The following is a 142,498-nucleotide window of genomic DNA, read 5'->3' on the forward strand; positions in this document are numbered from 1 at the left end:
GAAAAAAGTTGGATTATTGAAGGTCAAAACTAGAACAAATAAACATATTTGATTTATTGCTGGATTTTGTAGGGAGGAATTTACATCATTTAAGTATTTTCGGCCAATTGTCTGGTACATTTGAAGTGATAATTTTGTTGGCTTGTTGATTGCTATCTCCACACTTCGGGTAGGTTTGAGGGTGGGATAAGATACAAAATTTTCATCTCATCTCATCTTATCATTACATATTTTTCAAATCTCCAAACAAAATATAATAAACAATTCAACTTTTTCAAATTTTAATTCACATTTTTCAAATCTCAAAATAATAATAATATTAAAACACAATATTTTAAACTCTCAAACAAAACATAAAATTAGGTTTTGAGTTTGGAAGTACTTTTAACAGTTTAAAAATTCTTTTAAATAGAAAATTGTATGTTTGGTAAACTTATAAAAAGGAGAAATGCTTGGTCTAAACAAAGATTTTACAAAAGAAATTTATTAATTGACGTGACTGTTTAATATGTCACGTTAAATTGTAAAATAAATTTAACATATCATTTTAAGCCATGTTAGTGTGTAACTTACAAAAAGAAGTGCACAGTTATTATGAATGAGTGCAAAAGAGTCCACGAAACTCTCTCATATGGAATGAGTGCACAGATGATTATTTTCAGTGATGATTGCTGAAAATAGTTCTCTGGTTCATATGTTTTTTATTTTTTTTTTTGGTTACTTTCGATCATGGATTATCATGGATCAAATTGTGTGATTTTGGGTGGAATCAAAAGCTTTCGAGTTTTCACCAGAAGTATGGATGTCCTCAATAAAATTGTGAAGATCAAAAGGGTTTGGAGGTATGTAATTCTAAGTCATAGTGGTATAGAGTGGCTGGTGGTGGAAGCAATGTTTTAGACGAAGAGACAATCGAAATTCATAAAACACGTGCGAAGGAAATAGAGCCTTCGTGGCTCAACGGTGCTCCAACATATATGGTAAATTTTTAACTATTAACAAATATGGTGGAGGAGGTCAACAAGGTGTTCTAGTCATTCCAGAAGGGTATGAAGGTTACATCAAAAAAAAAAAAATGAAGAAGGGTATGAAGGTCTAAGTTGAGAGACATTTGTCGAGTTACGCAAATTTGCTAATCTGTTATTCTACATTCATGGAGATGGGCCATGGGAAAGTAAGAAGAACACATTTAGTCATGAGAACAACAATATGAAGCTGAAGCAAAAAGACCCAAGCGCAACCATAGTGGTAAGGCAATCATATGCGAAAGCTTTGAATACAGGTCATGCTTTAGTGACTCAATTTGACAGAATACAAGTCATGATTCAGTGACTCAATTTGACATTAGGGCTAAGAAGGGGAACTACGAAAGTGGTTTGAAGCCTTTGTAGGTCACACATGGACAAAACCCAAGGCATAAGGGGTTTGAGTCCTCTTCTGAAAGCTTAAAAACCATTTCTTACACAACAAGAGATAGTTTTGGTCTTCCTAGTGTAGTATGGTTGAAAGAGATATGTACAATACATAGAGCCCAAGATAGGCCTAAATCACAAATCCATTTACATAGGAGTGGGTTGGGTGTGATAAGAGATGGGCTAAATTATATAAAATCGGATAAAGGAAAAAAAAAGGGTTTGGTCTAGTTTCTATATCCAGAACCAGGAGAGCGGCAGGTCAAAAGAAAAATTGGGTCATCTACACTCAACGTGGGTTTTACGTCAAGTGTCGGCGTAAAGATGATCGAAATGGACTGCCCTCCACCACGGGTGACATAGAAAAGTTCGTCGATGATTTTTATACCCCTGGTCAATGTTCTCTTCGACGAAATGACGACACCCACATCAGCAAGGAAAATGGTGTAACGTCAAGGCTTGCGGGAGGTGTAGGGTCTATTAGAGTGGCAGCAAAAGGGTTGCTGGTGAGTGGCTCTTTCGGTCAATGTTTTCTTCGATGAAATGATGGCACCCATGCCGAAGATGAAGGAACTTGAGGTATTGCCGAGACTTGGGGGGAGTTTATGGGTTTGGCACCAACCCAAAACTTCAAATGGTGACCATGGCCTCACCACCCATGACAAAGTCTTAGAGAACTAATTTCTCGGTACCTCTTCAGGCGACCCAACACATAGCTTTGGACAAGAAGGTAGTGATCGTAACAATGGCACTATTTGGGAGGTATAGGATTTGCATGCAGGAGATGGTGTGGAGGAAATGGAGTTGTCGTGGGTGCCTTGCAAGAATGAATATTTAGGGCCTGATGTACAGTTTGGAGCTTAATCTACGAAAGATGTCCCCCTAATCATCGGATTGGGTTTTGCAAAAAGTTATTGAGATACAACAGTGTGTGGGGATTACATGCGAAGGATTTGAGGATCAATTCACAATACTACTCACTGCAATTGAGGCAGATCACTTGGAAAAAAATCTAGATCTAATAATACCAGAGAGTTAAAGAGTCTTACTTGAGCAATCAACTATGACGTTAAGAGAGGTAGTCTGGGTCAAGAGAGGGTAGAGCCAGTTGTATTATGAAGTCCAAGATTTTTAACTTGGAATGTTCGGGGACTAAGATGTATTTCTTGTCAGATTGTTCGGAATTTATCGGTATTTAAGAGTGTGTTGAGGAGTTTAAGATGGGTTGCTTTTTTAAAAAAATGTGATAGATGATTTGGAGTGAGTCTTTGCAAGAATTTATAGGCCAAAACTAAATTGGTGTGAATGCCTTGGAGAATTGGTTGTGGCTTCAACATTCCCAAGTGAGAGAGATTGGGGGAGGCATGTCATTTCCCTATCATCGGCTTAATTTTCATAATTTTCTTCTATTTATTTCTGCTTTCTAGCTAGGTGTTTTTTTTTATATATATCAAATGTATTTGGCTGCACCTATTGATTAATAAAAAAAACTTACAAAAAAGTGTTTTAGGTACCTAAAAAGCAAAGTTACTTTTTTAAAAAAATTTAAAAAATAGAAGCTTTTGTTGAAAATTTTCCACCGATAACGTTAAAACTATCCTAACTAACTTTAAAAATAATTTATGAGCATGTTCACTAAAGAGTAAATAACTTTAAAAGTTCAAACTTTTTAATAGTTCTACAACCAAAAACATTATTACAAATCATACATAGGCACTAGTTAAAACCATGGAAAAAGCTGGATTATTGGAGGTCAAAATTAAAAACAATAAATTTATTGATTTCTTATTAGAGTTAATAAAATAAACCCTTATCAAACCTATTTCCAATATATACAAAAAAAAAAAAAAGAAATGTTGTTATTCGCTCTGTATTTTATCATCTCTTGCCGCAACATGTTAATGTGACAAAATTTATAAGTGAGTATTGACATGTGTCACATTACCATGTGTGATGAATATGACAAAATCTAAAATGAAAAACAGCATTGTTCGTACCATAATTGTTTTCCTAATCAGTTTATTCCTCAAAGCTAATGTTAATTTGGTTTGGTACGGCGTATTTTCAAGTAGCCAAACTTCCCAGCGCCTGGTGATGAGCCTTCAAAGACAAATGGCAAATAGCCCGTTGCACTTTTGTATCTATTCTGAACCTGAAAAGCATTAAAAAAAGCATAATTCCGTCTATTTCAGCTCAATCTCTCAATCTATTCAGATTCATCAGTATTCAGTAAGTGACAACCTACCACTCAATGACCATATGACTAGCACTATAATACTTAGCTATGAACAACACTTGTAAAGGCCATGCAAACAACTAGAGAAGAATATGAAATATGTAGATCTTTTCAACCACAAGTTGTAGCTTGGCACATTTCGGTCTCGTTTGTTTTCACAACTCTTCTCAATTCATATCATCTAATCATTACAATTTTTTCAAATTTTCATGCAAAATAAAATAAATAATTCAACTTTTTCAAATTTCAAAATAAAAATAATATTAAAAAAATATATTCTAACAATATTTTATTCAACTTTTAATTTTAATTTCAACTCATCTCATTTCATATACGAAAACAAACGAGGCTTAAAATCTCCTCCGAAGAGATTGTAATTTGACATCTAAAAAAAGCATGTCTCCTAATTAATTATCTCGCGTGTAAAATTAGAGTATATTTTTCTTCTCTTAAAGAAAAGGAAAAAAATTACCTCAAGAATTTGTTCACTGCTTCGTTGACAGTTCCTGCCAATTACACAAATAGTTCCTCCGGAACCTCCGCCTGTGATTTTGGCTCCATATAACGTCCCGTCTTCAGATTTAGATAGCTTACTGTGCTGCATTTCCTGTACTAATTTTACAAGTCTATCGGTTCCATCGGAGCCAAGTCCGCAAGCACTATAGCTGAAGTGACACTGCAAAAATATGGTTAAATTTGAAGAACCATTTCCTTCATTTTATTTCCCACACGAAGGAAATCAATATGAGAATCATAACTCCAGAATTTTTCGCTTGGTTTTCTTAGATAACAAATGTATGTATATAAAAGAATATCAAAACTCAATTCTTTATTTTCCGTTTCTTTCTGAACAAGATCAAGTCGCCCATTTCTTGGAAGCGGATAATTATTTTAAAATATGTAATCGGAAATTTCGTCCACAATGGGATAAAACTTGTGCAAACAGAGTGCAAAAGATTCTATATATGAAGAACATAACTTGAATCATTTCTTGTCCTAAACATTAAGACTGCATTTGGATGTTGAGCTGAATTGAATTCTTTATGAACAGTAGTGAGTTGAGATGGTGAAGTGATTTTTGTAGGATTCACTTAAGATGAGTTTAGATATATTTATGAGAAGTTGAAAAAGGTTGTGGGTCTCGCATGTAAAGAAGTGTTGAATTTAAAAAGGTTGTGGATCCTACGTGAAAAAAAAGTTTTGAGTTGAGATGAGTTTAATAATTTGAGAGTTGAATGTCTAGATATTAAACTCAACTTAAAGTTAGATTGAACTGAGTTGATCTCAGTTGAGTCTATCAATCAAATGGGGCCTAAAAAGCCGAACCCATCACAGTCCTTGCTACTTTCAGCATTTAAATTGACATCTTCTCTAGTAGCCAACCAATCATGTTGGCAAAAGTTTGTCATTTATATCAAGTTCAAATTTTTAAGGGTTACAAAGTCGAACCAAGAATGGTATACCTGATAGAGTATCATTCATGTGTTTATTGCAGAAAGGTCCTCTTGATCCATGATAAAATATTCAATCATATAAGGAATAAAAAGGGCTGAGTTATATGGGTACAATGCCAATTTATCTTAATTTTTCCAGAAAACACCAGTTTCTTAGAGGCATCCTATAACTAAGCATAAGTGGATTTCTCAAACTAAGTTCACTTAACTATTTATCAACCATAAATTTGCATATACCTGATACAGTAGTTCTCCAAGAGCTATAAGCTGCTCATCTGAAGTTGCCGAGGTTAGAAGTGCTTTGAAGGCCTGTAAGTGCAATCGAGGTAAGTAACTCAGCTGATATGCAAGTATTTATCGTGCAATAATAGCAATACAAACTCAATTATATGAGAAATCTGCTGCACATTTAATTTTTAAGTAACATAAGCAAGAATTTAAAGCAACCATTGGTGAAAATTTAAAGCAAGAATATCATGGATTACAGTAACATAAGCAAAATTATCACTACTTATATTAGCACATAGGAGACCGATCAGAACCATTGTACTTGGGCTGTGATGATTCTGCTTAGGTAAGACAGGGACTTGATATATTGACCAGCATCCAAGTGGAGGTCGTTCTCCCCTATTTAGTTTCCACTACAACACTCACGTTCTGGTAAAATTAATTTCAGTGATGAATTTGTGCCCTTGTCAACATAATAAAAGAAGGCAACAGAAGAGGCATTTAGAGTAGAAGAGAAAGAGTTACAATTCGATTTGAAATGTAAAAGCCTAACAACTCGTTAGTTTAAAAATCAATTTCAAAGTAACATAAACTTGGAAATGGATCAATGAACAGATTCTCAGAGACATATACAGGAGCATTCAAAACAATGGTTATATGAAGAAACAAAGGAAACTAGTTAAAACTACTAACAAAACCCATTAAATATACAGATTTTGCAAGGCGAACACAGTAATCTAATATAGAGAATTCACTCAAAATATTTCAATGGGCTTTCAAATGATTATAACTTATTTAACAGACTTTTAAAGAATCAGTTATAATAGGATAAGTGCACTTACATGAGTCATATAAATAGGACTTAAGAACTACAAGGTCAACATCGCAAGTTACAATGAAAACCAACAAACCTTTAATTCAAGCAAATTAGATGTGATCCACTGAGTGTGCACTAGTGGTAAATGAGTGGCGTGAGATAAAGGGAGATACAAGGTTCGAATCTTGCAAACGGGCGCACAGAGGTCAAATTACAGAAAAAGGTCACTCTAAATTAGAAAACAATAAATCTATGAATTAATTATAAAACTCTCCCTTCTGGATTAACAAACAATAAATCTCTGAATAAATCTTTCTTTGCATAAAGCACAACTAAATTAATCCATATTATATTCGTAATGCAAATTCTCGAAATATCAAAAACAGTTAAAAGCATTCCTAACCTTGACCCGGAAATTTTCATATATGGGATGTCTAGCAGGCGCTCTCACTCCATAGTCACGCCTATGATCAATTACGGTGACAGAATCATTGTGATCACCATATCTACTTAGAAATGTATCACCAAGCATGGTCTCAGGAAGCATCTTAGCATAAAGAGCCTCATATCTGTAATAGAAGTTACGAAAGGAAGAATCCATATTAACTTCAAAGTTGGACAACCAAAAATGATCCCACTTAAACCTTGGATCATCTAACCATTAGAGCCATAATTTTTTTTTTTTTGATATGTTAGAGCCATAATTTTGAGCACAAAAGGTGGTATCTGAATAAGGAACTGGCCACAAGACCAAAACTTCAGAAAATAAATCTATTATTTGATATCTTGACTCTAAGGCTTGAGAAAGCAGTGTTATTTTAAAATATCTTAAGAAGGTAAACTTTATAAAAGGGCATACCTGTGCGGTGACAGGTTACATAAGTAATCCAAGGAAGCTTCAGCTTCAAGTAGTTCAACATTATCATCCTCCAATTCATCAAGGGTTACCCCATTAGCACTGGGCAGTGACTGAAGCAACATAGAAGATGCAATAGACTTTATCATCTTGCAACCCATAAAGGCACCAATTCTGACAGATCCATAGTCTGCACCGCCAATACTGCCATAGAAGTACCATTAAACTTGGAATAAATTTTTTTTAAACAACGAGAGAGAAAAGGTGTAAATAAATTATGGTGATACAGGATAGCCATAACTCTCAAAGGCTTTGACAGAAGAACGTGGGAATTAAGAGGTTAAATACATTTGATAACATTTACATGAAAGCACACCATCATTAACATAGAATAAACATGTCGATGTGAGATTATGGCAGCTCTACTCATCCATGAAAATCACACAAACAAGGAAAGTAAATCAATGTCAATTATGGCAACAAGCATACATATATCAGTAGAATGGGTATAAAGGATATTAATAGATGTATTACCTGTGTCGTATTCCCGAATCAATTCCCCAAAATCGAATATGGCTAGGAATTTCTACAAGGCCAATTATCTCAGCAGGCTGCATAAATTCAAGTTCTGACATCAGTTTTTTATCTGTAAAACAACCAGAGTGGAGTTGTTTTTTATTTTCCTGCAGAACTACTTCTGCGTACCTGGCACACCATTGCTAGAAGTTTGTTGGCTTCACCACATGCTGAAGTCATCTGGTCCATCACCCCACATGGAGCACCAACAATGTGATTCTCCACCTAATCAACAAAATGAAATAGCATAACATGAATGCACAAGGTTCATAGAAATTAAGCATATTAGAATGAAGGAAATAATATTAATCAGATGGTTGTGCAAAAATGTCAGACCTTTTGGCAGAGCAAAGCAAGATCTCTTGGACTGATGCTTAATCCTGCAAGGTATAGTAGAAGATTTCAAGTTGATTACTTCTCCAAATGCTTCTCCAAGGTAGAACAGAAATAAGTAGCAGCTGTTCTTCTAATCAACCACACATACTGAACAATCTACTGATGGAAGGGGAAAGCCAAGAGATAATGTTTAATATTTATACAAGCATACTTCATAAATTATCATGTTTCAAGCCTGAAATCATGGTAGAATTCCAAGGACAAAACCTACTTATATATGTTGTACCAACCGGAAGAATTCAAGATCAGGCATTTCCATTGAACCTAATACTGGTTGATGTTGAGGTACTTTAAATTGAATTTCAAGCTCAAACGATCCACTTTCCTCTGCATTCATGACTCTCAATTGATAAATCCAACGTATATAGAAGCCATGCTCAACAATGACAGTTAGATCCAGTTTTCAGCAAGCTCTCTTATGCAGTCAGCTTTTTATGATAAACGTCAGGCTCTCAACCATGCAAAATGAATTTCATTTTCATTCCATCTTCAAGATACTGGAAAAGTGTGCCTGAAAAATTATAGCACACTTGGCATTCCAAGGCCCCATGGTGCTCTGAGTGGTTACCTCTCATTTTTAATTTCTCCAAGGCTACATCTCACTTTTAGTGGGGAAGAGCATGGTGGTGGGTTACATGGCTCAGATAGAAAGTATTCTAGCTTTGAGCCCTAAACCAACCTTACACATTCCCCAGAGCCCCCCCACCCCTGCCCCCACACGCATGCACACCAACACTTCAAAGAAAAATTTGATAAGGATATTTAAATTGACCATTGCCTAGTGCAGGTCCCACCAAAGAAGGTTATTTGTATATAGTCATTAACTTGGGCATTTGGCATTCAGTTCATCTTAGCCTATTATAGACGATCTCTAATTTAAAAGTAATATAATACTGATAAGAGAGTTAGCAGAAGTCAACCTGTTGAGGCAGCTCATGTTTGTACATCAATTAGGCACTGGGAAAAAGAAAAAGAGAAAAGGAAACCTTCTGCTTATTATCTAAGGTAGCAGGGATGTAAAACCTAGGGGTGGCAATATGTGACACGACCCGTTAACCCAACACGAACACGACACGATAAAAGCGGGTTAGGGTTTACCCTTAACGGGTTTGGGTCAAATCGGGTTGACCCGTTATAACCCGTTATGACCCGTTAAGAAAGTTAAAGTTACAATTATACCCTTGTACCTAAAAAATAAAATTGTTGGAATTTTAATTTCGATATTTTTATTGTTTGGATTGTAATTTTGGACTTGTAGTTAGTTTTATATTTTTTATAGATATTGTGATTTTAAGATTTATATAAAATTATGCTAAACTTAACTAGATAAAATGGGTTAATTTTGGGTCTGTTTCAATCCATTTACATAAACGGGTCAAAACGGGTTGACACGACACGACCCGTTATGTTAATGGGTCGTGTTAGGGTTTGAGATTTTGACACGATAAGCTTAATGGGTCGGGTTAGGGTTGACCTATATAGTATAATATACATGTCTTGACACGACACGAACACGACCCGTTAACACGATTTGACACCCCTAGTAAAACCTACAAGAAGAAGATGCCTGCAGTAATAGAAATGACTGGCACTCAATTGGTTACTAATCTCTTCTGAGAGAAGTGGAGTTTTTTCATGAACAAGAGAAGAGCTAACAAAATTCAGTCCATAAAATACAGTTTTCTAACTCTGGGATATTCGAACAACAAATTACCATGAGCAGCAGCTATGGCAGACATGCTAGCAACCTCCAAAGAGGCAGAAGAAGATACACCTTTGCCTTCAGGGACTGCAGAAGAAACCTGTATGTTTGTAATATTGGAAATTAATACAGCACGTATATGTAATCAAATTTTGGCTTGTCATAGGGGTGTCGGCAATGGCTATGAAAGAATCAAGATATACTATTACAAGATAAGGAGCAACTTATACCAGCATACTGATACTATCTTCAAAGCGTACACCTAGTTCTGTCATCAAAACCAGAATCGTCCCTGCAACATATGCTGCCCACCTACAGCAGGAACCAATTTAGTAGAATATTGTAATATAATCACAGATAATCAAACAAAGAAAAGTGACCCACTTTTGGGAAGGATCTTGTGAGAAGTATTTCTTTGCTTTTTCATATGACATTGGCTGCTCTCCATCCAAAAAGTCAGATAAATCCATGTCAAAGGTTGGGCCGCGATTGCTCAATTCTGAACCATATGACACCTGATTTGGCCAAAAGGTGGTGTTAAGTTTTTGCTTTTTGACACACTTTATGTCATAGTCTGACTAAATTTCAACCACTCAAATGGACAAATTAGTCTACATTCTGCTAAAAAGAACCCATCTTTACTTGCAAAAATAAACAAAAAAAATGATGATGGGCAATATCAGTTAGCCATAACCTTTGTTTTTTCGGATGAAGCCCCCCAAGAAAGTTTAGAAGATGGTTTTTGTTCCCAGGGAGAGACGATATAAATGACTACTTCACCATCCCAGAAAAGAAAAATCAACCACTTTCTATAGATGAAAGATTTAACAAAAAAATCTTAGCGACCATTTGAATGCCCTCACATACTATTTCCAAGACAGGTGTTGATCCTTGTCCTTCGGCTTGCTGCCGAGCCAGGGCATGCTTCCAAAGCCTGTGTTTACTTGGATGATTCCTTTGCACCGCAACATGGCAGGCCTCTCTTATTGGCATCTGCAAAGGAGCAGATAAAAAGAATAAAAAGGAAAAAATAAAAGGAAAAAGGATAAGGGGGAGGAGGGAGGGACTTCAAAAGAGAACAAGAAAACAATAGTACCAGCTCTATGGCATTAGACAAACCTTTTGAAGGAACTAGGCAAACCTTGATGCAAAAGGAAAAATGGAGTTCCTATAAACTTTGCTACATCTATATCAGGTGCTAATATAGCAACATATTTGTGACCCAAAATCAACATGTTGTGAACAAGCTCTAACTTTCGGAGAAAATATGGTTCAATTTTAAATAGAAATCATACAAATTAATGTTTATAAACACAGTGTGTTGAAGCCACACTACATCAAAAGTTTTGATTTTGCATTGAAAACAAACAAGACATTGATAGTGAAGAAATGGGCTTACTACTTGAAAGATGATAATCCTATACCAAAAAAATCTGTAATTAAAGTCTTCCAATAGAACTTTCCCCCAAGCTCGATATAAAATCTATAGAAAAATGCTTCAACTTTCATATTGCCACAACATCCATGTGAATATAACTTCGTCCCCAAAAAAAGAAATTCTACATCATCTTCTCCCTAACAAGAAATTAATCTATAATAGCAAAAAAATATCACCTTCTTTGTGCTAGTTATGACCATCATTATGACTTAAAAAGTTATTAACTAATATACTGAATCACAACACCATGAATAGAACAATCTTTGAGTACGTGGCTACTAACTTCTTTTCCTTCCTTCTTAAACAACCTAATGGTATGAATATGTTTATAGGAAGCGTTTGGTGTATGTGAATTAATTTAAGCAAGAGGAGTTAGTGTATATGCCACCAAAAAAAGTTGGGAAAAATATATCAGAATCTTTTTAGAAAGAATAAAATGTGAGAAAAATGAAGGCGCGCTGAATGAAAATAGTATGCCTATTAAGACATAAAATAGAAAAACTGGCAAACTGAGAAATCTAACCTGCAAGACAAGGCTTCCTGAATAGTCAGCAATTCCTCCCATAACATCCAACCTTCCAGGTGCTCTTGCCACAAAGATTTCTTCCTGAAGCCACAATTGAGAAAGAAAACAAATGAAATCACAATACATTGTCAAAATTCCAAACAGCTAGAACACAGAAGCAGATGACCTCCCAATTGAAGAGTCCAGCAGCAGCCTTACACTCCCGCATCAGGTGCTTCTCAGCATTCCTTTCAGACTCATCAGCAGTATCCAGTTCTGCCAAGCTCTTTAAGAATATTATTGTATCTGGAAAGCCTTGAAGATCTCCTTGAAGAATCTCAAAATCTTTGGTGCATCTTGGTTGAAAAAATGAAAGGATGTGAGCAAAGTAGGAACATTCATTTTACAAACAAAGTAAAAGGTCATGAAAGGGAGAGAAACTCACGAGTTCATTAGGGGGCTAATCTCAGTCCTTTGGTAAGTTGGTACACTAGAAATACCTAGTTCATTTTCAGCACTTGCATACCACTCCGGGATGCAGATATCTCGTCCTGGGACTCTTTGAAGTTGAAACCCAAGTATGATAGCATCACGCAATCTTCTCGCTCCACTAAGCTGCATTTCAGTACGGTAAAAATGGAAATACAACACAAGTCTTGTTCTCTGTTGGAAAATAAAACGTTTCTGCTGTTGTTTAAAATAAATGTGAGTCCTACAACAGTACTCTTCTTGTTTTAAACATATTTTCTTTCAATGGTGCATGGTTTAATCGCAGGTAGTGAACCTATCATCAACAGAATTCTTCTTCAATTTTCCTAAGATCAATAGATTGACATATGTGTGGGCACGCACGCACTAATAGTCATAAGCACACATGCATCGGAATCATTCATCTTAGGATTTGATCAGATATTCATCTTCGGCAAGAGAGGGAGTGATGGTTTGGAAGGACAAGGTGTTGTAGGACATGGCTCTGTTAGGGAGCCGCGTAGCAAACATGTGGCGAGGTGATCCTATGCAGCAGCTCTAAAGACGGGTCAGGCTTCGGGGGTTCAAAGTGAGGAGGGTCTACAAATTATGCCTCAAGACCAGCTTGTCAAGATGCACAATTCTTTAAAAGAGATGGAAACCCAACTTGGCGAGTTGAAGGCAACGATAACTATATTATCTACGAAAATAGACCGGCTTTCAGTTGGAGGCAACATGGTTGTAAGTAACAAGATAGGCCCGAATCCTTTAAACTCAGAAAAAGGAAAATGGAAGATCGGATTCGGCCTTATCCCTATAACCAGACCCAGGAGAGTATGGCGGGTCAAAAGAAAATCTAGGTTATTTGAAGCGGGGTCTACATCGGGTATCGGCGTAGAGACATCAGTGGAATGTCATTCGCCTCATGTAACACAGGATAGACCGATAGTTAGTATTACACCCTTGGTCCCAGAAGAAACGATGGCTCCCTCGTCAGAGTTGAAGGAAAATTGTGTACTGCCGAGGTCTGAAGGAGATGCAGGATCCGCTATCACCCCAGAGGTGAAGGGACTTGCTGTCATCCCAGAATCTCCAATAGAGAGAACCAATGGAGTTGCTGAAGAACCTATGGGTTTGGCGTTGGTGCCTTGTGTAGAGTCAGGAGTGCAGTTGTATACTGTGTCTAGGGATAACATTGCTCCCCTGGTCTCTCTTCCTCCAATAGCAGACTAGATTCTGCCTAAAGTTAACGAGATTCAACAGTTTGTGGGAATCTCACATGGAGGATGTGAAGATCAATTTAAAGAACTAATCACTGCAATTGAGGCAAGCCACGCGCTTGAAACCAAATCAAATTTCAAGAAAAGCATGGAGTTACAGCATCTTTCTTAGGCAATCAGCTACGATGCTAAGGGTGGTAGCTCAACTAGAGGGAAGTCTAAAGGGAAGACATTGTGAAGAAGGGAATCAAGGGGTTAGGGTTGGGGTTGGGTGGTCAGGTAGAGTTTTAGTTCTAGGGGAAACAAGGGGTTAGGGTCGGGTCTAGTGTATTTTTGGTTATTTTTCCACGGGCTTTTTGGGTCATTAGGGGCTTTTGGGGTCATTTTGGGCAAGGTGTTTTCTTATATACATTCAGTGTACTTGGTTTCTCCTTTTGATATATATAATTTTTACTTATAAAAAAAAAATATATATATTCCTCTACTCTATATTGACTAATAAGGATATCTGGTTTTTTTATACAACCAGATTATATCCCTAATTAAAAATAAATAAAAAATTAAAAAAAAGAAGTTAACCGAATTTAGATATCAATGTGTTTTGAAATTCACTTTTAATTTTTTTTTTTTTTTTTATAAACAGCTTTGTTAAGAGGATTGCCACATACATGACAGTAATGACAGATACTTAATCCCACCCATTAATGACGAGGAAAAATAAATACTTGCACCTCAAAAATTACTGAAAGCCAGAACCCAGACTATAAAGATCATATCAAACGTTCAACTAACTATATACCTTATCTGATGTATAGTTTTTCCCAGTGGCTGTCTCCTGCAGGATTTGAGCTGCTACCTATAATTATAAAATGCATCAGGAACAATTGTGAAACCAATTCATATCATCTTGAAATAACAGGAAACTGTATGATGTCCTCAAAAAAACAATTGCAAATCAAGATAACGTAAGAATTAGAAAACAAGGTACCATTTCCTTGTTAGAACCCTAAGTACTGGCAAATGAAATTTGAAGATTTCTTCTAAAGAAATACAGGATTCAACAGTTCCAGACCGGGTGACTTGCCTGAAGGTATAAACTTAATTAAAAAGGGTTTGCATATCATTGATTTGACTTTTGTGAAGTTCAGGCTTTTCTACATATTTCAAGCATGGGTCTGTTGCCATGGGCAAGGTACAATCACTGCATAGATAACCCTTTCCAATTCAGCTATTTACTTACTTTAAAATCAAGACATCAGAGTTATTTCTTATAATTGGTAAGTTAAACAAGCACTTGGTGGTTTTTGAGCATAACCCTAACTAATTTTGATTACTTAAGAAGTGCTTAATGAAAAAATTAATAGAATTTGAAGTAGTCCCTCTCTTTGAAGTCCTTTCCTAAAATGGTGTTGTAAGACTTGAGCAACGGAAAGGTTACCTCACCACCATTGATGCCTCCTTCGTAGCACGGTTTCAAACTTATGGCACATTCAAGGTAAGGTTTCCAGTGTCCAGTGAGTAAATCCCTCCTAATCATCTCAACACCACCTTGATAATACTGTACAGAAAAGGTTACAATATCTCTATGCATATTAGATTCTTGATAAGCATCTCCTGAAAGAGATTAACATGACAAGGAGACCAAAACAGAAGGGTAAAGAAAGAAGACAAAACATGATAACGAAGATGATGAAATAAAGTAAGCAGTTATACCTCAAGCATATTCCTCAAAAATGGCTCTTCATTGAAATAATCTCTGCGTACAAAGACAAACGGTAACTTGTATGCAAGAGCTTCACTAACAGTGCCATATCCAATTTTTCCTGAAACAGTGCAGGGTTCTTTTAGATATATTTCATATTCCTTTGTTTAAGATCAGCAAACAAAAAAAAAAACTTCATACCGACCAAGCATACAATCAGACGCTGCTATATGATCAGGTGTATATGCATCTTTTGCAAGCTTTACAAAATTTGGTGGAAGCTCCTGGGTGTCAGAAGCGCCACAAACCTGAATAAAAGAAAATTACATGTCATTACCAAGGCATGCCCAATGGCATGATTACATCAATTACAGAAAAGGAAAAGGATGCAGAGTATATGCGACAAACGATACCAGGCATAACCAACCCAAAGGTAAGTACTCCTCCTTCAGCTTCCAGCCAGCTGGCTGCAAATGAGACACAGTCAATAGAAGTACAATTAGAAGTTGATAAAGGAAGCACAGTAGTTGAAATTCACAGAGAAATGGTAGTGAGCATATAATGCGTGAGGCATATTATCAACACGTCCAAAAATGTCCACATAGAGAAAGCGAAATACTGATAATGTTGTCGCATCTCTCCAGACAGATTGAATAGAAAACGTGTTCCAGATTATGGGCTCTGACTAGCAAATATTCAAACTACCAGCATTTTACCATCAATTTTCTCAATCAATGAGAACAATATACAGCCAAACACATGAGAAATCACACGGCGTGCATGCTACTAGACTCCATACCCTGACCATAGATTGTGCTACAACATTAACTAGTTTAGCAATAACTTGCATAACAAAATAAAAATTTATGGAGGTGACAGATTATACAGCCACTGCACAGCCCAACCAGTTATCTATCAAGAGATAAATAAAGAGGGGCAATGCGTGCGGGAAATTAGCCATCATGCATAACTTGTAGTCATCACTTTAAATTATGAAAAAGGGTCAATTGGTTACTCACCTGTCCACCAAAGTTTAGAATAACTAGCTTCACATCATCTCCAATCCCAAGTTCCTTCCTCACCTAAGACAAATAAATCATTTAAAAAAAATGCAACATGAAATAAATAATGCAATGAGGAATTAAGCAGGGTTTTGTAAGCCAAAACCTCATTTCGGGATCTGTGCAACCTCCTCACAACCAGAGGTACGTCAATAACATCTCGAAAAGCAGGCACTGCAAAGTTAAAGATATTTTAAGACAACTCCATTAAGAGGTCCCAGTACATTTATCAAGTTGAGGAAGGTTTAAATGAGCACAATCAAAAACCAGTCTTTGTAGTCATGCAACAACATACTTGGGCAATAGCCTGGGAGGCGGATCAGGAACTCACTGTGGGAATAATCCTCTGCTATCTATATCAATTTTCAAGAGACTGAACAAGTTTAGCACCACAAACATAACGCCAGCAAACATCAAAAGCTAAAATAAAAACTCCAAGAAAGTGATGACCAAATTTACAGACATCCTCTGCTATTATTACCTCATGTTATAGTTTCTTCCCACAATAGATGAAGATTTACAACTGATATGCATTTTGAGGAAATGAACTCTTCCTATAATGTTTTCAGACTGACAAAGAAAGATAAGTTCACATTTTGGAAAAATGTGGCCTCAAATTAAGGTTAATGTTAAATGCATAAATGGTTTCATCTTAGGAATTCACATATACTTTGGAACTGCCCAAAAAGGAAAGCATATAGTCTATTATAGGACGGAAGGAATGTTTAACATTTTCCTTTAAGTGGTCAAGAATTTTATTGAAGAATGCAAAAGCCATAGTCCAAGTACATTTTTCAAAACAATGGGAAAGGTAATCAATGTCAAGAAGCTAGTAAAGTAGTAATTGTCTAGAACGTTGCTTATATCTTTCTGGTGTCAGTAAGAACATCCCACAATGACCAAAAAGTGTGTTTACATACATGAAAGCTCTCTTCCAGGGGCTAAAATAACTCTTATTAAATTCAGAATAAATTGGTAGCACGAAAGTATTACTTACTAAACATAGACATCGATTTATGATCTCATTTTAGTATACTTCGTTCAACCTTTGTGATTTTGTATACAGAACATGAGTATTTAAATTATGAGCATGCAAGAAGCTAGAGTCAAAACAAGCATACTTGTAGTTTAAAGCACGTCACTTTTGGAGATAGTTGATTTATACTAAATCAACTCAAATGAGGCCAAATAAATCAAACTAAGGAAGATGCAATCAGAAATTGACCATATTTTTTTCAGTCAAGAATAGAAAGCTCAAGAATATATTTGATATAAGAAAATTCTTGGTCACCTCCCAAACAATTGAACGATGATGACTTCCTGCAGCCATGACATACTCTGCGTAGATGAAGTCCAACTGCACATAGTAGGGAATATGAGGATATAAATTGCAGAAAACTTAAGTGCTGTAATCGATGTATTGTGAAGAGGAAGGCCGATTAAATATAGGAAGGAACAGACAAAATAGGTTGGATGAAAAGACGCATAAGACCATATGTAGTAGTGGTTGTGCAAAGTGAATGAGGTGGTAGGTTGGGGTGGGTGGGTGCTGTAGACAATCCAGTAAAGGGATGAGAAAGTAAAATCTTAATAGGAAAAACAAATAAATATAAAAATTAGGACTGAAAAGAGAAATCGAGAATGAAAAAAATAGAAGTTGGAGCATCATTTTCCCTGGTTAACAAAAGCTATTGAACAGCAGCATCAATAATAGTTCCATAAACAGCTTTGCTGTCCTTCAAGTAAGTATAAGAGGTATGACCACTACTCGAAGTAGACATTGAGTTACTTCTTTTTTTTGTATATATATAAGTAAACCTACTTCATTAGAGGTATACTTAGATAAAGACAATTGTTCTTAAGCCTTAATATAAGCACCAAAAATCGACTGACCTGAAGTTTGTGACACAAACAGAGCGAACTCCAGCATCAGCTGCTGCACGACAAGCTACTGGAACAACATCTGAGACCTGTTTTCCATTAAGCATGAAAAAATTGTCAAAACGGTTCTGTTCTAGTCCAGAATCTTGAAATGGCCAAGTTGATGTGATTGAAATGCAATATAAGATAACCATTCGGTAACGATTAAGAGAAGTTTCATCGTACCACTAAGTCAGCTTTGATGGAGTTCAGCCACTCCACTTCTGTTTCCAAAATAGAAACCCGAGGCACAACGGCTGTCTCGGAATACTGGAATACCAGGAAAGAAAGGAAAACAACATGTAAGGTGACAGAAAAGCCATCAAAGATATCCAAAGATTCATCTTTATATATAAAATCATGCTTGTGAACAAGGCCAACATTAAACCATAATAATGATGATAATGAAAAGCAATGATACAAACACAGTTCTTTTTACAACTTTTTGTAAAATAAAAGGCGGCTATGCAAAATTGTAAAATAATTGTGTTCAAATCGTTATTCTAATAGTTATGATAGTAGCAATAATAAACACAACCAATATACTAAGGGAAAAAAATCACCATGAATTTTCCGTTAACATTTAATACGAGAATAAAGTCAAGCCATATCACCATTATGTACTCAGGGCAATGATAACTGTATACCTTCTCCAAGGAGGCAAGACGATCCACCGTCAATGCATCTGCCTGAACTGCTCCACAGTCTAACAGCACCTGATTTTCCACACAGAAAGACGTAACTACAACAGAGTGTACGTATTTAATAATCAGTTCTGTAGTGGAGTTTACAAGTTTGCATAGCCACTTCCCTCGGATAAAAGAATAATGTTGGACGTGACACGACCACTCCTTGTCTGAACATCCTTGCATTGTATCGATAGTGCAAAATGAACTTTTATTTTTTGTATTGTTTTCAAACATTTTTTAACTCCTTTAAACACTTCATAAAAAAAGTCATAAACACATTAAAAAACACTTAACCATTAAGTTAAAAAAAAAGAATTAGGTGGATTTTCTCAGCAACCACTCTCGGTGAGACTAGCATTTTCCATAAATATATATAAAACATATTTCATTTTATTTAGTTGTCACTTATATGCAAAAGCGATATTTCTCATTTCATTTAGTAGTCGCTTACACTCTTTAATAGGAGCTCGACGTTGGTAGAGTATTATTATTCATGGTGAATTCATTTGTAATATTTTTAATTTGGTGTTAAAAAGTGATTTCAATCCATCTCAACTCAATTATTGATAAGACCTCGTTACTTTTTAAATTTTTTATAAAAAAATTAAAACTCATTTTAATCTATTTCATACATTTAAATACATATCTTAATCTATTTATATTCAAACACATCTCAATGAGATTTATAAAATACTATTATTCACATATTAACTCAAATCATTTGCTATCACCTTAGCATCCAAATGCAGCCTAACGTGAGATAGATAAGAGCCATTGATATAGCCATGAATTTCCCAGACATTTTCTAGGAAATATTTTCCAAGAAAACAAACAAGTTTTTGTTTCTTAAATGTTGAGTTACCTTGCGAATGAAGAGCCGAGGGACTGTATCTCGGAGGTGAAAACAAAATCCGGGGCACCAGTGACCACGTGCACATCATGCCCCGCGATAATAAGGTGCCGGACCACCTACGCATTTTAAAGATTCATAAGTAGAATTCTTCATGAGATCTGTCCCGATTATCCATTTCCAATAGTACGAACAAAGAGTTTCTCTAGACGTAAAAACTTTAAGAATTCAAATTATTTTTCTCGGAAAATGAATAGAAAAGGCTACCAATACCATTTTTCGTCACTATGATAACATTATTAGATCAAACAGAAAATCTTGATCAAGAAGCAATAAATTTCGAGAGGAGGTAATTTGAAAATAAGAAGAGAGAGAGAGAGAGAGAGAGGAGCAGGAGGAGGAAAAAGGAATGATCCGGGGAAAGGTGATTGAATCGAGAATGAGAGACCTCGACAACACGAGTGGCATGGCCGAAACCATGGCCAGTGACATAGTAAGCGAAGACCAGGTGATTTCTCGACGCCGATTCTCCATCTCTCTCTTCCTTACTCTTCATTGTCTTTCTGTCACTCGCTCTCTCTGCCTCTGATCCGAATTATTTTCTTCTCTCAAGACTGATAACAATCAGCTACGTAATACCATTGACATATATATACATACACAGAGAGATAGCGAGTGCGCGGAGAGAGCGGAGCAAAAACGGTTAGGTAGAGCGAAAGGGATAGCTTGAGACAGAGAGGACAAACATCTGTAACGGATGAGTTCCGCTGCAGCCACCGAAAAAGTGCCCGAATTTGGGTCCGAACGGTATATTTTATTTTATTTTATGTATTTTTTTAATCTATTATAAATATTTAAAAAAAATTAATTCATAATAATATTAAAAAATATTTTCTTAATCAATAAATAATAATAATAAAAAAAAAACCATTCGGGACACAAATTTCTGGTAACGGATAGATAAAGGCTTTGTTTGAAAGTTAAACTTCTTTCCTTTTAATTCATCTCAACTCATCATTATAATTTTTTTAAATTTTAACATAAAATATAATAAATAATTTAATTTTTTTAAATCTTAAAATAATAATAATATTAAAAAATAATATTTTAATAATATTTTATTATCACAACTTAATTCACCATCCAAACGCAATAAAAAACGACAGAATTATCAGGGTTCAACAACTCCCGAAGAACCTTATTCTCTCCTCAGTAGATTCGGGCACACCGTTTAGCATTTCGTTTCCTTCCTCGAGCTTTTGATTTTAATCTGTTAAAATCACCTTGATTTTTAAAACACTATTAAATCCACCTTAGTTTGATTTATAAAATAAATTTTCATACTGCTTTGGCCAAAAAAAAAATCTATTATTAATTTGGTGCGTAAAAAATAATAAAATGTTTATATAATATAATTTTATTTAGAAGATAAATATTAAACTTAAATAAAATAAATCATATTTTATTATTTAAGTGATGATAATAGTGTATTTTACCCATTGATTTAAATATATAACAACTCAAAAAAATTAAGAAAAATTACTTTATCTTTGAAATTTTCTTTCATTTTCTAAGATTTTGTATTTCTTGAGGTTTGTGAGATGATCTATGAGGTGGATTTTGCTAAATCACAACCATTACTTCAAAATTTAGTGGTGTAGATAAGACTGTTCATTCGGGTCAGATTTTTTCTCGGCCCGGTCTGGAACCCGGATAACCAAATTTCGGTTACAGTTTTCAGCCCGGGTTATATCCGAGCTGAAACTCGCATTCTAATAACCGGGTTCATCCGATCCGGATCCGAGTATGAAACCCAGGTTCCATAAAAAACACTAGGTACCGCCCGGGTTTGTATAAATTGGAAGAGACGTAACCTAGCCGCTTCATCTAATCTCGCATCCGCCTAACTCTGAGACTCTCCCATCCATCTCTCTCTTTATCTCACATCCGCCTCCATCCATCTCTCTCTCTCTCTCTCTATCTGACTTGCTGAAATCGTAGTGTCTTTGTTGAGCAAAGCTTCGTCGCTCATTGAAGAGAGTGAATCTAAGGTCTCTTTCGGTGATTCCGTCTTCTTCTTACTGTTTCTTTTGGAGCTCGAAGGTCTTCCTTCAGTACCGATTGAAGAAACCCCGTCATCCTCATGACCTCATTGTCGTCGCCGACTCTTCATCATCCTCTTGACCCCAAAGTTTGTTCTTTGTGATTTGGATAACATTTGTGTAGAAAATGAAAAGAAAATGACTCATAATGGAGTTTGGTACAGAAAATTAAAAGAGGAAAAAAAACCTCACCCTCAGAGCAACAAGTAGTACTGGTCTTGGCTTGCTTTCTCTGCAACAGTTTTTTTAGGATTTTTTCCTTTTATTACTTTGTTAATTCGGGTCTATTTTGATGAAAATGTCTGAATGGAATAATCTTTGATAGATTTGGATTTTTTTTTTTTTTTTTTTTTTGTTATTTTGTTAAACATGGATATAAAGTATATGTTGTTCAACATGAGTGTAAGCTGGTTGCAGGGGACTTGGTTTTGTTTTTGAAAGCTGAAAATGATTGACAGTTATGCAGCCTCCTATCTATAGCGTAAATCTCTTCTTTGTATACTAGTAGTGAAGCTGTTAAAACTGATTGTTTTTTATTTATTAAATTGGTGTGGTTTATGGTTAACAGTTATGCACCCTCATGTTTGTAGCATGTATATAGCTTTAGATAGCAGAGCATAGCCCTTTGTTTCTTTTACTTGCATTGTTGTGTCTGTCTTTGTGGATAAGGTAGGATAAGCTATAATTCTCTTTTGACAAAACATGAAACTTACTTCTATTTCTGTTTATCGCTTGCAATAATTGTAATTAATGATAATGTCATAAATTATAATACTTCCTATGGTCATATAAAGATAGCATCATCTGTCATGATTCTCTACTTATGTCCCCAAAGGTAAAAGTATTCAATTCCATTCCTCCATACAAGTACATGGGTTTATTCTGAATAGTGAGTAGATTTGTCTTGTGATGTGTGACTCAGATTTAATGAATTGTGAACCTAACATGTGTCTATCCTGCATTAGGTGTGGATTCCTTTCACATGTAGGTATGTGGGTAAAACCATTTCTTGCATTATACGCCCTTCATGTATTTCCCTTCATAGGAACAGGTATTTGGAGTATCATGGTTTACTAAATTGGTTTTGAATTGCTTTATTAAATGGTTTGGTTGATAGATTGAGTTTGATATTATGCATTCTCTTGTGCAGATGCTTGCTCTTGATTCACATTCGTATTACCAATCTCAGTTCAATGGGACTGCCATTGAGAACTAACTGCAACATTTGAGAACTAACCCCAAAGAGCCACTGAGTTGGAATACTAGAATAAAAGTTGATGATAGAAGACTATGCTACTGATTGTAAATTTGATATATTGTAATTTTGTAATTTTTGTGTTTTATAATGTAATGTATAAATATAAAATAATGTAATATGTAGTGCATTGTGTGTTGCATGCATTTTACATGATGAATATTGTATTTATTTTCTTTTGCATGCATTTAGTTAAAATGGTAATTAGGTTGTAACTTTAGTTATTTTTTACATAAAATTTAGTTTTCCATTTTGATACATTTTTATCATTATGGACAATGTTCCATTAGTATTATGCTTTTTAACAAAAATATAGGCTTTTAAATAAAATTTTTAAAAAAAAATGCTTTTAAACATTACCTTTTTTTTTTTGATAAAAAAAAGTTAATAACATGGAATTTTGTTAAAAAAAAGAAAAGAAAAAAAAAAATTCGAGTAGAACTTGGAACTCGGATTTTCGGGTTTTAAAAACCCGGATTCATCCAGCTAGATCCAGGTTCCAGCCCCGGTTATAACGGCTAATCCGAGCCAGAACTCGGCCCGGGTTTGAAATCTGAGTTCTGGGCTGGGTATACCCGGATACCTGGTTTGGAACCCGAATGAATAGCCCTAGGTATAGATTTTACCGCATCGTTATTTTATCTTTTTGAATTTTATACTCAATATGCTAAAGATATATGATATATACTCGAATGACAAATATATATTTTTTTTTCGTGATACATTTGGAGAGAACTCTAGACTTACATGAAAGTTGGGATTAGGGGTGAAAACTGATCAATTAGGCGCAGTTTTTGGGCAAAATTGACGCCGACCGATAGGGAGGAGAAACATCGGTCATCTCGATGCCGTCAGTTCTCTGGTGGTTCACGGTTGGCTCAACAAGGAGCTTCGTCTGAGAGAATAGAGAGAGAGAGAAAGGGGATTAGAACTGAAAAGTGAATCGGAGAAGAAAAAGGGAGGAAAAAGATGACCTTATTTCGAAATTATGGGCGTCGTGCTACTTAATTTTTTTAATACATTATGAATAAAACGACATTGTTTGGTTTAATACCAAATGACGTCGTTTCAATACAACTACATTGTTAGGGACCTCGGTCAAGCTCTAAATACTATGATCTCCACGCCTAGGATCTCCTTGAGATGACCGAAAGCCCGTTCCTCTCTTGCTTGATTCTCGAACAATGGTGGCCAAGATGACCACTTTGGTATGGTGAGGTTAGGTGTTTAGGCTTGAATTGATGAATGGGATAATGGAATGGTTTGATGAAGTGTATGGCTACAATGGTGGAAAGAGGCACACAACAATGGAGGGTAACTAGGGTTGGCGCCACTTAGGATTTTGGATTAGGATTTGGAAGATGGAGGATGGACGGCTAGGGTTAGGTTTAGTGTTTTGGAGTTGGGTGGCTAGGGTTGGTCGAGTATGGCTAGTGAGAAATTTTAGGAAAGTTTCCTAAAAGATTGGGATTCAATAGGATGTGTATGGCTGGCTATGGGACTTTGATTGGGTCAACTAGGGTTCCTAAATTATAAGAACACTAGTATGGCAAGTGGAGTGGGCGTCTAGGGCACATCCGAATTAGGCAAGTAGTAGGCGAATAGGACTTTGCACCAAGTAAGAAAGTGTATTTCGGCTAGGGTAAATGGATGAAGCAAATGAATTATGGAAAGTTGACTAACACTATGGTTGGTCGACTTTTAGGGTTTATTGGATTTGGAAGAGCAAAAATATGATGAACACCAAGAACATGATGAAGAACACTCAAGAACAAAAGTATGAAACTTAAGAACTTAAATGAACAAATAACAGTAACGATAATTCAACACTTGATTCACGAATTGCACAAGAATTGAATAAACCTCATATATTAATAAATACAATTTGGATTCACGGATTGCACCAAGTTGCAAGAAAACAAGATAAATGAATTAGACCTATTAAATGAATTGCAAGGTGTAATCCTCTCTTTGGGATTCACGAATTTCACCCAAAAAGACCAAGTGCAAATGCACCGTTTATGATACTTAAAAACTTGAATGAACAAATAACAATAATAATAATTCAACACTTGATTCACGAATTACACAAGAATTGAATAAACCTCATATATTGATAAATACAATTTGGATTCGCAGATTGCACCAAATTGCAAGAAAACAAGATAAATGAGTTACACCTATTAAATGAATTGCAAGGTGTAATCCTCTCTTTGAGATTCACGAATTTCACCCAAAAAGACCAAGTGCAAATGCACCGTTTATGATCTCTTAAACAATAGTCTTCCCTCTAGGAGTTTTGCCAAAAGATTCTAAGGCAAATGAATGAAGTTCTATTTATAAGCAATACAATTTGGAAACCCCCAATAGGTCTCTTGAAAATAAATAAATAAATCAAACTAAATAAATAAAATAAATAACATGATAATGGTCATGGACCAAGTCTAGCCGTGGCATGCATGGCCCATGGTGGCCTAGGTTAGTGCATGGTGGTATTCGGGCTAGTCCATGGCTAGGTAGTGTGACATGACTTGCTGATGGTGAGCCATGGTGGTGCGTTGCATGTCCCAGGCTAGTGGCCTAGGCGCTAAGGCTGCAAGGCATTGGCTGGAGCCATGCGGTGGATGGCATGCCTGGTGGGCATGCCACTGGCTTGCTCTGTAAGACACGGGCTGGAGCCGTGCGCTTGATGGCATGCCATGAGGCATGCCACTAACCTTGCTGATGTGCGGCAGGGCTGTGCGTGTGCGCGCGCACGCGCACTGGGTGGGCTGGATGTGTCGCGCATGGCCTTGCGGCACATGGGCCCGTGCAAGGGCCACCCGGCCCATCAATGTGCGCATGGGCCTACGCACTAAAACTCGCATGAGCGCGCGGCGCGCTGCTGCGTGCAATGCGGTGCGCATGCGGGCGCGGCCTAGTGTTGCCCGCATGGCTGCGCGCATGTGCGCACGGCGCATGCCTGCACGCATTGCTGCGCTCATGGGCGCGCAGCGCATGACTACGCGCATGGGCAGACGCTCACTAACCTCGCTGGCCCGCATGCTGGGAGCCCCGTGTGTGCTATCACACGGGCCAAAGCATGCATGCATGCTGGGCGCCCCGTGTGTGTCACCCCACGAGCCAATACATGCTTGTGGCTAGCCAAGATGATTGTCCCTACCATGACTAGAGCATGTGTGACATCTCTAGAGACAACTCAACGTGGAGGTCTAACATACATGCTTAAAACGACGTTGTTCTACTTAACTTAAGTGAAATGACATCGTTTTGAGTACAAAATATATAAAAAATATAAATAATTTTTTTAATTGGTTAGTTTAGCAGTTTAAACCAAGTTCGAACTTGCGCCGAACTGGTCAATATCGATTTTCTTTATTTGTTGCTGCACATTGACTGGTTCTCCACTAATTTCGACTGGTTTCATGCTCCGATAACTGATCTGATCTCCGGCCGGTTTGGATGGTTCCTTTACAACCCTAGTTGGGGTTATATGCCATTAAGCCACCTTTCGCGACAAATATTTGAACTTTGAAGAAAGGGTAAAGGCGTAAATATGTGGCACGCTTAATGGTAAAGACGTAAATATGTGTTGAAGAAAGGGGCTAATAGCCGTGTCCGTTGGTTATATATTGATCAACAGGCCACATCCTGTGATCATTGAGTTAGGGTTTTACCCTGACAGAGGATAAGCCATCGCCGCAGGGCCAGATCTGAGTTCGGCTTAGGTTTTCTTGCCCGGTTTACATATGGCGTAAAAAGCTCATTTTGCGCTTCCACAATGATTATTCCACTGGGTTCTGTTTCCATCATTTATGGATCGACGGAGTATCAATTCCGGGAAAGTATATTTCAACATGGGACTTGAGTTTGGCTCTTTGGCTGACAAATACCGTGCCATAGAGATGAATATAGTCCCCATAATAAATTTTCAACCTATCACCCTTATTCGTCACGACTCTATTAAAGATGGCGGATTTCTTGGATCTGGCTGATACATCTTTCCCTGGGTTTTGATCTTCTTATTCCAGAATGATTTATTTTTCAATTGCTAATTTACTCCTATAATTTTTGTATGAGTAGTAATTCAGGCAGCCTCTTTGCCAGATCTAATGGCAAAGAAGGTGTTAAACTGCTCGTAGATCAATGTCTTTTGCTCTTCAGACTTGCTGAGATGTCTTTGAAGCTGGTCTAGTAAGCTCAAGTACATTCTTTTGTTTGTTTTTTCTTCCCTAGTCTTTCAGTGGAACCACGAAAATGCTACTGTCGTTGATAGGAGAGTCCTTGGTGTTCATAAATGATTTGTGTACGAAGCTTTAGATTGTTTAGATTGTTTGTAGAAGTTGAGTTGAGTTGAGATGATAAAATATTATTATTTAATATTATTATTATTTTAAGATTTGAAAAAATTAAATTATTTATTATATTTTGAATTAAAATGTAAAAAAATTGTAACGATGAGTTAGATAAATTTAACTTTCAAATAAAGCCTAAGCTTCAATGCAGGAAAGCGTACCAACTGTGTGATAAAATTACAACCTCCGCCAATTGTTTTGATAAATGTAATGATATCCGTTTTAAGTTGTTTTGTCCAAAGGAAATAATCTTCTCATCGGATGCTGCCGTGTGCCGAAGTTGTTTGTCCTCCCCATGTAGTGTGTTGATTATGTGAGTGACAGCATCCCGTTGATGTTTCAATACAGGGCCACACCACATCCCGTTTGGTTTGGCACTGATGACTTCGGACTGCAGTGTTTTCCATTGTCTTGCCGGAACAAGCCTTAGTTTGCCACGACTTGATTAAGCTGAATATCCGCTCCGATCAATTTGAAATTTAGTTACAAATAAACTATAGTTTCAAATGGTTTAGAAAAGTACTATCCCGTAGTTCAAAACTCTTCAAGCGCTGCAACTATGAATATTCTTCAATGTACAGAAAGTTAGGGTGAAGAAATTCCAATGATGTTATCTACTAATATCTGGGACTATAATATGCAATGCAGACGCCTGAAAGATGTTCGTGTATTTAAGGGGACTGAGTATTTATCCCGAACATTTTTTTTTTTCCTTTTCCGAACAATGAACTCTATACTTGAATGACCACAAGGCTTGCCAAAAATGAGCAATATCCTCCTATTGTATTTCAAATGAAGTTTCTTTTACATGTGAAACTGAATTATCACTAAGGCATGAATATTTTGATTTACGTTAAGATGTTCAGCAGCTGAGTGCTGGGAAATTCTTTCATTGCTAAAAACTTGTGGTTTGATTGACATAATCTTCAACCTCTAGTCTAGATTAATTTTAAAGGTCTGGAGTCGGAACTCTCTTCCTAATGTATCAAAAAAAAAAAAAAATCTTTCTTCATAGTACCAAAACTATCTCTAATCCATACGCACTCTCACTGTCATTGATCGCAAAACACCAATTGCCCTCCCTTCTCGCACAATCCCTGTTCACCAACGGAATTAACTACCTTCCCGTAACCATACCTCAGAGGCACTCTTCCCATCACTTTATGGAACTCCCTTATGCACTCTCCCCTCCTCTTCCTGTGCGCTCCTCTCCTACTACTCAGCCCCACCTCCTTCACTTCCTCATCCATCGATCCCCGGCGTTTATCACGGCCGTCATTGCGTGGATCCCCGTAATCTCTCGCCTTCTCAGCCCTTACCAGTATGGGCCCTGCATTCGTCTCTTCAGCCACCACAAAGTTCATTAGGATGTCCTCGCAGTTGCGCATTCGATCCACGATCCTCCTCGCCTCCACCATTGTCGCCCCACCTCCACAGCTATACTTGAACAGATACTCGGTTTTCAAGATCATGAACTTGGTCAGCATGATGGAGTACTTGTCTGGGTGTACCGTGTAAATCCATTCCTTCCTCGACAGATCTAGGTCGTGCGATCTTACGAAGAATCCGATCAGACGGTCCCGATTTGATCCCCAGATTTTGAACGCGAAACCGAACGATCGGTGGTCGACCTCCACGTCGTCGTCACAGATCAGAACGGCTTGGGTCCCGATAGAGAAGGGGCGGGAGAGGAACCGAGCGTTGAGGCTACTCGATGGTTGGCGGACCAGGGAGATCGGTGCCGCGCCGAGGGAGGAGACCGAGAGATTTTGGGCCAATCGGTCTATGGTTTGGACTGGGGTGGCGGGGTTTCCCCAGAGGACGAGCACGGAGGATACCAGAGGGGACCCGGCGTACGCGGTAGTCAGTGACAAAAGGAGAGGGATGCGGGACTCGGAGTAGCCGTTGATGAGGACCGTTACCTGGTCAGACCGGAGCGTCCGTGGGTCCCGCTGGGCCGTGGGATCGCATGGGTCAGCGGGTAGTGTGCGCAACGCATTTACGGAGAAAAAGAAGTGGAGGAGGAACATGAAGGTTCTTACTACCTGATTCATCTCCATCGGAGCAACCGCGATCAGCATCATTTATATACTGCATCTAGGCGAGTGGCAATTTAGATATAAATGGAAGATTGGACTGCATATATTTTGGGTGGCAGTCTTGTTATTTTCCCAGAAATGTGGGGTTGGTTTCACAATTGGTATTTGTTCCGTAACGTTATCGGATAGATGGATGCGAGGAATCGGTGAGGGTCTGCTTTGTGAGAAGTGAGTGAAAGCTTACGAGCTGTAATGGCGATCATGTGTATGGCCCCCGGGAAACTCAACTTTTTAGGGGTTTTTCCATCTTCATCGTCAAGGATGAGGAGTTTCTTATTGAAGCCAGCCCATTGCGCCCCACTCCAGCCAGTCCAACCACAGGTATAACTCAATTTAGTGCTTGAGTAAGAAATTAGCGCATGGACCTTATTGGAAGTTTAACTGACCACCCACTTTCTCAAGGTCGCACGAGCCTGAGCATTCCACACTATCTAATTATTTTCGATGTGATTATTTACGAATTTCGAAACTGGAGTAGATGAATTATATTGTATTGCAAATGCGGATGAGAAACTGGGACACCAAGCTTTTAGACTTTTCATTCTCCACTTATGTTTTATATATCCATGCCAATCATTCACTAAGAGGTTCTCCTCGTACTTGATTTTCTGGACATGAGTTTGATTAGATATCAAACTTTATATCCAGCCTATGAGTCCTTTGTTTAAGTAATCTGATTGATTATTCCCTTTCGTCTCTCTTTTCTAACCAAATAGCTTCTGCCAGCAGTTGCTTAATTTTAATCCCAAGGCATCCTTCTTAATTCTTATACCTTGTGGAATTCCTCTCATGGCATCAAGCCAAGATCATGGCACATTGGCACCGGCTCTAAGTCACTTTTTAATGTCTTGTTTCTAATTTCTAAGTTGGGGTGGTTGTCGGGTCCCACTCTTTGTAAGTTTTGATATTATTAATATAAATCATCCCCATTTGCAACTTATCAAGCGATCAATATCATCGCCATTTGCTTAAAAAAAAAAAAAAAAAAAGACTTCGTAGAATTCCAAAAAGGCATAAGAGACCAACTTTCAATTTTTATTACATATACGGAACTCATAGGACCCCAGATGGGCTTCTTTGGTCGACGGGAAGCCTATAGCCATGGGCTTGGAATCAGGAGCATGTATTTTAATTGCAACCTCCGCTTGTCTTTAGGTATTTCAATGCTCCTTTAAAAGCCCAAATGCTTCTAGTCAAGCTATCTTCTCAGTCCAGGCCTTAATTTTTAGCTATCTTCTCAGTCCAGGCCTTAATTTTTACTTTCTAAAGGTTCGTTTTGACTGTTTTAGAATTTCACTGGTACTACTATTCCAGCGACTACAATTTAGCTGCCAATTGTTCCACCGCTAATTGAGACAAGATTTTGGGATAGCTTTTTTTATATAAATCTTAGATTTCATGCCTTTGCGCGGCTTTCCTGTCTATTATTTTGGTGCTATTGTGAATTGTGCCATCATCATTACTGACAATTTCTCCGGTACTCCTCATCATCAAAAATCATTAATGTTGTGTTCACAAACGTGATCTTGTCTTTCTTTCTGCTTGATGCCTTCTAATTTTTTTACTTTAAATTTGGGCTAAGCTTGGTGGCCCACGAGATGGATACAAAAAATATGTTAATAACAGGAGATAAAGATTCTACTAGGATGATCCATAAGTGGAACAGTTCTGTGGAGACTAGAGGAATTCTAGAAGAACTGATTTAAACATTGATTAAGATTAACGTTTTTCCTTCATTATTTTACAGAAAATTTGACATGCCACAGAAAAGCTGCTTAATTTGTGTTCACTTATGGCTCAAAATTCTTACTCTAGTCCAGTTGTTTTAAGATTGATGCAGGAATCATCTGTGAACTTTGCAATGGTAAAGGATGGTTGCTTTGTGATTTTTGCAAGGGCCAAAAAACCAACGTGAAATCTGAAAAAAACCGGATCTACCGTCGATGTCCATCTTGCAGAGCTGTAAGTAGTCCACTAGTGCTCTCTCGGCTGATGAATAATACTTGAATGACCTAGTTGATGCATAATGCTATTATGATTTCATGAAAATATATACTCTAGAATGGTGGAGAATGATGCATTGAAACATGGAAGTTCCAAAATATTTCAAGTCCTAGTACTAAACATGACGTATCATTGGCATGAAGATGAGATAATGCAATGGTGGACCTTTTTCCTCATTTTTATGCTTGAAATTTGGCTGCAGATTGGATACACCTTGTGCTCAAAGTGCAAAGTTTTCAAATGTGTCACCTTTCCAAATTATAGTGATGATGCAGACCTATCCTCTTGAGCTTCTAAACTCATCTGGTTTGCTAGGATGATCCTATGGTTCAGAGGTTCTACACTGTTGGTGTTGGGTTTAATTGTTTGAACAAATTACTTTCTGTTTCTCGTCTTTTCCCTCTCTGCGATCTTCCCACTCAAGAAGGTTATCCTTTGCTTTCATTCGTGTCACTAATTGGCAAAGCAAATGAAAAGGAATTGTTGAGTTTGAGCCTTTGTTTCTTTTTATTGATGTGCTTCGAGTTAACTGCCACTGAAAAGTTGTGGTTGTCATTCTTAATACAGATTGTAGCATTAATTTTAATTGTGGAAATATCTTTTAACGGCATGGGCTGAGTCCAGGAGGGCCACGCCCTCTACCTCCCCCTTCTTCTGAGGTAAAGTAGCTCCTTTGAGACGGGCCGGTGTATTGACTGTTTAGTGGTAGTTTGTTTTAGCTATAGAGAGCTTTTTAGAATCGTGTGGTTGATATTCTTTTACTATTTTTCGATGGATTTCATACCATTTATTTGTTTGTACAAGTTAATAGCTTTTGAAAGTACTCACCCATATAGAGTTGCATACGAGTGAATAACAAAGATAATAGTCCAACAAATATATCAGTGAACACAGTGAATAAAAAACTGTTTGTGCTTGCTTTTCCCTTTTCAATTCTGTGTCTCATGTCAGCAACAATGCTACTGGCCCAGCAAGATTTCTGCACGATATTGATGCCTGCCCTTCGAGTCCGTCCATTGAATATCTATCTTGTATTGGGGATGCAAATCCATGTTTATGAACCAAACTGCGACTTTATCCCTTATAATATTTTCATTTTTATGTTCTTTTCCGTCTTAATTGGGTGTCCAATTGATGCACACTTGCGTTCGTAATTGTATCCATTCTCTCATATTTGTTCTATCTTTAAGCCCCATGATGGGCTTCTTGCCTAATTTTACAATTTCTTTCGTGTCCCAACATCCTTAGCTTCCGTGAATTCTTTTGGAGAATCTTCTTAACTTCACTTTTCTTTGTTGATGTTCATTTAGTTGATCACACTCACGTGTTAGATATACCCTGTTCTTCTATTTATTGATAGACTTTGAATCCTTATCATTTCATCAATGACTTGTTAATGTTATAGCTAACTACTAAGTGCTTTCTGAGTCGTCTACTAAAAAGAAAAAGGTCCAGTCGGCAGCAGCCTTTTGTCTGCCATCTTCTGCACGAAACATTGGGATGTTTTGCTAATTATAGTATGTTAGGCGACAAAATATTAGAGTTAGCGCCTTATAATATGTAATTAAAAAGGCAACTTCTAAGAAGGTACGATGATGAAATGATATGCAATAAGTTTCGCTCATATATATATAATATATGTATATGTACTTATGTATGTATGTATATATATATATATGTATATATTTATATGTGCACATTGAGTTTCATAGACTGGGAAAAAAGAAAAATTTCACATTGATCCGAAATGCTAGTGTCTTTATTTTGCTTTTCGGACAAATGATTTAATCAATTTATGACACTTAACACCTAAATGATTCAGAATCTTTGCTAAGATTGCAGTTTCAGCTTAAACCCTTCTTTTGCCGGTTTAAGAGTGCGAGGTTACCGATTCAATCTGAAGTATCATAAATTATGACAAACTTGGTTTTGAAACTGACAAGATTTTTTGGGAATTTTTTAATTGCTGTATTTATTTTTTAACTTTTAGTCAACAGAGTTTTCAGTCAGGTCATGCAGGAAAACAGTTTATTCACTTTATTGTGTTGCCATTAGATACTTTCCATAGAAGTCATAGATTCGGTCTCGTTTAAGAAGAGGAGGTAAACAATATGATTGAGCTGGCCTTCTGTTAAGTTGACTATTAATTACGAGGTGCTCAGAAGAAAAGGAAAAAAAAAAGAAACTACATGTGTACTAATCCGGTTGTTTTGTTAGTGGTGATTAGTATAAAGAATTAAGAAATATGCATCTTGGCCCTCGTTTATCCTTCTTTGATTTCTTACTCATTTGTGCTGTTCAAGGGCACATATCCATATACTCTTGACTGTTGCATTATTACGCCGGATATCAAGTCTTTTTGAGAACCCCGACTTCCTGTACTGCCAAACCTGACCATTCACATTAGATGATAATTAATGTTTGCACTATGAGAGCATTCATAATGACTTTCCTAAAACACAATTTTTTTATCAAATATAAAAAAAGTTATTCAAAAGTTGATTCCAATAGATTTTGTATTTCATCTTTATTATACTCTTTGCTACAGTAATTCTGCTATATGTAGATGATATTGTTCACAACTCTAAAATATTTTAAATTAATCTCTCTCCTATGAGTTTTTTTTCCCACTATTCAAAAGTTATAATATTTTCATTTCAAGCTTTCTCTCTCATTTTTTTTTCTCGACAAGTAAAGTATTTATAGATAAACTAACGGATATAAGATACAAGTTCAGTGGGGTAGGAATCCCCTACAGTCTTTCTAAAGCCAACACGCATTACAACACGCATTATCAATTTATATTTTGGTTTAACTTATAAATTTGGATTAATTTAAAATAAAATATAATTATATGACATTATATATTGAGAGATATTATAAATATTAATAGATATGAGGATGTCATTAATAGTTAGAGAAAATATTTGAAATGAATAAAAAGTATTAAAAAGTATAATATTTAAATGAAATAAAAAAAAATAGATAAATTAATATGTGGTATGTTGTAAAAGTTAAAATGTAAAACAGAAAAAATAAATTTTGATAATATATTTTAAAGGATAGCATGAACACGCTATTGAGAATGCTCCAATTTTACAGATGGATTAAATTTCAGATATCGTGTGGCGTTTGTTTTCTTGGATCTCAAAAAGTGGCCTTTAATTTGACTAATCTGATATAGCATCATCAGCTTGAGAATATATTATGTTTGTAATTAAATAATTATTGTCCTCTCCAATTTATAACATATGTGTAATTATTAAGAGAGCAATGAACCATGCAGTTATGAAATACGTAAATATTGTATAATTATTTTGAAAAAAAGTGTAGTCTGTTATTAAAAAATTAATTTTTTTATATGTAGATTTCGTATATATTCATTTTTTTCAAAATGATTGTACAGCATTTACGCATTTATAATTGCGACTATCATTTCTAGAGTTACCACTTTAATACACACCTGCATATACATATTTCTGACTGTTACATTAAACGGCCAGGATACTCCCTCTTTCTCGAAACCCAGCTGCCATTGTTTATTACACGTGCATGAGTTTCGCCGTGAAGAACAAATGAAATTACGTTTAGTGAGACTAGTTGGGATTATGCCATACTTGCAAACTGGGACAAAGTTTTGATCTTGTTGCGATTTTCTAACTTCTGTTTCTGTTTGTTTCTTCACACAATTACATGGGTAAGTAATTTTTACTTGATGAAAGAAAAAAAAAATACTATATTTTTATTATTATTTTGGGAGTTAGGAGGATTGATGATTCGTGTTAACACGTGATTGAACTTCTTGAGGGGTTTGAATTGGATAGATGCATGTGAGTTTTACATAATAAATGTCTGAGAATGTGCTATTTTGTAAGCATCTTTTTCAACTTTGCTTGATCTGAGTGCAAATGGGTAGTGCATGGTATATAATATAGTTATTAATCATTAAATATATCATTTGGACACTTGCTTTCACAGCCAATCACATAGGATACTGTTATTGCAGATTGAAATGTGATACAATATTATTTTTTTTGGTTTAGCCTTGATGGACTCAAAGCTAGAAGTGGTTTCCTAACGATGAAAGTGCATCTAAGGGAAGTACTTGTACAATTATTAGCTCTAAAATAGGACAATTCCGTAGGACTTCTTCATCCGTATAGTACTGATTCCGGGATCTAGCTAGTTGTCTTTTCCTGCACTCATTGAATTTCATATGGAGCCATTCTCGAAGCCTATGATCTATTCTTGACCTTTATTCAACCAACTTATTATAAATGTCAAGTGGCAGTGGTGACATTTTCTCTGTATTTCGAGATTTCGTAATCAAGAGTAAAAGAGTATCGCACGTGTCCGTATTCTGAAATGAGTAAATGTAAATAGAAGTTACTGTTAAGAGCAATCATTTTGTATACATGATGTAGCATCATCTAGATCACATATCTCCTAAATCTAAAATAAAAGAGTAGAGAATTAAAAGCAGTCATGTAGTGAGTACAAAGTGTGCACTGTTACAGTGACTTCTCTCTAGTATTACTCTTCTGAAATAACTAATAATTTCGCGATCTCTATTGCTCATCATCCCACACTATATATTTTATATATCTTAAAATTAGTTATTATTATTATTTTTTATTCTTATTAAACTAATTAAATTGTTCTACTTATCATCTATAAATCACATACTTATTACAAAAAAAATAAAAAATAAAAAAAAATTAAAATAGATTTAGTGTGTGGTGTATAGGAATGATAAGTATAATTATTCTTTAATTTTGTGCAAACTTTGTAGTACTCTAGTCCTTGGTAGAGAGGTTGTTTCCAACAATACTAGTTCAGCATGAAGGAAAGCAGATCCGTCTAATTTGTTTTTATAGATGAGATGAGTTGAAATCAAAATTAAAAATTGAATAAAATATTGCTAACTAGTTCAGCATGAAGGAAAGCAGACCCGCCTAATTTGTATTCGTAAATGAAATGATTTGAGATTAAAGTTAAAAATTAAATAAAATATTATTAAAAAATATATATTTTTTAATATTATTTTTACTTATAAATTTAAAAAAATTGAATTGTTTATTTTATTTTATTTTATGTGATAATTTAAAAAAATTATAATGATTAGATAAAATAAGTTAAAAATTTTTATGAAAACAAACAAGCCGTTAGTTGATATTCGCTTCACAGACGGGTACTCTTTTCCGGGAAAAATTATTTTTTTCCCTTTGAAACCAAATTTTTAACTTCTTCCCTTTGTGCTCCAGTTCTTTGAAAATAGAAAAACAAAATAAAATAACAAAATCATTCAAATTGTTTACACAATGTTTGGTGTTTGCTATGCTTCACTAATAATATTCAAATAGCTAATAACTTATTGTTACAACTTATTAAAATCTCTCTCTCCTTCTTTCTCACTCTCAAACATGGCCGTCCCTCCTCTAAAGAAACGACATGAAAAGGTGTCGTCAAAAAAAGAAAACTGAAAATTTCAAAAGTTATCATCTGCACATTGGACTCTGTGGATGGTGAGAATGAGGAAGCCGTCCAAACCTACATTCCTGCATGAAGAACACGTCCTTCTTTTCCTCCACCATCTTCAAAATATTCTCGAAAACAGGAACTTCACAAGGAATCCTCAAAACACCCGTCTGTTCAAACCCAAACTCCTCCTCCGCTTCTCTAAGTAAAACGTGAAATGCAGGGTGACCCAAACACTCGGTCGGTATTACAAATCTCTTTAGCTCTTCTCCAACACAAACGGCGAGATAGCCTTTCGGGACTCCATTAATGGCGGAGGCTTCCCGAGTAGAGCTGTTATCTGACAAAGAAAGTGTTCTTTTGAGAAACTTCATGCTCTTGCTGCTGCTGCTGCTGCTGCTCGTGGCTTTTGACGTGTTGGCAAGCTTTCTCCACTTCTTGAGGATCTGCCGAAGCCTAACAATCTCTCTGATTTTGTTAGACTTCTTCGAATCCATTGAGATGATTGATATCTGTTTCGATCTGAAGCAGATAATTGATATTATTTTTCTCCCGGTAGAGTTGCTTGCAGTTGTCTATACCAGCTGGATATGCTCCCAATTTATAGAGGTTGAGGGAGCTTTGAAATTCTTAACCAAGAGGGATTAAATTATTTAAAATATTTCCAATTAAAAAAAAAAAAAAAGTACTTCGTAACCAGAATCGATGTTAAAAAAAAAGAAAAAGTAAAGCTTCTCCAGTTTAATCCTGGTTGACCAGTTAAGCAGAAATCACTCTCTTTCTGTCTCACCCATATGGGGGTTTGTGTATTTAAAAACATTAATGACTGGGACCGAGATTCTGGAGAGAAAATTAAGATATATCCTTGAGTACTTTCTGATGCAAAATCTGTGATTGGTATACGAATTCGTCATTTTCCAATGCAAACCGCCCCAACAGTCAAGGGACCTGGTACCATTCAATTGTACTATTCAGTCTTGTTTGTTTATTTTTATTGCCTTGATTTAACAGCCTTAATGGTGGTCTTGGAACATGTTATTGAAGACTCCAAGGGGATCCCACGTGAAATTGATTCCACTTCTAACCAAGCACGCTGCAAAATTGTGATTTTTGTACTTTACAAATGCTATTTACCACATGATTAATATTAATATGTGATTATTTTTATTTTATTATTTAAATATATTTATATATTAATATATGTGTGTTTATATAGAATGATAAAAATAATAAATAACATATTATTAATATATAGTATATAAGATGATAAGTATAATTTTTCCGGTGAGGTGCTCGTCGGGCACATCAAACTTGGATAAAGTACTGATGCTTCAAACCACCGACTCCCACTGGTTTATATTTAGTTCAGCTCTTTTGGCTCGGAGCTGGACAATGTTGTGTTCACGCATTTATTTTATGTAGAGTTCCACCGCCTTAAAATTTATTATTCGCGTAGTTGCTGTTGTTGTTGTATATTTTAAATAATTTTTTATTTATTTAAGTTGTTGATGTATATAAAACTATTTAAAACAAAATTAATACGCCTCCAGTATGTGTAATAGGATGAGAAAAGATATAGACGAATTCTAAATATATAATAATACAGGATTAATATAGTTTTAAAGTAATTTTAAGATGTAAAAGTCTCCTGTATTTTTTTTTTTAAATAGTAAGGCCCACAATTTAAAAATAAATTTTACAAATTTATCTAATTTTTTGACAAATCTTGACAAAAAATCATGACGTACGACGATGGGAGAAAGTCCGCATTTTTTAGATGTTCCAGACGTGGCTTTTGCTCATTGCATGTTGATGGATCGAGGATCATGCAAATCCTCTGGTACCGCGTCATGCAAATAATATATTTAAATTATTAAATGAGAAGTATTAAAAAGATTATATAAATTAAATTTATAAATTCATGTATCTTTATAAAATTTATTAGATTTACTTTATATTAAAAGTAATTTTACAATCTGATATACCATATCAAACTACATCATTTTGTGAGTTTACTTTTATGTAATAAAGTAATTTTATAATCTGATATATAACATCAAACTATATTATTTTATGAGTTTATTTTTATGTAATCTTTTTGTGATTAAAATATTTTTTTTATTAAATTGCACGGCACAACGTGATCCTTACTATATTATTCCATTAATTGAGGGAGAACATAAAATAATGTTCTAACATGGCTGTTCATTGTGTGATTATTGGGAGGTTAGAGATTAATAAGTCTCTATGAGACGTACCACATCGTCAAACATTTATTAAATTTAATTACATTCAAAATACATAATAAAATTTGTGAGAGAGAGAGAGATCCCATGAGGCTCAAGCTTGTTTTTGTTTTTTTTTTTTTTTTTTCCATAAAGTTGGTTGGAAGGTGTGGGAAAAAAGTCTCAATCGCCGAAAGAGAAGCAAATGCCATTAATGATTAGATTTGCATTTGTTAAGAGGTTTGGAAGGGTTTTTCTCTGACCGGAAAAACTGGAAATTATTATATATTTTGGTTCGAATACACTGAACCAGTCGTGAGATATATACATGCATGCAATAGTCTTCTAACTAAGTGAGTATGCAGTTGCTGCTCACTCAATTTAATTGACATCTGATCTTAGGATCAGATCCATAAATCGTGGCGAAGACAGTGCCTGTTTCAAGTTTGCACATAATTTAAGTATAGATAAGTACTTCTGGTTTAATTTGGATCCGACCATGCAAGAGTGGGATATTAGAGGTAAACCTAAAAAGTGAATTATTTCTTATGCAATATTTATATGGGACTCATCACTTTATATCATGTGTTTGTTTTTATTTTACTCTATGGCCTAAGAATCAAACTCTAAAAAGATCTCTATCCGAGAAAGTTCGTATTTTTTATTTTTTTATTTTTTGTAATGGACACATTCATAGAGAGAAATATTTTAATTACAAAAAAAAATTTATAAATTAATATAACTTGATGTGTTATATTAAATTGTAAAAATATTTTTATTATAAAATATATCTAACGTACCAAATAAAGATATATTTATACGTTTATTTTTATAAAATATCTTTAAGCGAGTAATACTTATATATTTAATATATATATATATATATAAAGAAAAAATCTACTCTGTCATGTCAAATGTATCGCTTGGTTTAATTGCTCAGTGATTTCTTTTATCTAATGTTTTTTTTTATTTAACGATAAAGAAAGTAATTTTAAAAATATTGATATATTTTTTTTATTTTTAAAAAATATTTAAATATATTAAAAGATTATGAATAAAAAATAAATAAATAAATTACTTTTACAACTAATGGCACCGCTCGAGCGGCAGAGATAGTATATAAAAGCTGCCCATTCATACTGGAAAGGGATGCAAACTGAACAAGTTTCTAAATATATAGACTATATAGCTATCATCAATATCGTTGTGGTTGCAGACGTATACAGTAGGTAGCCGTCAGATGGGTACATCTAACTGTCGGCCATGGAATTGAATTTGATTTCTTTTTCAATCACGATCTCAAGATTAATGTAAAGCATACTCGTTTGCTTGATTAAATTTATCTTTAAGATTTACTTAATATCATATTTTTTTTTATATTTATCTATTTTATTTAAATTCAATCTTTACGTTAAATTAACTATTTATTCTCTATATAATAATAAATATTATTAATTTAATAATTTTTTTATTTAATTTATTTATATCACATTTTATAATTCTACCAATTTAATATTAATAATAATTATATTCTAATTAAATTAAATTAATATTTATTACATTTATTAAATATTAAATTAACATTAAATATTAATATTAATAATTATTATATTCTAATTAAATTAATATTAATATTTATCACATTTATTAAATATTAAATTAATATTAATTATTTTATAATTAACTTAGTAATTAATATTCTTATTAATATTAACTAATTAATTTATTTTTATCACATTTTATATTTAATAATAATAAATCGAACCAAATTTCTTAATTACAAAAAATACCTACATATGTTGTGAGAGGAGTGAGAATTGAATATTTTAATATTTTATTGTTCATCTACAAATTTGAAGAATCAAAAAAATCTAAAATTTTATAAAGATGTCCAATCTAATGTGATGGTTTTTTGGCAATATTGGCTAAAATATAGCTATTATTAGACTTTGACCAAGCCAATGAAGATACTATAAAAAAAAGTGTCCAATGCATTATTCCTATTCTCGTACAATTAATCTCCATTTTTCATTTAGTTGACATGCACGTCTCTGTACTTAATATATAATTTACATTATGATCATTATCTTCGTAATTTAACGGATTTTCCAATATTTCTCCTTCATTTAGTTGTGCAATGCCTACGGACGCATCTAAATGAGCCAAACTGGAGCCAATTAGCTAGAAAAAAAAGCTACCCTATTTACAGCATGTGTCTAGAATTGGATCAAATTAAGAGAGCCACACCTTAATTTGGTGAGCTTGATATCTCAGCTAAATGGACCTCGATCGGCCGGGCAAATGAATTCATGAAAGACTCACAGTTGATTTTGGGAAAAAAAAAAAAGGAAAATTATAGGGATCCATCCCATTCATTTATCCCGTTCTATTTTTTTTTTATTTTTTTATTTCTTAGTTAATTTTTAAATATTTTTTTCATTTTATTTTTTAACACTTAAATATTTTTACAAAAAAAAATTTACAATTTTATTAAACAATATTTTCTTAATCACCATGTAAAAAAATTAAAAAAAACAAAAGAAACGGGATACTTGAACGGGATCCCAGCATTGCCCAAAACAAAATTCAAAGATGTCTTTTAATTAAGAGTTACATACTCCCGAAGTCCTTTTATAGAAACTATATATTCTACTATTTATTATCTATATATTCATCAATAAGATCAAGTACTATATCTATAATTATTAATAGATCTCATAAACTAACGTGATTTCATACGATATATTAAATTTATTTTATAATATGATGTATTACATGAAACAACGTTAATATTGATGACTGAGTTTAATGCTACCACCCACCCATCGCTTAAAAATGCCAACAGATTCACGTTAATATGTTATCACTTGTAAATAAGATATATTTTACTTGTATTTTTTTTTAGGTTCATTGGTCTTTCCTCTGGGCATTCAGGGTGAAAGTAACTGGAAAAAAGGGGAATGAAATTATGAAATAAATACCATGCAAGTGCATGGCAGAGAGATGGTTTGAATTCAGGGTGCAGTACTACTTGGTTATTTTCGTAGGTGCACTAAAAGCAGCATGAGGTGTTAAATTGTGTTAATGGATTGTATGCGTGTCGTGTCAAGATATATATATTATATTATATAGTTTAACTCGAACACAACCTGTTAATCTTATCTTATCAAAATCTCAAACTTTAAGGTGACCCAATAGCATAACAGATTAACATGACACGATCTGTTAGTGAATACTACAAAATAGATTAAGATGGCCCGACTCGATCCGTTTCAACCCATTTATGTAAATAGATTGAATAGACTCGAAATTAACCTGTTTGACCTAATTAAGTTTAGCATAATTTTATATAAATGTTAAAATTACAATATTTATAAAAAAATATAAAACTGACAACAAGTTTAAAATTACAATCTAAACAATAAAAATATTAAAATTAAAATCTCAACAATTTTACTTTTAGGTACAAAGGGTATAATTATAACTTTAACTTTCTTAATGGGTTATAAAGAATTATAACAAGTCATTATAACGAGTTGACCCGTTATCAACTCGTTAAGCAATCTTGTCTCAATGGATCAACCTGTTTTGACCCGAACCCGTTAAGACTAAACTCAAATCCGTTATTATCGTGTCGTGTTCGTATTAGGTTAATAGGTCGTGTCACGTATTACCACCCCTAATAATGCATGCTTAATTGGACAAAAGTATCAGTACTTGTTTGTAGGAGGATTGCAGCTCGATACCATGATCATGATGATTAGATTACTATGTGAAATCAATACTTATTCCAGAAGTTTAAGTTGATGGGAAGATGTAGATTTTATTATTCATTATATATCTTAACACTCATCCTTACGTGTGGGGCAGACTCCCCCTCAATAAATAGCCCAACACATGAAATATTTAATTAAATAGGGTAAAGTGTAGAGTTAGGGTTCGAACTTAGGACCTCTGCTCTGATACCATGTGAAATCACCACTTGTTCCAAAAACTTAAACTGATGGAAGAAATAGATTTTATTATTTATTTTATATCTTAACAATTATTACAATTTTTTTCTTTTTCTTTACATCGATCACTCTAATTAATATATGTATATATATAATATTTTGGAGATTATGTTTTTTTTTTTTTCATGTGAGGGAGGACGACACCTCCATTCTTTATTAATCAACTTCACTTATGGTATATGAATACTGTTATAAACAAAGGACAAGGCTTATCAAAACTAAACGAATAAAATAAAAACTACACTCCCAAACAAAAACATCTCGCCTACTAAAGAAGGCTAATACAAGGAAATCCAAGCTTATCCATACGCAGAATCCCTCTGAGGTTGGTAGGAATATCTTCAGAAAACCATTGCTGAAAACAACCCCGTGCTCCCAATCGTGCTAAATATTCTGTCGAAGCATTCCCTTCCCGATATATGTGCGTGACTTGAACATTTAAACGTTTCAACAACTCCATTATTTCATCCCAGTAATCTTCTAGATACCACACTCTACAAACTGTTTCCTTGAACCATCTGACCACCAACATGGAGTCTAACTCCAAATCAATATGCACCACTCCCATCATTTTAACAAAGGAAGGCCATGTAACAAACCCATAAGTTCTGCAAAGTTATTTGTACCTGTGCCGAGAGATACCAAATAGGCCATGATCAGATCACCATTTGCATCCCTAAGCATTCCACTCGCCCCTACAATAACAGGATTGCCATATGAGCTTCCATTGACATTCAACTTTAGACGTCCAACTGCCGGTTTTGTCCACTGAACCAACTTTGGAACTGATCTCTTTGGAGCTTTAATAGGAACATTAAGCTCCATTAAAATTACCTCATCTCATCTCGACAACAATTTCCTCACTTTGAGTTTTTCTCCCACTTTCGCAATCCATTTCTTAACATGACACCACATGGTAGCAGCCAAATCATTTACTCCTTCCATCCGTGCCTTACACTGTCGCGACCAAAGATACCTAGTAACAAGCGAGGGAATAATACCAAGAAGCTGCCCCATTTGAGAAGACTTAGACGCTTTTAGAAACCAAACATCCACTAATTGTTTGGATGTTGTTCCTGTAACTCTGCCCAATCCCACCTGTGCATAGGGTCGGCTCCAAACTTCCCTTACTATATCACCATTTGCAAGGACATGATTTATATCTTCATATCCACCATTCAAGCAACAATCGCATTTTGATACTATAAGAATGCCGACATTTCTTACTTTATCATCCACACTTAAAAAGCATCGTTAAATACTTTCCACATTGTAAAAGAAATATTCTTTGGAATGTAAGAATTCCATACCCAATTAGACCATCTAACCTTAGGAGCTCTTACTTGAACACAGTTCCATGCACTCTTAATAGTGAAATTTTCATCATTATTAGTTAGCCATCCATACAAGCAAATCCGACCCTGCTTTTCTTCTACTTAGAATTTCCAACACTTTTTTCAGCCATTTCTCCCCCCACAAGATGATGTAGCAGAGCAACATCCCATCCATTCTTAATTTTACAATCTTTCATGACTTGTACACTTGGAGCCGTATCACCAATAGGAACCATATTACCTAGAGGGCCATTATCCATCCACTTGTCAAACTAAAAAGATGCATTTCCATCTTTAAGCTTCCATTTAGAAAGATTAAGGACTTCCGGAATACAAGAAGTCACCATCATCCACAAGGGAAATATAATTATTTTTAACATATTTGGCTCTAAAAAATTTTGTCCACAAAGAGTCTTCCACAATAATGTTCCACACAAATTTCATGAAAAGAGATTTTTGGACATCTTCAAAATTTTTAAACCCCATTCCACCTTCTGCTATTGGTAAGCATAATTTCTCTCATGACTTCCAATATTTTTTTGGCTTTCCTTCATGCATACCTTAAAAAAAATTACTCAAGCATCTGTGTATACTTTTCAACACCGAAACAGGAACATACACAGTAGATAATAAGTATATGAGAAGGATCATTAGAACGTGCTTTAAGAGTAAAAACACGAGCCCCATTTGATAAAAGTTCATAATTTTTCCACCCTTCCATCCGTGCCTTGATTTTTTCAATAAGCTCCTCTAAATACACTGCTTTCATCCTTTCAGAAATTATTGCCACTCCCAAGTATTTGAAATGCATCACACATTCCGCAAACCCAATAATTCTTAGAAGAGACCTCCGTCGAGCATTAGTAACATGTTTAGAAAAGGTTATAGAGGATTTATCTTTACTAACCTTTTGACCCGACCAATTTTCTCCTAGCAAAAACAACTATATTTGCTGACGTGGCAGGGTGAAATCACGTGTCTTTCACGATTATTTTGGAGAATATGGTTGAAATCACGTACAAATCAAAATGGAAGCAGAATAGCCAGCACTACTAGCTAGTACTTCAAATCCAATGAGTTGATCAGTTCAGAGAAGATCATGCATGTATATACTGAACTGAAACAATTAATACTTTGGGCCATCTGGAGACCAGTCGATCTGCTGAATCCAATGTTTCTGTGAGTAATCGAGGACAGACAGGCATGCATGAGACGTTAAGCTTTGAGGCAAGTAATTGAGTCTGGGCCGGGTTCCTTCCTAATATCCTATTACTCAATGGCTATTGGCTAGGCCGAGCTAGCCTACGTAAGAGTACCATAAGTATTTTATTTAGTCTAAATTAAGCAAGATGTTTGAAAAGAAAAAGATATTTAGAAATTATGGAATGAACATCAATAGGGCCGATCGAGTACTCTCAGAAGAATTACTTGTCGTACGTACACATGAAATGATGTGTATATATTGGTGGTTATGGCTATATATAGATTATAGAGTCGATAACATTAAAAAATTTAAATATATGATATATATATATATATATATATAAGAGGAAGGGTTGGAACTTGTTGCTTAATTCCATTTTATTCTACAACGTAACAGATCAGCGATCGAGCGGTCGGTAGAAATTCCAAATTATCATTAAAAATGAATTAAATAATGGTAGTTTTAAATTCCCAAAAGTAGCTGATATTTCCTTGTACGTCCTCCCAAGATAAACAAAGAAATAGAGATGTAAGACTCTTAAGTACTTGAACAACCGAAGAAGTACTGAGACAGTGAGCAGACTTAAGACGGTTTAAATGCAACGCACACGCATGCACTCCATTAATATTGTTGTTGGTTCGGTTGACTATTAATGCCCGTTTGGAATTTAAAATAATCTAATTTTAATCATTTAAATATTTAACTCTTAAATCATTAAATTCATTTCAGCTCAAAACCTCTTTAAAAGTAGGATCCACAACCTTTTTTAACTCAACATCTATTTACACTTGAGATCCACAACATTTTTCAACTTTTTATAAATACATCTAAACTCATCTTAACATCTGAACACATCTAAACTCATCTTAGGTACATGGGCTTCACGTACAAAACTCACTCCACCATCTCAACTCACTACTATTCATAAAAAACTCAACTCAACATCCAAACGGGACTTTACTTCCCATCTCAAACAATTAGAGATTACAAATTTACAATACATACATATACATACATACATATATATATATATATATATATATATATAACTCAAAAGTTTTTGAGGTAAAACCCTAGCTAGCTAGAAAACCACAACCATTTCGTGAAGAATTCCTGGTTCAGATTTTGAAGGAGGAATTCTATTCCATAAAATTAGTAGATTATGAAACAACGTCGATAAACTGTAAGGAATATTAATACCCTGGCAGGCCTTGGCCTTGAATAATATCCGACCAAGTGACAACTGACCCTTATAAAGTCAGTACTGCTTGCATGTTCTGTTAAAAAATTTACCCAGCCAATAAGGTTAATTGTAGCGTGAGTGCATGAGGAAAGAGCAGCTAGCTGTTTTCTTCCTACACAAGTGCAACGTGGGACCTTGCTAAGTAGGCAATTTCAATTGTTGAGGAAACGAATTAACTCTACGTCAGGATACATCATGCATGTGTTGTAGTACTTGGCTTGATTACTTCCCTTTCTTTCCAATTAGGCTTTCTCCGGCACTTGTAACTTGAGTCCATAATTCCATTCCGTACGTTGTATTCATCGAAGAATTAGGTGCGTAAACGCTTCTCTTTTTCTCCCGCTGCTTAAGAGTAGAAATACGTACGCAATAGGTTTTTAATATAGAATATTGTTATTCGATCTAAGGGTACCTCTACATCATGATACACTGCTTACGTGATATAATTTGATTTAAAATATAAATTTTAAAATATGAATCTTATAAATTAAATCTCATTATTTAAGTGATGTGGATATTATATATGCTCTACACACCGATTTAAAAATAGAATAACTCTTTAACATGATGAAATATATTATATCACGTATGATGTTATAAATGACACGGCTAACATTAATTAATTATATGTTAATATATACAAGCTGTGTCCAGTGATTTTCAGCTTGCTAGCTTTTATATATACTACGCAACTTTTGAATAAATAATAATAAAAAACAAAACAATATCCTATGGAAATAGTATGAATCAACAGTATATATAACATCATGTAGTGATCATGATCAGGACACAAATGTGGATAAATTATCTTGAAGTAGCATATTCTTATATATCATGATGATGAGTGGCTACTTATCTCTCGTTGTCATGAATCTGACATGATCATCACAATATTGGTTCTCAAATTAAGACCGATGTCGATCGGTCACGACGTTGGCGCATCACATTCCAGTAGTACCCAATATTAGTGGGTCTTTTGTCGCGCAAATTAAAGTAATGAAAAAAAGTTAAAAACATTGATGGCTAGTGTGTGGCTTACCTGTTCAGTACGCTTCCATCAAATTATATTGAGACTAGGAATTATATAATTAAGTCGGATAATTAATAGTACTTTAATTAATTTCTGCCTCGTTAAAATATAAGTGGTCTGTACGAGCACAGCAAGCACTGGACACGACTAGTGGTCTATGATGTATAATGTCATGTGTTTTTGGTCGTTGCTGCATACGAAAATGGAGTACTTATGTGGAAATCATAACCAATGATTCCAATAGCAATGGGTTGTGTTGGCCACCCCACTTCCTCAGGCACCCCATTACATAAGCTATAATTGATTGGGCAATTCTGTACGTTTTTGTCTGCATTGGATAATTTGATGAGTACTCCGAAAGGCAATTCAAAAGTTTTCCTCTTTCAAATGCAAAATAAAGAGCTTTTTTCTGGTTTATTGCTTGCCCTTTTGAATTTGTTTTCATTATCTCAAACAACTGCGCATATCCCACTACCATTCACTGCTCACTATCACCTAAAAGGAAAAAGAAGAGACTCTGATTAGTACAAAGTTTGACTATTCAAGTTGAATTAACAAATATTATATTTACTTTCTTCGTTTATCGTTAGTTAAGTTGCTTTTATATTTTAAGAGTAACACTATGTACAAGTTTCAAATAGACAAGTCTCATACAAGTTTTCCGTAAAAAAATAGGTCTCACTAATAAAAAATTATTATTTTTACACTTTTTTTAAGTGTAGTTCACTTTTTTACAAGAGATTGTATGAAGTTTATCTATTTAAAACTTGTACAAATTATTTCTCTTTATTGAATTACCATGTCTTTTGGCTTTTTGAAAGCAAGTTCTTAATTAGATCATTTGACAGGATTTTTTACAGTGTTAAATAAGGTTGAAGTTCTTATTTCTTTTACTTGAATCTTTCGAGTAAGAATTTTCAAAATTATTTTGATTAAAAAGAAGAGTTGCATTAAAAATTTAAAATTGAAGAGGGGGGGAAAATATCTCCGTAAAATTGATGAAGGGAGGGAGGGCCGGGGAGGAAAGTCGGGAACGAAACGGCTCGATCCGTGTAACCGCGCAAAGTTAGTGGCATGAGTCACGAAGAAGGTGTGCTAGCTAGCTGATCCAGTGGCCACCTCTGATCTTGCTCTTACTATTTTATTTTCTTTTTCCTAATTGCATGCGCCTTGTCATTCTCCTATATCATCTTCCACCCGATGCATATACCCCTCCATTCTTATTCAACAACCACAATGCCACTTGCTTGTGTTTCCGACGCTCCTACAAAAATCTAGCTGCATGCGCGCACTTGCTGATCATCATCGCATTCTATCAATCTATCTGTGTAATTTACATTATTCTTGATTGATTTGTTTTGGCAGATCATGGCTGATCTGAAGTTGCAGAACAATATAATATATAGATATGTAAACCAGAAATAAAGAAAGAAATAAAGGGTTATGTCTTAATTAGCTCGAAGAATTGACTGCCTGCATGCCGGCCGATGCTTTTTGTGGAATAATAAGTTTGAGTCTTAGGCCTAGTTAGTTTTCGCAGATGAGATGAGATGAATTGAGATTAAAATTAAAAGTTGAATAAAATATCATGAGAATATAATTTTTTAATATAATTTTTGTTCTGGGATTTGAAAAAAATTTATTGTTTATTTTATCTTGTATAAGAATTTGAAAAAATTGTAATGATTAGATAAGATGAGTTGAAAAAAATTGTGAAAACAAACGAGACTTACTGCCAATTATAAATACCTTCCAAACATTAATCGTAATAACAGTGTCTCTGTTAATGTATCTTGCTTTCCCTTTCCACCGTGGGCAGGCACTTCTTATCTTAAATTTTCATCCTTCCCAACATGTACCACTCATGTTAATATATAATAGCGAAGTTATCAATGGAATTGTAAAAATATACTCGATCGTTTTTCTTTTACGGAAATCTCATCCAACATTTTCAAGGAAAAGTAATGGCAGCATAGAAAGTAATGTGTTTTCCGACAGGAGTCAGGACACTTAATATTGTAGTAAATTTACTACTCTTTCATGAGAATTTCGTATATAGTTATGATCTGATAGTAATGAAACACGATTACATGAAGCAGATTATATGTGGCCAATGATTTGTACGTCATTCAGCAGAGTTTCAGACGCTAGCTTTAAATAAGTTCATTTTTCTGCCATAACGTCCCTTATAAATAGCACAGGAAAAGGAAATATAGAGAGTAAATTGGAAAAGCGAAACAGAAAAGATGGCAGAGGGGACAAGAACAAAAGTCACACGTAATGAGGTCATGACTGTAATTTAGTGATAAAGTAGGGAGTTTTCGTTACTTTGCTTGCCAATTGAATCACGCATTTAAACATGACCACATACATTGTTTTTGAACATGTATTTATAGATGACGAGACGCAATTAAAGAAGATGAAATCGTGAATAAAGTAGTATTGGAAGGCCGAAGATAGAAAAAACAAGAGAAATGGAATGGAGAAAATGTTATCTGGATGTGGTACTGATACCGCTAGGGTTTTTTTTAACGATTGCTTATCATGCCTGGTTATGGCATAAGGTTCGCAAACAACCACTCACGACCATCATCGGAACAAATGCTACCGGACGTCGTTTTTGGGTTTCCGCCATTATGAAGGTATATATATATACAGTTATCTTAGTTTTTGTTAACTTGTTGCAAACACTGATCAGAGATGATGATCAAAGACTCGAGCTTTGAGAGATGATCATCAAAGACTCGAGCTTTGTGGGTAAGTACAGTAGTGGACAGATAATCAGGCCCTTAATTAATTAGCATCTTAAAGCTATCCCATATGCATGTGTGTTGCATTCCTTTTCCCTATGAAACTCGACCGTGAAACATCTTTGTTATAAAATTAGTAGTGCAGATCATTATAAGCAAATAAGGAAGTAGCAATTAATATTCTGATCTTTAGGGTGATCTTTTAAACAGTTATACCTAAGAGTGTTGGATTATGGAAGGAAGAATGCAATGTAAACAAGACAACATGATCACCACTCAGATCAAATTGGTCAGTATATATCCTCACATCTTTAGTGATGATCTATCCCATGAACCATTCCCACTTTGAAAAGTTCATGGGATTTTGCAATCATGGCGAACAATAACATGATGTAGGCGGGGAACATGCAGGCCTGTCATTGGGTGATCAAAAGGTGGACGGCTACCCTTTTTTTTCGTGGTGTAATCGATCATGGCTCATTTTCGCAAATATTCGATCACGAATAAGCATTTTTTCTTACGATGCAATAGATTGTAAACTTCCAACTGCAGTGACATCTATATTAAATTAGATGATCGATGGAAAAATACAACATCATACGGTGACACAAAACTTCTGCCATTCTGATGCAACTGTTAAATTTTTACACAGGACAATGACAAAAAGAACATCCTGGCAGTGCAATCGCTCAGGAACACAATCATGGGCTCAACCCTAATGGCCACAACGTCAGTTCTCCTCTGCTGTGGCCTGGCAGCCGTGATAAGCAGCACATACAGCGTGAAGAAACCGCTCAACGACACTGTTTATGGGGCCCACGGAGAATTCATGGTGGCTTTGAAATATGTGACACTCCTAACAGTTTTTCTCTTCTCATTCTTCTGCCACTCTCTCTCCATTAGGTTCATAAACCAAGTGAACATTCTCATCAACACTCCACAGGGCCCCACCTCCATAGTGACCCCAGAGTACGTGTCCGAACTCTTGGAGAAGGGCTTCATGCTCAACAGTGTGGGAAACAGGCTCTTCTATATAGGACTCCCTCTCCTGCTTTGGGTATTTGGCCCTGTACTAGTCTTCTTGTGTTATGTAACCATGGTGCCAGTGCTTTACAACCTCGACTTTGTGCTTGGAAGTGGAAAGCGAAAATATGATAACGATGACTCTGTTTGATAAAATGAGAGAAGATATCATGGATATTATAATTTGTACGTGTATGTCCATGATTTTCCCTGCCTGAGGACAACCTTTGCCTGTAGAGATATGCTTTTTGATGATCTTGCTTTTAATTTTCCTCTCTCCTCCTTATAATGTTCACTTATTACAGTTACATTTTAGTGCGTGATAACTTTTCGCGACTAGATCATATAGATCATTAATTTCGTGCATGGCTAGCTCTTCAATTAGAGAAGGGATAATTGCTCTGATTTACGTACAAAAAATGCTTTGATTTGCCATGCAATAAAGGTTAGTTTAGAAAACATGTCACCACAATAGAATCATATATTTTTTTGGCGATGCACTAAAAATACGTCGTGATCGTTTAAAAAGTAGCCAGTCAAACAAAAATACGTGGGACCAAACTTATAATCTCAACAGAAAAAGATATATACAAGCCCTCAAATTCACAAACTTTACCCAAATCCTTTATAATTAAAAAAGTGGACCATACCATGAAAAAGTATGAAAATTTAATTTTGTCTTGATATGGTCTATATTTTTACAAAAAACTTATATAAAATTTTTACATTTAGAACTTGTGTCTAACATTATTCATCTAATCAGTAAGTACTTGTTGTTTCTTATTTATTATTATATATACAATTAGATAATCACTTTTAGTTAAAAAGAAAAAAGAAAACATATCCTGCAACGTCATAATTCACTACGATGCCTTATCCTCTTCAGGATATATCCTTCATCCAAGCGCTTCCAAGTTCCAACTCCCGTCGTAGGCAACTTGATGAATTTAGATCTATGTGGCGACTCTTGATCATGCGGCCAATTGTGAGGTTTAATACACTGCATGCATGCACGATATAACTTAATTTGATCACCAAACATGCACATATGATATTCATAGTTTGAAGTCAGTGCATGGACGGAACCTAACCAATTAATACTGGCCTACTTGTACTGATAACCATGATGAAGTGTTTGATCCGTACACCCAATCAATATTATAGGCCGATTCCTTAACGTTTGAGATGATCCAATTGTGCGTGACGCAGCGGCAGTTTTGATACTTCAGAACACGATCACTTTCATCCGTTGATGCCAACTTGGTGGGCATATGTTTACGTGCAGCAGGCAACAGTAGTAGTTAATTGCGATCCTTTGTTTTTTCTTTCTGGTCAGATCGATCCGCGGTTTGCCGTTCGTTAGCTGTCGAGTTCTTTGATGGGTCTACACTAGGAGTGGAAATATGTGATATCCGTTAATTCAATACGAACACAATATGATAAAAACGGATTAAGATTTAGTCTTAACGGGTTTGGGTCAAAACGAGTTGACCCATTAAGACATAATTGCTTAACGGGTTGATAACGGGTCAACCCGTTTTAACCCGTTAAGAAAGTTAAAGTTACAATTATACCTTTATATCTAAAAATAAAATTGTTGAGATTTTAATTTTGATATTTTTATTGTTTAGATTGTAATTTTAGAGTTGTAGTTAGTTTATATTTTTTTTATAGATATTATGATTTTAATATTTATATAAAATTATACTAAACTTAACTAGGTTAAACAAATTAATTTCATATATGTTCAACCCATTTATATAAACGAGTCAAAACGGATTGACACGATACGACCCATTATATTAATGGATCGTGTTAAGATTTTTAAATTTTTACACGATAAACTTAACAGATCGAATTAGGATTAATCTATATAATATAATATAAATATCTTGACACGACACGAATACAATCCGTTAATATGACTCAACACCTCAACACAACGAAGGCCTGAGTACTGCGTACTAAAATAGAACGAATTTTGTCTGGTAAGAGTATAGCTTTGGGACGGGACTCAACTGCAGTCTCGCAGATCATCGTCGTTTGGTACGAGATCAGAATGCATGTGGGACCAGAATTGGACGTTGTGAAACTTGCTGGTGGTGGGCAGATGGCTAAGAATTAATGGGCTTTTCTCATCAGGAAAGAATGAGGCTTATTCCGGATTCGGATGGTACTGGACTTAACGATAAAATGAATGGGCCGAACTCCTCTGGATTTCGATCTCACAATGAAAGAAGACAAATGGTATATATAAATTTAAAAAAGTAATTCTACTCATCATTTCAATTTATATTATCTTTTCATTATCTCATGATTTAATATTAAATAATTTAAAATTATTTATAATATTTTATTTGTAAACTTATCCTCTAATATCACATCATGAAATAATAAGAATTAGGAGAATAAATAGATTTTTTTAATATGAAATAGATAAACGTACAAATTTTTATAAAAAAGTAAATTTCATATTTAAAAATTATAAAAAAATATTCTTTGGGATCCATTTTTTTACAAAATTCTTATGCGGAGTTTGTTTATTTGAGATTTGTAACTATCATGATTACTATATATATATATATAATATATCGATCATAGTGTGCAAAAAAAAAAAAGGGTGATGAAGCGTTGTTCATGCGCCACAACATAACCATCGGATGGATTAGCTTCCTTCTCTTGTATGATGAAGAAAATTGTTAAAATCACTATAAACTCTAGTACAAAATGTCTTTACAATGCAATTATAATTGGTCAACCATCAGTATGGTCTATATATATATATATAGTAAATTTTTGTAATTATTATATATATTATTACCTATACATGATCGATGTTTTATCGTTAATTAATAGAATGGTACACTCTTTTGATGGTGGCAGCTGTATCGTGGGACCTGGGTAATTCATGACCATATAAAGTCAGGTATCATATATGCATCCTTTAGTAAAAAAGTTGTGTAAAAACAAATATGCAAAGCTGAATGCTTTTAGAAAGTGAGAGTTCCAAATTAGCTTTTAAGCCAAATATGCAAAGCTGAATGCTTTTAGAAAGTGAGAGTTCCAAATTAGCTTTTAAGCACCTGTACCGACTTTATTTAGAGGTGAGCTGGTTGGTGCTTTAAATTACCAAATCAACTAATATTAACATTGATTATATATATATATATATATTTATGAGTAGTGTTATATGTACTTATAATTTTATTTATATTTTTACTTACAAGACTCATTTTATTAGTTTTCTTTTAAAATTCAAATTTTAAAATTTAAATTTTATGATTTTCAACATATTAATAACTGACACGTGGATAAATAAGTATTTTATAAGTTTTTATTAAATACAGTTAACATTTTTCTATATATATAGATACATGCATGATACACAAATAAATTTTTTAACTGTTTTGAAAGTAATTATTCAAAATTAAAATATTTAAATTAAGATTTTTTTATAAAAAAAAATGCATTAATTATCGTAATAATTAACTATAAAAATGAAAAATAAGTGTTAATTATTTCACGCAATTCCTTGCTGCATAAGCTAGCCGGCTATCTTCGTAAATGCCTTTGCTTTTGGGAAATGGCAAAAAGCAGGCTCTCTTCAATGCATGCGCTTTCTTTCCTTTTGAGCCTAAAAAGTATTCGGCCATGCTCCAAAAGTTTTGCCTTTACTCCACTGGTTGGTTTTGCTTTGCCTTTTATTTTTTTGATTTTTAAAATGGCCATGAAAGCTTTTTTAAAGCCGGAGCAAAACGAAACGAGATTTTCTTTCTTCATGCATGAGATCACTTCCGATCCGGATAAAGGACGACGTTGCATATTCTAGCTATGTCGTATTTTATATTTCTCTAATATTAATGCTTGTTGCGTATACGTAAGTTTGATGCACCAGTGAAACTTTTTAGATAAAATTTAGATAGTGAGATAAGATAAGATAAAATAAGATAATTTTATATTATAGACGGTTTTTTTTTTTCGCCCTCTTATATATCTGCTTATATTGACCATTATTGAAACAAATTATAGTTCTATATATGTATATAATTATTTTTTAGGGGACCGAACTATAATTGAACATCCTCTTCATATTTTTTATAACATAAATAACATAAATTATTTTATGCATAATATAAATTATATTGTTTATGCATAATATAATAGGAAAGTGCCAAAAGGATTGCAAATTACATCTAAGGTGATTTCGGGACCTCGATAAAGAAAAGGGTGGTGCTAGAGCCACCAAAGATCAAGTACAGTAAAAGAAAATGCCAAAAGGATTGAGTTCAAGGGAAAGTACATGAAAAACCATAAGTGTAAAAGAAAAGTAGATGATAACAAGAAAAATCTTGAAATGATTGGGGAGAATAAATAAAGATTACACGCCCGTAATTGTGTGTATATATATATATTATATAGGTATTTATGGATCTATAGATTCTAGTTCACTATAAAAAAATTATTTATTTTTGACTAATTATTTTTAACAAAAATAATTATTTTTTATTAAAATAAGTCTATTTTTATTTCAAATAATCGTTATTATCGTAAATAATTCGTTATAATTGTTTGTTTTTCTTGTAATGTTTGTAGGAAATTTGTAAGGCCAAAGTTGTAACTTCTAGACAAAAGAATCAACTGTTATAATTTCTAATGAGATAATTAATGATTTTTTTTTTAATGACCCAAAAAAAGTACTTTATATTCATAACTTGGTAGAGACAACATAACTTTTATGCAGTTAGTATGACAGAATTTGATTAATAAAAAATCTAATTTTTATATTTTTATTATAAATTAAATCTTGTCACGTTATTATAGTAAAAGATGTATTATTTATACGGACATACTATTAAAGACTTTAAAAAAATATTTTTATAAAAGAGATCAAACCAAAGAGTTGTCGCTTTTCTTTGGACAGTGGCGTCCGTCGGCATCAGATTAATGATTTGAAAATATTTAAAGTCATGCCATTTACCCCTAATTAGACAAGTCAATATATAAAATGGATAACAAAGTATTTATTATTAATATTGAATATTTGATAAATATCATGAAACAAAATACATGGGATGTTTTTGTTGAGGACCAAGGAATGACATTTTCGTTGCACGTCAATGACGTCATAACTTCAACTTCATGTGCCGTCCACTCCTTAACCTTTTTCTCTCACTCACTCCGTACTTTGCTTTCGCAGCCTCATCTCTCTATCTCTCTCCGTCTCTCTATTCCTCTTCCTCTTCTATATATTTCTATACCCATACCGTAACTCTCTCCCCCTCCCTTCTCTCTTTCTCTCTCTCAGCAGTGGCTGAACCAATTGGCAGACCACGTCTCGTTGTGTTCCCGAACTCGTTCTCAAATCGCGTCGATTTTTAGGGACGGTGACATGAAGCGGAGCGCATCGGATCAGTCGAGTCTCAAAGTCGAGGAGTTGATGAGGATGATAAGTTATCCCGAGTTGATCGATACCGGCCGGAACGGAGACCTAGACGATCAGTATGAAATAACCGGAGAGACTAATTGGAGTCATGTGCTTGACGGAGCTGCCGATGAACCCAATGTCTTTCTCGGTGATCTTCTGATCTCCGCCTCCGGTAGTCTTTCCAGCTGCGATGTCAATAGTCGGGTTACTCTCTCTCTCTCTCTCTCTCTCTCTCTCTCTCTCTCTCTCTCCGTCGCTATGTTTTGTGGGCTCACAGACGGGCATGTGAATGATCAGTTCCTAAAGAAAAACCATAACTACAGCACACTGGTGTAACACCCGTGTGAATATTGAAGTTTATGGTTGGATTTCTAAATATTAATTTTTTATAATTAATGCATGTCCGTCGGACCGTCACAATTGATACAATAGAATGAAATTCTATATTATTCTAAAGAACAAAAAGTAGTTCCATATATATGCCTGTAACGTAATGAATTACATATACTACTTTATATATATATATATATATTTTATCAATATGAAGAATTAGTTCTATTAATATTTTGGTAGTGCTGAAAAGTAGCTTTAATTTATTGTTTGTTTATTTGTTTATGCATGGTTGGTGGAGCAACAGGCAAAGCCATCGTTAAAGAGGAGTCGTCCATTTCTGTCAATTTGGCCATCGCTTTCTGCCTTATAAGCATGCAGCATTCTGACATGAAAAATGTTTTTCAATTGGAAAATTCTATAGAGCACTTACATCCTACTCCCATTCTAATGTGTAAGATGTGACATATTTATCATTAGATGATACTTTACAATGACGATAAATATGTTACATCTTACATGCTTAGATGAAAATATGATGAGAATACAGGGTATAACATTACTTTTTCTCATTTTCAATCACCCTAGCTGCTGTAGCTCTAACTATATATCTGAGTTTACAAAATTTAAGATAAAGAATAGCATAGACTACAAGTTGAATTTAATCTTGCAAGTGTGCATTGATGTACATCTCATGCTCATTATTTTGCCCTATTGGTTCATTTACAAGCACAAGATTCACTGTTTACCGGCTTATAGTATGCAACGATCTAACCCAGGTTCCTGTTTGTAAGTGCAGGACATAAGGAATTTATTTTCAGGTTGCAGTGGACTGACTGAAACCCTTGTTGGTTCTCCAAATCTCACTTTCAAGCAATCCAGCATTTCAGCAACCATGGAATCTCAGTCATCAATATGCGGTATGATCAAGGAGCCACGCATATACATATGCGTGTTTCATGTTATCCTTGTTTAATCTTTAATCTCCTTTCCAATTTATGCTTTTCGTTTTAACACTTAAATTGGGGAAACATGTCAGTTAGCAGTCCAATGTCAGCTAACAAACCAGAAGGCAGGGATGCTCAAGCAAGAGTAGCTACCAGTACTGGTTCCTCGCATGAACCTTCGGATGATGATGTCGACTTAGAAGCTGGTCAGTGTGAGCAGAGCACAGACGTGGCTAAATTAAAACGCGTGAAAAGGTACGTGTGATGTTCTATAGTAATTCCACAAGTTGGTTCTGGGTTGTTCATGATCCTAACTATGTTTTTGTGGCCAGGATGAATTCCAATCGGGAGTCTGCCAGGCGATCAAGAGAAAAAAAACAATTGCAGCTCCAAGATCTCGAGCTTCAGGTTATATATCTTGTGTCGTGGGTTAGTTTTTGTTATTTGATTCGTCAATTGCAAAAAAAAAAAAAAAAAAAAAAAAAACCTCATGGTTCTCAGTACGGTTAATCCAAACCCGAAAAATCAGATTCAACTTTTAATTTTTATCTAAAACTCATGGTTCTTACTCATCTTGAACAACTAGGAGGAGAGAAAAAGAGGAAAATTGGGGAATCTACCAACCATGGAGTCGAATGTGGTTGAATGCTCCTTTAGCAGTTTAAATTTTGTTGTTTAATTTATGGTTTTTTCTCAGGTTGATAAACTGAAAGGAGAAAATACTTCTTTATGCAAGCAGTTCACAGATGCTAATCGACAGTATCATGTTGCTGATACAAATAATCGAGTCCTGAAATCGGATGTAGAAGCTTTGAGAGCCAAGGTATTGTAGCAGCAGCTTTACTACTCAAGAGGGTTTTGTATGGATAAAGATCAGCAACATAAAACAGAAAAAGCCAATAAATAATAAAATTTATGTGATTTCAGGTGAAATTAGCTGAAGATATGGTCACTCGTGGGTCGTTAACAGCCAGCAGTTTCAGTTTATATCAGCTTCTTCAAAGTCATTTAGGTACACCACTGCCACTTAATACCCACAATCTACGCCGCGTTCCGAATGTCTCCCCAACCATCACTGTTTATGGAGATGAAACCTCATTTGCTGGAAATGGAATGGCTGTTTCCGGGCAGAATTCAGCCTTTGGACTTGGACACACCAATATTACTAATGGCAACCTTAAGACTGGAATCATGAGTGATGTTGTAATTAATGAAGGTCATGCAAACGTGCTATTTTAATTTTCTTTATTAATTTGTTAATGCCAGAAATAGTGGAGATCCTGGCCATCCATATGATCGCATGTTTTATTTTGGCAAAAGTTGGCCAGTCTTTAATTATATATGTAGTTTTATGTTGAAGACTGATTAATGTATTATAGCATGGTGTTTAGTTTGCATCTATTTGGACTTCGGATGTTTTCAAATATTTCAAATGATTTGGTCAGGCTAGCTTGAGAAAACAAAAATGACAATTTTCAACTTCTGTGACCAGATCAAACCAAATTATATTATTCCCACTTAAATATAATTAATAGTCCCATATGGTTTTGGCCAAATCTGGTCAAAATCCGTACCTAACGTTGGTTTACTTCAGAAACAACCAATTTAGAACAGGACAGTGTGACTGACCGTCGTGTCAATCCTGTTTAGATTGAAAGATGAGATGATTTTAAATGAATTGAATAAAATATTATTTTTAAATATTAATATTGTTTTAAGATTTGAAAATTTTGAATTATTATTTTTTTTGTAAAAATTTAAAAAATTTGTAACGATGAGATAAAATAAGTTGAAATTACTTCTCAATTCAAAAGGAACCTTATTTTATTTATTTATATATTTAAATTTATTGTTTATACAAAAGTATTACAGTAATAAAGATATTTTATAAAAATAATCTTATATAATACACTATATCTATTTTATAATTATTATAACTCGTTAATAACGAGAGTAGGGTGAAGTACTAGTTCTACCTCGATGATGCCATTGGAGGTAGAAAGTTAGCAACAGAGGAAGTGCGTGGTTACGAAATCCAAACTTGTAAACGTTATGTGAACGAGTTAGAATATTCTCACAAATTAAGTGGATCAACGTGTTGAAAGTTCAAACATTCATAAAAAGTTAAGAATATACAGATCACGTACAGAACTTTCCGTCAACCATAAAGCTCCTCTTCCTTGACGAGTTAGATATTTTAATTATTTTTTCAATAAATAAATGGCATATATAGGTTCAAAATTAATACGAATCGGATTTCAAATTTCATCCTTTTACAACAAATGAAATTATGAGTACTCTTAAAAAACCGAAATTATTGGTGAAGGTCTTTTATGTTCAGCATTAATGTATTATGACAATGGCTCCAAGACTTTCATCCTTATCCGTTGTTTCATTTTCGACTCTCAATTTAAATATATTTTAAATGAATAAGGTGGTCACTCAGAGCCAGAATTTTAAGGGACGTTGATGTGAAATAAAATACATCTTAATTTTTTTTTTCTAAACATATGTTCTATAGATCTAATGAAATACACATAATATATTGTACAATATATTATATAATAATATTATAAAATAATATTATTTTTATAAGATATTTTATAAAAATACTTATCATTTAAAATATAATTATATAAAATATTGTGAAAAATATTATATGTAATTCATTTTCCTTAGGCTTATTTCGCGGCTATTCAGCGTTTCAGTCCTACCAAACCGCGTTTAATATCCGTCTTCCACAGGCTATTTGCCACGTAACAAAAAATTGCACGCCTCAACCAATTAGAAAAAAAATGCCATAAAAAAAATATCTAAAACGAGTCAGGTGTAGCGTAGCATCGTCCGTCCGAGAAAGTCCACGGTCCATCCACTCCGTTTGTGATAGAAAATAAGGATTTTTTTTTTTTTTAATAATTTGTTGTTCTTAAATAATTTTCATTATTTATATAAGAATAATTATATTTATATAAATAAATAATTTAGAGTTTAAAATAGTTATTAAATAATTTAAATACTAAACACGTGATACTTCTATAGAATAATATTATATCATTAAAACTTAATATATATATATATAAATTTTAATAACACGACATTATATAATTGTATGAGATAAAAACTTTAAATCCTTCATATTTCGATGACTGATTAATAATTTATTGGAATTTATGTACTTTAGGTAAAGAGTTTTGAAAAAAAAAAAAAAAAAATTATAGGAAATCGAGGAGCTGAAAATAGGTACAAAAAAGGGTCCATTGTTCTACGCCGGCCATGATAATATTTTCACACGTATTAAGTTTCAACGAGAGGTGAAAGTGAAACAACGAAACTCAGAACTCAGAAGATCTCTCTCTCTCACTCTCTTTGTGTGTGTTTTTCGGTGTCTGAGACTCTTGAGTTTTGTTGGCTGTGATTGCATGCCATGTCGGCCTCAAAGCTCGTGATTTTATCAATCTTTCTAGCTCTAATTCTCACCCATGTTAGGGCTCAAGTTCCACGCAACGAAGATGGGATAGTTCTAACTCCAAAAAATAAAGATGAGAAGGTTCAATCCATTCGATCCCCCGGCTCTGATGATTCGTCCGGTCTGAAGATCGAACAGCTCGAATCCAAGATCCAGAACCTTGGTCAGTTTCTTTACTCTTTATTTTCGGTCTTTAGCACTTTTTTTAGGTTTTTCCTTGAAATTTCTTGCGTCGTGTTTGGTTGCGGAGATGACTGAGGCAGAGAATAGAAATATAGGTTGTTTTACTAAGTATGCATTTTTTTTTTTCTTTGCATAGATTCTATTTGAATGTTGATTTTAATGCAGTGGGACCCGTGAAGTTGAGTGAAAATTGCTTAGTTTATCTTGGACCGCTAAATTTCAGGGGAAAATGTTTTCGGTCAACGAAGAGTTTAGGATTGATTTCATAAATGTTGGTTCGTTTGATTGATGTGTTACTATAGCTATGACGGAAAGAAAATCATAATGCTGCGTCTGGTTCTCTAGAAACTAATCTTAAAAAACTTGGAATTTTCGGCTTTATGGATTTTTCCCTTAACCAGTAGTTAAATTATAGTTTCTTCATATTTTGTTACCTTACTGTGCATCAAAACGGATCATAATGGAACAGTAGTACAACTGCTGAGAGACTGGCTAGGATCATATTCAGCTGAGTAGTAGAAACAACTGTTAAGGGACAGTAAGTCACAGTTTAAAATGAATCGTGAAAATTAGTCTTGTTTCTCTAGGCCTATTGAATATGCGACAGACTCATCTAGATAATATTGAAATTCTTTGTTTTCTATATTGAAAGTTTTCTATTTTGTTGTCAAGGTGTGGGCGTGAGGTGTAGTACAATCCATAGTGGATGCCATTTATGTGTACTAAGGCTTAATTGAGAGTGTTGTTGAGTATCATAAAAATCATATTAAAAATGAGAATGACCAGTGTTTATGAGAGGAAAATTTGACAAACTGAACTTGATTTTGTGTTGCCTTTGTTTTCTGATGCCCTTTCTCTGTCTGTTATTGAAGAGTCCCAAATTGATGAGAAATCCAAAGAATTGAAAGCAAAGGAAGATGTTATAGTGGAGAAGGAAAAGATCATTCAAGAGAAGTCAGATTACATTGCTTCCTTGCAGAGTGAGATTGCATCACTCAAGGTGAGGACTAGCATAAACCTCTGCATGACCATTAACTGACAATAATTACTAATTTCTTTAAAATTACAAGTAAAGTATATCCTTCCTTATTATATTCCAATAACTCTAATTTTAATGAAATTAGTAGCTACTATTGTTCTATACTCGGAGGCTGCTAGATGTGCTTAGCTTGTTACTACATAGGTGCACATTGTTGACTACAGTTTTGGATATCATCATTCTTATGCATTATGAAGTCACACTGTAAATTTAAGGGACATTCATAGGGTGTCCTCTATAATTTCAGAAAAAGGGGACTTTAGATGCGGAGCAGGTTGGTAAGGCTCATACGCGTGCTGGTGAATTGGAGAAGCAGGTTAGATATCAGCAAGCAAACAATTTACGATGTTAAAAGCATAGGCTTTATTATCTCTCTATTTCTATACAGGTTGAGAAACTTAAAGCTGAACTAGAAACTCAAAATAAGGAGAAGGCAGCCTTGGAAGCCCGGGTAAATGAACCTGAGAGGAAAGTAAGCGATTTGAGTTTGAATCTAGAGAATGTGAGTTACTTATCCTGCTAGATTTTGTTTGGAAAGTATAACTTATGGCTGTGTCTCGTTGAAATATGTTTTGTTATGGCATACAACATTACAAGATACGGTTTCTTTTTAAAGTTTTGCTTGTTGAATGCGTGCATTCCATTTACTAGTAGAGAGCACCTGTTGTTAGAATGTGGTGTAAAACTTAGTTTTACACACTCCAATAAATAATTAACAGGTCAGTGTCTTTATTTTTTTTAAAATGTTTTAAAGAATTTGGTTCAATATGGATGTGTTGTTTCAATTCTCCAATAAAAACAACTATGTGTCAACTTTTTATTGGAGGGTGTAAAGGACTTGATAATGTTGAGGAGAATAGTTCTTTTTCTAATCTTGTTGAAACTGTTCTTTCTATTAGACACTCCTGATACTTGAAGAAATGCTGCTTTTCCTCTTCCTGTTAAAAAATTTTATTGGTTCCTCTCTGATTTGATCTTTGAAGAACATACTTGTACTTTTATTCAGAATGCTCAAAGAGTTTATTTTGTTCATTTGACTTTTTACCTCCTATATACTCAGTAATTTTATTTTTTTACTATTTTACGTGGTTGAAAGACCTTGGCACCACATAAGTTCAAAATTATCTTTCTTTTTTTTTTCTTTTTTTTTTTTCTTTTTTTTTTTTTATATAAGTAAAAATATTATATATATATATAAATCAATAGGAGTTACCAAGTACACTGAACGTATACAGGAAAACACCTAGCCCATACAAGAGAGCCCCTACTGACCCAAAAATCCCACGAAACCTACCCAAAATACACCAAGCCCGAATTGGACACACCTCCCCAATCCCAATCCCAATCCCTTGTTTCCATAAAACTAATCCTCTACCCGAACATCCCACAACGAGATTGTCTTCACAATGTCCTCCCTTTATTCTTCCCTCGACTTGAGCTAGTTCAAAATTATCTTGCATCAGATCTCTTAAGAACGCTTGGTAAAGATTTTATTATGGTTGGGAGTCTCTGTCTTATCGGTTTGTATTGAAGTTAGGCAAATTTGAGAGGTTCCTTTTACGTGAACCTGTGCTTTATGCATGATTATAACTTATAATTCAGGAGTCTCTCTTTTATCGGCTGGTATTGCAGTTTAGCAAATTTAAGAGGTTCCTTCTGCTTGAATTTGTTTGTCTTTTTTTCTGCGTGATTTTAATTTTGAGTTTCTATACTCTCAGTGAATATGTATCAGATTCATGTCATATATCTTTTTAATTCCTGTTTTACTTTTTTAATCATTTGATGTGAAATGAGCTTGATATTATCACAAGAGAATGGTAGACTGATCTGAGACACTGTCTTCTTTTAACAGCTCCAAAAGATTAATGAAGAACAGAAGACCAAAATTCGTATAATTGAACAGGCTCTTAAAGTTGCTGAGGTACCTATTTAGTTCTGTAACTCATACTATGCCAGATTCTACATGATGGTTCTTATGTATTTTTTTTTTTTAAACTTTTTTAGGAAGAAATGATCAAGGCAAAGTCGGCGGTCACTTCAAAGCTAAAGAGTTAAAGGAGGTAAAATGACTAGTTTTTCATGTTCTGTATCTATAGGCTACATGTACTATGGGCTTGGAAAGATTTAGGGCATACTTGTCACTTTTGTACCCGAGTCTGTCCAAACATTAATTTTATTTTTAAATACTATCTTCTCTCTATGGTTTAGAGGGATGAACTGAATCTATTAAAATATCTCTGAGATAGAAACTTTGAAAAATCCCAAAATTTGACATATTACTACTTGCTCATAGTTGTTTCATTATGTATTTATTTCAACAGATGGTAAAGGAGTCCTTAATCTAAAAAATCTACAACCCCTGTGGGTTGAACTGACCATATATGTGAGAATGTGAAACTAGGGATTGCATGTGCATTAAACATTTGGTTAGTCATGAAAAATACACAACTAGAACATATGGTGGACTTCATTGCCAGAAGATTCTACTTATAATTATGAATGAGAGTTTAAAGCTTCTGAATGGTTCCATTGCCATTAAGATGTTGTGGTGTATGTGGTTTAAGGATGTAGGCAATGGTCCATGAGTGACATAATGTAATTCTAGATGACATCTCAAGAAACTCATCGATGCATGAGATCTTGCCTTTTTACATATGTTGTCTTCTCTGATATTTGGTATAGCCACAAAAGGAAAATGATTTAAAACTGGAATTGGATGGCAAAGCTAACACTAGTTGTGCCAGGTTCATGGTGCGTGGCTTCCACCTTGGCTTGCTGTACATTTCATCCATTGTCAGGTAAACTTAGTAAAATTGTGTTGTGCACAACTGGGATTGTTGACATTAGAGCTGAAAACGAATCTTCTTGCAGTCCTTCATGCAGATTCATTGGAATGAGCGTGGCAAACCAGCTCTGGATATGGTTATTCGGAAGGTATATTTTTCTCCTGGTTGCTATAGGGTTATTTATCATGTGGCACCCTGTGTTTGACAATGATTTCTCCCTCATAGTTTGTCAGCCCACTAAACTTCTGTTAGACGTTTGATCCAGGCCCTGGAGAAAAAGGCACAAGCTGAAAAGTGGGCTGCACCTCACATGGAAACAATTAAAACTGTAAGCTGTCTTTCCATTGATCCGTCGTTTGATTTCTGCTTTATGTTTTGGGACTTCTGGTATTTCTATTTCAAGACCTGATTTTGTTGTAGTCATTTGGCTTTTTACTTGAGAAGGTTTGAAGTGAAATACTGGTGTTCTGTGGTTCCTCCCTTTTTGAAAGTTGCTTTTATTTGTAAGAAATGACTAATCTGTGTGTATACTCTCTCATTCTCCATCCTGTCACTTGAAGAAATGGATCCCAATTATGAAGGAACAGTGGGTTGTGCTAAAAACGAATGTGGAACCACATGTCCAATCACTAACTGAAAAATCTATTCAAGTTTATGAGTCATCAAAGACTACAATAACTCCACATCTTGCCCGAGCACAAGAATTTGTTGATCCTTACTTTCAGGTACATTGTGCTTTAGTGTCCTTGGTTATCTGATCTACTAACATGAATCTGAAAGAATTCTTCATCAATTACAGGAAGCTAAAAGGTTCAGCAAGCCATATATTGATCAAATTGCGGTATTGGCAAAACCTCATGTTGATAAAGTACGAGTGGCAATGAAACCCTATACAAAGCAAGCGGTTCGTGCTTATGGGGAGTTCCTGAAATCTGCAACTACTTACCATAATCAGGTATGAATTAGTCGCATGTTTTAAGATATCTATGCTCCTTTAACGTGCTGGTTGTCTTTGTGGTGGCATTCAGTCATTTGTTTTTGCTTTTTGAGGGATCTAGTGGCAGGTTGACATGATTTATATGTTGCAGCTGTTGCTAGGATCCATGAATAGAGCCTCTTGAGCATTATGAAATCCTCCTCCTTTTTTATTTCTTTGTTTTGTTGGTGGCTGATGGTAAACTGTCGAAACAGCAGTCACTTATAGAAGTGTTCAAGTTTGTTTTCTTGTTTAGAGCCTAAGAAGTACTCTAAAAAAATTCTAAACCATTTGTTGTGCCCCCCATTTATCCTGTGAATAGGTTCTATTTCAAATGACAACCAACCCCCCCCCCCCCCCCCCCCCCCCCCCCCCCCCCCCCAAAAAAAAAAAAAAAGAGAAGAAGGGGGAGAACGTTATAGAGGGTAAGGTCTGTTAGGAATGATAAGAGAAAAAGTAACAAAAAAGTGGAATCAATTGCACACGACACAAGATTTACGTGATTTGGTAGCGTGCATACACCCACGGAGATGCATAGGATTTTATTTAGATGAAAATCATGAATATAGTGCAGCGGCTGTAAAAGGGTTTAATAAAATATATAGTAAACCCTAATTAGTGAGTCGGCTCTAATTAAGACCCAAAAAATGGGTCAAGACCTGATTGGGTGTTTGTGTAGCTGACATGGGTTGGATAAGAGGTAGGAAGGAAGAATATAGAATGAATCCACAACAAGAAAGGAGAAGGAAGAGGGAGCTATGTTCTACCAAGGTTCTCTCTGAGGAAAAAAATTAGTTCCAAACTGTTGCAACTTCTCCTTCACATAAGTCGTCATACTACATCCAATAAATATTAGAAAAACGCTTGTTGCAAACGCCTGGTGCAAATGGCGTGCAAACGTGGCTGACGTGGAGACACTTGATAAGAGAGAGACCGAGCTGATGAGAGGGACATACCGAGCTGCTGGAGCTGGTGAGAGAGAAAGACCGAGTTGATGAGAGAGAGAGAGAGAGCTGATGAGAGAAAGACCGAGCTGATGAGAGAGGAAGAATTTATTTTAAATCTGACGTGGCATGGACGACTGCACGCTGGTTGTATCTAACGACTGTATATAGAAGAACTGTAAATATTAATTACAAAGTACTGATCCTAAATTTTTTGTAGCTTGTAATTAGTACTTATAAAAAAAAATATTAATTACATGTCCCTCTTGTATACTTCATGTATACTTGGGCTACTCCCTTTTTTCGTTTTTTAGTTAAATGTTTGATTACTTGTGAAACAATATTAATCACCGTCACACTTCCAACTATCACAATCCTAACTCTGTCCCAGCCTCCAACTCTGTCACAAGGTATTAGGTAAACGACAATACAAATTCAAATAAAACAAAACTAATTGGATAAGATATCATGTATGCCTTCCATTCTATTCTAGTAACTCTTGTCTTAATTTCTAACTTAGCTGCCTTATCCATATAATCACGACATGACTGCCACTTGGGCTTTGTGTCTGTAACTTACCAATAAAAAAATATGCCAAGGATTTGTAATGGTTATTTTTTCGTTTTTCTCACTCCCCCTTCCCTTTCCATCTGGAAACGCTTAAACATGATGATCCTTGGTGTTAATATGGTCTGTATCACATACCATAGAAGAATTAAGTGAAGTCTAAAATTTGATTAATCCCAATCCCACCCACTCAAGTATATGTGTGTATGTTTTGTATCCAGATATATTTGATATTGGTTCAACTTGCCGTTTATTAATAATCCTTTATTCTATTTTCTTATGCTTTGTTAAGATGCAAACCACTGTTCGAGAGATGCTGAAAAGGCATGAACTGACAAGACCTCTTGCTACTAAAGAGTTGGAGTGGTTTGCGGTACGTAATGGTTGTGTATTCTCTTCTTTGTCTGTTTATTCAAATCTAATTATTCTGTTGCGCATTACCTGACACCAACCATGTGACTTGCTGGTGATCCAAATGGCACAGGCTTCTGCTTTGTTGGCACTCCCCATCATCATCCTCTTCAGAATTGGTTCTGCCATTTCCTAGTCAGTTCCTTTGCGAGCTATTCTTTTTATTTTTGCACTGTCTCTTATCAAAAGATTCACAAACATATATTTTTACTTTCCTTCTTTAGCGGTTAATCTTTTTGTAACATGATTTTATGTACCTCATCTATGCAGCAAAAAGGCTAAGAGACCTACTCGAAATGCTCACACCAACCATGCACGTCGCAAGGCTAAACGGGTCCATCCGGACAAGTAGAGCACAGCAAGGATTCACCAGTTTTTATGTCTGTTTTTGGTGGGGGCTGTGGACTATCTAAGGTGTGCGCTTCATCATAATTTTAATATATTATGCATCCATCTTAATGGTTAGAATTAGACAAGTGTTATTTGATTGTCAGGAATTACAATGTATACACTCCATTAGGATCTGATTATCAAGATTGTGAGTCATTATCTATTTTTTCTTCATTTCAATGGCACAAATATTTAACGGTTAGCGGTAGTTGGAGAGTCCAATGTGTCAAATTTGGTACTTTATGATGCACGTTGCAAAATTCTAGTTTGAAGGTTGGGTTGGGGGGGGGGGGGGGGGGGGGGGGGATGTACACTCCTAAAAGATTGTTATTTGGTATTCTTCTCAACTACAGGAAAAAAAAAAAAAGAAAAAAAAAAAAGAGGACTAGCTACCCTTTAAATATTTTTAAGAATTATAGAACAGACAATCTTTATGTGTAATAGCAGTTTGAGATTGAGAAGGTATGTATTTCTCAATCAAGAATAAGAGAGGATCAAATGCTGTCAATAGAACAGTATTTGGGGAATTTAGGGTCGGAGACTATCATTTATTGAAGGAATGGTGGATTTATGGTTCTACTTTCCTTTTACTGCATATATTGGCTTGCTTTAGTTTTGCATGAGATGTCGGTTTGATGTGACTTGATGCCGAAGTTCCTTTTACTGCAGATGGGGAGTTGCGCTTCTAGTATGGGCCTTCTTGGACTATGTTCTTGTCAGTGAACTTTGAGGATCCTGCCCTTGTCACTGAACTCTTCTAATGATGTTGAAGATCTCTACTTATGTTTGTTTATTAATATTTATTTTAAAATTTGTTTTTCTTAAAATTAATTAGAAGAGTCATCCCTCAGTAGTTAGACGTCATAGAAGTGTCGAAGTTCATATATTGCTCATGTGTTATTCAAGTTGATAAGAGGTGGTCTTAATATTTTTTGGTTCCCCCTCTTCTCTTCTGGGGCCCACATTATGTTTTGTTTGTTGGAATCATATTTCTCTTGCCTAATTAACCACCAAAACTCTTCATCTTATCATAACTAATTTTTCATTTGATTTTGATGTCCAAAAGGGCCAATATATAATGATTCAACAACCTCCATTTATGAAAATACATTCTCTGTGGTTATTCTGTTCGGTTTTTATTGTCCCTAGCTCTCCCCACCTTTCTTGCTTTTGGGGCAAGCTTTTAGTAAGAAACGAAAGTACCGACCCTTCGGCTTCAATGAGTGAGTGAGTGAGTGAGTGAGATCAGAGACAACCTTACTATTATATGTTACACCTTCCACACTACACTTATCAACCGGGACTGATTTATACCTCAAGCAAAGAATAACCCTCCTTTCTCCATGGTTGAACAATCTCTGACTTCTTGATTAGCTATGAAGACTAATTGAATTACCCTGACCACTGACTTCCTTTCGGACCTAATTCTGAAAAATCACTAATTTTTATATTTGATCGGAAATGAGAAAAGATGATAAAAATATTTCCCGTATATGGTTGGCATTGAAATTATCTCCCCAACGAAATAATCTCAAACCAGAATCCAACCAAAGAATCACAGCTGCCAACTCCCATGTTTTAAATAAAGGGTATTTTTGTAAAATATTTTATAAAAGTAACATCATTTTACAAAAACATCTTTATTTTATAAAATTGTTGTGCAATATATTGTGTAATGTGTTGTGTATATATTATTACTCCAGAACATAATTAATTATTAGGAAAGTACTAAACTCATTAGAAATTTCACTAAAAAATCTTACAAACTTTATATTATCGGTAACGGATAACCGTTGGTTTTTTATTTGAACTTTTGATTGATGCACGTCAATTTACCAAAGTTATATAATAAAACTTGTATTATCTCTAGCATTACAGATCTTATAATTAACTACGACTATTGCAACGCAGCTTAAATATCTACTTTATGTTTATAGCAGGCTAGACTAAATTGTTGATCCTGAATTCTTTGCCCCTTAATAGGTAGGCCAGTAGTTTTCTAGATCCATGCAGTGATCCACGCCCACAAATCTATTGCCGGGTGGGTTTGCATGATTTATTTGATCCGTACCATAGCATGGAGTCTCTGCAGCAAGAGAACTACTATTCATCATGGAGGAAGTAATTACATCTTGTTGGTTCATTGATAGAGAAGGAGGAGGAGGTGGTGGTGCTGGCCCTGGCCCAGCTGGGGGCTGCATGGGTCGGAAAGCGGGTTGAGTCCGAGCCCCTCCAAGATTCAAATTTAACCCGGATATTGTGAAGCACCCTCCTCCTCCTCCAAGTGGATGGTTCAGGTGGGGTTGCAATAATGGCTGCAGGTTGACACTGGCGGTTGATCCCCCGCCTCTGAAAACCCGCGCGAGCTCCGCTAGTTCTGCACTGCTCACGTAATTCCTTCCATAATATTGGAACTGACCTGAAGGATCTCCCAGCTGCATCATTGGTGGCGGTACAGAACTAGGACCTATTTCCAGGTTGTAGGGATTCAGTATTCCAGATAATCTTGATTGGTTCGAGGGAAGTTTCTTTGCGCCAGCGCTTTTCTGGAAGACTCGGCTAACCACCCATTCATCCTGCTGTGTGCAGCAAAAAGAGTCGGGTTAATTGCATCTATATATATATATATATATATATATATATATATATATATATATATATATATATATTACTCTGAATCCATATGCAAGCTGAAATGATGGTCTCAAAAGTAATTCAATACCAGTATGCATTTTCATGCATTTTAATTTCTCTCCTCTTTCACGGACGAGATCGATACAGCTTTTTTGTTTTGATGGTCTTTACACAAGAATAGGGTAGAGGGCACCAAGTTGTAGGTTGATGCGTCTCTGTAACTTACCAAAAAATGAACAAATTTTTTCAATTTTCCGACTTTAATTTGTTTTCCTTTCTTTCACTTATTAAGAACTTTCGTTTGGCCCAATTTTCTGGTGTTTTCAGGTATCATCAGTTTATCCCACCTCTTAGCGTACTCTACACCTATCACTGTTTTCATGCGTATAGACTAAATTGCATGCACTTTTTAATGCTTGGAGTACGTATCTTTGCATGCGACTGCTTTTACGTGCTCAGACAAATATGATCGAAAAAGACTACTGCTACTTGCATGCATTATATATTTAGCTTTGACATGTAATTCATGCTTGAAATTTTTATATCACAACATCTTCATATCAGTCATAAATTCATAAAAAAATAGAATGACGAGACGAATATCATGTGTGTATTCTGCTGCAAAAAATCCCTAAGGAAGCAATTTTACCCTTCAGCTTCAGCAACAAAATTAAGGGGCTCGGAGCATATATATAAGTTTTATTTCATTGAGGTTTATGAATTTCTTTTTGTCTTTAAAGTGATCTCTTCTAAGTAGTGCTTCCAGTGAAATATACGTAAGTTTTCCTTCAACATATGTATTCTTGTCCACTCGTTAAGGGGAAAGCTTGCAAGTTTGTCCTTTTAATTAGCTAGTAAGCTGCAGTGTATATGACGAGCCGTAAGGTTCGCATGGATGTATACAAAAAGTGGATAATAATAAAGACCCACAATTAAAATCAGCTATATATATAGTGGTCATTTATATATATAGTTGGAACGTATCAATACCGGTTTGAGTTTCAGTTCCTTGAAATATCGGATCTCGCGCGGTTCTGTACAACCTAAATAATGCATGCTCGACTAATCTTTGCTGCATGGTTTAACGAAAAAAAAGAGGGGTGGAGCTGGTGATGATTGCAATATTATTGATTACGTACGTACCTTAGTATTTCTAAAGGCAGATTTTGAGTGGATGCGATATTCATGCATGACCCAGTTGGTTTTCTCTCCTCTGGGAGCTCTCCCCCTATAAAAAACCAATGTCTTCTTCATCCCAATCAACTCTGAAGTTTCGCTGTTGAAGATCTCCTTGTCTTTCCCTGTGGTCTTCCAGTAACCTGTATTTGTTGCTCGGTTTGTTCTCACACCGGTTGGGTATTTCCGATCCCTAAGGCTGAAGAAATACCACTCTTTTTCTCCCATTTTAGCCTTCCCTAGTAGGCAGAAGAAGTTTAGAGAAATAAGCTAGAGAATTAGAATTAATTTAGTCAAATTATATATTAGATTTTATTCCCGATTGTTGATAAAATCCGTATGACAAGAATAACAACGTTTTCCATATTTTGCGATCAAGTTTAGTATTCTATATACTAGAAAATTGAATTCAATACGAATGCAAAATGTATTCATCATTTATTAATCTAATATTTCAAGGGAACACGTGTGATCAGGAACCCTAAATTATTGGGATGAATGAACGCTAATAAGAACCCGAATGCAAAGCCCGCATATTTTCAGTAGAAGCTAGTAATTACTAGCGTTGTTCAAAACCCTAGAATCAAAATAATCTAGTTATATAACAAATTAAGGAGAACACTGCAGCGAAATATTTTTAGGATTTTTTTTTTCTGCTTATGCAATATTTATAAGACAAATTAAAGTTTTAGTTAATTACAACTTATTTATATACGTAAGTATGTACCTGGAAGTTCCCATGGCTCGCATTTGTTGAGATCAACATCACCAATTGCCCGTCCTGTAAAATTAGCATCTGATATCTTGTTTAGGAGATAGTAAGTAATTAGCTCTTCATCTGTGGGATGAAACCGAAACCCTGGTGGCAACGTCTTTTCTTCCTTTTGATCATGATCTCCTGCCATGCCTTTCTTCTTCATGCCTGAATCCTTCCCCTTCTGATCACTTCTTTGCTTCTGTAGCAAAGAAGAAGTGACATAAAATGAATTGCTAATTAATTGAAAGCTAGTACCATAGAGCCGCAGAGAACCATATGAAGTACTTGAAGATCAAAGTCGATAGCTAGCTAGCTCTCTACTACTTTCTTGTTATCCTAACCCAACGACGTACCCTGGAGATTTACTAGTACTATACTTCATCCAGCTTGATGATAGGAATTCATTGAATATTGAAATCTTTTAGGAGTTAAAAGGTTACTTACTTGCATGCATATATGGAGAGTAGAAGAAAAGAATTCTTCGATTAGGTTTTGATGTCTGTCATATCATTCATGGACCAAAAAAGGTGTCGGTGGCTTGAGGGATATACTAGATATATAATGATGCTAGAGTCTTGGAAGCTGATGATCACTGATCGCCATGCACAAGAAATTTGGGAATTTAAGCTAAGGAGACTAAGCTTAGCTAGGGAATGAGATAAACATTAATGGGGATGTGCTTGTCAATCTCTCACCTACCATGGGTCTTCTCATTCAAGGTACTGGCCACGTCAAATTGATGTTTTAAATTAAAATGATGATTAATTTCTAATATAATTTATAATATGCATTTTTTCAATATTGGACATGGCGCGTGCGGCCTCTGTTGAGACAAAAGTCTTGTACATGACCATGCTTGTCCAAATCACCGTTCACATTCAGGCCAAAGGCCATGACCATGCTGCATGCCACGTACGTCATAGCTAGTGATTAGCCCTTCCACTTAATTTATGAATACATATGAATTTTTCTTAATTACGAACGGAAGCGAAGCATGCCACATCATCAGCCCGACGGACACTGTGGATCGAGCCATTGAAATGCAAGAACTAATGGAAATTAAGCTAATTAATCCCCGGCCAAGGGACGTACGTAATTCCTAGCTAAAAACTATATGCAGGGACGAAAAAAGGTTTATCCCTATAAGTTTTGGTCCCTGAAACTCAAGTTGTTTTTTGTAGTGTGACAATTAAGGTACTGATCATCACATGCATATACACGAGATTGGAAAACATATATATACGCGGGGAGAGGGCGGCTTCATCTTCTTCGGCCACTCTCCTCGGATTCAGGCCTTACCTTGTATATGTGAATTACACACACACAAACACATGAAGTTTTGCTTGATCATCTTCAGAGATTCATTTTATTCCTTAAAAAATTAATTAAGATACTTTCGATCGTAAGCTATACAGCAATACTCTGGCTACCTTGCATCCTCTCATCAATCTAGCCAAGACATAAGAGTGAATGCATATTTAAGTACACATCATGTGTGTGTGGTTTTAATTATAATTATTTTGCCAGCTCATGTGGCTCAGCCAATCAGGTAATTAAGAGCATATTTTTTTTTGGATTTTATTAATTAATTAATAGGCCGTATGTATATATAATTTGGACATGGAATGATATTAGATCTACGGCCAGATGTAGTGTGACAATTGCAAAACTTAATTAAGAATAGTTTTTCTCTCCATGGAGCAACATGGTATACAAAATAACTAATTCTGTCCTCGATCGGGTGCATATAGGGTCACTTTACGTAATCTTTTACGTAAATTTGTCGGGAAATTACGCCATCTATTGTGTAGTCTTTCGGAAATTTTTGATTTTTGTGAAGTAGGTTAGTTATGATTTTGGAAAGATTGAGAGGCTTAGAAACGAATTATTGAATTAGATCAATATATATATATATATATATATAGAGAGAGAGAGAGAGAGAGAGAGAGAGAGAGAGAGAGCCATCCATCGATATACCCTTTTCTTGTTTACTTAACGAACACTTCAAATTATATCTTATTGCAAATGGGTCCGGATCAGTATGCATTAATATCGCTGCAACTTGATTGAATTTATGAAGATGCATCATATGATCTAGTAGTGATAGCAGGTATTTACAAATGATGGTACTTCAAATAAGAAAACTGCTTATTTGTAACGCTCATCAGTTATTTTTACGAAAATGACTATTTTCTGTTAAAATGAGTATATTTTCGTAGTAAATAATTATTTTCATTGCAAATAATTCGTTTATTTTTCTTGTAGTGTGTATATATATATAATTTAATAAAAATTAATAGAAGAAATGGTTATGATCAGACAGGACAGGAGAACATTATATACCTTGTATATATATTGGCTATGCTTTCTCATCTCAAACTCGAACCTTGCTTAGATGCATCATGCACGCAGCATGCATGCAAAACTAATAAGATAATTAGCTAGTATCAGCAAACCGTACTAACCGATGCTATAATTTCATAAAAAGTGCAGCTAGGGTTTACACCTGTGTCCATTGATCAGTATCATATATATCGATCCTCGTAAAAACTAGAACCTTAAATATTATTGCTTAGATCGATGCATCGTGCACGTAGCTACGTTGAATATAGGACTACTAATTACTCACGGCTCGTCACCCAATTTCAACTTAAAAAAAAAAAAAAAAACTGTTACACAATCGAAGTTTTTCATGAATATATAAGATGGCAATTGATTGAGAAACAGGTTCAAGCTTATAAAAATTGAAATTTGAGTCATATTAGGGTTTTCAAGGGCTAAATATACTAGTACTATTCAAGGCGTTTAACATTAACATCGTCCCTTAGGCGAGCCAACACATCATACTTGTTTTCTTTGTTAGATGTCATGATCCTTCCTAATTGATGCTGTTGACACACATGGGTACTTTGTCCTTGAACATAATATCAAGAAATCATAATGTTAAATAATCAAAATAAAAAATTAAGCTTGCGTACTCGTTTATCTAAACGCCAAAAAAAAAAAAAAATTATTATGATGAATTGCTTCTTAGACACGATTGATCGTAAAATACATATAATTTTGATCGTGATCTTTGCCGGTATAGATGATTCACTTTTGAAATTTAAAGTATTTTACAACAATTTCGTCAACTCTCGTGGCGAAGTAGTTGATAGCTAGGTATTTGTCAAGATCAAGACTGATCTCTAGAAGCGAGGAGAAACCCTAAATCGGTCACAAGTTCTCTCTTGGCATGTTACTTGTCAAGCACTTCGAAATGAATATTGCCGGGCTGCTGTTTTATCTCATAGTGTAAAGTCTTTCCCTATTTGATTTTATCATAACACAATGATTAAGCAAGTTTTATTTGTGGAGATAAATACTCAAGTTGTTGGAGGAGCAAGGATACAAGAAAACGAAACAGATCAGATGATCAGTACTAAATTTTGTTCCAAAAGGCTGAGCATGAAAAAAATCAAGAGTAGTTGCACTTGAAAAGGAAAGATTTAAGTTAGCAATAATCGTGCTTAGATTTTCTGAGAGATGTTAGGTTGGAAGCGCCATATTTTGTATGGACTTTTGTACTTTCACGGCTCCTTTACCTTATTTTCCCGAGTCTTACAAGTTTCAATTTTGTAATCAACTAATATTAATTACTTCCAATCAGAGTATATTGTGATGAACTTTCAAGGATTGGGAAAATTAATTGTATTAGTCATCTGTCATTGGATATGTTCTTCATTAATCATAGACTAGCTAGGAACCATTCAGCATGAAAAGTACATCTAATCCTTATCAAGGTCGATCGCCCATTTCTCCAGTACTTAACCAATAGAAAAATTATTCTCATCAATCATTATTCACCATCCCACACTCTAAGAAAAATACATCCATATCCTATGAAAAGAGTAATGTTACTCATCATCCTAATTCTTATCATCCTATGATGTGACATTAAATGATTGTATACTATTTATTATGTTTTATTTGTAAACCTATCATTTAATGTCACATCAGGAGATGGTGTGAGGATGATAAGAAAATAGATAATGAATAGATTTTTTTTTATAAGAAACACCTCCACACCCTATGAAAAAATTATATATGTGAGGTGTGAGAATAAATAGTGGTTAATGCATAGTAAATTTCAAACAAAAAATAAAAAGAAAAAAATCAGATTAAATCATATGTGAAGCCAGAATTTTTTATTTTGGTGGGCCTTATTATGGTATTGGAGTAATTTTAGATATTAAACCCAGCTCTTTCCTGGGTCTATATGAATGATGAAGTTGCCCAATAAGAAACAGGCTGTGCTTTGGGTCCAGCAAGCAGCTGAGCTAAACTATGAAACAAGCCCGAGAAACTCTCCATCTTTGCAAAAGCAGAAACTCTCCTGCACGGCCATCAAGGGCTTGAATCTTCTCCCGTCCGGCTCTATCAGGAATTGAATGCGTGCCCATCTCTTTTCTTTCCATTTCTCTCCGAGCCTTCATTTTTGTCCCTCGTTTTTCTTCTTTTAGTATTTTTTGGTTGGTGTGATTATAGTGCTGCTTACCAGATAAATTCGCGGCCTTTGTTAGCTATGCTCTCTGATTTATAGTAGGCAGGCCTGTGCGTTTGTTTATATATTCTCTCTTCTTTCCTTATTTAATCTTCATTATCGGAAAGAGTAGACCTTGATATGTATTGATTTACGATATACCGTGCGCTAATCGTTTTGCTTTGTTCTAATTCGTGAAAATCGAAATGCTCACCAAGTGTTCGTCCGAATTCCTCTGAACTGGCTTTTACTTTGGCACATACCCCAAAGTTTTGGTATTCATGTGTCTTTCCCGTTGGGGCTTCTTTCCAATTATTCTTTCCAATTATTACCTCTTATTTTTTGCTATACCTCATATATGGTCAACAATGATAGAGAAGAGTCAATCCGAAGGTAAATTTATCGTTCTTTGACTTGAGTGTTTCTAAATTGCTTTGTTTTGTATGTCCTCAACTTAAGTTGGAGTCTCTACTTTTTTCAAGGTCAATAGAATGGTAACCATCTAACAAGATTATTTTACAAGCGGAATGACTTGCATTCTTTGTAAACTTGGAGGCCGCTGGATATGGTGGAAACTTGGAGGTCTGCATTTAATGTTTATGTGGGCTGCATCCAAAGGATTCTTTATTTTGGAGTTCGCTTCACATGTAAAGCCATGGCTATCAATGGTGGTTATATGCCCCTACTATTTTTGATAGGATTCTTGTTAGGTTGCAAATACATACATGATACATCATACCTTAGTGAATGAGCTCTTGGAAACAAGAATAGAAGTACACAAATACATTGCATTCGTCAATAAGCTTGCTTGGAGCATTAAACTGACGAAATTTGTGGTGGTTAAGAGTAGTAATACACAACGAAATCTGACCATCAGTGTGCGAATTCAAAGTTTATGGTTTTACTTCCCTTTGACATTTGTAATCCTCCAGTAAATGATCTCAGAGTTTCCTTTTGGAAATCTTAAGGGTAAGCTATATTGTCTCAGCTTCACCGTACTTCTTGACCAAAAGTGCTGCATGCTCCATTTACGGTGTTGTGGTGGAAAGAGACAATAAACTCCCTGCTCTGACTTGTTTGTTATAGTTTTGTTCTTCTATTCTGTGTAAATGCAATTTAAGAAAAAAAAAATCATATGCTGCAGTTCCTTCCGGAGATTGAAGCATCTGGTTCTTCATTGCTAAAACGTGATCCCTTCACTATTTCTGGTGAGATAAATGCTTATGATGGTGGAAGCAATCTATCACCTCTCTTGCATAAATATGAGACGAGCATTGAAGGGTCAAGAGCCCCTGCTTCAGAAGTCAGTGGCAAAGTAGTGAAATTACCTACGGTCTCACCAATAGATCAAAGTTCACCCGCTTCTACTTTGTGCTTGGAACTTAATTTAGAGCAACACACACATGAATGTAGACTTTTCACTTTAAATCAAATAAGTTCTGCCATTGCGGCAACAGAGAGTACCCCGCTTGTTGTTCTGCAACCATAGCTATTTTAGTTGTGTTATCATATCTAGGATTTCCTTTACTGGGCAGCTGCATCATAAAGAACATTATAAGCTTTAGGCCGCTCTTATCTAGTTTTGCTCACCAATGCAACGACTAACTTTTGAGAAACAAAGAGATTTTGAAAGGGCTGCCAGAGATGAAAGTGAAACTCCACTTAATGGATACGGTTGGATTGCAGTGTGTATGTGATTATTGTCATATGTGGCCTCTCCCTTTCACAGCTATTCACCTAATCAGCTGATAATATTTTTGTTTGTTTGCTTGCATGTATGTTGATTTATATAATTTTATGAATTGGCCCTCATCGAAATCGGCTAACATTCCCATCCAGTGAACAATTGCTCTTTACTCTTTAGTGCACTTGTTTCACTTTATTGGCTTGCCTTTTATATTCAATTTGTGTATGCATACTTGTCTAGAAATCGGTTGGCACATTGTTTTGTAAACATAACTTACCATTTGTAAATTTGACTTGGACCTTTTATATCTGAAATTAAAAATCCTGCATATTGGTTCTGCAGTTCATTTAAGGCCATTAGGAAATCATACATGATCAAAATCACTATATTATGACAACTGATTTTTGAAGATCGACAATTAAAATGGTTATAATTTAACTGGTGATTGGAATGTTAGCTTACAGTTTATCCATGGCCAGATAGCCTGGGTTTGTGATCAGCAGATTCAGCACAGTTTTATTCTTCTAATATTTTAATCACCTTACCTCTAAGGTTCCTTCTAACTATGGAGACAGTGCTGCAGCAAGATATGGATTCTCCGTTATAAACAGAACTTGGAAAGTACCAATTTTCCCCGGATGCAGCACTTCATCCCTTGTGCCCGACAAAAGATACACTTGCAACACGCATGGCTCGCCAGAAATGAATCCCAACAATTCACTAAATGGGAGTATCTGTTTTGCTGTTTATAGCCATCGAGTTGGAGTGTAGCCTTCTGGCTAGAAATCCTTCCAAGTTCTTGTTCATTCAATTTTTCGGATGCTAAGCATGGGTTAAGTAGAGATCGAGGCATTAAAAAATATGCTACAATTATTTTCACCAAGACCACATCCTATTAATCTTAATACAATTGCCGACTTATGTCTTCCCGTGCAACTTCTATAATATCATCGGTTCTGTCATGATGAAATGCTAGCAGCTCTAACATCCTAAAAATATCTTTTGAAAATGGTTTCGAATCATCACCCGATATGAACTCGTGAACAACGTTGTTAACCTCGATTGAGCTGCATCCCGGCATTTTCTTCATGCTCTTGCTTCTTATAAGTTTCCTCATCCTCGACACCCCTTCCCACTTCCCAAGATCTGCATAAATATTGGAAAGCAACACATAGTTCCCTGTGTCATCTGGTTCAAACTCAAGAAGGTGCTCCATAGCAATACTAGCAATCTCAAGATTGCAGTGTGTCCTGCAAGAACTCAACAAAGAACCCCATATCTTTGAATCTGGCTTCATTGGCATCTTTTCTATTGTGTCAAGAGCCTGAACAAGGCGCCCTGAGCGTCCAAGAAGATCGACTAAACAACCATAATGTTCAATCTCTGGTTCTATATGGTAGCATTTTCTCATGGAATCGAAATACTTCAATCCCTCATCCCACAAACCAGCATGGGTGCAGGTTGATAATATACCAAGAAAAGTAATACCATTCGGTTGTACCTTTGCTCTCTGCATATCTTGAAAGAGCTTAATTGCTTCGCGAGCTTTCCCGTGATTTGCTAGCCCCCCAAGCATGGTACTCCAAGATATCACATCCCTATCCACCATTTTCTCAAACAACTGCCATGCCTGATCAATACAACCACATTTTGCGTACATTTCAATCAGGGCGTTACAGATATTAGTCTTACGAGAAAGCCTGTTCTTATCTGCGTACATGTGTATCCATTTACCAATCTCAAGAGCTCCAAGCTGCGCGCATGCCGGCAAAACAGAGACTATACTTATCTCATCAGGTTCAATACCTACCACTTGCATTTGGTGAAAAACATTCAATGCATCCGCATGGCACCCAATTCGAGCATAACCCGATATCATCGTCGTCCAAGAGACAATAGTCTTGTTTGGCATATCCTCAAACATTGCCTTCGCCTTTCTCATCTGTCCCACCCTGACATGCCCAGAAAGTAGGCTATTCCAAGAAATGGCATCTCTTTCAGTCATGCACTCAAGCACCTTATGTGCATCTATCAAATTACCACACTTAGTATACATATCTATTAGTGCATTCTCTATTATTAAAAGGGACATTGGCCCAAACTTACATAGCTGAGCATGGACCTGCTGACCTAGAAAATGATACAAAAGCCCTGCACAGCACTTAAACACAAATGGGAATGTGAATTTGTCAGGCAAAATTGGATTTTCAGCTTGTCGATGTCTTAGCATTTTCTGGTACAGAGTGATTGCTACACCATATTTATGATTGTGTGTGTAAGCTCGGATCATTGCATTGTACAAAAACCCATTTGGTTCAACCACTTGATTGAAGAGCAACCTAGCATACTCTATATTCCCGTTGTTGTCACACACATCCACCATTTTTGTGAGCAAGAAGTTGCTCTGTGACAGTGATAACTTCACGACTTGGGCTTGGATTTTTTTCAATCCCACCATGTCGACGCAATGTCGCAACATGGGCACGAAAAGATCTTCCAATTCTCTAATGACAAAGGCGCTGGTTCTCGTTGCCATCAGTCAGTAATGACTTTTTTCCAGATTTTTAGAGTAGTTTCTATCAAGAAACTGAGTTGGAAGATGGTTTACCGTTTAAACTTGTGATATAGATGCAGAGCTCGTTGCACTGGTACGAGTAGATTATTGAATTCTATGATAAACGATGAGTGAGCGACAAATATTTGCAAACCTGCTGCGGAGCTGTTCGAAGAATTTGTTATTTGAACAAGGATTGCAAGCTCACGGGGCTGTTGTGAAAACGGGACTTGGCTTTGACTTGATGCTGAACAATGATCTTGTTGATATGTATGGAAAATGCGGTAGGATGGAACTGGCTTGTGCTGTGTTTGATAGAATGATTGAAAGAAATGTGGTTTCATGGACAGCTCTTATGTGTGGCTACTTACAAAATGGTAATGCCAACGGGTCGTTATCACTTTTTCGGAAAATGGGTTCTTCGGGTATTAAGCCGAACGAGTTCACATTTTCAACCAACCTGAAAGCATCGGCGATTTTGGGAACTCCAGAGAATGGAATGCAGATCCATAGCGTTTGCGCTAAAACTGGGTTCGAATGGGTGCCTGCGGTGGCCAATTCTATCATTGACATGTACTCTAAATGTGGAAGAATTAGTGAGGCTGCACGAATGTTCAATGCTATGCCGGTTAGGAATCTTATCAGTTGGAATGCGATGATAGCTGGATACACACTTGAAGGAAATGGGGACAGAGCTCTACTTTTGTTTCGGAAAATGCAAGAACAGGGGGAAATCCCTGATGAATTCACGTATACAAGCACGTTAAAGGCCTGTAGTGGCCTCGGAGCCATGCAGGAAGGAACCCAAATTCATGCTTCCTTGATTACAAGAGGATTCCCCTATTCGGTTCAGAAAGCCAGTGCAGGTGCTCTAATTGATTTGTATGTCAAATGCGAGCACTTGATTAAAGCTCGGAGAGTATTTGATCAAATTGATGCAAAGAACGTGATATCTTGGAGTGCTCTAATTCTCGGTTATGCTCAAGAAGGCAATTTGGTAGAGGCCATGGACTTGTTTAGGCAGCTCAGGGGGAGCACATATCAAGTAGATGGATTTGTTCTCTCAGGCCTAATGGGTGTCTTTGCTGATTTTGCTCATGTGGAGCAAGGTAAGCAAATGCATGCCTACACCATCAAAGTCCCATATGGTCTAGACATATCAGTGGCCAATTCAATGGTGGATATGTATCTCAAGTGCGGGTTAACAAATGAGGCAGAAAGACTATTTAGCGAAATCCCGGTGAGAAATGTTGTGTCTTGGACAGTTATGATCACTGGTTATGGAAAGCATGGTCTGGGAAAAGAAGCAATCAATCTTTATAACAAAATGCAGGCGGAAAATATCGAGCCTGATGGTGTGACTTATTTGGCAGTGCTCTCGGCATGCAGCCATGCGGGACTCATCAAAGAAAGTCAAGAATACTTCTCAAGATTGTGTAGTGACCGGTGGATTAAACCAAGAGTAGAGCACTATGCTTGCATGGTTGATCTCCTTGGTCGAGCTGGGCGCTTAAAAGAAGCTAAAAATCTTATCGAGAACATGCCGCTAAAACCAAATGTAGGGATTTGGCAGACTCTGATTAGTGCTTGTAGAGCACACGGAGACCTGGAAATGGGGAGGGAAGTAGGAGAGATACTTCTCAGATTAGACGGCAACAATCCAGTCAACTATGTGATGATGTCTAATATCTTTGCTGAGGCAGGCCATTGGAAAGACTGTGAGAGAATAAGAGAAACAGTGAAGAGGAAGGGATTACAGAAAGAGGCAGGGCGTAGTTGGGTGGAGATTGACAAGGAGGTCCACTTTTTCTATAATGGAGAGGACAATCACCCGCTTACAGAGAGAATTCATGAGGTCTTGAAGGAAATGGAGAAGAGGATCAAAGAAAATGTGGGCTATAATCATGGGGTGAGGTTTGCGCTGCATGATGTGGAAGAGGAGTCGAAGGAGGAGAGCTTGAGAGTTCATAGTGAGAAGTTGGCAATTGGTTTGGCATTGGTTTGTGGCGGGTTGGATAATGAAGAAGAAAATAGGGTGATCAGGATTTTCAAGAACTTAAGGGTTTGTGGGGATTGTCATGCCTTCATCAAAGGTTTGTCAAAAGTTTTGAAGGTGGTATTCGTGGTGAGGGATGCAAATAGATTTCACAAGTTTGAGGGGGGCTTCTGTTCCTGTGGAGATTATTGGTGATCATAGACGTCTTTATACAGTGCCTTTTTTTTTTTAAAGAAATAGATTGTGTTCCCTCTCAAATTCGTCTTGCTCGACCTTTAGAAAATAGATATTCCTAGAATCTATGACCAATTGGGCGCACATAAATAAAATTTCTTCAAATTCGTATGCTACCATAGTTATTGTCGAATCCGTCAAGGTTGATTCCAACCAGCCAAAATAAATATATTTATAAAACGAAATCAATATTTCATTAAACATATTGCACAAAACGTGTACTGAGCCAGCAACTTATACTCTCTCTCTCTCTCTCTCAACGCCAAACAAGTATCAACCCAGACCAGCATTGTAAACCGTACAATAGGTTTCATGTCATTATGCTACTCTCTCAAAGTTTGATTCTGAAAGAAGGGATGACTAAGAGCTTGTCTAGCCGTGAGACGTTCGGAGGGATCATACTTCAACAAGCCTTGCAATAAATCAGTGAGGGAGGATCTTGAGGACACTACATGTTGAGATACCAGATCCTACATAAAACAGCATTAGTCATCACACCATAAAAAGTAGCTACCAAAGCAACTAAGGGAGAAACTTCGTAAACCTTTAAACAGTAAAGCTTATTGACAGCTCTAATGCTCTCCCTTGAAACTGCTCCTTCTGGCCAATTCAGTCGTGAGCCTCGCCTGAAGTACTTTTCAGCACCTCGGCTGTATATGACAACAAAGGTAAGCCACAAGCAACACTTTTAAATACATGAGATAGTAAACTATAAATTATATACCTCAATCATCGATACAAAGTTATCTCAATCAGTGTATGGGAACTTCAAAAACAAGCATTTAAAAAGCATCAAAAGGGCCCAGAAGAAGCAAAACGAGTCAATTTGTATGTGCAACATTCTTCAAGGGAGACAAAGCAACTTTTAAAAAAAATATCACTTACTCGGCCCTTTTAACCATATGCTCTGGCAGAGGTCCCAACACCCTCTCCATCATTGCCAAATGCTCTAGGTTCTCATGCGTCTGAAATAATGCTCCACCCTGACAAAAGTTCCACATCTTAACAATTTCTAACCAGATATCCACATCCAAGTCAAGCTTTCTACCTTAAGGGGAAAGAAAAACTAACTGAGCATAGTTCAATAAGTATGCAGCCAACGCTCCACAAATCACACGGATAACTCCATCCTAATCCTGCAAATCATGTGTATATAACAGCATCATAAATTTTAACCAATTGAGACATTTTTATAAGTGGGTAGTCTTTTTCATCATCAAGAGCAACAACAGACAGAATACACAGATTATAAAGTTATTTACCACGAAAAAAAGAAGAAATAAGGGACAGGATAACAACACAAAATATACAGAGCCACTTAGTGAAACAAGAGAATAACTATAAATTTCATCTCATTAAAACAAAGTTAAAATTCTTTTTTTTTTTTTCCTTTTTTTAATGGTTGGAGTCAGAATAGATACAGTAAACCAAATGAAAGAAACAAATTGTTAATTGCCAACACCATAACTATTTACCTAAAATAACCTCAGGGGCTCTGTAATGTCTCGTTGACACAATGGAGCTATGATTTTGATTGTCAAAGGCAGTACTGCCAAAATCAATCAGCTTAATGGCACTAGACTTGGGCAAGCACCTGAATTGCATTTCATCTGAAGAAAATCTCTGTACCATTGCAAGCTTCTTTTTTTAAACATATCATCACCGATTCAGTACCCATACATGAAATGTATGATTTTAGAATTATAAATTGCAAAATACCTTACAACCAGGAAGCTTTATATGTTCAGATGATACAAGAAGTATATTTTCTGGCTTCAGGTCAGTGTGAATTAAGTGTAAATCATGCATATCTGCCGGATATGATAAAAGCAAAGAAAGAAGTCAAAAGGAGGAAAAAATAAAAACAAAACTCACTCCTTGACAAACAAAACAGGCCAAGAAACAGATCTGGATTATTGGTTAGGAAAGATAAGAAAAATAAAATGAGTAAATATGACAAAAGGCTATGAACTATCCACACACATGCTACAGATTCCAAAAGCTGTCTTCCAAATTCCCGAACAAGATCCACAGGGAATGGGCAGTATTTATTTCTCTTTAGAAAATCAAATAAGCTTGGTCCAAGCTTCTCAAACACCTGATAACACCATTAAAATGCATTCAAAGGAAGGTTCCTGTTTAGTTCACAGTTGTATGAATAAAGTCCACGCGAACAAATTGATACAGCAGTACTACACTTAATTTGAAAAAAAAAAATGTATCCATTGGCAATCCATGTGTAAATCAACCATGTAATCCTCGTGAATGTAAAAAAAGCAAGTTAAAAAGAAGCTAAAGGCTTGCATACTAACATATGCAGCAACAAAAAACAAAATGCCAAATAAGAAATTGAGATAAATAATCATCAATCCAGAAAAATAGTTTGATAGGTATCATCAATCCAAAAAAAAGGGACGCATCCCCATAATGAGCTAGAATTTTCATCACAGGGCAAGACAAAAATAACCTTATTAGAGAATGCAACCCAAGAGAATTGAATATCACAGTGTCCTGTCAAAGAACAAGAACACAATAGAACAAGAGGTGATAAAGTGGTATAACTATTAGGAATACTTACAATGCATATGTGATTCCGGTAGTCAAACCAGTTCCGAATCTGAACACAACTGCAAAAGGATTAAGATGCATAAAAGTTAGAAATTATAATTCTAATGGGTTGCCCAGGACTCTAACCCAGAACTGATTGGATGGCAACACGATTAAAATGACATAAAAGTTATACCATGTCAAAAATTGAACTGCCAATAAATCAGAAGGTACATACTGTGAGTTGCCTTTATCATTCTTGGCAAGATGTTGAAGCACATCGACCTCGATCATAGCTGCATCACGGTATTTGCGTATGCTTCGGACAACCTTGATTGCCACATACTCTCTTGTTTGACGGTCCCAACATTCCAAAACCCGACCAAATGTGCCTACAGCACTAGCAATATGCTGAATGACACAAGCATAATCGCAAAAATATAAAATCTTGGATACATCAGGGCACTTTACAGCTAACCTTCACCAATCTTGCAGAGTATCTTATCTGCCAAAGACAAATTCCAAGTCAATTATGACATAAAAACTAACTATAGCACAACCGTAAACCATAGAAGTAGGGCAGTACTGTGTACACACGCCATTAAGGAAAAACCATTTGTAGAGCATCGGCCATGTATATATGGCATCCATGGACAAAGTAGAGATACCAACAGCACAACTGTGATGAAATCATTGAATAATCTAAATGATCATGTAAATGCAACAATGAGAAGCTAACACAATACAATGAAAGAGAATCTCAAGAATGCAATTCACTGATTCAGTTTACTGGAAATAAAAAATGTCTACAAGAATAAGGATATTTAATCTGTTACAGGCATTGCACGCAATAAGAGGGCCAAACGAGTCAAACAGAAAGGGGAGATTTATGGTCAATGATATATTTGACCACGCAGCAGTTAAATTTGGTGTATAAATTATGACCTCCGACTCATAATATAGTCTTAGAGCTGAAATACATACAGACATGCATGTGTTGACATCCATAAAAATATAAATTCGTACAAATCAATTGCCTGAGCATGCCAGGACTTTCCCAATTCCAATACTAGCTAACAAAATAAACAAAAATAGAATAACGCAATTCATAAAGCTAATAGTCTACAAGACTTGTTTAGACAAATAGGCAGTCCCAAATTCAACCCGATTGCATGCAATGCAAAGGCGTTCAATTGAAACTTCGGTTGCATTAAATAAATGTTAAAATATAGTGGTAATAGAAGCAGCAAAAAAACCATTGCAGCTAACAAATTCAATAAATCTAAAACTGAACATGAGAAGGAAAACTGACATCTAGGAGTGAGATTCTCGCCAAGATTGAAGACGTAATGGCCCTCGCGATCGTCGTCCCTTCTGGGCGGCGACGCATGCCTTCTTCTATTCACCCCTTCGTTACTCACCACCTGTGCCCGTTTCACCTACAAGAGACCACCATTCATTACCCATACGTGTCAATTTATCAACACCGTCATCGTCCTCACCCCCCCCCCCCCCCCCCCCCCCACAAAAGAAAGAAATCAGAAAGTAAACGCAAGCAACCGACAAACGAACCTGTGGCTCAGATGGAGCCACGTCCCATGTGAGCCGAGGCCTTTTCCTGATTCGTTGCTCCCTCTCCATTCCTTCAATTCCTATGGCCACCATTCACACCTCAATCGACTTGACACCTCCTCACTTCGCCGGGGTATTCATATCTCTGCATGATCGCATGTATGTCTATGGCGTATTATATATCTGCAACACAAAATGAAAAAAGACGAAAACACCAAAATCTAGTAGTAGAAATTAGGGTTTGCGAGATCGAGAATTCCAGATGAAGAAGGAGATTAAGGGCGAGGGGATGAAATTAGGGTTCTCTCTTTTAGGATCTCTATTCTCTCCATTGGTTCTTTTTTTTATATATTTTTGGACATGGCTCACGGGCGGTCCAAACACCAATGTAACGATTTTATGAGACCAGATTCATTCGTGGCTATGGTTTGTGCCTGCGGCCAAATTGATTATTAGATAATGCCGTTTTACATCCTTATTTTCAATCACTTTGGTTTGAATTAAATTGAGTTAGAATAATAAAATATTATTATAATATTATTTTTTTAATATTATTATGATTTTAAAATTTAAAAAAAAAATTATTTTGTGTCAAAATTTAAAAAAATTATAATGATGAGTTGAGATAGATTTAAAAACAAAAAAAAATTATCTAAACTTTAATTAAAAAAATGAGATTTAAGTCTTCAAACGTCACATAATCGTTTTTAACAAAAGAATAAATATAGAATTCACATAAAAAAATTAATTTTTTAATAATAAATCTTACTATTTTTTAAAATAAATGTCCGGTATTTACAAACTCCACGACTATATCTATCATTATTTTTTAATAAATCAAATTTTTATAACAATAAATCAGTTAATTTGATTGTAAACAATAAAGAAATAACGTAAAGATAGGGAGTACTGTTGGATACGCTCTAATGTGTGCCGGTTTGATGAAGTCCTTTAAAATAAATGTGGATTCTTTATTAAAAAAATTAATTTTTTATACAAATCTTAAATTTATTTATTTATTGAAAAAAAGAAACGATAGTTATAATCATAAGTGTACAAATATCGTACAATTATGTAAAAATAAATACAAAAATTCACATAAAAAAAAATTTTATTAATAATAAATCTCATTTTTTTTAAAATTACTGTATAATACTTATATATTCTACTATTGTAAATACCATTACTCTTTGAAACAAGAGTAGGTAAATCTTGCACGCACTAATATATTTCTCAAAAGACAAGCGTAAATAATTAAGCTGAACCAACCCATCCTTATTTGGTATGGTATTTATTTAAGATTAATTGTTAGATAATTTTAAAATAAAGCAATCAATACATCAGGATGGATCTTTTTGGCATGGGATGGAGACACTTCTTGGTCATTTCAATTGTCAAGTGACATCGTTACCTCATACTGTGCTCATAACACCACACTTACAACCCAACCAATAGGATGTATTCTCGAACGTCCACACACCTAAATGTCGTCCAGTCCACGCGACTTGAAAACAGACTTAAAAACAGATAAAGACTTGAAAACAGATGCTTCTGCGTTGGTAAGAGGCAGAGAGAGAAGGAAGAGAGCGAACAAAAATGCAATCGCTGCAAGCCAAGGCCTCCCAGTGGAGCGGAGTCAGCCAAGACGACGCCTTTTCCATTGATCAAACCAAACTCTTCCAGAAACTAGGTCTCCAGACCTTCATTAACCTCTCCACCAATTTCTACACCAGGTTGGTTTTTTTGGTTGAATGGCTTTTGACTTCAGGGAATAATAGTAGTGTTCTTTTCAAATTTACAATTTTTTGGTTGAATGGTTTAGATAGTAAGATGATGTAGTTTCAGATGAATTGAATAAAATATTATGAAAATATTATAATAGTTGAATTGTTTATTATATTTTATATAAAAATTTGAAAAAATTATAACGATGAAATAAAATGAGACGAGATGAGATCGTTTTTATATCCAAACGGAACTTAATTGATTGAGGATAACCAAGATGATGGAAAATCTAAGACGTATAGTTTTGATTTCTCAGCTGCCAAACGAAGCATTGATTTAGATTAAATAATGCTACTTGGCTTGAAATGAGTTGTGCCCAAGGTTGTTAGTATGTTAAAAAAATAACAGGGTATATGATGACGAGGAAGAATGGTTCCGCTCAATTTTTGCGAATTCGAAGAAAGAGGACGCGATTCGAAACCAATACGAGTTTTTCGTGCAGAGAATGGGAGGGCCTCCTCTCTACACTCAGCGAAGAGGTTAGCACTCTTTGCCTTATATCATTTCTGCATATTCTTCAGACTGCTGGTTCTCTATGATTGTATTTTTTTTTTTTGGGGGGGGGGGGGAGGGGCTTCAGTCACAAACCATTGCCTTCTCCATCTGCAGAACTTCATACTACTGCTCCTCGAATAACCAAAAAAAAAAAAAATCCCGTTCTTTTTTGTAGAAGAATATTGAAGTAATATTCTTCCTGTTGGAAACTTGTGACAGTTTACTTTTTTCACAAGTCAATCGCGTTTTGAAATCTGATTCTGGTTTAGTCATGCATCACTGTGCCTTTTATTGTAGGCTTTGTGGCTCTGGATCATGGTCTATTTGGATTCCTATCAATCATTGGTCATTTCGTTTACGGTTGCTGTGTTCCAAAACAAGTATTGAAATTTTGTATACTAGTTTAAAATTTAGGCAACACTTGTCTACCAACCTTGAAGATGATCAAGAAGTTTCAGTTTAATCCCAGAATGCATCTGGAGATGTGTCAAGCTGATTGCATATATTGCACATGGAAAAATGAAATTGGGTTTTTGGAAGAGCTATTAAGCATATTGAATTCACACTCTTAAAGGAAAAAAGAGTTTACTTCAGCTCTATTCACCAGCAGAGGCTATTCTTCTCTTTTTATTTTTGCTGAATAACTGCTGAAGAATATCCAAAGAATAAATCCAGCAGTTATTCTTCTCTTGTTTGGTTCCAGAAAACACTCTAAATTCTCCCATGTTGTGCTACGTGCGGCAATTATGATAAATAGTATGGAAAAGAGAAAAACAAGAAAAACACAAAGATTTAACGTGGTTCAGCATTGTGCCTACATTCATAGGAGCGGGGGCTGAATTTTCACTAAGTTTCAAAGTAGGGTTACATAAGATGTATTTATACTAAACCCTAGCCATACAGAGGTATTAGAAAATTCCAATAATACCCTTGTACCGTACCAGTATTCTAAACTCAATCTATCACTCTTTAATGTTCTTGCATACTTTCACATGTCTTTAACTATGTGAAGATGATTACTTTTTAAAGTTAGTCACGGCTCATGATCTGCCAAAAATTGGTTGCTATTGGATACAGATGCTGGAAACTCTGTTCTAAGGTCTCTACCTTTGGGTCAAAAATTGCCCTTTATGAATTCAGACCTCACCCTCCACCTTGTTCTTACCAGGAAAAAAACATTTTAAAATATCAACCTCATGAAACACAATTTCCCCTGTTCACTTACCTATAGTTATGGATGAGTCTTACTGATGTTTATAATGTTAAAATTAGGTTGGGTTCAAATTCATGCCAATTTCTGTTCCAATAGAAAAGCTTCGCTTGAAGCAATAGTTGAAGGGTTGTAGGCGGTTGTGAACTTGAAACACTTAAATCTTAATCTGATGAATGCAAATTTATACCAAGTGTAAACAAGCCTCCAAGATATTATCAGATCTTGAGTGCATAAGTTCTTAATGGCTTCTCTTGGTATTCATTCAATGGCCTTCTGCCTTCTCTTCCTGTTAGTTTCCATGAGTCAGCAATAGAGATTTATCTAGTGGTTCTAGATTTGAATTTTCTTTCATATTAGTTCCTTTTTAATTGTTTGGCCATTCTTAAGGTGGGATTTAGCATGATCTTTTGTTCCCTTTTTACTTCAATATTTGCAGGCCATCCTGCGCTGATTGCACGTCACCGACCATTTCCTGTCACACATCGAGCCGCAGAGAGGTGGTTGCATCACATGCAACAAGCGTTGGAAAGCACCCCGGATATCGATGCAGACTCGAAAGTTAGAATGATGAACTTCTTCAGGTACAAAATTTTGGAAGTTCCTCTGCTCATATTTAAGCACATCTTGTAGCATTCATTTTATCTCTTTTCTTTTTATTCAATTTTCATTAAACATTATGTCAATCCTTTGCATTTTCAGGCACACAGCATTCTTTCTTGTGGCCGGAGATGAGCTCAAGAGTCCAAACCAACAGCCCCTGTGTAGGCATGGGACCAGCAACCAGCTCTGCCCATGTAAAAGCTTTTAGCAGGGTTTCCTTAATCAGTTAAGAGAAACAACAATATACTAGTATTCATCATCCTCTTGATGTGGAAGGAATTTCCTAAATGCTTTCATATGGATAAATCTTATAATTAAGATCCTTACATATTTATATTACGATGCAAAATTTATAAAGTTTACCTCAGTGAATCCTTGTGAGACCCTTCCACCATTTGGATTTTTTAATTATTTTAGTTCTTGAAAAGGTAAGCTTCATTAAAGAAAGAATATCCGTATACATTGTCAGAGAGAGACACGAAAAAAATAAAAAATTTATGAGTGGAACAGAAACAACCACTCATAAATTAATCGAGTGTTGAAATTATATGTTGATATGATCAATAAACTATATGCTAATATATATGCCTCAAGTTTGGTATATCATTAATGGAACGGAAACAATAGAATTATGAGTAAATTCTAGCTTGTTCATGCTCAGAGAGAGGCATGATTTCGCTTACACCAGACAATATTGCTCAATTGCTCATTCCATTTCATTTACTGAATCTTAAGGGGAATGGTCTTTGCAGATGCTGGTATAAGTTTAGAGAGTCCCGAATGATGCAATAGACACTAATACTATATATTAGTTTATTGCATTCGAGATCTTGCTCCTTCTTTTGTCAACTAAGTTCATTTCAGAAAACAGGGTGGAGCATTTTAACTCCCATTTATAGAAAATACAGTAAACATCAAAACATGGGCTTGATTCTCTTTGCTTTTATCATGCTGTCTTCCACTTGTGAATAGAAAAACAGCGCATGGGCAAGGCGCATTACTGAGAGAAGCCGTGAGACGACATTTCAAAGGTGAGAGCATCTTTATTTTCTTTTGGACATATAGTAAAAGTTGGAAAAATACAACGTTTTTTTTTTTTTTTTTTTTTTTTTTTTTTTTTTTTTTTTTTTGTCTTGTGCTTTTGCTTTGGTTGAGATCATAAACTAAAGGTCAAAACTCAAATTAAAGACAATCATTCCCAACTGAGGAATTATATGCATCAGCCACTATTCACTTCACACTTCACACCTCTATTTTTTTTTTTTTTTTCCATAGGATGTGTGGGTATTTTTTACAGGGTGTAGGGTAATGAATAGTGACTAATGATAATAATTTTTCTTCCCAAAAACATTAGCTGTAACAGAACAGCAAAAACAAGAAACCGAAAAGTGTTTCCTTTGAGAAGTAATAGGTCTACAAAAAGAATTAATTTTCACAACCGCCTATCATATGTTGCCTTGTTTCGCATCTGTTCAGAATAATCGAGTCAGAATATCAAACTTAATTCATTTGAAAAAAGAAAAGACGCAGAAAATTTAGAAATTGAAGCTTGGAGAAATATAGAAAATGCTAATCATAGGATATGAGCAAGATAGTTACATATCTGGGTCTTAGAGATCAAGATTAAAAATAAAAAATAAGCACATGATGAACATCAATCCAATAAACTACTCATTCGTACACTTCGTAGAACTCTAGAAGGATCGGCAAACCGAGCTGAGAAAGACCGAGAAAGATTATCAGGATCCATCCACCCAGTTCCTTGATCGAAGTTTTTGGAATACGTCTTGGAATCGTATGTAGCAGTACGCATTAACGTAACTGCAGGAGTAGTTCTGCCAGGAAACTTCTTCTTCTCACTCTTGGTTTTCTTCCAAAACATTTTCCATCTCGACTGTATTTGTGTGCTGCTGTTTTTGGAGCTTTCCACACAGCTCCGGCCTAACTGGATGCATTCATGAGGAGTCTCTGAATCCAGATTCCACCACTTCTTAATACCCATTGCCAGATAGAGCAAGCAAGTTTTTCAGCAGCTTCGTGCCCTTGATCACGCAGGCGAGAGGTCTATTTATATGCATTCAACATAAGATGACTATCATATATATCTAATTCATCCATTCACCGAGTTGCTCTCTTTCCCTCCCTTTACACCATTTTTGACTGAGATTCTTCATGGGAAAAAAATAAAAAAATAAAAAGAATGTGTAGACTATGATCATTAGCTGAAGGCTCAAGCCTTCGTATCGTTGGAACGTACTGGCAGTCTAAAAAGATAATGATATTTTTATAATTATTTTATAATCTTAATAAAACAGTATAAAAAAAATTAGAAATGCTTAATTAACGAAAACATATTGTAAAAAAAATTTACAAATTGAAATAGTTTGATGTAATATTTAGATTATAAAGTAATTTTTAATATAAAATAAATATTAAATAAAAACTTGCCTGTTTCTTTTCGGTGCAATGATCCGGTAGCTCAAATAATTTTTATAAACATTTTCAAAAAAAAAAAATTTATAAAAAAATAATATTCATTTGCCAGCAACGTTCAACAAAACAGGACAGCCGAAAGAGTCGTCCTTCGCTGGCCGCACGCCAACGTCTGCGTCTAAACTACTTTAAAAAGTGCCGGTAGATTCAACTTTCATCGAATCATGCGTTGAAATTTTCTACAGACTAGTAAGTTAATAAACCTTGGTCAACTTGAAGAAAAAAGAGGCACATGATTCAACCATTTGGTTTTTGAGTTAATATTTAACTGTCCTGGCAATTTTTCCATTGATAAACAAAATCGAGGAAGAATGTCCAAGAAAATTAGTGGGTTTCTAGAAGGTTGATTGATTCTTGAGATTATTAACTAAAAAAGTTACACTGAGACGGATAAATTTGCAACTTCTCGATCTTCCCAAAAGGAATATTGCAAACTGAAGACTACATATAATAGAAATTTATTATGCATAAATCACTATTCACTCAGACACCTCATATCTATAATTTTTTCATAGAATGTAGAAGTGTTTGTTATAGGGTAAGAAGACATTTTTTATAGGATGTGTAATGTGGAGTAAGGGATAAACAAGCTTTGCAGATAGATTTTTTCTTTTCTTTTCCTATAGAATCCATTAACGTCCTCGTGACCTAGTGAACCACAAAAATTACATGTGAACTTTTCCCAAAATCAAAACATGCTTACCCGTGCAACTACTTGCGTGGAGAGCTTCCAACACGCACATTCAGATAGATATAACAGCAACGTTTTCCTCACAAGAAAAAAGATCATAAAATTACAGCACCAACTTAAATAAGAGTGTCTGGAAAACCAGAGATGACTAGTGTTTAAGCTAAGATAAACTTCATAAGAAAATTTAGACCTTACACAAACTCATGTAGGACCAACGTCAGATTTCTGATACTGTGTGACGGACCTCACTTTCTCGTAAGTGTCAGAACAAGCATGAGCATAGCCTGACATGGCTCGGAAGAGCTCAGGTAAACGAGTTTTGAGACTACCCAGTGACTTCTCTCTCACCTGAATACAATGTCTTTGGTGAGATTCAACTTCCTCTTCCAACCTCTTCTTCAAGCTCTCAACTGCAAATTTCTTCTCCGAGATGGGATCCTTGGGATTTGCATCTTCACCTCTTTCAGGATCCATTTCATCTGGCCCCCTCCGCTGCATATATTTCTCGTACCATTCCTCAAATGCCTGGTTTTTACGTAAAAACTCCTTCCTGGTCTCCTCGCACTTCTCTTTTAGCTTCATCTCTTCCTCCTGATGGAGTATTATGTTTTTAATCACAGCAGCAAAGGAGCCAATTGCAGATTTCACAAGTTCATCTGGAAGCTTTTCAAGATGGTCATGCCACGATTGGAGGAGAGTTTGGATTGGAGGATGCTGGACTCTTGGTGGTGATGAGATTTTCTCCTTTAAGCTGCTTTCAATTGGGATAAGATTTAATTTTAACCAACTGTTAAGAGCTCGGATGTATTGTTTTTGATGAGTCGCAAGTTTTTCAAATTGCGAGTGCCACTTTTCAACGACATTCCAAAGTTGTATGGTGCGGTCATGATGGTGTTTTGTTGTTTCCTTTGGAGCATGTGCAATGTCAAGGGACTTCAGGTCTGTAACAAGTCTCAGTTGGTTGCTGTGATGTGCACGCATGGTTGCCCACATTTTGGCCATCCTGTGGAGCAGATATCACATTTATGACCATGATCAGGCTCCTTTCTGGGGAACACAGTAACCATCACAAGAAGAATGGAAAATAATAAAATCTACCACAGAAAATGGAAAAACCCCATACATTATTAACGGACTAAACAGAAAAATACCATGAGAGAGAGAAATGAGTACATATTTTATATTGACTATTATGGGTAGAAACATAGCATATAATCTACTGTTTGCGGAACAGAGAAGGCCTGCTTTCTTATTGGTTTTTACAAAAAGAAAGCAACCAAGGAGGAGTTTAGTGCTGTTCTTGTGTAAAAAGTAGCGAATGCATAATGATTAAGAAACAACTTCAGAGTCCAATTCACAAAGATCTGAGGTAATGCAAAGCAAAAGATTCAAACTGTATTTTGGAAATGCAAAAGCAACCATACTAGAAAACCACAATTAATTTGCCATACAAAAGCTGGATGCATGCCCCTGATGCCTAAGCAAAATGATTTTAAAAATGGGAGCAGCTACACGAGGGATATTTTGTGGAGAAAATTGAATTGAGTAGAGCATTATTAAGATTTGTCCCCAACTTCATAATAGTAAAAACTTACCCATCAACAAGTTCAACAAGCTTTGGGTACAACTGCTCATCACGTAAACGATTTACTTCAAAAACCGTCGAATCCATTGATTGCATGTCGACTATATATCTTGTATGCAAATGACTTACTGCCGCTTTTGTTTTTTCCAAGGATTCAGCACTCACATTACGTTTCTTCTGCTTGTTCAGCAGAGAAACCTTCCTCTGATACTCGAGCTTCATTAGCTCACCTTGCTGTAGGCAGGATGCAGATATAAATAAGATTTAGCATTTGTAATAACTTCGCATGTTTTACTCATACAAAAAGAAATCATATAAAACTACAATTACTAGCTCTGCACCATTGTCTCAGAAAAGTACAGTTAACCATTTATGCATAGGAACAAGAAGCTTCACAATTGATAAAGGGGCTGAAAATTTCCACGCCCTTGATTGTTTACTCAATTGCTAATAAAAACCATTCAAAGCAGAGCGAGACCCGCCAGGACTAGTAGCAAACCATAATTGTGCAAAGAAATCAGTCAATGGAAATGAAAAAACAGAAGACATCAAAGGAAACAATGCCACATACCTTGACTTCTTGATGAAGTTTCTTTTCCCATGCTAACAACTTATCCAAAACAGTAGCATGAGTTTCATTTTCTTCCGAATCAAAGTCATCCTTCCCACCCTCACTAGTTGCTATAGCTCTGAATGATTTATTCCATGTGATAACACGCATTACCCTTTCAGAATGATCTATATGTCCTGCACTTCTTAGGGCATATTAGTTTGACCATCTGTGCGTCTAGAAAGAAACATTAAAAAGGAAATCCTCGCTACAAATAGCAGTGTCAGTCAGATATTCCTATAATCTCAGCTAAATCAAACATTCTTCCAATTGCTTGGAAATTTTGTGATCATCTGTCACTCAAGACAGGTAAATGTCGCATTCACTAAGAATCCAACTTCGACTTTTCTCTCACTCTTCTCCCACTCTTGAAAACCCAAAAAGGAAGGGAAGATCCAGGATTGATTTAGGATCCTCTCAAAAGGTTTATGAGAAACTAAAAATCTACTGTAAAGCACAAATCATGTAAACATGTGATGGGATTTTTTTTAAGAGTAACATGGGATGGGATTTTAGTTTACAGAATTATATAAGATCTATGCTCCCTTTTGTGCTTGAATTTTTTATAGATTAGGTACATTTACGCTTTAGAAGCTTTACGTGCAACTTCAACAATCTATTAGTGTCCGACAGAATAACCTTAAGTACTACATAAATTAATAACTGGAAAAGAAGTTCCACAAGAATGAATGCACATTATTCCCATTTCCTTTGCTAAAAAAAGGTTAATTTTAAGTCATTTCGGAGTAAAAATATTGCTATGAATGTAGCATATTGCAGAGAGAAAGAAGAGAACCAAATAATGAATTACCCCGATTATCTGCGAAATTGGAGTGGTAATGCAAGCGAGTGGCCTCGAGCATGTTGGAGACCTCCTGTGCACTCTGGGAGGCTTTCAAGAAATGATCGTCAAGCTCACTCAATACCTTCATCAAACTAACACTGGGCACCGCCTTTCCAGCTCTCTTAAACTCCTCCGGCGCAGTCTTTGTGCGCTCTATTTGCTTCTCCTTCTCCTCCTCCTCCACTCTATCCGGCGTCTTCGGCTCCACCAGATCACTGCCATTGGGGCCCACATTTTGCGTTTCTTCACCAAATGCCGCGCCTTCATTAATATTATCACAGCTAACGTTCTCGTTTAAAGACTGGCCCGCCGGGGGCATATTTTCCTCCACCATAAAAAAGTAATCCCAGGCCATGCCCTTCGATTCCGGCATCGGAGGGACCGCCTTCATTTCTGGTGTCAGTGGTGGGACCTCTTCCCCGGCCCCATTTCTCGAATCCTTTGCAATAATAACGTTATTTTTCATTCCGATATTACCCTCGTCATCATCTTCTCCTTCTTCCTCTTCTTCATCTTCTTCTTCTTCGGTAATGGCAATGGCCCTGGTTTTTCGTGGCTTTATCGGCATAGCGGGCAAGCTCGTGGTTCGTTTCATCGGGCCGGGGCCGGGGCTCGGGGAGAAGTTCGGGAGCGGCGGAGGTGGCAGAAAGTTGTCCATGGGAGGCGGAGGCGGTGGCGGGGGTTGTGAGGTGGTGGGCTCCACCGGCTGCTGGTGCAGCTCTTCGGCTTCCCCGTGACCGTAGTCGCTGAGCGCGGCCCCAGTGTCTTTTAAGGCCACGGCGTAGCCGGAATGGCCTGCGGCGAAGGCGTTACGGGCTATAACAGCATCTTTGATGAGGTTCTTGCGGTCCTTGCAGCGCGACACCGACTCTTCGTTGTCTATTCTGGACTGTGCGCAACCCATTTCTCGTGCGATGTCAGATGCGGAATCTTGTTGTTTCTGAGGTTCTGGACCTGTTGGGTAATGACTAAAACCTACAATAGTGAGATTCTCGTGCTATGACTATGGAAGATGATTTGAGAGAGAGCGATGCGATTGAGAGAGAGAGAGAGAGAGAGAGATCAGCAAATTCAGCATCGCAATGAGCGCATCGAGCAGAGCATGAAAACATTGAAAAGCGAGGGGATACGGCCAAGTTTGCACAGAGCCGGTTGCAGAGAGCACCGAGTAGAGAATTGTGCAGTCGCTGAGCGTAGAGGATTGACATTGTACTCGCTACTTTTGATCAGGAGGTGTCCTGAATACTGATCACCGTTTTAAAAATTATTAACGGTCACATTTTTTAAGGTAAGCTAACGATGCCGACGTCCTATGTTGTCTCCAGGAGTACTCCCTTCATTTTTTAGAATTTTTTAATTATTTTTTAATATATTTAAATATTTTAAAAAATTAAAAAAAAAATTTAACAAACGATCAAATGAAGTAGTACACATAGAGTGACATAATAGCCTTTTTTTTCCTCATATTTCTAACTTTTTTTACCTTTGGAAAATGCAATGGTAAACTTGACACGATAAATTATAGGATAAAATATTTAAGATATTACAGAAATTCATCTTAATTTATAAATTTATTTTTGCAAGAATTTATTTTACATTTTCTCCTTTAAAAATTAGGTGTCATCTTCTTTAAATTAGGTGTCAACTTTACTTAAATATTTTCGGATTCATTTTGGTGAGTAGATCTAAAATACATGATTTCTTTATTAAATCAGGTAATTTGTAAAATCTTTAATAAGAGGTCTAGAAGGTTTGAGCTTATTATATTTTAAACTCGTAATTTAAAGTATATGATATTTTTTAATTTCACATTATTTATATTTTTATTGGCCTTATTTTGCATATAATTGTTCAAATAATATTGTCCTTGGATGGAACACTACTGGTCCGGTCAAGTACTTTTTTCTGTTCCTAATCTTCAACCCAAGAAACTCGATCCGTATAATATTATATCAAGAAGAGTGGAGAGGATTAACGCATTAACAATCTACGAGTAGGGAAAGAGAGAGGGGGTAGTTGAGCTAATTAGACAATAAAAAATGAGAACATGTTATGGCCCATGGAGAAGAGAGAAGGAGCACCAAGAGGACTAGGGTTTGCAGATGAGTAAAGACATGATGAAAGACACAATTGAGAACTTCAGGAGTTTAGTGTTGGGACGATAGTTGAGTTGAGAAGCCATTCCAAAATGCAGCGTTCCACCTGGGTTGAAGCATCAAAACGCACAGCAACAGTAAGGAGCAACGCACCGTTTCATGAAAACATTAGCACATTTCAATATTCCAAAGTGCACCATTTTATCTATTGTTAAAGTGCACCGTTTTGTTTGTTCTTTTCTTTTACATGTTCTAGAACCTTGTAGGGAATTTTCTTGTTTATTTCTAATAGAGTTAGGACAAGTGTCCGTATGTTATTGCTTTGGATAGTTACTCCTGCGTGGGTATTAGAATCAAGAAATTCACAAGAAAAAGGCATTTGAATAATTATCAACAGATCTGAATAGAAGCTTTTGGAGGTTAAGGAGCCCTCGAAGAACCCTATATCTTTTTTTTTCTTATTCAATCATCTCAAGCATTTTCACAAACAGATCATCTACATTCATTTCTCCATTCCAAATCCATACTATCATGCATTCACTACAGCCATTACACAAACTAGATTTAACAAAGTCATTATAAGTGGTATCTAGAGCATAATGTTCCTAATGGCTGAGAATACCCGCACCAAACAGCAACAACAAGATATGCTACTTCAGCATGATCAAGCCATTCACGACATGAGGGAGCAGATGCATCAAATGTCTGATATGCTAAGAAAAATTTTAGCAAATCAAACCCAAAACCCCAACCATGAACATCAATAGAGACAAGAACCAAACCATGAGGCAGAACCAGATGGGGACCAACATAGACAAGCACCTGGAGGAGTCAAGCTAAACTTCCCTCATTTTTATGGGTTTTTAAAATGAATCACTACTTTACATTTTATCAAACACTTGTTGCACAAAAACTGTTAATGGCCTCATACCACATGGAGGGGGAGGCTCTCACGTGGTATCAAGATACTATCGATACGAGGCAGTTTTCAAACTGGCAGACCTTCACTGAAGCACTCTAGCTACACTTTGGTCCCACAGCGTATGACGATCCGATGGAGTCACTCACCAGGCTGAAACAAACTTCTACAGTGGCTGTGTATAAGACTCAGTTTGAGTCTCTCTCAAACCGACTCAAATGACTCTCTGACACCCATAAGTTAAGTTGCTTCCTTAGCGGACTCAAAGATGAAATCCGTCTTCCTCTTCGGATGCTCAATCCAGTGAGTCTCAACATAGCATTTAGCCTTGCAAAAATACAAGAAGAATATTGGATTAGCACCAAAAGAATTGTTAAACCATGGGGAGACCGAAATACATACCATAACACCATTGGAAGTCAATGGTTAGCCCCTGGCACTAGTACAACTCAAACACCAAAGTCTCGTACTCCTATGAGGAGGGTGTTCCCTAATCAAATGGATGAGAAAAGGATGTGTGGGTTATGTTTTCATTGCAAAGAGAAACGGCATTTGTGCCATGTGTGTAAATTCCCAAAAATATATTTCTTACAAGCTGCTGACCAGAATGGTGAGGACAAGGGGAAAAAGGTGTTTTATGACGCCACAGACATGATTGAAGCAGTTCCACCAGCAACACCAGAGGGCCCAACAATTACACTAAATGCCTTCACATGTACTCCTTGTCCTAAAACTAGGAGATTACATGAACATATTGGTGATGCATCTGTGCTTATTTTAGTGGATATAGGAAGTACTCACAACTTCTGGACCCATCTATTGTTAAAAAAACTAAGCTGCCAGTTAGCAGTGAGCTAAAATTAAAAGTGCAAGTGCCTAATGGTGAAGTGGTAGAAATCTTAAGATCTCGTAATGAAGTGGCTACTCGGATTCAGGGGACTTGTTTCAAACCCTCTTATTTTGTATTACCTCTAACTGGTTGTGATGGGGTATTAGGGATTTAGTGGTTAGAATCCCTCAAGTCCATAAATTGGAATTTTTTTGCCCTACATATGCAATTTCAGTGGGAGGGTAAAACAATTATGTTTAAGGGCCTTCAATTGCAAGACACTTTATTCTCTAATTGTCACAAACTGTTTATCAACTCTTGTTGCAAATGAAAAGGTTTAATCCTACAATTACAAGCCCAACCTGCATCAGTGACTAATGAGGTGCAACATCCAGGAATTAAACAAGTCTTATCAGCTTTTAAACATGTTTTTTATGAGCCCATTGGGTTGCCACCCGTGAGGTTTCATGACCATCGCATTGTCCTCAATGAGGGTACTAGTCTCATTTCTACACAGCTTTATTGATACCCTTTCTACCAAAGGTCAGAAATAAAAAAAATAATGGCCGAATTACTTATGACAGGTGTCATTAGACCAAGCTCTAGTCCTTTTTCATCACCTATTTTATTGGTCCAAAAAGTTGATGGGAGTTGGCGCTTATGTGTCGACTATCGGGCACTAAACCAGGAAACGGTTAAGGACAAGCTTCCCATTCCATTGATTGACTAACTCTTAGATGAACTACATGGGGCAGCGGTGTTCTCAAAGCTGGATCTCCGATATGACTATCATCAAATACGGATAGTACCCGAGAATATTCCTAAAACGGCCTTACGAACTCATGAGGGACACTATGAGTTTTTGGTAAGCCCATGCACCCTCCACATTTCAAAGGCTAATGAACACAATTTTTAGGCCGTATTTATGAAGATTTGTCTTAGTATTTTTTTACAATATCTTGGTGTACAGCCGCACCATGGAACAACACATTGGGCATCTTAAACTAGTCATACAAACCTTATATGCGCATTGTTTGTTTGCCAATCTGTCCAAGTGTCAATTTGGGGTAGCTGAGGTTGATTATTTGGGTCACATTGTTTCTGGATTGGGTGTTAAAATTGACCCAAAGAAGGTAACAAGAATGATGGAGTGGCCAGCTCCAGCTAATACTAAAGCCTTGAGGGGCTTCCTAGGCTTGACGGAGTACTATCGTAAGTTTATATGGGGTTATGGCCTTATTGCAGCCCCACTCACAGCTCTTTTGTGAAAGAACTCTTTCCATTGGGATGATAAGGAGGCTTTTCTGAAACTTAAGGCAGTAGTCTCTACTCCACTAGTACTAAGGTTGCCAGCTTTTCACAAAAATTCATTATTAAGTGCGATGCAAGTGGATGTCGGGTGGGGGCTGTATTAATGTAAGAGGGCCAACCTATTGCTTATTTAAACAAGGCATTGAAGGATAAAGCTTTGGCCCTTTCTACCTATGAAAAAGAACTCCTAGCTCTGGTCACGGCTGTCCACAAATGGAGACCCTATTTATTAGGCCAGACTTTCATTGTTAAAGCTGACCAACAGTCACTCAAGTATCTATTGGAACAAAAGGTGGGCACGATTAAGCAGCAAAAATGGATCACAAAATTAATGGGCTATGATTTTACGATTCAGTATAAGCAAGGGAGGGAAAATAAAGTGGTTGATGCCCTCTCTTGAAGGCATGAACCAGATCTGATTCAAGGGAGATTTCTAGGTCTTCTCACTTTTCCCACCCTTACATGGATAGATGAACTCAAAGCTACCTATGCAGCCTCTCCCGAGTTGAATGTGATTGTATAGCAACTCATTACAGGTCAGCAGGGGCCTAAAAGCTACATTTTGAGGCAAGGGTTACTCTTCAAAAATGGCAAGTTGGTCATTGACCCTCAGTCCTTATTCAAGTCTAAGGTTCTCAATTATATTCACTCAGATCCCCAGGCAAGCCACTCTGGTTATTTGAAAACATATCAAAGAGCAAAAAGATATTTTTATTGGCAAGGAATGAAGAAGGACATCAAGCGCATGGTTCGGGAATGTGATATATGCCATGTAAATAAAATTGAAACCACTTTACCCCCCGGTCTTCTCCAACCCCTTCCAATTCCCTCACAAGCTTGGAAAGAGATCTCACTAGACTTTGTGGAGGGTTTACCTAAATCCCAATGGTTCAGTGTAATACTGGTAGTCATTGATAGACTAACCAAATATGATCATTTTGTAGTTTTGGCACACCCATACACAGCTGCAGGGGTTGCACAATTATTTTTTAAGGAAATTTTTAAATTACATGGGCTGCCAAAGGTTATTCTTTCAGATCGTGATGCCATCTTTCTAAGTACTTTTTGGAAGACTTTATTTCAGTTGCTAGGATCTGTGTTACACTACAGTTCAGTCTACCATCCACAAACCAATGATTAGATTGAAGCCCTAAACAAGATCCTGGAAAGCTACTTACGTTGTTATGTTGGAGCTAAACCTAAAGGTTGGGTACAGTGGTTACCAATGGCCGAATGATGGTATAATTCATCATACCACACTACGACCAAAATTTCCCCATTTGAGGCCTTATATGGTTAATGACCACCAAGACTCAACTCTTATATTCCCGGGACAACACTCAATGAAGCAATTGATCAACATTTAATCACAAGAGACCAAATCAAGACTCTACTCCAACACAACTTACAGCAATCTCAACAAAGAATGAAATTCTATGCGGATAAAAAAAAAAAAAAAAAGATTAGAACATGAGTTTACAGAGGGAGATTGAGTTTACCTCCTCTTGCATCCCTATCGACAGAGTTCCATCGCGACACGCCACAACCCCAAGTTATCGCCCAAATTTTATGGCCCATTCCAGGTACTACAAAGGGTTGGGAAAGTATCCTACAAGCTCAATTTTCCAGTGACCTCACACATTCATCCAATATTTCACGTTTCCTACTCGAAACGTAAACTAGGAAGCCAGATCTGCCTTCTTCCCACACTTCCACCCATCAATACAAAGGGGGAAATACAACCCGAGCCTGAGGGCATCGTCAACAGATGTATGAAACGGCAAGGTGATAGAGCCATCATAGAAGTCTTGATCAAATGGATCAGGGCTTCCTTGAAGAACAACAGTTGGGAGCCATTCTCGAAGATGAAGGACCTCTACCTGCACCTTGTGAGCAAGGTCCTTTAACGGGGGAGGATTGTTATGGCCCCATGGAGAAGAGAGAAGGAGCACAAAGGGGGTTAGGGTTCGTAGATGAGTAAAGACACGATGGAGTTAAGTGTTGGATTGAAACATCAAAACACACTAGCAGTAAGGAGCAACACATTGTTTCATGAAGATATAAGCACATTTCAATATTCCAAAGTGCACCGTTTTATCCATTGTTAAAGGAGAAATGCTAGGGAGCCCGAAAAACGAGCTCTTTTTTTTTAGCCCGATTGAGTTTTTTAATTTTTTTTTTTTTAGTTTTTTTTTTTTTAGTTAGTAATTAAGAAAATATTATTTAATAATATTGTAAATTTTTCTTTTTTAAAAAATATTTAAAAGTGTTAAAAAATGATGTGAAAAAAAAAATAAAAAAATCTCAAAATGAAAACTAAAAAATAAAATAAAATAAAACTCAATCGGGCGGACAAAAGGGAGCCCAAAACAAGCTCCCTAACATTTTGTTTGTTCTTTTCCTTTATATGTTCTAGAACCTTGTACGGAATTTTGTGTCCATATATTATTGCTTTGGGTAGGTACTGCGTGTGTATTAGAATCAGGAAATTCACAAAAAAAAAAGCATCTGAACAATTATCAACAAATCTGAATAGAAGCTTTTGGAGGTTATGGGGCCCTCAAAGAACCCTATATCTTTCTTTTCTTATTCAATCATCTCAAGCATTTTCAAAAACAGATCATCTACATTCATTTCTCAATTCCAAATCCATGCTATCCTGCATTCACTACAGCCATTACACAAACCAGATTTAACTGAGTCATTACAGAACAACTTTCCATTAATGTAAAAGAGCTGCAGCATGTAAAACAACTTTCCATTAAACTGGCGAATATCATTTTTCTTTTGGGAAAACTGAAAGATATGAAAATCGGCAATCTCTTCCCAATGAAGTATAAAATTAGCAGTTCAAACATCTGAATCTGGCGATATAATACTATATAATTAACCTCATATTTTCTTTGCAGAAAATTGGAGGCAACTTGGTGGGAAAGGATATTAAGGTGCAATTAGGGACAATGCACCCTGATTACTGAACATATTTATACAGACAGGATAGAGTTTTACACCATCCATGATCATCCACATGATGGTATAGAAAGTGATGAGTTAGCTTCCCCAAAAGTTGCCAAGGCGCTTGATCTGCAATTACAAACCCCTAGAATCGCCCTCAAAAAATATTTACTTATGCTCAAAATTTGCCTCAATCCTGATAAACTGGACATCTGCTTTGATTATCCGCACTCCACCTTCTTCCTGCCAGAAACAAAAAAGCATGTTCAGATTTTCTTGAACAGGTATGTTAATTAATTCTCAAGAAAGGTGTTGCCCAAGTATAATCCTGAAAACTAGAAATAGAACCACGGAAAGGAGCAACTATCTAGTGGGAAAGTGTTCTAAGAAATCACCCACACCAAAAAAAAAAAAAAAAAAAGTGTTTTAAAAAATCAGTCCTTAAGATCCGCTCCCTCCTTATCTTCAAAACTCAGATCATTTTCTTTCTCTCCAGATGCACCTCAAACAACCCGGAATCATCTTCCGGAATGCTTCACTCTGAGGACAGCTAAGAGCATTGGCAATGGACTAGCCAAATGCCAATGCAAGTCCAAACTTTAGCTAGATGTGAGAAAAAGCCTCCACATTGGACTAGCCAATGGTCCAAAGCTTAAGACTTGATGAATAGTAAATCTTAAGTCCTCTCCAAACATGGCTAGCTACTATTCACAATGGAAAGTAATATTTAATTATTTCATCACTTCCCTCTCTCTTTGAATGGTAAAACATGCATGACATGCACATTATTTCTACTAATTGATAGAGTAGACACATTATTTCTACAAAACATGAAGATCTAAAAAATATATAAATTGTATTTGCAAAAAAAAAATTTTAAAAAAATAAAAAATATAATATTGTATTATTATTTTAACTTTATTCTAGCCAAACTTTAGACTTGGCAATATAAAGGAACTAGATGCTGAGAGCATGCACGCTGCCAGCTTGTCTAAGAAAGTAACTAACTTTATTTTATAAGAAAAATTAACTAAAATGAGAAACTTGAAAGATCATAATGGTAAGAAGCATACAAAGGAAATAATTATTGATATTCACTGATTAGATGGTAGGAGCCCTCTGATTCAACAACTTCTTGTACAGATGAAGGCATGAACACGAATTCCATTGTTTCGGGGTGCCTCCTGATGAGGAGATTCAGAATGCATGAACAAAAATAGAGGTACTGTACAGGACAACAAGAGCCAATAAATTCAAGTACTAAACAACTATAGGATTCTTGGAAGAACGATCTTTTTGTGTTGGAAGTACTTACCAAGAAGAGGAAGAACACAAAGCCACTAGCTCTCATTTGGACTTGAGGCTTGACTTAAGCTTTTTCAACTCCTCCCCTTGTTGCTAAAGAAATAACACCCAGTTAAACAACAGCAAAGGAAATAGGCATATCATAGCAATGGCAAAATTTCTATACAACAGTTAAAGGAGAAATATTCAATCAGTTTGAGACCTTATACAACTTTTTCCAAGAGAGGTCTGATCTTTCTTGAAGTAAACACCATTCCATGGCCATATCATATTCAATTGTGTTTGGCTGAGAACAATGTGAAGTAGATACAGCTTCTCTCTGACCAATAAAACCACCCCAAAACACAAATAAGTCAGAAAGTCTTGTCTTAGAGTGTGTGTGTGTGTGTGTGTGTGAGAGAGAGAGAGAGAGAGAGTAAAAAAATTGCACCATTTCCCTTGGCATCTGATGTCTGAGTTTGTCAATAACCAAATGGCCAAAAAAAGTTGGATTCTTCTCTGGGAAGCAAGGACTTCCAATACTTCCAACAAGAGGCCTGCAAGTTTTTTAGAAGGGAGGGCAGGGGCAGAAATCAGTAAGCAAGCATTCTCTACACATAAAGAGCTAGTTTCAGATACAAATATCAAAGTACAGGGTGACAGGAATAAGAGACTTGATAGGGCAGATTCAAGGAGGGCAAATAATCTTTCAAAAGCAGTCACACGGGTGCCAAAACAGCCTGCTGACCGGGCAACTTGGAAAGCAGTGTAATGTCCAATGGAAGGCCTAAACCACATAGCCTATAATCCAAAAGGACTAGTCAATAATACAATTAGAGCCCCATTGAAACCATTATAAAGAGCAAGAACTTCTCATTCCCAAGCAATATGGGATCTCATACACCACCTACCCTTATCATTGTTATATGGGGTATCACAATCTCCTCCCTTAAATTATCGACGTCCTCATCAGGCCAGTCCATCATTGGTGGCATGACTCAAGTCCCACATTTCTAGTTGAGATAGGCTCTGATACTATTTGTAACGCTCCAATGGAAGGCCCAAACCACATGACCTATACTCTAAAAGAACTACTCAATGATACAATTGGAGTCCTATTGGAACCATTATAAAGAGCAAGAACTTCTCCTTCCCAAGCAATATGGGATCCCATACACCACCTAACCTTATCCTTACCATATGGGGTATCACAATCAGCCATGTCACAGCAATAAAGGCTAGCTGGTCAAGAAGTGCATTCATAACAACACAATGACAGGTTATCAGGAACAAAACAAGAGTAACCATTGCCAAAAAGTCCACATCATACACGCTGGTTGTAGAGAAGATGGTAAATTCTCCAAAGTATCGGCATGTAAAGGGAGAAGGTCATACAAGAAACTAAAAAGTGCTATAGCATAAGAAATATTATTATCATGATTGATGGAAACATTTTTTGACTATTGTTAACACCAATTAGTTGATATCATGCATAATGATTCATTCCTAGTTTTACACATACCTCCCATTCGATATCAATAGGCAGCCCTTGGTTAACTTTTTAACAACCATCTCTGCTGCTTCCCTTGTTTTAAATATAGCAAAAGCTTGACCTACAAAACCAATAACTACCATATCATGATTGAGATATACACAGAAATGACCTGCGGTGGGGTGGGGTGGAGGTGGGGGTGGGGGTGTTGAGCAGGCCTAGATGTTTAACAATATTATTGAAGTAATGGGCACATTTCTTCATACCACAGTGAGGGCTTGAAATTGAAGTTTGCTGAATCATCTTTGCTCTGCAACTTTCCTTGAAGGCATGCCAAACAATATCCTGGTAAACAGTTAACCTAGGTTATCGAGATGGCACAATTTTTTTTTTGATTGGCACCGGTTGTCCAGGAACAACGTCTCAACTAATTCCGGGGGTGCACAAGCCCTCGGCAAGGAATTTCCCGCAAGTGTATCTCAGGTAATTCAAGAGAAAAATCCTCCAGTCTAATGGCCCCTAGAGACTATTTGCACCCAAGGGGATTTGAACCTTAGACCTGGGGGAGCATACCTCCAAGCCCAAGGCCTTTACCACTTGAGCCAACCCCTAAGGGTTAGAGATGGCACAATTAAAAAACACTTAAACTATTTTTCCTAGACCCCCGTCCCTCCACAAACCCAAAAAAAGAAAAGTCTTCTTCCAAGTAAACTGCATTAGGTGCATTTTTCTGCAGGATTTCAATACTACCCACAGAAATCATAATTACAGTAAGAAACTATAAACTATTTTTTTTTTTAAAAAAAACAAGGCTCCAGAATCAGGAGTACCTCAACTTCTGCTGAAGTATAAGCTGGATCCAGATTTTGAAGAAGAACCAATGTTCCTTGTTCAATAGCACTTTTCATTCTGTCTTCCCAAGGCTATAGATATGATAGACAATTCATAGATTAGTGTGAACTGTCTCACTTTAAAATACATTTAAACTCATCTCCATCCTACTTCAGATTCTAATGCTGCTAAATCATGTTTCTCTAATAATACCTTGAATTGAGTATAGGAGATGGTGAATTGAGATTTTTTATTGTCCTTTATAATGATTTCAAAAGGCTCCAATCATAATCTTGACTAGTTTTTTGGAATATAGAATAGTGTGCTGGGCTACCTTAGGTTGCCACAAAATGGTATTGAAGTCGATCCCCAGACAAAAATGTGGAATTCGAGCCGTATCACCTACGATGGAATGGCCTGACCAGAATGTCAGGAATTTAAGAGGGAATGTATCTCGGATTGAGTACAGGAGTTGAGATCCTACACTACCTAAGAGAGAGGTCTTATCCTTTATAATGATTGGGTTCCAATTATAACCTTGACTAGTCTTTCGCGGCATAGGCCCAGATGTAGCTTAATCCTTGTACTAGAGAGAGTTCTAATGCTCCTAAATTATGTGTTGTTTCAGCGTAAAAGAGTTTCAGATTTTGGAAACACTTTTTAGGAAACCAATCGATTTTTCCCATGCTTGTTTGGGACTCTAAAAAATTATGCTGAAAATGTTTTTGATAATTTGGATGGTGCCAAAAGAATTATCTATTGTGACCAGAACCAAACAAACTGAAAAACACTGCAAATTGTGACCAAAGAACTCAAGAAAGAGAGTTAGCCTCATTTGTTCTCGCAGATGAGATGAGATGAGATGAGTTGAGATTAAAGTTAAAAGTTGAATAAAATATTATTAGAATATATTGTTTTAATATTATTTTTGTTTTGGAATTTAAAAAAGTTGAATTTTTTTATTTTATTTTATGTGGGAATTTGAGAAAGTTAAAATGATGAGATGAGATGAGTTGTAAAAACAAACGAGCCCTGGTGCTAGGTTGTGTAGGTTGGGGGTAGCGTTGGCAGGGGGTGGGCTCTAGTGGGGTTGGTGTCGATTGGGGGTGAACCGTAAAGGAAAAGCGGTGGGTGTTACAAGTGAAAATGAGATGCTTAGAAAACTTTTATGGCTTTGGAACATGCAAACCCTTTTATTTTGACCCCAAAACAACTTATGTTCTATGGCTTTTCTGTATAATTAGAAAATGCTCAAAATATTTTATGTTGAAGGAAATGGAGAATAATTAAGTGAAATTGAGATATGCAATTGGAAAGAGAAAGAACAACTTACAAATGCCCTAAACCATCTGCTTTTATCCTGTAAACAAGTGAAAATGAGAAATAAGAACTAAATCTCGTTAGGAACAGAACTTTGTCACAAAAGGAACAAAGCCAGCACTAAAAGACATCCTTCGATGAGCTAAAGGGGCATACATAGTATTGCTGGATCCAAAGGCTACCGTTGACACCCATGCATTTACTTAAAAAGAAAAACACACACCAAAATATTTGGATATATGACAAAGACAATTCATAACCTCATTCTGAAATACCCATCAAGTCAGAATATTGAGTAGGAAACTAAATCTATTCAACCCAGGATCATGTGAAACAAAACACTTTATATTAGAAAGGGATACAACTTACAGCATCTGGTCTTCGGGTAATGTCCATTACTTTATGATCAATTTTTTTGTCCTCATCTGGATACTGTCTAGGAGATGCTTGAGGCAACTTCCCATAAGAAAGTTTTGATTTCTCATCAGGTTTCAACTTCTTGGAGGGGTCTTTTTCAGCCCCTTGCGAATCCTTAGCAAGTTCAAGTCTAGATTTAACTTCAGAAGCAATTACAGTTGCTAAAGCCTTTGCATCTTTACCATCCAAATCAACGGTTAACTTCTTCACACTACTCTCATTCTTTTCAGCAGGCACTTTTACAGAACCATCAAACTTTGCTTTCTTAGATGGCCTATCCTCTAGCTCACAATGATCATGAGCAGATTTTAGTTTCTCCTCAATTCTGCAAATATTATTACCAACTTGACCCTCTTCCTTAACAGCAGCTTCAGACCTTAATGCAGTCTTGTCTCTCGAAATATTTTCCTGTCTACGGTTAGTGTTGGCAATTTCCGACTCTCCGCCTATGCTAGAAATAGGGTGCTCTCTAAGTGAAGATTTCTGTTTATTAATATACGAAGCTTTTAAGTCTAAATTTTCTTCAGTTTTAGATTCCAAATTGGTCCTGTCACCAGAGATATTCTCCATTCTATCATTCATTTTAGTTGTTTCATCTAATTCTCCCCCTAAACTAGAAGCAGGGTTCTCTCCAAGTGAAGATCTCTGTTTACCCAATGAAGCATTTGAATCAGCATTTTCTCTCTGTAGACCATTGGTAGAAACTCCATTAATCTTTAGACTGATGTGCTCATTAGATGGGTTTTGCTTGGCAGGAACCTCTGTTTCCTTACTTGCTAGAGCATTTCCACCAACTTCTTTCCGGTCAGAATCAAGCTTCGGGAGAACATCGGGCTTCTGAACATCCACTTTGTTAAATAAAAGTTTCGCTGCAACATTTACAAATCCAAGAACACATAAGAACTTGATCAAACATTAGGACAATGAACAACTAATTTGGAACCTAAAAGACTCCAAACGAATTCAAAAAAAAAAAAAAAAAAAAAAGAGCAAGAAAGAAAGAAAGAAAGAAAGAAAAAGTAATACCTTCAATCCCAGCAACTTTCTCCTCCATCTTATCCAGTATTTTGCAGTGCCCAACATCAAAGGCACGGTAAAATATAAAATCAGCAGTTCGGAGATCTTCATCTGAAGGTTGTGGATTTCTACTGTCCGTTGAAGTGCAAACAACATTGCACTTTCCAGCAATTGCTTCCTGATTTATTGTATAAGAAATTAGTAATGGCCGATTCACAAGCTGAAACGTACTAGTCACCTCCAGAGGCAATAAATTTATTTCTTTATGTCATTAGCTTATAAATTATCAGAAAATCCCCAAATTAACTTTTGCAGAGACGCGTGATAAAAAATTATGAAGTGTGCTAATAAAAAAACGCATTTTATCTACAATTCAAAATTCCAAGATTGACTGACTGCTTGTTAAACAAAAATCCCCAAAATTTTTTGTTTCTAGAAAAAAATTAAGACCTGCAGTTATCTTCCTGGCACGGTAATCCACTTTTACCCCCAAAACCTCAAAGCTAAAGACAAAGAATTCCGAGTAATACAAACCAGCCCTCTCTAATATATAACAGTACATTAGATTCTGTACAGCCTGAAAATTTGTCTACCATTAGAAGCAGAACCAGCTACATCCCAGAAGCGCTACTAAGGCAATAGAAAGTGGACATACAGGAAAAAGAGTGATAAATGCCGGATAATTACCAATGGATTAATATTTGCAAGGCCTACACCTTCACCCGAAGCCAAAAACAACTCATTTTCGGCTGTGTCTTCAGCCCCAAGATAATATGCAATTTCGCGAGGGCGAAAAAACCATAAAACCTTTACTTTCTTTGTCTTGTCAGGGTTTTCCCATATTTTTACGAGCTTGCCAATATAAGGCTCAGGTTCAACTTCGTTGTACATGTAAACGCAATCATAAAGACCATACTCCACGCCATCATAAATAAAAGATTGGTAAAACAGGACTATTTTCTGTTTTTCACCAACTCCTTTCTTTCCACGTCCTTTCGTTTTACCCCATTTAAATCCAAGATCCTCAGCTCTGTCTGCTTCCACCATATTCTCATATCAGTCTGCCTTTCCAATCAGAGTAATAGAAATACCCGAGGGAAAAAAACTCCTGTATTTGAAATACCCTACATTCCAATATAAAAGTCCACATGAAGCAACAACTGAAACTATTGGACCAAAACATTAAACCTACTCTAAATGTAAAGATAGATGCATATAGTCCTACTTGTGCAAGCTTAACTCTCAAAACAAAACACAAATCAGTAGAATAGAAAGATCGTTTCAATCCAGGTGTTAGTATATTCAAATTCCTACAAAGATTATAAATATTCCCAAACCATGCGCAGAGCATTCACCAAACCAAGATACCCAGAAACGGGTTTATGGGTATCTTTCTTTTCATGGTTAAACTCGGCAATGAACCGTATTCCAACAAAACAAATAGATACCTCGCAAACGGGTTTATGAGCATATGACTGCATGATACCTCTCCCAGAAAAATATATTCATCCCATAAATTATAAGCATACCCAGAAAATCTAGAGTGTTAATCATAGTTCGGTACCCTTAACCGGATGATACTTCCATGGAAAATACTTTCCAAGAAAATTCTTTGAATTCCTGAAGAAAACAAATACATTCTTTCCACAAAAATAATTGAAAGTACAAAATAGGTATCCACTAAACCCCGGCAAAGAAAGACCAAAAAATAAATAAACCCCTAAAAAGAACCATAAAGCCCTATAAATGGAGCAATCCGGAAGATTTTCACCTGAAAAAAAAAAATCAAAAGAAACAGCGCCTCCCGAGCTCAAGAATAGTGGACGAAGAGTAATGCCAATGTAGAAGGGCAATGGAAACAGAAGAAGACGGAGGCATAGGAGGGGAAAAAGAATTGGGGGCAAAGCTTACAGTTTCGGAGAGTGAGAGACGAGTACTAACAAAATAGGCCCTATACATTTCTTCTTCAAGTGAACCTCAAAACCCTAGCGACGGCGAGCTCCCCGTTCCGGGTTCCATTTTGTTTCTGTGCAAAAGGCTGTATTTTCTCCGGAACTTTTTAATAGTGTCTGATTTCGTTTTGGCATACAGCAGTTTAGCAAGAAATGTTAAATACCGCCAGGAGAGAGAAAAACAAGTATTAAATACCGTCGCCGAATCAGGAATTGATGAATATATCGTTAAAAAATTCACTAAAAATTTATTAAAATGTCAGGTGAACTGCAATGAATTATTCTAATTCTTTTTTAAAAAATAAAAAATTAAAGATCATTTGAAAAAATAATAAGTTTCATAGATGTTTCTTGGTCTCACCAATCAATATGTAGGAGAACCCGAATGCTGCTCGGGTTGGTGACCGAGACCCAGGCTGCAGCACCGAGGTCCTCCAATCCTTTTTATTTTAGTATTTTAAATAACTTTTATTTTTAAATAAAATTTATATAGTGAGTTGAAATGAGATGAATTATGATAAAAGTTAAAAGTTATATAAAATATTATTATATATTATTTTCTAATATTATTATTTTTTTAAAATTTGAAAATGTTGAATTATTTATTATATTTTATATAAAAATTCTTATATAAAAATTTATATCAGAATAGTACGGTACCTAAATTTTTATTAATAACTCTCATTTATAGTGAATAAATATCTTATATAAAGGGAACATGGGATTACAACCAAAATCTCAAAAATCAAGCTCCTAAAGAAAATAAATAGTGGGAATTTATAATAAAATAGTTACAAATGGTCCAAACAAAAAATAAAGAAGACAGACCAAACCTAAGTTTAGGCAATTGAACTAGATAAAATAAATTTACCGTGTTGGCAAGACTCCAAAAGATGTGAGGCTATTCTCTTCTCTAAAGCATTATCTTCCCCGTAAATACGTTTGAAATTAAAAGGAAAATGATACTTGAATTGTAAAATATCAATGCTTAACTGGTAGCGGATAGTAAAACGAAAATTTAAAGTTGATAATTCTGTAAAAGTATTTGTACCAAAGCCAACAAAATAAGAGAAGCCAATAATATATTAATAATGAAGAAATTAGAGGATCTGAGTATACCCTCGCCACCAGGAGGGCCCAGGTTGCCTTTAGAAGCGCTATCAATGTTTAATTTGAGAGTCTTTGAAGGAGGGCGATACGACTTCACCAAAGTGAGCCTGTTGGCACGAATGGATCCGAGATGTAACGCTACAAACCCAAAATCATGAACAGACAAATTTTTGCTTATATTTTTAAAACTTTATTCCTATTTACAAATATATATCAAATTTACAACTTCTAAACTATTCATAACTATAATACAATAATTCTCAAAAGTACACTCACAAGTAAGATTAGAGCCATTAAATTCTAAATAATTATAATACAGATAATCTGACAAAAACTATAAAAATTACGAAGATATAACTATAAAAAAAGTTCTCTGTATAACCAAAATTATCTTCAAGTAACAAAATCATCAAACCTCAAAACTTCCAACCTCAAGTGATTAAACCAAGTTCACTATGAAATCTTTCACTCAAAAGCTATCACCTCAAAAGAATTAGCTTTCTACAACTATGAAAAATATGTTAAATGAAATTGTGAGCTGCCACGTGCTCAGTAAATAGCAATTTAATGGGGGTGTGAAAGTTGGCAATTTTCTTGACTATAAAAGAGTGAAGAAATTTCCAATCAAAATATAATGTGAGCAGTACAAATTTATCTCAAACATGTTCAGCCAAATATCATATTCAAAGCCACATGATAAAAGGAAAATCACTAACATATCACAAAGATATCATACCATGAAGACATCATGCCGCGAAGGGCATCAATATACCACAAATATATCATGCCATGAAGACATTACGCCACAAGGGACATTAAACATGTCGCAAAGACATTCACATCATTGGTTCAATAATAAATATCATGCTTGCATTTAACTTTTAAATTTAATAAGCCATGTATCATTTATCAAACATTCCATTCATTACAAAATTTGTACAAATCCCACAAGTAAAGTCGAAATAGCATAAGAATGTGTATAAATTTAAAATTTACAGAAGTTTGAAATATAATACCCAAGTGTAGAATTCCAAACAAAACCAACCATTTTTTTAGCAAAAACCCATTAAAGAGCCTCATACCTCGATTTATAGTCAAAATAGTCACACGATATTCCTTCGCCAATGGTTACTCAAAACCTATTTCAAGACTATTATACTATGTTAACTCCTACACTAAAAATAATCTCACTTAACTTTAAAATCAATCATTAATAACATGAATTTAGGCTTATTCTAAAAAATTATCCTTCAAAATTGATCAACTCCAAAATTTTAGATTTCAAACATGCTGCTGGACAGCACGTATATTGGTTAGGAGTAAAAAAAAAATCAGTGAGCCAGTAACCGATTCGGTCCAGTACTGGTTTCATTTTTTTCAAAACCAACCGAGACCGGTCAGGTTTCGGTTTTCTTTTTTCTAACAAAAGATCAAACTGGTTTATATATATATTTTTTATTTTTTATATTATATAAAATATTTTTATATGATTTTTTATATTATATATAATTAAATGTAAAATAATTTTATATTATATGTTAAATTGCTAATTATTATAACATTAAATTTTAAAATCCTATTATTTATGTATAATAATAATCTAATAACATAAAATTAATATAACATTTAATATAACATAAAATTAATCTTATAAATCTTAATATAACATTTGATATAACATTATCATTAAAAGTTTTAATTTTATAACATAAATTTTTAATCTTAAACATGAACATTAAATCATATGTTATTAATATAAATTATATATATATATCAATGATAAATACATTTTATAGCATAATAAATTATAATATATATTCTTTTTTATAAATATATTTGTATACCTTTGATCATATACACACTCGTATTAAAAGTGTATGTAACCATCATATTATCACTAACATATATAATCAAATATATAAATAAGTTAGACACTAGCATATTATCATTAACATATATAATCAAATATTATATCACTATATGATACTATTATATATATATATATATAGTAATACTAACAGTAATACTATTAGTAATCCACTATATATAAATAATTATATAGACCACTATAGTATTAGTAGTTATACTAGCATTATATCACTATATAATTCCACTATATATCACTCTATTACTATAGTATAGTTATACTAACCATATAATCCACTAATATTATACTAAAACCAGAAAATCCAAACCTAACCGATAAAATCGAAAGTACAGGTTTAGAGATATAACTGGTACGGTATCGATTTTTCAAATCTTAAAACTGATGTATACCGGTTCGATTCTAAAATATGTTTAAAACCGAACCGGTTACACCTATAATATCAGTCTTTATTCCCTTATTATTTTAACGTAAATGAGGCCTACACTCAACCATATAATAGTGACATAAGTATGAATTAATTCTAGTTAATTCCATCACTAATACTTGAATAATAAATTTATCTTCAATACACCCTAACAATATAATCAATTAAGTGTATTCTCAACAATTTACAACACTAAATATTAACAAATTTTATATTTAAAATTAATTAAATATACTATTTATGAGAGATAAGAATTTACCTAATATTATTGGTGGTGGTGATAATATAACAAGTAACCGATGGTTGTGAGAGGAGGTTATTACGTTGCAAGGACATGAATTGAGAAGAAATTAGAGAAAAGATATATAAATAAATTATTAAAGAGAGAGAGAAAGAGAGAAAAATATATATACACACGGAGGGTAAGAGAGAGACGAGATGATGGGGGGTTGAGACTTGAGAGAGAGAATCGGAGAAAGAGGGTGGGGTGTGTGAGTGAGAGAGAGAGAGAGAGAGGAGGTGGGGGAGGGGGGTGTGCGAGAGAGAGTAGAGAAGGGGGGAACTTACGAGAAGGAAGGGGTGGGATGGGGCTGGGCCTTTTGGCGTGGGTTGGGCCCTTTTTTTGGGTTATTACACGAAAAATGTGAAGAAACGCAAGAGTGGAAACATTTGAATTGAGCAAGAAAACGAACATCGTTTATTTCATAAATTCATTTTAATTTATTATTATAATTTTTTAAATTTTAATATAAAATATAATAAATAATTTAATTTTTTCAAATCTCAAAATAATAATAATATTAAAAAATAATATTTTAATAATATTTTATCATTTTAATTCAATTCAACATCTAAACACAACTTTAAATAAGTCAATTGAGATCTTAAAAATGATGGTATGAGAGAGTGAGAATGTACTCGAATCTTGCTATTCCTTACAAGCCAAATCTCCTAGAGAATGAGAGACGACAATAAGCTAACTAGTAGATGAAATTGGTCCGAGCAACGAGAGGTAAGCCACCAGTGTGGCTTGATTCTTCCAACTATCAAGGGTAATGAAATTGTAATAAAAAACAGAAGAGAAATGGTGTCACACAATCTACAAAGACATAATTAATAGCGCTCTCTAAAATAGACTTAAGAAAGTCATTTTTATTATTCATTTAATAAATTACATGGAGATTACATAATGTTATAAGTATATTATTGTCATGAAAATCAAATCCTTAATAAGATAAAATCTCTGCATAATAGAAATATCTTCATGGGCTGATATTGAGAAGTTACGGGAAGCTTATTGTCAATTACCTCGCTTAATGTCTTAGGGACGACGAGAGAAGAGTGTTCATCGGTACAAGTCCGAGTGATCTCTTTTCCTTTTAATTAAGACGTCGCAGAAAGATTATTTTTCTTGTAACGAAACTAGAGTTATCATATGACGTAGCAACAAGACGGTCTCTGGATCTACTGGTTTATCAATCCTGTTAGTTATGGTTACCATTTCATCAACGTTCTTAGTCAAGGCTTGATACAGAGCAAATACAGTACTAGCTAGCTAGATTGAACGCCCACCAGAAATAGAAGAACGAAAATGGCCAATAAAGGCACAAGATGTATTTATTAGTGCATATATATATTATATCCTGATGCATCATGCACAGGTATACAGCGTACACACATAAAACATGTAACTAAACACTCGCTCTAGCTAGCTAGTATGCGAGTACATTAAAGAACAAAGGGTGCTGCTAATTAAAAGGTTATTTGAATTAGGACTCTTTCCTAGAGAAGTTTGTATCTATTTAGATGTCCAGACAACATGATCCTTTGGAAGGAAATGGCAGACAGGAACAGTTCCGGGCTTAACTTTGAGCACTTGGAAGGCCAAATGTTTTGGGTTCCATGCTGATGTGTCTGTGTGGCAAATGGCTACAGCTTTAGCTTTAGTCCCGTCATTGCCCACCAATGGCACCAGATAAGCCTTTGTGGTACGTGTTGTATGGCAGAAAAAGACAGCATATGCATAGTTCTGCTTGTGGCAAACAACAGCTTTGTTGCCCGCCATCTTCTTCACTCCTGGCACGATAGTATAATATTTCTGCATCTGGGTTTCTTTTCCCACCTCCGTAGAGATTGCCCGAACATCTTTCCCTAGCTTCGAAGTGCTGCAGTCCACCATCGATTCTAATGATGTTGCACAGTATTTTTCCTCCCCTTTAATGCCCGGTTTTTCACATTCTTCAATTGTGTTCTTTATTATGTCAGCTTCCGGCGATCCGGGCTTGAGTGAAAACTTGTTCAAAATTTCCGGCAGCCTGTTGGATGAAAAGGGAATTGATTTGGCAACTTGGCGAGGCAAAAAAGTTGCAGCTGTGTTTGAGTCTTGAGTCATGAAGTGCAAGTTCATTCTTTTGCCAGGATGCATATCCTTTTCCAAGAAGAAAAGAGCTACGTTGGGATTGTCATGGAGTTGATCCTCAGAGGCACCATATATATATGAGAACGGCGTTCCCTGTTGACCAATTCCAACATTGACTCCCCTGCCTGGCTGTCCTGGAGAGAAAGTCACCCCGACTTGCTTCTGATCATCCATCAGGTCTGCAACGTTAGAAACATGAACTAGAGACTTATTCAACTTCCAGATAAATAAATAAGATGATAGAATTAAGCATATTATATATTAATCGAGCGAAAAAATGTTAAGGACGTATAAATAATCAAATTTATTTTTTCTATTAATTTAAATATTTTGAAAAAATGATGATTTTACGTATCAAAACACACAGAGATCTCATTAGTTTGACCCTCAGCTTTGGACAATTAGTATATATATATAGTACGTACGTAGTACTAATTTCGAAAAGAAAAAAGACGAAAGAAAAGTCTTCTAATTCTATATACCAACCAGGTTGTAGAAGATCAATGACGGCTCTAGGCATTGGTGCGTTTGGCAGCACAGAGTTCCAGTAATCTTTGGGGCTCAGAGCTGCATGGCTTGCCGCCACTACTGCAAGCTGCAAGAGACAAAGTCTCGATCGTTTGGTTCCATACGAATAGTAAAAATATTAATTGAAGTACTTAAATCATATGAATGCAAATTAAAGTACTCTGTTAGAGCATGATAAGAATTTAAATAAATAAGTTCAGACGAGTGAAGGATTATAAAGCTCACAGTGAGAAAACTGAAAATCTGAAGAAGATTCATGATCTCCATTTAAGCCGTACGTGGACTGCGACAAAGGATAACACTCGGGGAGACAAAAGAGCTGAGAGTGTTGAGCTGAAGTAATGAATAGAAGAGCAAGGCAGATTGGAAATTTATAAGCGAAATCATGGCTCCAGATCGAGAAGATTCATTCATGTGTAGAAGAAGACAGGCCAGCTTCGTCACCTGCTTAATTACTTCTACAGCCGCCGGCTCATATACTTAAAATTCATTTATGTCAATTGAAGCTAATTAATTTGTACGGTTGACGGCGTCGGCGCAGTAGAATTCGGAAACTAATGAAGTCTACTCCAAAGTCCAAAGTACATGAGTTTGCAGGATGGTTTATGGAAGAATCTGTGAAACATGAGTAGCAAAATTAGCTTAGGATAAAGAGGGAAATTTCGCTCCATACTTGCTCCATTTTTTTAAGAGGTTTAAGTCGAAATTACACTTACATTGTCAATTTGGTAAGTGGTAAGAAAAATATTTAGTGTACAAAGACATCGACGATCTTACGAAAAAAATTACGAATGATATAGTTTAATGTACTTGGATTGTGAAATTTTTTTACTATAAAATATATTAATTAACACATCATATATATTAATTAAGCCACGCCATTTTACTTTTTGTTTTTGAAAAGTCAAAAATTACTTTTAATAATTTAAAAAAAATACAAATAAAAAATAAGAGAAAAATACAAATTTTTAGTATTTGTGGTTTATGCGGTTTTTGAAAAAATACAATTAAATAAAGATTTTTTTATAGAGTTCTGCTGCATACTGTCATTTTTACATATTTCTTACGCACTTAAGTGATATAATTAGCCGAAACAATTATTTTATATTAAAAAAATGATGCAACCAATTATATTAATAGAGTGTATAATAAATATGTAAAAATGACTGTATATAAAATATTTGTTTCTTCTCGTAATAATTTGTGCACGTTTTTAATGAAACTGCGGTGGGATTCCCTTTGCTCTTTCGGCGCTAGCTGCAACCAGCACTAGTGCGCGGTGCGAGCAATGAATTCAGTTTCTGGTTGATGAAGAGAGTGGGTAAAGTACTTTTATTTTATTTTATTCCAGCATTCATGTTTTAGGGTCTAGGTGATCGTCCACATGATCACTCGCAATGAAAGAATTAACAGAAAATTAAAAAGCCGAAGAAGAGAAATGTAGAAGGAATTTGAAGGAAGCTTGCACCCAAAAAAATGTCGTGAATTATTTTTTACGTCTAAGTACTTGCTTAAACTGAAGTACTGTATCCTTAACCATGGAGCCACACAATTTTTGCATTAATCCTGATAATTGTAAGAAGCCTCCGATAAGGAAAAATTAGAGAACAAGCAATGGAGTTCAGGTTTGACTCGTTGATCTCAAAAGAAGGTGCTAGCTAGCTTTCAGCATCCTCATAAAAGACCAAAAACCTTTCCCATCCACCAAAAGTATATATATATATATATATATATATATATATATATATATATATATATATATATATATATATGATACTGCTCTAATATTGTTTTGATTTGACATATTAATCTATATTAGAAGGAAAATAATTTACGAACAATATTTTTTATAATATTTTACATAATTATATTTTAAACGAGGAATATTTTTATAAAATATATTATAAAAATAATATTATTTTATAAAAATACTCTCATCTTATAATATTATTATAAAATATGCTGTAAAAATATATTGTGGATATATCATTACTTCTATTAGATATATCAAATTATAAATATTTAATTTTAAACCTCTCTTTTTAAAGTCGGTAGTATCTAAAAATACTCTCTCTGTATTAACTTGGAAGCAAATAAAGTCGGCGATTATTTAAAATAGATGTGTACAGTGTACTTGCAAGCCACTGTCATTTACACCCACAAAAACCAACTAGATCGACCAATTACCCTATATTGTTACCTTCTTCCCCTTTTTTGTCCTTTTAAAAGGGATCGTCCCGCAGTCACCGGTGTTTCTTTCAACACATAAATCGAAAAAATTAAAAAATTATCTGTTTGTAAAATATCGTAAAATATCGTAAAATAAGATATTTATATGATATAAATTAATTTTAAAAATAAATTTTAAAAATAAAATATTATTGCACATTGTTAATAAAATAATTATATTTGAAAGGTTGTTTATACGTCCGGTTATCATTTTTCAACGGCTTGAGCTAAAAATAAATTAAAAAAATCATTTATCAACAATACTTTAGCTCTCGAGTATGGGTTGGCACCGAATGAGGGTAACATTCGATGGTCCTTTCTGAGTTTCATCCAGCGATAGTAGTGAATGGGAACCGAATGGGGGATTTTAGGGTGCGTTTGGATGTTAAAGTGAGTTGAGTTGAGATGATAATATATTATTAGAATATTATTTTTTAATATTATTATTATTTTGAGATTTAAAAAAGTTGAATTATTTATTATATTTTGTATTGAAATTTAAAAAAGTTACAATAATGAATTGAGATGAATTTTGAAGATCCAAACTAAACCTTACTCTCCATGAATTTGGTACGGTACGGCAGTTCTAGCCTTTTAGACTTCTAGTTGGCTATTTTAGGTCCTATTTAGATATAGAAATAATTTCATCTCATTTTATTATTATAATTTTTTTAATTTTTTACATAAAATATAATAAAAATTTTAATTTTTTTAAATTTTAAAATAATATTAATATTAAAAAATAATATTCTAATAATATTTTATTTAATTTTCCTTTAAAATCATCTTATCTCATCTTATTAAGATTCGTTTAGATAGTGAGATGAGATGATTTTAGATGAATTTAATAAAATATTATTATTATTTTGAGATTTGTAAAAGTTGAATTGTTTATTATATTTTATATAAAAATTTAAAAAAATTATAATGATAAGATAAAATAGATTAAGAATATTTCTATACCTAAACCGGCCTAACCAAAAAAATAAGAAGAAGAAAACAGCTTCGAGTTGGCTATCAGGCTTGACAAATTGGGCCAAAAAATAAAAAGAATTTCATTAATATGAAAACTCCACGTGGCTTGACTACGTTCAGGCCCAAGCCGAACCTTATGGGCCACTCCTAGTTCATAAAATCCGCCCTTTACACCGTCTAGGTATGAAATGGGCTTAAATACTGACACTTTGATCCAAGTAAACGTATGGATTACTGTTATAACGAGTTGGAGCTCATTGTAAATTAACTCAACTTCCTACAGAAAGATTAATGGTTTGATCAAATTAAAAATAGGCCTGATATTGTGACGTTAGTCCCATTAGACTTAAAAAATAATACTATAAAGAATAATTTTATAAATTTATACAAATTTATGTGAAGTTTAACCGGATTTAAATGAGTTTGGATCACTTACATGTCTTTAAAGTTTAATGTAGGAATAAGCTGGAATCCAACTTAATTTATACAAGTCGAGTTACACGATCATATACTCATTTTTTACCTAATTAAAAAAAAAAAAAACAAGGCCTTACTTTAGATAATTGAACAGCGGAACCAGCAGATTTTGTCCAACAATACCACGTGAAATCATATGGTGAAGTGAAGCCATGGTTAGACAGACAACTTGGTTGGCCACACTTGATGAATTGATCACTATCCTTTTTTTTTTTTTTTTTTGGTTAAGGAAAACAGACACAACTTCGAATCGAAAGGCTGCAATATTCCCTATCCCTTTGGTGGGCTACCGCACTATCTTCTTCGATCTTCTCCTGTCACACATGCAGTTAGCAGATTTTGAGGTGTATCTAAGAACCTCCTTTTTTTCCCACTTGTAATATCTCGTTATTATTATTATTATTATTATTATTATTATGGATTTATTAATTAAGACCCTGATCTTGTTTGTGCTATTAATCTTTGGTGGGATTGGTGTCACCCACTAATCAAAGGAAATTTCTTTTTGTTTCCCTTATGGCTAGAGTTCATGATCAGATAGTCAATTCTTGTGGGGTTTAATTATTTGGCATATCATTATTGGTGGGACGGTTTGCGTTGCAAATAGTTCTCATCTCTGGGAAATGAAATCCTTAAAAACAAATATATATATTTTATATATATATATATATATATATATATTTTATATATATATATATATATATATATATATATATATATAGATGATCATTGACTATCGATCGATCGATGACATTAATATTTCGCCAAGTAAAAGATTTTCAAATGATTGTAAGAAACGTCTAAGCAGCCGTACTACGAGGGCAAAACCAGCAAAGTAATTCATGATATAATTAATCATGATCATCAGGCCAGCGTTTAAATATTTGATTATATATATATATATATAAATAAATATAAATTAATGATTATTATTTCAATAATGTGGTTTTGTTTGTTTTATTTAGTTAATTTTTCTTTCATGCATGATGAGTAAGCTGAGAGTTGCAAATAAGTGATATTGGATGGAGGGGGAAGCTAGGTGGGTGGATCTTTGTCATTAGCTAGATATCATTAATTGGTGGGAATACATCCAATTCCCATGAGTGTGGATGCGATCCCAATATGCCCAACCCAATTATGGGCATAATGGTTTTCACTGTGTTCATGTAGTACTAATTAATTAATAATACATAAAATCTTTTTCTGTTGGAAAATTTGAGAACGAGACCCAATATATTCACCAGATTGTGGGCGCAATATATAGAGTACTTTGCACTAATTATAAGATCAGGTACTACTTCAGATACTTCCAATAATTTATAAGAAAATTAAAAGTACTACTGGTACTACTGGGAATTAGCATCATCCATCGTACTGTCCGCATGGCTTTGCTCACAAAGAATATTATTATTATTCTCATTTTCATGTCTCTCGAATTCAATGATCTGCAGATAGCTAGCTCAATTAATTAAATAGTTATTTTCGTATAAAATAACTGGCCATAAATTATCAGTTTTCTTGTAACGTGTACTTAAAGTTTAGGTCTTAATTAGCATAATATTGCCAAAGTTCTTCAAATTTCATGAGTCGATTAATTCAAATTATCAAAGGACCCAAAATATAAAGATTATTGTAGTTTGGCATCACAAATGTTTCAAACGATCCATTAATGGACGTTGCCTTGCAAAATGTCACGATGGAATAGAGCGCACTTTTTTGTTTTAATGGAAATAGACTTCATATTATTCAATAAATTGAAATTACAACTATGACTTATCAATACAGAAAAAATCTAAATTATAAGTCAATCTACGATTGATGTAGAATAGAGCGCGCGCACCTAGCTAGCTAGGTTATGAACAATTTGATATACAATACTAGTACTACTAGCTAGTGATACTAACCACATAATATAAAAGTTATATATCCTCTTCGAATCAAGAAAAAGGGTTTTGGACAATTGTGCTTTAAATCATGGAAAAGTTTCATCCCCACAACTGTCTAATCAAGCTTTGAAATATATAAATAAACTGATATATATATATATATATATATATATATATATATATATATATATAAGGCTCGTAAAAGTAATACAAAGGAGAAAGAAAAAGAAGGGGGGTGGGGAAGGTTTAAAGGAATATGGAAGTGATGACCCATGCACACAAGCTGGGCCATGCACACTGATTTCCTCTCTTATATTGCTGCTATCTCCATGTGGGGTGGAAGAAATATTTCTCTCAAAGTCACATTCCTTCATCACAATAATTAACCATTAATATAAGAGATTTCTTGAACAGATTTTTATTCCCTTTTACTAGTTTTTTGATTCAATGCGTCTCTATCAAATAGATATACACCTTATTTACACAATGATACTTGATGGAACATAAAGTGCTATGTTGTTTAAAAAGACTTTAAAAGCTTTCATTTGAACTTATTTAATAGGAAATGTGTATATAATCATTAGGGAGAGAAGAACCCAGGCCAGGAAAGTTTCAGCCAATAAGTCTACCTGATGGACAAAAGCATTATCGAAACCTAGCTAGCTCTAGCTAGTGTTATATATATATATATATATATATATATATATATATATGTATGTATATATATGTGGATTCTTTCATTTCGCACGATAAACCTTCTGAAACTTACTAGTTCAACCAACATGCAGCATCGTTCAAACGTCTGATCAATAATAGATCAAGATAAGCTACGTGCGGGGAAAATAAGGTTTATAATTAATACAAGGATCATAAAATATGTTTGTATTTATTATGAACGAGGTTGTTCACTCCGCCGGTGATCAGTGATTAAATTGGCTAGGTATAATTTTCTAATTTTTTGTTTGAGTAATGTCATATGTACCTATATAATATTACTTTTCTTATTTTATTAATTATTATTATTTATATTTTAAATTATATACATAAAATTGTAAGTATATATAATTTTTTTTTGTTTTAATTAACTGCAATAATATCTATGAATGTTTCATTCCTAATTAATTAATTAAATTCCACGTTATACCAAGCTATCAGCCAATTAATTAGATATTTTTCTTTCCCAGGCCTGGTAGACGTTGATCTCCATTAATATTATAATTCTATTAGATTGAATTGAAGGGGCATTTTAAACGGGTCTAGACTTCACGTACAATGAAATGATGATCCCAGCTTTCATATATCCTTCGACTTTTTATTGCGTTTGTCACACTAGACACCATCTTTCACCATTGACATATCAGATCATTCATGTCTGAGTGCTTGAGCAGCTTTATTTATTTCAAGTACTTGCAAAGTAAAATTGCTTTACTTTCTCCTTTCCTCGTGTCCCCACTTAATTTCATGATGATTAGATTGATTATATTATTAATTAATCCACAGGATATATAATTAACGTTTCATAATGCTTTTGGTTTAATCGTGCATGTCTTATCAAAGTAAGATGCAAAAGATTGTCAAATAAATTACCTACAAATTAGAGTACTTTATTAGGTTAAAGTATCACGCGAGTCTTAGTTTTCCATGGACAATTATCATGATCAGACTAGTAATCACCGATTAATTTGTCACTTAATTACCCATTTTAATACTATTTATAATTAGTAGACGAATGATGCAAAGATCATGTTGCAGATCAAAGCATGCATGCGCTTGATGATTGGCTGCCAGCTTATACGCGTCGATCTGTGTTAGTTTTTTACTATTAATACTACTCATCTTATTCAACAAAGCAGCTTGCCCCCAATCTCATATATGAAATCATCATTTTTTGGCATTTAGTGATATATATATATATATAGGGATTTTTGTTTGGCATATACATATATATATAATTATATTTTAGAAAAAAGGCCGTACGTAGGATGGAGCAATCGGAGGTGGCTTCCCTATATTAACTATTTGCAACCAAGTAATAATGTTTGCTCTGCTTCCGATCGTGTGATCATCTAAATCATGATTTGTATCGACCAATTTTTAGATGCATATACAGTACTACAACTCAAATAAGATGAGAAATATCATTTTTCATCTTATATTTGTCATTTTTTATTATACTTACTGATCACGTACGTAGTATATATTAAGTACTGATTATTTATTTACGTCGATGACATATAAAATCATGAAAATGTAATAGTACTAGTTATTACTGATCATAAAACGATCGATTTGATATGAGGTATATATACTTTAAAAAAACATGATATATCATGTTCATCTTATTTTTTTAACAATACATATATGGTACTGGTGGCAAATTATTTTAGGATATCGTAGGAAAAGATCAAATGTTATAGTGGAACCTTGGGCGCAGCTTTCTGCGTGAGATTCCATAAGGGGCTAGCTAGAGATCATGATATTAATCATCTATAATTAATCCTGAGATTCTTTGAATTAATCAGCATCTTTAATTTCTTAGTCGGAATACCATCATTTAACCGAGAAAAATCTTGCAGAATTATATATATATATATAAAAATATAATATGTTGCCTATAGTCGATCGACTGATCATAAAGTAAGTGATGACTAATTAGTGCAGAAGTCAATATTAGGGAATTAGGTTAGTGCCATGATCAGTTAATTTCTTTGTGGGCTATACTAATTAAGTACTACGATATGTGCAATTTATAATTATGACCAAAGAAGATAGGTGGCCGAAGAAACTTAATTAATTCAATTAAATAAAATGACGCATTCATGATCAAGTATTAAACCCTTGTAATTAAGTGGTACTAAACCTTCTTGCAATATTGTTCTTAGATTATATATAAAGTTATCCGACAAAGTTAATCATGTTCGTCGATAAAGTAGGCATAAATAATTAGATATGTAGAATTCTCATTTATAATTGGCTTGTGCCGCCACAACAAGAAAGTAAAAAGGGTGAGAGAGATAAAATCATATATTTTCGATTATGAATGTCAATTCGGAATTGGGATCGATAAACTTGACCCATCCATGAATTAATTTATAGAGTTTAATATAGTAACATTATCATGTTGTTTATTTTAGAGGATATCGTGTAAGCTAGCTAGCTAAGGTCAACACTACTCCCTAGCTACTACGTGATAGGGACAAAGGATAACATAAGTTCACTCAAAAAGAAATTGACTCAGCTCACAAACTAGAAACCTAGCTAGTACAATAATAATGATCTTTTTCCACAACATGATCTCGAATTAATCTTTGCAATCATAGTCATGAGGTGGGAGTTTTTTTTACACCGGCCGGGCGTTCCTATAGTACTAGTAAGACCTCATGCATGGTTGCATGCACTCAACTATTGCAACCACTAGTACTTGTCAACATGCAGCCGCAGCCGCCGCCGCGCCGCCATCATTTGCTTTCATTGACCCGCGAGTTTTACGTGTGCACATAAGATCCATTCAACATCCCATGTACCTTGCCTGTTGCGTTCCAAGCAGCTCCTATCAACACCTATCTTATATATATGCCTTTTCTTTTATCTAATATGTAGTTTTCATCAACGCATGATCACTCTTTGTTGCGGTTTCTCATGATATATAGGACCCAATTACCACATGAATTTATTGGAATACTCCACTTTTCAATTTTTTTTGGTGTGCTATATATGACAATTACCATGAAATATCTGTTGAATCCTCAACTCCTAATTTTTCTATTTCTAATGGTACTATTATTACACATGATTTGGGGAGGGGAATTAAAAAACCCTAGCTAGTTAGTGACCACGATAAGATATTGTCCTTTTGGATGTTGCATGCAATAAGAGTGTGAGAGCCAAATGCGCCATGGGTTTGCGTGAGATCACTCTTTTGCTGTCGCATGAAGCTGGCCGATGCAGAGAAAAATGGATGGAGGAGAGAAACGCGTGGTTTAAGGAAGCCTAAACCATTGGTTGGTTTTGGGCTATCAAAGCTCCTTCTTTTTGGTTGGCCACCTTCTTATTCATGGCCCCATGCGAAACTTAATTGCATGGCCCTATATTAAAAAAACAAAAAAAAACAAAAAAAAAAAAAAAAAGAAAGAAAGAAAGGACTAGCTAGGGCACATTAGACTAAAATGTTAGGTCAGATTCTTCTAATGCTGGCTCCCATTTCAGAGGGACTAATATGTTACTAAATATAGTGACAACTTTTTGATCCCCATTCTCATTCCCAGTTGTTCTTTTGCTCTAATTAAGTAACCCTATTGACCTCTTCCCTGCAAATTGGAGATAGCTTGCTCTCTGTCCCATCACTCTCTCTCTCTCTCTCTCTCTCTCTCTCGATGTAAAATAATTTGCACGGTAATCACCACTTTATTCTTTCCGCACGCTTGTTAGAATTATTATATATATATGGATCTCCTTTCTTCTTTCCCGATTTAGTTTCATATCTGTCCTTTCCTTGCTTCGATTTATTTTCTCCCCCCCTTTATTTTCTCTCTTTTTATCACTTTCCTCTAAATTTATGTCTTTGAGAAGTGAAAACTATATTGATAATTTGGCATATATATACACTCTTATATATTTAATTGGAAACATTTGTATGTTTATTTTTCTTCAAGAAAATTCTATATATGTTTGATGAAGCAGTACTGGTACGTGTATTTTTTTTTTAATCGTAATTCCTTCAATAAAATCATGATATAGCTCAAGTACTCCTACTAAGATTTTTTTTTTCTTTTGTAATAGGGCTCCACAGTATCAGATTTTCAAGTTCATGGCCTTATGTATATGGCTGGCTGTTCATGATCACCAAAAGACTTTGGCAGTATATGAAGACTAAATGATTTGAATTAGAGGTATATATGATGATCTGGGATCACTCCCTAGTGGCTTGGGAAATTTAAGAAGCCTCTATATATATTCAAGATTGTGACATGTATATGTATAATTGGTGTCCAACTCGATCACTATAGCTAACGTAACACATGGCGCGCGATGCTAATTATTAAAAAGCCAAACATGCTCATACTTTAGAAGAATATACAAACCAGTTACTCATAAATGCAAGATAGGTTCATTATTATATATTATTTATATATACATCATACATGTACTCGCACAGAAGCACACATGCTGTTGGCTTTTTGTCTAGAGTTTGATTTTATTTTGTCGCACTTCAGTTTTATTAACACTATATATATATATAGTATTAATTCCGTATAGCCATACTGTATATTCAACTATTATCTGAAATAAAATTATCTGTAATTTCGTTGCATAAACATGCTGAACCATATAAATTTTGTGTCGTGTGTCTTGAATGATGGATTCCACCTTTTTTACTTTACATTTTTCTCTTATCATTCATAATACATGCATATATAGGTGCATGCTTGTAGGTGCAAATATATAATATTTATGTACCCAAAATTAGCATATAAATATATATATAAAATATATATGATCTTTCACCAAATGGGCTGAGCTATTTGTGAAACTGATCACTCGTACATATAAAATGTTGGTGGATGATCAGAAATCATGTACTGTCGGATCTCCCTGAACACATCATGTCCAATTAAATAAGATTAAGGAATTAGAAAATTAAAGCTATTTTAATTAAAAGTTAAATTAACTAATTAATAAGTTTTAGGTTCTTGACGATGGCACATAATTGTCAAGAGAATTAATTATGTTGTACTGTGTACATGTATTAATGATCGATACTAAAGTTATAAGGTTGACAGACAGAATTTTTTTAACCTGAAATTAAGTCAAATATTACCTGAAGATCTAATTAATGAAACTGAAATTAACTTGGGTTAACACTGAATTTATTGGTTAATTTCTTATTTTTTCTTTCGGGTTGTTGAATCTTTCGGCAGTGCAACTTCTGTACTCAAAAGAGGAATATCCAACAGAGTCACGACAATATTAATATCATGATCAATGCCCATTAATTTTGAACTTCCATACTATTATATATATATATATATATATCTATATATGTAGTTGCTTTGAAAATTCACAAAAATTTCATTTTTCTCATTAATACCAATCGCCAGCAAACACCGCCTTTTCACACTCCCCCTCACAGCTTCTCTGTCGCACTAACTAAAAAGCAAATTCAATTACGCTCAAATCCATTCAACATTGGCCAAAATATAAAGACAAAAACCAATTCATCATCAATTCGATCAACACGACCTGGAGGCCATCCACCACCACCAGTACTACACTCCTGACCATCATCATTTAATCACTGATCTGACCATAAATGATAGACCGAGACTGCAGGCAACTGGAAAATGTCCTGGCCTCGACTCAGTTTTGGCATAAGCGGCACTGATTTTTTTCTCCAAAACAACAAAAAAAAAAAAAAAAAAACACTACATCTGCAAAGATAAGTTATACTACATAAATAAATCTGATTAACTTGACCTGGTATACATGTCAGATCTATTTTGTTCGTTATAGGTCCACAGGTAATTAATAGATTAATCACGGCTTGTTTTGGAATTTATTATAATTATTAAAAAATCGAAAAAATCATCGTTAATATATTTTTGTATTAGTTTATGTGTAAATTAAGTATGCAGAGGTACGATATATATACGAATTTATAAATAAATGTTTTCTTGATAATTTGTGCCCTCCTACTTGAAATAATCATTGGTTACTTGAAGTGAGATATAATTACTCAAAAAATAGAGCTAGATGCAATTTTAGGATGGTCAAGTTTGGTATATTTTATTTGAAAAAAAAATAAAAAGAAAATATACAAAATTTACATATTTAGGTGAGGTTTGGATAGTGAGTTGAAATGAGATAAATTAAGATGAAAGTTGAAAAAAATATTGTTAGAATATTATTTTTTAATAATATTATTATTTTGAAATTTGAAAAAATTGAATTATTTATTATATTTTCTATAGAAATTTGAAAAAATTATAATAATTAGATGAAATAAGAAGAGATGAACTATCAACTCAAAGTCCAAACAACCTTAAACTGCAAATATCCTCTTTCATGCTCAAATCAAGCTAAGAGCATCCTTAATGGATTAGTTAAAAACTAAATCTATTGAGTATTTAGCTATTAGAGAGTAAAATATGTTCACAATGAATTAGCTAAATTCTAAATAATTGAAATTTAACTACAGTGACTTTCAAAAGTTTTTCTAAATTTGAAAGTTATTGTACATACATTAAATATATATTTTATCAATTATTTATTTCTCTCTTTCTTTCTATCACATATTTTATCACAATTGATATATTAATTTGAGTTAGTGATATATTAATTTAATTAGAATATAATTATTAATTAATATATAATAGGAAGAATAGTAAAATATGATAAAATAAAATAAATTAATAATTAAAAAATTAAATATTTTTGAAATTACTAGTTACTCATTACTATATAATAAATAAATGGATAATTCAATGTGGAGATTTGATGTGAATAATTAAAACTAAATTCATCTTATATTATTTTATTGTTATATAATAAAAAAATAACTATTCTAATGTAAAGATTTATGTAAATAAAATAATTAAAAGTTAAATTTATCTTATATTTATAAAAAATATATTTTAATTTCAACTAATCATTGAGGATGCTCTTAGCTCCCCGTATTAACCTTTCTAAGAATCTTGCGTCCCACCGTACATTAATGAGCTACTCGGATTATTCCATGGTCGTCCTTAATTCGACACACAGTCTTTGCTACAGTAATTGTGATATTTGTAGTAGTAACGTTGGATATCATCAGCAACATTCAGTACTAGTGCTACTACCACCACGAGCGAGCGAGCGAGCAACTCACTGCTGGCTACCAATCATTTTCAGCTGCATCTCTGATCTATCTCAGTACCATTTACATAAAAGCTTTATAAAATAAATTTATAGAAATACTACATACAATCGGCATATACAACTTTGTATAATTAACTGACAAATTGGGTCTCACTTCAGCCCTTTCTTCTTCCTATTTTTCTCTCACCCATTTCCTTTTTTCTGTTTGTCATTGAAAAACTGAAAAACTGAAAAACTTATCAAGTCCTCCGTAACACTGCGTCATCTTCATCTTTATCTTCTTTTCACTCTTTATAACCACAGTAACCACCGATTCCACTACCATTTAGCAACTGGTTTCAATATTCTCAAAATTTTACTTGAAACATAAGTAAAATTTCCTCAAGTTTCAGACACACTCTCTTCTCTTGATTTCTTCCCTTCCACTGCCACCACCAGCCAGCCTCAAGCCATGGCAGGCCATCACTCACAAAAGACCCAACCCCGCTGCTAACCTCCATCGCAGTGAAATTCAAGTAACAAATCCCTGCAAATCCCTCCATCGCAATAATCAATCACCCAGCGAAAGAAATCACACTAACACCATAACTCCTTCAACATAATTAAATTAGCATACAAATCCCTGCTAATCTTCTAATTTCTAAAACATAGTAAACCATACAATCTCCAAATTATCCAAAAAAAAAAAAAAAAAATTAAAACTATGTTTTAAAAAAATCTATCCTCAATGGGGAACGTAGTCCAAAGGGATTTCAACATCACCATCGGTGATCTCCTGCTGCAAGTCCTTGGGGTCTTTCCTGTCGACTGTACAATCGTCGGACACGCACATACCGAGGATCTCCTTGATGGTCCTAGAGAGGTCCTTCGTCTTCTTACAGTCGCGCTCGGGCTCCTTAAGGGCCTTGATAACGAGGACAGCAGTGGAGGGGACAACAGAGACCTTGGCCTGACGGTTCTGGACCGCAAGCTTGACCGTGACACGGAGGCCCTTCCAATCCTTGGTGGTCTCCTTGGCTATGAGCAGAGTGAACAAAAAAACTGATAAGAGTGAGAGAGAGAAAGAACGAAATAAGAATGGAAAAAAAAAAAAATTTTATGCAATCGATTACGCAGGGATTCTCCCAGCCGGTTGCAAGTAGACTTTTTCATAAATTTATAAATCTACGTGACTGATATAAAACGTCATATCTATTTTATAATAAAAAGATTTTTATAACCCGGCATCTCATATCAAGTTACATATAATATTAAATCGTTACTTGTTTTAAAAATTTAAACTAATAAAAAAAAATTAGATTTAATTATTTATATATTTTTAATAATATCAATTTGTAACTTCACTTTTATAAAATCGTTCTGAATTTCGTACCATATTGACTAGTACGGCAAGTATTTAGCGTATTGATATAATGATCGATACAATAAATGTTTATGTTTCGTACCGGGTCGTATCGGTGCGTTTTTGTATATCGGCTGAAATTATTATTTTTGCAATTAATGTAAAAATTCTAACTTTTTCATAATTTTCATTACAATTTCAACATCTGAAGACTATTTTCTTAATTTTTTTTAATCCTTTTTTCTCGAGAACTTGAAATCAAAGCCCTACTTCCCTTTTCATGATGAAAATGAGTAATAATTTTTTAAATAGCTAGATTGAGAACTTAGAAGTATTATTGAGTTTTATAAATATGTGTTTTAACTTTTTAAGGGTTGCATTGATGTTATTTTAAAATATAATTTATACATATATGATTAATTTATTATATATAAACTATCTCGAAACGGTACAGGTATCGAAATATTTCATTATAGTGCCTTAATCGAAACAGCCACCGAAACGATATTCAAAACATTGCTATATAGACCTCGTTTGGTTATGCAATTCAAATGAGATGAGATAAAGATGATTTGTTAAAAATTAAATAAAATATTGTTATAATATAATTTTTTTAATATAATTTCTGTTTTAAAATTTGAAAAAATTGAATTGTTTATTATATTTTGTACGTGAATTTGAAAAAAATTATAATGATTATATGAGATGAGATGAGATAGTAATTTGATTTTATATAACTAAACCTAACCGTCATTTCTCTATTCTAAATTACATGTATTACTACTTTCACTAATTAACTTGAAAATAGATCAGCTGTACAGTTGCAGTGTCATATATATGACATATCTTGCATGCATTTAGATTTTTTTTTTTTTTTTTTGTAATGTTGTTTGATTACTTTTTCTGATTTCTTACCTATATTGGCTAGTTTTCCATGGTTACAATTAAGTCTTTTTTCTCCTCACCAATTACGTACCCACAGTATCGGACAATATCTTAATGCATCATCATGTGGGTGCATGACATCTTAATTGATGACAATTAATTCATGTTCCAAAACCTAGTCAGCTTAGCTGGTTCGGAAAAGAAAATTACACCAGCTATCTTCCAGATAAATGACTACTTAAGCTTAATTATCCAAAGGTTATTTATTTTAGGAATATTTCGACCTAGAATTGAATTATTTTGTGAAAACAAACAAATGAATTAATCGTCAGCTGATATTCAAATCCACCGCGCCACGCTCAAACGAACTTCAAATTCCATTATTAGTTCTGGGATCAAACTACAAATACCGTGTGTGTGTATATATATATATATATTATATAGCCCCTATTGGCTACTATATATATAATTAATATATGTACACATACATTTACTTTACCTATTATTTATTTATTTATTTATTTTCTTCCCACTTCATGTGTTATTTTCCTTTAATTCCCACTGAGCCTTCCCTCATATTAATGAGAACGGAAGGATATGTGTATATATATACATATAAATTATATAATTAATAAAATGAGTAATTCTACTTATCATCATCTTAATTTTTATTATTTTTTTATCATTTCATAATATGATATTAGATGATTGGATACTATTTATTAAAATGACGAGAAAATAGAAGATGAATATTTTTTTAAAAAAATAAAAAATTTATTACCACCTATACTGGCCCGATCTGATCTCTCTCTGCTTTTGTGTGTGCTGTATATATTGAATTTTGATTGAGCCCCGTAGCTGTAGCTCATGCCTCCGCTTAACGCTCCTTTGAACAACACAGATACAAAAACAAAACCAAATACTCATTCTCACAACTGGAAAAGACATTCTAATCTGCTCCAAGTTTCAAGGAATTTCCTCGCGAGCCTAATCCTCCTTTAGATAAGAGAGGAAATTACAACTGAATCCGAGCCTCATCCCGGAAAATTACCACTCTGAGAGTCCTGCATAGAAACATATGTAGAGAGACAGAGTCAGCTATTCCATATGGTTTCCCTTCACTTGTTCTCTTTCTTCCTGGAATCAACTACCTCTTGAAGCTCAGAACCCTCGAGTCAGCCGAGCCATTTTCTTGCACCATTTGTTCTGTTCTTGCATTGTTCATGGAGCACTACTTGAGAGAGAGAGAAGGAAAACAACTCCATGATCCTATTCGCATTGAGAAAACTAAAAATTCATCGTCATCACGATGCGAGTACGTTGACGGGCCGGTGATCGTCGGCGCAGGGCCTTCAGGACTTGCTGCGGCCGCTTGTCTCAAAGAAAAGGGTGTCCCATGTGTGGTTCTCGAGAGATCCAATTGCATAGCTTCTTTGTGGCAGCTCAAGACATACGATCGCCTTCGACTTCATCTACCAAAGCAATTTTGCGAGCTTCCCTTCTTGGGTTTTCCAAGTAATTTCCCTACTTACCCTACTAAGCAACAATTCATAAAGTACTTGGAGGATTACGCCAAGAAGTTTGATATTAGACCGCGGTTCAATGAGACGGTGGCACATGCGGAGTATGATTCTACGCTTGGTTTTTGGCGCGTGAAGAGTGCGGGACTAAAGGGGGAGACAGAGTATGTGTGCCGGTGTTTGGTCGTAGCGACCGGAGAGAATGCAGAGCCGGTGGTGCCGCAGATAGAAGGAATGGAGGAATTTGGAGGGCCCATCAGGCATACAAGTTTATATAAGAGCGGGGATGAGTATAGACTGAAGAGGGTTTTGGTGGTTGGATGTGGGAATTCAGGCATGGAGGTGTGCTTGGATCTATGCAACAATAAGGCTAAACCTTCTATTGTGGTCAGAGACACAGTAAGTTTTCTTAGCCATGTCCTCTCTCTCTCTAGATCTCTCTTCCCTCCCTCCCTCCCTTCTCTCTCTCTCTCTCTCTCTCTCTGATCTGGAGGCGTTCAGAAAAGCAAAAATCGCACTTGATTTTGTTTATAAGTAGTATATTGTCCCTCCAAATCCAGGGATTTTTATTTTTAATAAGAAAAAAGGCCAGTACTTTGAATTTCTAGGTTTCTTTTGTTTCCAAAGGTTTTTCAAAAATGAATTAGGACAAAAACTAAATGAATGTATAAAGTCGGCGAAGGCTTTTTCAGTATCTTCAAACACGATGAATTTTAAGCATAGAAACCCTATAAAATTTTCGCCCCTTTTACTTCAAATATGTACTGGTCTTCTGGTGCAATGTCTAGTTCAACACTCGTCCCATCTATGTCAGTTCTGTAACGACATACTCGAGTTCCAGCGGCTGGTTTAAATATACATGATCAAGAAAATATTCCTTAATTTATTTTGGAAAATATAAATATTCCGATCTCTTCACTTTCTTGAGAATTCTCATTTTCTCAATCATGAGCAACATTGGTCACAAACAGTATTCCTTAAAGCATATGATGATCATCAAGCATGGTCTGGAGGCAAGTAGTTCCAATATTACAGTAGCAAAAAAGAGGGGCTCACACACATCAACTAGTACTCCATCTTTTCATGCCTTCCGGCTAGCTATAGTTTTTGGTCCCCTCTTTATTAAACTTTTTTGGGTGTGTTGGTTCGGATTAAGGTGCACGTCCTACCACGAGAGATGCTGGGAAAATCAACTTTCGGGCTGTCCATGTGGTTGCTCAAGTGGCTGCCCATGCGCCTTGTGGATCGGTTCCTGCTGATTGTGTCATGGCTCATGCTCGGCGACACAGCCCGATTTGGATTGGACCGGCCGCGTTTGGGTCCCCTTGAACTCAAGAATTTGTCTGGAAAGACCCCAGTTTTAGATGTTGGTACGCTCGCCAAGATCAAAAGTGGAGACATTAAGGTACTTGCCTTTCTATCTAATCAAATCTCACTTTATATATTTTTTCCCTGTGTAGCCAACCGAAGTTTTCATAGATCTTACTATATATATTTTGTCAAATGATTGTGCTTATACGCTTTTTCTTACTGCTTTTTATTATTGAATGAAGTGACAGACTTTTGCCCACTTTTGTTTATGTGTTCCCACTTTAATTATGCATCGGACACTACTAACTTTCAGGATTTTAAACTTTTCCTAAAATATGTCAGATCTTTTTTTTTTTTTTTCATTTATTTCATTCCAATATTTTGTGGTTCTTTTCCTTAATATATATGTGGTTCAAGTACTATATATGCCCTAAATTCGGTTAATAATTCTTAATTATATATTCTGTTGAAGTTATTTCCAGGCAATTAAGATATTTTCCAATGTCTAACTGATCTCATGTCCGGTCTGCTTGTGTATGTATAGGTATTTCCAAGCATTAAGAGGCTAAAACGTCATGCTGTAGAATTTGTTAATGGAAAAATACAAAACTTCGACGCCATTATTTTAGCTACCGGTTACAGAAGCAACGTACCCTCTTGGCTTAAGGTAACTTTATCTTTCTTCCTACTCCATCTTAAGTTGATCTGTTTCTTGTATATATTTGCATATATACATAACTCAATCAATGGACTAAAAAAGAGATATATGGACTTTGATCTTCATCGATCAGGAGGGACAGATGTTTTCAAAGAAAGATGGGTTTCCTCGAAAGGCATTTCCAAATGGTTGGAAAGGCGAGTATGGGCTGTACGCAGTGGGGTTTACGAAACGTGGACTGCTTGGAGCATCAATGGATGCCAAAAAAATAGCTGAGGACATTGAACGGTGTTGGAAAGTGGAGGCAAAGCAGAAATTGGCCTTTGTCAGCTCACTTTTGCCAAGGTCATTATCTTGATTTTGTTCAGTTATAGATATAGATCATATCCATTGAGAAATGGCGAGCCACCAGCTTGCTCGTTCGATCACCTTTTGCCTTAGTACGTAATCATCATGATTTTGCCAATCGAGTTAGAGGTATAGAAATTAATAGATGAAATTAAGAATAATCAGTGATGAGATCTTATATACATTTTTTTTTTTTTATCTTCATTATTTCACTTTCTTTAATCATTAATTTCTATACAATATTCTCAAACTCGGCAAAATGATCATGATGATAGCTGAGGTAATGGGGTTCCAAGTGGAGGGTTTTCTTTTCTGGGTTCGGCACCAAAGTTGGTTGCTCTCCAAGTGCATGATCGATGAGTGGAGGAAAAAAAAAATGAAGATGGGGAGAGAGTTGAATCGATGAACCCTTATCTTTTCAAAGTGGCAAGGCACAAGCTGCTAGCTAGCCTGCAAGCTGGCCTCCTTCGGAAGGCCGTGGATTTCAGATCATTGAAGAAAAATTAAGGATGCCGGTACTCTTTCTACATGATCTTGTACATATTATATATGATCGTTCGTTTGCCTCTAATATTTAGGCATTATATTGAGTTGATCATAGAAAACAAAAAAGAGAATAGGTTAGGGCAAATTTATATATATATATATATATACATATATATAGATCATCAAAGCGATAAATATTGTTTGGTAATTGTTTGCCAAGTGATATAATTATGTTCTAGCAAGCATAAATATTGATCTAATTCCCGCGGGGTTTGGATATATATGAGAGCTTAAAGTTTTGATGTTTTCCAACTCTTTTGTACCATTTGTATATATACATATATATGGTTCAGATCATGATTTCCATTGATCGAGGTTTTGGGATGTATTCGACATGATGAAGTTATTAACGGGAAAAATTAAGATGATTTCTAATGAAAATCTTATATATATGCAGAGTGTGTATGGCTGGCTAGTTGCTAGTACGTACCTACTATTCCATGGATATAATCATATATATATATATATATGTATATATTATTGTTATTTTTATTTTTATAATTGCCTACAAAATGTAACCTGCAACTTAATTGCTTCTGGCCTGCATTTTCGCTATCGAAATGATTTCATT

General features: G+C 35.1%; 16 protein-coding genes, 1 long non-coding RNA gene and 1 other non-coding gene across 31 annotated transcripts; 9 read left to right on the forward strand and 9 right to left on the reverse strand.

Annotated features, from left to right (window-relative positions):
- Positions 1-3,163: 3,163 nt before the first annotated feature.
- On the reverse strand, positions 3,164-20,283 carry LOC121263578 (L-arabinokinase-like). The gene is given in 30 exon segments (XM_041166542.1): positions 3,164-3,564; positions 4,121-4,324; positions 5,340-5,411; positions 6,551-6,716; positions 7,007-7,207; positions 7,538-7,614; positions 7,709-7,804; positions 7,916-7,959; positions 9,690-9,777; positions 9,908-9,989; positions 10,062-10,192; positions 10,545-10,670; positions 11,639-11,722; positions 11,808-11,976; positions 12,066-12,235; positions 14,108-14,164; positions 14,747-14,866; positions 15,022-15,131; positions 15,216-15,318; positions 15,424-15,477; positions 16,030-16,092; positions 16,178-16,245; positions 16,367-16,424; positions 17,363-17,428; positions 17,961-18,041; positions 18,178-18,261; positions 18,639-18,707; positions 19,543-19,565; positions 19,568-19,649; positions 19,979-20,283. Coding segments are annotated over 30 exon segments (2,970 nt in total). The 5' UTR covers positions 20,087-20,283; the 3' UTR covers positions 3,164-3,450.
- A 6,693-nt stretch (positions 20,284-26,976) lies between these two features.
- Positions 26,977-27,098, forward strand: LOC121263892. Its single transcript, XR_005940378.1, has one exon. It is a non-coding gene; the product is annotated as a small nucleolar RNA snoR77 (small nucleolar RNA).
- Positions 27,099-27,970: 872 nt separating this feature from the next.
- LOC121263579 (glycosyltransferase family protein 64 C3) lies at positions 27,971-29,326 on the reverse strand. The gene is made up of 2 exons (XM_041166543.1): positions 28,189-29,326; positions 27,971-28,107 (listed from the first exon to the last, which is right to left on the reverse strand). Exon 1 carries the CDS (start codon positions 29,324-29,326, stop codon positions 28,295-28,297), a length of 1,032 nt encoding a protein of 343 aa, XP_041022477.1. The 3' UTR covers positions 27,971-28,107; positions 28,189-28,294.
- A 199-nt stretch (positions 29,327-29,525) lies between these two features.
- On the forward strand, positions 29,526-32,148 carry LOC121263580. 2 transcript variants are annotated; one of them, XM_041166544.1, is made up of 3 exons: positions 29,526-29,662; positions 31,172-31,303; positions 31,548-32,148. In XM_041166544.1, exons 1-3 carry the CDS (start codon positions 29,534-29,536, stop codon positions 31,632-31,634), a joined length of 348 nt encoding a protein of 115 aa, XP_041022478.1. In that variant the 5' UTR covers positions 29,526-29,533; the 3' UTR covers positions 31,635-32,148. The 2 variants fall into 2 exon arrangements, with proteins under 2 accessions (XP_041022478.1, XP_041022479.1); XM_041166545.1 differs by having other exon boundaries at positions 31,238-31,303.
- Positions 32,149-36,640: 4,492 nt separating this feature from the next.
- Positions 36,641-37,828, reverse strand: LOC121263581 (auxin-responsive protein SAUR72-like). Its single transcript, XM_041166546.1, has one exon. The coding sequence runs from the start codon at positions 37,318-37,320 to the stop codon at positions 36,844-36,846; it is 477 nt and encodes a 158-aa protein (XP_041022480.1). The 5' UTR covers positions 37,321-37,828; the 3' UTR covers positions 36,641-36,843.
- A 12,450-nt stretch (positions 37,829-50,278) lies between these two features.
- On the forward strand, positions 50,279-51,912 carry LOC121263582. The gene is made up of 2 exons (XM_041166547.1): positions 50,279-50,514; positions 51,275-51,912. The coding sequence occupies exons 1-2, from the start codon at positions 50,347-50,349 to the stop codon at positions 51,794-51,796; spliced, it is 690 nt and encodes a 229-aa protein (XP_041022481.1). The 5' UTR covers positions 50,279-50,346; the 3' UTR covers positions 51,797-51,912.
- Positions 51,913-56,858: 4,946 nt separating this feature from the next.
- Positions 56,859-59,744, forward strand: LOC121263583 (basic leucine zipper 9-like). Of its 3 annotated transcripts, XM_041166550.1 has the most exons (7): positions 57,137-57,274; positions 57,708-57,856; positions 58,198-58,320; positions 58,440-58,602; positions 58,680-58,755; positions 59,045-59,170; positions 59,275-59,744. In XM_041166550.1, exons 3-7 carry the CDS (start codon positions 58,296-58,298, stop codon positions 59,584-59,586), a joined length of 702 nt encoding a protein of 233 aa, XP_041022484.1. In that variant the 5' UTR covers positions 57,137-57,274; positions 57,708-57,856; positions 58,198-58,295; the 3' UTR covers positions 59,587-59,744. The 3 variants fall into 3 exon arrangements, with proteins under 3 accessions (XP_041022482.1, XP_041022484.1, XP_041022483.1); XM_041166548.1 differs by lacking the exon at positions 57,708-57,856 and having other exon boundaries at positions 56,859-57,274; positions 58,200-58,320; XM_041166549.1 differs by lacking the exons at positions 57,137-57,274; positions 57,708-57,856 and adding an exon at positions 57,866-58,085 and having other exon boundaries at positions 58,200-58,320.
- A 1,851-nt stretch (positions 59,745-61,595) lies between these two features.
- Positions 61,596-70,137, forward strand: LOC121263585 (coiled-coil domain-containing protein 18-like). Its single transcript, XM_041166551.1, is given in 16 exon segments — positions 61,596-61,976; positions 62,869-62,996; positions 63,283-63,351; positions 63,424-63,537; positions 64,888-64,956; positions 65,040-65,074; positions 65,077-65,095; positions 65,780-65,833; positions 65,907-65,969; positions 66,087-66,149; positions 66,382-66,546; positions 66,621-66,776; positions 68,601-68,681; positions 68,793-68,854; positions 68,990-69,133; positions 69,779-70,137. Coding segments are annotated over 15 exon segments (1,365 nt in total). The 5' UTR covers positions 61,596-61,771; the 3' UTR covers positions 69,072-69,133; positions 69,779-70,137.
- Positions 70,138-70,875: 738 nt separating this feature from the next.
- LOC121263589 (NAC domain-containing protein 92) lies at positions 70,876-74,285 on the reverse strand. Of its 3 annotated transcripts, none has more exons than XM_041166560.1 (4): positions 74,121-74,285; positions 73,647-73,875; positions 72,887-73,158; positions 70,876-71,685 (listed from the first exon to the last, which is right to left on the reverse strand). In XM_041166560.1, the coding sequence occupies exons 1-4, from the start codon at positions 74,124-74,126 to the stop codon at positions 71,086-71,088; spliced, it is 1,107 nt and encodes a 368-aa protein (XP_041022494.1). In that variant the 5' UTR covers positions 74,127-74,285; the 3' UTR covers positions 70,876-71,085. The 3 variants fall into 3 exon arrangements, with proteins under 3 accessions (XP_041022494.1, XP_041022495.1, XP_041022493.1); XM_041166561.1 differs by lacking the exon at positions 74,121-74,285 and adding an exon at positions 74,030-74,108 and having other exon boundaries at positions 70,876-71,688; XM_041166559.1 differs by having other exon boundaries at positions 70,877-71,688; positions 74,121-74,283.
- A 3,822-nt stretch (positions 74,286-78,107) lies between these two features.
- Positions 78,108-79,083, forward strand: LOC121263592. Its single transcript, XR_005940299.1, has 2 exons — positions 78,108-78,591; positions 78,681-79,083. It is a non-coding gene; the product is annotated as an uncharacterized LOC121263592 (long non-coding RNA).
- Positions 79,084-80,173: 1,090 nt separating this feature from the next.
- On the reverse strand, positions 80,174-82,421 carry LOC121263588 (pentatricopeptide repeat-containing protein At2g20540). Its single transcript, XM_041166558.1, has one exon. The coding sequence runs from the start codon at positions 82,419-82,421 to the stop codon at positions 80,787-80,789; it is 1,635 nt and encodes a 544-aa protein (XP_041022492.1). The 3' UTR covers positions 80,174-80,786.
- Positions 82,422-82,566: 145 nt separating this feature from the next.
- On the forward strand, positions 82,567-84,966 carry LOC121263587 (putative pentatricopeptide repeat-containing protein At3g15130). Its single transcript, XM_041166557.1, has one exon. The coding sequence runs from the start codon at positions 82,567-82,569 to the stop codon at positions 84,628-84,630; it is 2,064 nt and encodes a 687-aa protein (XP_041022491.1). The 3' UTR covers positions 84,631-84,966.
- Positions 84,813-100,295, reverse strand: LOC121263586 (serine/threonine-protein kinase AFC3-like). Of its 4 annotated transcripts, XM_041166552.1 has the most exons (13): positions 99,072-100,295; positions 98,222-98,397; positions 97,661-97,884; positions 96,270-97,068; positions 87,455-87,588; positions 87,248-87,296; positions 86,653-86,767; positions 86,389-86,480; positions 86,145-86,310; positions 85,741-85,805; positions 85,555-85,652; positions 85,214-85,319; positions 84,813-85,139 (listed from the first exon to the last, which is right to left on the reverse strand). In XM_041166552.1, exons 1-13 carry the CDS (start codon positions 100,006-100,008, stop codon positions 84,993-84,995), a joined length of 3,108 nt encoding a protein of 1,035 aa, XP_041022486.1. In that variant the 5' UTR covers positions 100,009-100,295; the 3' UTR covers positions 84,813-84,992. The 4 variants fall into 4 exon arrangements, with proteins under 4 accessions (XP_041022486.1, XP_041022487.1, XP_041022489.1 ...); XM_041166553.1 differs by lacking the exons at positions 96,270-97,068; positions 97,661-97,884; positions 98,222-98,397; positions 99,072-100,295 and adding exons at positions 87,695-87,721; positions 88,529-88,655; positions 88,789-89,181 and having other exon boundaries at positions 86,145-86,307; positions 87,455-87,608; XM_041166555.1 differs by lacking the exons at positions 96,270-97,068; positions 97,661-97,884; positions 98,222-98,397; positions 99,072-100,295 and adding exons at positions 87,695-87,721; positions 88,529-88,655; positions 88,789-89,180 and having other exon boundaries at positions 86,145-86,292; positions 87,455-87,608.
- On the forward strand, positions 90,211-93,243 carry LOC121263590 (two-on-two hemoglobin-3-like). The gene is made up of 4 exons (XM_041166562.1): positions 90,211-90,521; positions 90,922-91,052; positions 92,718-92,862; positions 92,981-93,243. Exons 1-4 carry the CDS (start codon positions 90,385-90,387, stop codon positions 93,087-93,089), a joined length of 522 nt encoding a protein of 173 aa, XP_041022496.1. The 5' UTR covers positions 90,211-90,384; the 3' UTR covers positions 93,090-93,243.
- A 6,719-nt stretch (positions 100,296-107,014) lies between the features above and the next one.
- Positions 107,015-115,731, reverse strand: LOC121263593 (protein ANTI-SILENCING 1-like). Of its 6 annotated transcripts, none has more exons than XM_041166568.1 (13): positions 115,487-115,731; positions 114,263-114,666; positions 113,585-113,753; positions 112,511-113,427; positions 112,155-112,181; positions 110,821-110,913; positions 110,257-110,335; positions 110,021-110,126; positions 108,950-109,055; positions 108,722-108,838; positions 108,530-108,612; positions 108,311-108,398; positions 107,015-107,457 (listed from the first exon to the last, which is right to left on the reverse strand). In XM_041166568.1, the coding sequence occupies exons 2-11, from the start codon at positions 114,620-114,622 to the stop codon at positions 108,562-108,564; spliced, it is 2,025 nt and encodes a 674-aa protein (XP_041022502.1). In that variant the 5' UTR covers positions 114,623-114,666; positions 115,487-115,731; the 3' UTR covers positions 107,015-107,457; positions 108,311-108,398; positions 108,530-108,561. The 6 variants fall into 6 exon arrangements, with proteins under 6 accessions (XP_041022502.1, XP_041022499.1, XP_041022498.1 ...); XM_041166565.1 differs by having other exon boundaries at positions 108,288-108,398; XM_041166564.1 differs by having other exon boundaries at positions 108,288-108,439; positions 114,263-114,699; positions 115,487-115,730.
- Positions 115,732-120,527: 4,796 nt separating this feature from the next.
- Positions 120,528-122,296, reverse strand: LOC121263594 (BURP domain protein RD22-like). The gene is made up of 3 exons (XM_041166570.1): positions 122,122-122,296; positions 121,855-121,963; positions 120,528-121,547 (listed from the first exon to the last, which is right to left on the reverse strand). Exons 1-3 carry the CDS (start codon positions 122,161-122,163, stop codon positions 120,748-120,750), a joined length of 951 nt encoding a protein of 316 aa, XP_041022504.1. The 5' UTR covers positions 122,164-122,296; the 3' UTR covers positions 120,528-120,747.
- A 13,745-nt stretch (positions 122,297-136,041) lies between these two features.
- Positions 136,042-138,745, reverse strand: LOC121262706 (60S ribosomal protein L12-like). The gene is made up of 3 exons (XM_041165295.1): positions 138,696-138,745; positions 138,596-138,608; positions 136,042-136,329 (listed from the first exon to the last, which is right to left on the reverse strand). The coding sequence occupies exons 1-3, from the start codon at positions 138,743-138,745 to the stop codon at positions 136,042-136,044; spliced, it is 351 nt and encodes a 116-aa protein (XP_041021229.1).
- On the forward strand, positions 138,368-142,264 carry LOC121263595 (indole-3-pyruvate monooxygenase YUCCA6-like). The gene is made up of 4 exons (XM_041166571.1): positions 138,368-139,463; positions 140,221-140,469; positions 140,920-141,042; positions 141,167-142,264. The coding sequence occupies exons 1-4, from the start codon at positions 138,768-138,770 to the stop codon at positions 141,389-141,391; spliced, it is 1,293 nt and encodes a 430-aa protein (XP_041022505.1). The 5' UTR covers positions 138,368-138,767; the 3' UTR covers positions 141,392-142,264.
- The last annotated feature ends 234 nt before the right edge of the window (positions 142,265-142,498 follow it).

This window comes from Juglans microcarpa x Juglans regia, chromosome 4S (genome assembly GCF_004785595.1).
Source record: "Juglans microcarpa x Juglans regia isolate MS1-56 chromosome 4S, Jm3101_v1.0, whole genome shotgun sequence".
NCBI classification, from domain to species: domain Eukaryota; kingdom Viridiplantae; phylum Streptophyta; class Magnoliopsida; order Fagales; family Juglandaceae; genus Juglans; species Juglans microcarpa x Juglans regia.

Bases quoted from the DNA above. Each gene is read 5' to 3' on its own strand.
- LOC121263590 (XM_041166562.1), top strand. From the start codon at position 90,385: ATGCAATCGCTGCAAGCCAAGGCCTCCCAGTGGAGCGGAGTCAGCCAA. The intron at 90,522-90,921 runs GTTGGTTTTTTT...AAAAAATAACAG, and splicing joins TCCACCAATTTCTACACCAG to GGTATATGATGACGAGGAAG. The intron at 91,053-92,717 runs GTTAGCACTCTT...CAATATTTGCAG, and splicing joins TCTCTACACTCAGCGAAGAG to GCCATCCTGCGCTGATTGCA.
- LOC121263589 (XM_041166559.1), bottom strand. The intron at 73,159-73,646 runs GTACATACTTAC...TCTGCCTACTAG, and splicing joins CGAGCCATGGGAACTTCCAG to GGAAGGCTAAAATGGGAGAA. The intron at 71,689-72,886 runs GTACGTACGTAA...TGCTGCACACAG, and splicing joins CTGCCTTTAGAAATACTAAG to CAGGATGAATGGGTGGTTAG.
- LOC121263588 (XM_041166558.1), bottom strand. From the start codon at position 82,421: ATGGCAACGAGAACCAGCGCCTTTGTCATTAGAGAATTGGAAGATCTT.
- LOC121263583 (XM_041166548.1), top strand. From the start codon at position 57,035: ATGAAGCGGAGCGCATCGGATCAGTCGAGTCTCAAAGTCGAGGAGTTG. The intron at 58,603-58,679 runs GTACGTGTGATG...TTTTGTGGCCAG, and splicing joins AAATTAAAACGCGTGAAAAG to GATGAATTCCAATCGGGAGT. The intron at 59,171-59,274 runs GTATTGTAGCAG...ATGTGATTTCAG, and splicing joins TAGAAGCTTTGAGAGCCAAG to GTGAAATTAGCTGAAGATAT.
- LOC121263595 (XM_041166571.1), top strand. From the start codon at position 138,768: ATGGAGCACTACTTGAGAGAGAGAGAAGGAAAACAACTCCATGATCCT. The intron at 139,464-140,220 runs GTAAGTTTTCTT...GTTCGGATTAAG, and splicing joins CTATTGTGGTCAGAGACACA to GTGCACGTCCTACCACGAGA. The intron at 141,043-141,166 runs GTAACTTTATCT...TTCATCGATCAG, and splicing joins ACGTACCCTCTTGGCTTAAG to GAGGGACAGATGTTTTCAAA.
- LOC121263581 (XM_041166546.1), bottom strand. From the start codon at position 37,320: ATGGATTCGAAGAAGTCTAACAAAATCAGAGAGATTGTTAGGCTTCGG.
- LOC121262706 (XM_041165295.1), bottom strand. From the start codon at position 138,745: ATGGTGCAAGAAAATGGCTCGGCTGACTCGAGGGTTCTGAGCTTCAAG.
- LOC121263587 (XM_041166557.1), top strand. From the start codon at position 82,567: ATGAGTGAGCGACAAATATTTGCAAACCTGCTGCGGAGCTGTTCGAAG.
- LOC121263579 (XM_041166543.1), bottom strand. From the start codon at position 29,326: ATGATGCTGATCGCGGTTGCTCCGATGGAGATGAATCAGGTAGTAAGA.
- LOC121263594 (XM_041166570.1), bottom strand. From the start codon at position 122,163: ATGGAGATCATGAATCTTCTTCAGATTTTCAGTTTTCTCACT. The intron at 121,964-122,121 runs GTGAGCTTTATA...TGTCTCTTGCAG, and splicing joins AGATTTTCAGTTTTCTCACT to CTTGCAGTAGTGGCGGCAAG. The intron at 121,548-121,854 runs GTTGGTATATAG...CTAACGTTGCAG, and splicing joins CATTGATCTTCTACAACCTG to ACCTGATGGATGATCAGAAG.
- LOC121263582 (XM_041166547.1), top strand. From the start codon at position 50,347: ATGGAATGGAGAAAATGTTATCTGGATGTGGTACTGATACCGCTAGGG. The intron at 50,515-51,274 runs GTATATATATAT...ATTTTTACACAG, and splicing joins GGGTTTCCGCCATTATGAAG to GACAATGACAAAAAGAACAT.
- LOC121263586 (XM_041166552.1), bottom strand. From the start codon at position 100,008: ATGGGTTGCGCACAGTCCAGAATAGACAACGAAGAGTCGGTGTCGCGC. The intron at 86,481-86,652 runs GTGTGTGGATAG...CATATCCGGCAG, and splicing joins GCTTTTGGAATCTGTAGCAT to ATATGCATGATTTACACTTA. The intron at 86,311-86,388 runs GTATTTTGCAAT...GTTTAAAAAAAG, and splicing joins TAAAGCTTCCTGGTTGTAAG to AAGCTTGCAATGGTACAGAG.
- LOC121263593 (XM_041166567.1), bottom strand. From the start codon at position 114,622: ATGGTGGAAGCAGACAGAGCTGAGGATCTTGGATTTAAATGGGGTAAA. The intron at 110,336-110,820 runs GTACTCCTGATT...ACTGTTTACCAG, and splicing joins ATACTTCAGCAGAAGTTGAG to GATATTGTTTGGCATGCCTT. The intron at 108,613-108,721 runs GTCTCAAACTGA...TTATTTCTTTAG, and splicing joins CTTGGAAAAAGTTGTATAAG to CAACAAGGGGAGGAGTTGAA.
- LOC121263580 (XM_041166544.1), top strand. From the start codon at position 29,534: ATGGCGATCATGTGTATGGCCCCCGGGAAACTCAACTTTTTAGGGGTT. The intron at 29,663-31,171 runs GTATAACTCAAT...AGTTGTTTTAAG, and splicing joins TCCAGCCAGTCCAACCACAG to ATTGATGCAGGAATCATCTG. The intron at 31,304-31,547 runs GTAAGTAGTCCA...ATTTGGCTGCAG, and splicing joins GATGTCCATCTTGCAGAGCT to ATTGGATACACCTTGTGCTC.